This window comes from Salvelinus namaycush, chromosome 14, assembly GCF_016432855.1.
Source record: "Salvelinus namaycush isolate Seneca chromosome 14, SaNama_1.0, whole genome shotgun sequence".
NCBI lineage: Eukaryota > Metazoa > Chordata > Actinopteri > Salmoniformes > Salmonidae > Salvelinus > Salvelinus namaycush.
This window is the reverse complement of record NC_052320.1, coordinates 26,049,992-26,175,129: the sequence shown is the minus strand read 5'-3', so window position 1 is coordinate 26,175,129 and position 125,138 is coordinate 26,049,992. Positions and strand designations below refer to the sequence as shown.

Genomic DNA, 125,138 nt, shown 5'->3' with positions numbered 1-125,138 from the left:
AATGCAGCTGGTGGCCACACCAGATATATACACACTGTATATAGACTTTCTTTTTTCTACTGTGTCATTGACTTGTTTATTGTGTTATTGGCTTGTTTATTGTTTACTCCATGTGTAACTCTGTGTTGTTGTCTGTGTCACACTGCTTTGCTTTATCTTGGCCAGGTCGCAGTTGCAAATGAGAACTTGTTCTCAACTAGCCTACCTGGTTAAATAAAGGTGAAATAAAAAATAAAAAATAAAAACTGACTGTTACTTTTGATTTTGACCCCCCCTTTGTTCAGGGACACATTATTCAATTTATGTTAGTCACATGTCTGTGGAACTTGTTCAGTTTGTGTCTCAGTTGTTGAATCTTATGTTCATACAAATATTTACACGTTAAGTTTGCTGATAATAAACACAGTTATTTGACAGTGAGAGGAAGTTTCTTTTTTGCTGAGTTTAGTTCAAATCACCCAGAATACACAAGGACTAATATTGCATTAGACACCTGTAATACTAAAACAATGACAGGATGTGTGATGCATACAATGGCAAAGTCAAGGCCTTCGAGCCCTTTATATAACTGTTTTTCCCAGAACATGTTAGTCTAGGTGAAATAGGGACCCATTAATAAAATATGAGGATGAACTCGCATGGAATGGGTTTAATTCAGACACAAAGATATGAGTTAAAAGCTATGGAATGGTAATGTGGCTGAAATTGCATTTGACAGCACTCTCCAAAATCCTGAGTGCGAACTCCCAAATTTACTCATCCCTTTTGAGAACATCCAGTGGAACAAAAACATACCTTTATTCATACCGAATGGCAGCCTTCTTTTCCTCTGCATTACCCCAGCACAGATCATACCTTACAAAGCATACAGTAGCCTCCAATACAATAACACTATTTTAATTTTGCCTCAGGATTGGTACCACTGAGGTACCAGAGCGACCAGAATAGATAGTGATTTGATCATCAAGATAAGTCAGTAATACAGTTATGCAGTGACTTCTCCATTAAGACTAACATATCACTTTGATAAGACCAAATCAAATAAGAATGCCTATAATGCTTCCAGAGAAGGCAGGCATCTTAACCACACACAAACCACATTGCAGTATTGTGTACACTTTCCATATGAAAAGAGTATTCTAATGGGACACTGTAGTATTTATTCGAGTTGAATGTTTACCTAACAGGTGGCAGATTTTTTATTAAACCTTTATTTTACCAGGCGAGTCTATTAATAACAAATTCTTATTTATAATGACGGACTGGAAAGAGGCAAAAGGCCTCCTGTGGGGACAGGGTCTGATAAAAAAGAAAAAGAAAACAATGTAAGACAAAACGGACGACACAGATATAAGACTTTGGCAACAGCACAAATACAACAGAAAACAAACAGTCCGTTCTATAGAACGTTCTTCCAAGATAGTAATTACCATGCATTTTATTTTAGAGGAATTCAGAACAAACTTCAAATCATATAGATTCTGTTAAATGATGTTAAAAGCTTTTGGAGCTTTTTCAAAAGCCAAAAGTCAAACTGCTGCTGCCACTTGAATAGAGAACAGTGTCATCCGCATAAAACCGTACATCAGCTATCTTAATATGTCTCCCAATGTTGTTGATATAGATAATAAACAGCAGGGGACCTAAAATTGATCATTGAGGCAGAACTCTACGGTAACTCTACGGTGTCCGACTTACAACCATCTGCATTAACACTAGGGGTGGAACGGTTCACTAAACCCACATGTAACGGATGTGAAATGGCTAGCTAGTAGCGTTTCAATCAGTTACGTCACTTGCTCTGAAACCTATTAGTAGTGTTGCCCCTTGCTCTGCAAGGGCCGCGGCTTTTGTGGAGCGATGGGTAACAACGCTTCGTGGGTGTCAGTTGTTGATGTGTGCAGAGGGTCCCTGGTTCGCGCCCGTGTCGGGGCGAGGGGACGGTTTAAAGTTATACTGTTACATTGATGCTGTTGACCCGGATCACTGGTTGAAGCGGGAAAGGAGGAGGTTGAAAGGGGGGTGAGTGTAACGGATGTGAAATGGCTAGCTAGTAACGTTTCAATCAGTTACGTCACTTGCTCTGAAACCTATTAGTAGTGTTGCCCCTTGCTCTGCAAGGGCCGCGGCTTTTGTGGAGCGATGGGTAACGACGCTTCGTGGGTGTCAGTTGTTGATGTGTGCAGAGGGTCCCTGGTTCGCGCCCGTGTCGGGGCGAGGGGACGGTATAAAGTTAAACTGTTACACACAGTTCGGTAAGTACTGCGGTTTTGGGGTCACAGTTCAGTTCGGTTTCGGTACAGCAGGAAAATTAAATGCCATTCACAATGTTCAGCATTCACAATGTTCCTAGCATTGTCTGTTGTGAGAGGATTGTTGGGCCTCTCAAGTTTCCACTCTGATGCTGCTTTTGTAACCATGTGGGAGGTGGGAATTTACCAGTCGTAAATACCAGTTGGATACATTCATGTGATTTGAGCTTGTTTAGAAACGCTGATTGGGGGCCTCCCGAGTGGCGCACTTCATTGCAGTGCTTGAGGTGTCACTACAGTCCCATATGACGGCACAAAATTGGCCCAGCGTCGCCCGGGTTAGGGGAGGGTTTGGCCGGGAGGGCTTTAGATGGCTCATCATGCTCTAGTGACTCCTTGTGGTGGGCCGGATGCCTGCAGGCTGACTTCGGTCATCAGTTGAACAATGTTTCCTCCGCCACATTGGTGCAGCTAGATTCTGGGTTAAGCAGGCAGGTGTTAAGAAAAGCGGTTTGGTAGAGGATGCATGACTTGACCTTTGCCTCTCCCGAGCCCGTTGTGGAGTTACAAATATTGCTGATTGGCTAATGGCCAACAAGCTACATCAACCATAAACAACCCCCCCCAAAATTATAGAGTTAAAAAACCACAATAATATATAGCTTTTTATAAATAATGCTGTTATAGAGGCCATTTCCTTAGTAGGTGACGTCAGAGGTCACCACGTGGGAGAAGTGGGTGCTCAGGATGATGGACGAGTTTCCCACTAGTAATTACCAGTTGGAGGTCCACTCAAGGTGATTTTTCCAAGTCTTATGTGGTAAATTCCCACTTCCCATTTGGTTAGGAATGCAACATGACACTGCCTCCCTCAGTGCCAGACGCTCACTTGTGACTCTCATAAAGGGGGCTTGTCTGTAGCACGGTACATCTCCCACTCTGGGGTAATGTGATGGGCTGTCACTTAAGTAAACACAGAGTGTTGGCCGATTAATAAAAAACGTCTGCTTTGACTTGGGGAGTTTCCAATTATTTAAAACTTCTGCTTTGACTTAGGTAGCGGGTACTACCTGTTTGCTGAAATGGGTGCAATAGGGACGTTGTAAACAATGATGGAGGATCCTCCAATTCTGGTTTATCGACCCCACCACCATGATCATACAGAACTAGTTCCCGGCTGCTCCTCACAAAAGGGCAGTTTGAAATGTGGCAATTAAGATTAGAATTTCGATTACAGGATCAAATTTACTAAGAGGCATTGGCCTACAACGCAGCGTAGGCATAGCCTACAGATGTAGGATCTTCATTTGACCTGTCTTTTGATGATGTGAATTTAACTGCACAGCAGGAAATGCAAACTTGTAGTGTATTCAAGGTTGAAAAAGATTCTTAAAACCTTTTACTGCAGTGGATTAAATCAGGGTCAGTGGAATTCTTGGTAGTCAAACAAATCGACTTTGAAACAAAAGTATACACCTCACAAACATGGTTATAGAAGACACCTGCACTATGTAAGATATACAGTGCCTTCAGAAAGTATTCAGACCCCTTGACTTTTTCAACATTTTGTTACATTACAGCCTTATTCTAAAATTCATTAAATAAAATACATCTCTCAGCAATCTACACACAATACCCCATAATGACAAAAAGAAAACAGGTTTTTAGAAATGTTTGCAAATGTATTATAGATAAAAAACAGAAATACCTTATTTACATAAGTATTCAAACCCTTTGCTGTGAGACTCAAAATTGAGCTCAGGTGCATCCTGTTTCCATTGATCATCCTTGAGATGTTTCTACAACTTGATTGGAGTCCACCTGTGGTAAATTCAATTGAGTGGGCATGATTTGGAAAGGCACACACCTGTCTATATAAGGTCCCACAATTGACAAGCCATGAGGTTGAAGGAATTGTCCATAGAGCTCTAAGACAGGATTGTGTCGAGGTACAGATCTGGGGAAGGATACTAAAACATTTTTGCAGCATTGAAGGTCCCCAAGAACACAGTGGCCTCTATCATTCTTAAATGGAAGAAGTTTGGAACCACCAAGGCTCTTCCTAGACCTGTCCACCAGGCAAAACTGAGCAATCGGGGGAAAAGGGCGTCACTCTGACAGAGCTCCAAAGTTCCTCTGTGGAGATGGGAGAACCATCCAGAAGGACAACCATTTCTGCAGCACTCCACCAATCAGGCCTTCATGGTAGAGTGGCCAGACCGAAGCCACTCCTCAGTAAAAGGCACATGACAGCTCACTTGGAGTTTGCCAAAAGGCACCTATAGGACTCTCAGATCATGAGAAACAAGATTCTCTGGTCTGATGAAACCAAGATTGAACTCTTTGGCCAACAGGACAACAACCCTAAGGACACAGCCAAGACAATGCAGGAGTAGCTTCAGGACAAGTCTCTGAATGTCCTTGAGTGACCCAGCCAGAGCCCGGACTTAAACCCAATCGAACATCTCTGGAGAGACCTGAAAATAGCTGTGCAGCAACGCTCCCCATCCAACCTGACAGAGCTTGAGAGGATTTGCAGAGAAGAATGGGAGAAACTCCTCAAATAGCAACCTTGTAGCGTTATACCCAAGAAGACTCGATGCTGTAATCGCTGCCAAAGGTTCTTCAACAAAGTACAGATTAAAGGCTCTGAATACTTATGTAAATGTAAAATTTCATTTTTTATAAAATTTTTATTATAAATTAGCAAAAATGTATAAAAACCTGTTTGTGCTTTGTCATTATGGGGTATTGTGTGTAGATTGATGAGGGGAAAAAACTATTTCATAAATTTTAGAATAAGACTGTTAGGTAACAAAATGTGTAAAAAGTCAAGGGGTCTGAATACTCTCCGAAGGCACTTGTCACAATTCCGATGGTGAAAATGAAGGAGTCAGGTGCAGAGAGCAGGGTAAAAATGAGCAAGTGGAAATTTATTATTTCACCCAGAAATAATCTCTGAAGCGGCTGCGCCACACAACAACGGGCGCGTCAAAATTACTGTCCAACATAAATTAGGACCGAATCCACTATACAAAAAACACCACCACAACAAACAGAATAACAAGCCCGCACAAAAGTCGGCGGGCCAACTGGGTTTAAATAACCCCCTACCCTAAACACAAAACAGGTGTAACCAATTAGACAAACCTAAATGAAAACAGAAAAGGGGATCGGTGGCAGCTAGTAGACCGGAGACGACGACCGCCGAGCGCCGCCCGAACGGGAAGAGGCACCATCCTCGGCGGGATTCGTAACAGTACCCCCCTCCCGACGCGCGGCTCCCGCAGCGCGCCGACCCCGGCCTCGAGGACGACCCGGAGGGCGAGGAGCAGGGCGATCCGGATGGAGGAGGTGAAAGTCCCTCAAGAGGGACGGATCCAAAATGTCCCCCACCGGTACCCAGCATCTCTCCTCCGGACCGTACCCCTCCCAGTCCACGAGGTACTGCAGGCCCCTCACCCGGCGTCTCGAGTCCAGGATAGTTCGTACCACGTACGCCGGGGACCCCTCGATGTCAAGAGGGGGCGGAGGGACCTCCGGCACCTCATTTTCCTGAAGGGGACCAGCTACCACCGGCCTGAGGAGAGACACATGAAACGAGGGGTTAATACGATAGTAAGAGGGAAGTTGTAACCTATAACACACCTCGTTTATCCTCCTCAGGACTTTAAATGGCCCCACACACTGCGGCCCCAGCTTCCGGCAGGGCAGGCGGAGGGGCAGGTTTCGGGCCGAGAGCCAGACCCTGTCCCCTGGTGCGAACACAGGGGCCTCACTGCGGTGGCGGTCAGCGCTCCTCTTCTGCCGTTCACTGGCCTGCCTGAGAGAGTCCTGGACTGCCCGCCAGGTCTCTCTAGAGCGCTGTACCCACTCCTCCACCGCAGGAGCGTCGGTCTGGCTCTGATGCCACGGAGCCAGGACCGGCTGGTACCCCAGTACACATTCGAAGGGCGACATGTTCGTTGATGAGTGGCGGAGTGAGTTCTGGGCCAACTCCGCCCACGGGACGTACCTTGCCCACTCTCCTGGCCGGTCCTGGCAATACGACCTCAGAAACCTACCCACTTCCTGGTTCACTCTTTCCACCTGCCAATTACTTTCGGGGTGATACCCAGAGGTGAGGCTGACCGAGACCCCCAGACGCTCCATAAACGCCCCCCACACCCGGGACGTGAACTGGGGACCTCGATCAGATACGATGTCCTCCGGCACCCCGTAATGCCGGAAGACGTGGGTAAATAGAGCCTCCGCAGTCTGTAGGGCCGTAGGGAGACCAGGCAATGGGAGGAGACGACAGGACTTAGAGAACCGATCCACAACGACCAGAACGGTAGTGTTCCCCTGAGATGGAGGAAGATCAGTCAGAAAATCTACCGAGAGATGAGACCATGGCCGTTGTGGAACCGGGAGGGGTTGTAACTTCCCTCTCGGTAGGTGCCTAGGAGCCTTACTCTGAGCGCATACCGAGCAGGAGGAGACATAGAGTCTCACGTCCTTAGCCAAGGTGGGCCACCAGTATTTCCCCCTAAGACCCCGCACTGTCCTCTCAATCCCCGGATGACCCGAAGAAGGTAGTGTGTGAGCCCACCGAATCAATCGATCACGGACACCAAGCGGTACGTACCTAAGGCCAGTCGGACACTGGGACGGCACAGGTTCTACCCTCAACGCCCGCTCGATGTCCGCGTCCACCTCCCATACCACCGGGGCCACCAGACAAGAGGCGGGAAGGATGGGAGTCGGATCGATGGGCCGGTCATCCGTGTCATAGAGACGAGACAGCGCGTCGGCCTTAGTGTTGAGGGAACCTGGTCGGTAAGAGATCGTGAATCTAAAGCGAGTAAAAAACATGGCCCACCTAGCCTGACGCGGATTCAGTCTCCTCGCCTCTCGGATATACTCCAGATTGCGGTGGTCAGTCCAGATGAGGAAAGGGTATTTAGCCCCCTCAAGCCAGTGTCTCCACACCTTCAGGGCTTTTACCATAGCTAGTAACTCCCGGTCCCCCACATCATAGTTCCGCTCCGCCGGACCCAGCTTCTTAGAAAAGAAAGCACAGGGACGGAGCTTCGGTGGCGTGCCCGAGCGCTGTGATAGCACGGCTCCAACACCAGCCTCGGACGCATCCACCTCCACTATGAACGCTAATGAAGGGTCCGGATGCGCCAACACGGGAGCCTCAGTAAACCGTACCTTCAACTGGTTGAAGGCTCCCTCTGCCTCGGCCGACCACCGTAGACGCACCGGCCCCCCCTTCAGCAGTGAGGTAATGGGTGCCGCCACTTGGCCAAAACCCCGGATAAACCTCCGGTAGTAATTGGCAAACCCTAAAAAACGCTGCACCGCCTTTACCGTGGTCGGAGTCGGCCAATTACGCATGGCGTTAACGCGGTCACTCTCCATCACCACCCCTGAGGTGGAAATGCGATAACCCAGGAAGGAAACGGCTTGTTTGGAGAACACATATTTCTCAGCCTTGACGTATAAGTCATGCTCCAGCAGCCGCCCAAGGACCCTGCGCACCAGGGAGACATGCGCAGCGCGTGTGGCAGAATAAATCAAGATGTCATCAATATACACTACCACACCCTGCCCGTGCAAGTCCCTGAGAATCTCATCTACAAAGGATTGGAAGACGGCTGGAGCATTCTTTAACCCATACGGCATGACGAGGTACTCATAGTGGCCTGATGTGGTACTAAACGCTGTTTTCCACTCGTCTCCTCCCCGAATACGCACCAGATTATACGCGCTCCTGAGGTCCAGTTTTGTGAAAAAACGTGCTCCGTGGAATGATTCCACCGCCGTAGCGATGAGAGGTAGCGGATAACTAAATCCCACTGTGATTGAATTTAGACCTCGATAATCAATGCACGGACGCAGTCCTCCCTCCTTTTTTCTCACAAAAAAGAAACTCGAGGAGGCGGGTGACATGGAGGGCCGAATGAACCCTTGTCTCAGAGCTTCCGTGACATATGTCTCCATAGCCAACGTCTCCTCCTGTGACAATGGGTACACGTGACTCCTGGGAAGTGCAGCGTTCTCCTGGAGGTTTATCACGCAATCCCACCGTCGATGAGGTGGTAATTTGGTCGCTTTTTTCTTACTAAAAGCGATAGCCAAATCGGCATATTCTGGGGGAATGCGCACAGTGGAAACCTGGTCTGGACTCTCCACCGACGTGGCACCGATGGAAACTCCCACACACTTACCTGAACACTCCTCTGACCACCCCTGAAGAGCTCCCTGTATCCAGGAAATGAGGGGATTGTGAATGGCTAGCCAGGGAACCCCCAACACCACTGGAAACCCAGGTGAATCAATAAGGTAGAAACTAATCTGTTCCCTATGATCCCCCTGCGTTACCATGTCCAGCGGAATCGTGGCCTCCCTGATCAGCCCTGACCCTAACGGTCGGCTATCTAAGGAGTGCACAGGGAAAGGTGGGTCTATCTGCACCAGCGGAATACTCAACTTACGGGCGAGTCCGCGATCCATAAAACTCCCAGCTGCGCCTGAGTCTACTAGCGCCTTATGCTGGAGAGAGGGGAAAAACGCAGGGGGAAAAATAACCAAAAACATGTGACCGACAGGAAGCTCTGGGTGAGTCTTGTGCCTACTCACCTGGGGTGGCCGAGAAGTATTCCGCCTGCCATCTCTACTCCCAGAGGCACTCCTCCAGCACCGGTCCGAAGTGTGTCCTCTACGGCCACAATAGGTGCAAGAGAAGCCACCTCCTCCGGCCCCCCTAGATGCAGCCCCTCCCAACTCCATCGGAGTTGGAGCGGGAGGGCTGGGAGGTGGAACTGACAGGACCCCCTCTGAACGCCCGCGGGCAGCTAGCAGGTTGTCCAGTCGTATTGACATGTCAATAAGCTCATCGAGGGAGAGTGTAGTGTCTCGACAAGCTAGCTCCCGACGGACGTCCTCCCGAAGGCTACATCGGTAATGGTCCATCAGGGCCCTGTCATTCCACCCCGCACCAGCAGCCAAGGTCCGGAACTCCAACGCGAAGTCTTGCGCACTCCTCGTCTCCTGTCTGAGGTGGAACAGTCGCTCACCCACCGCTCGGCCCTCCTGAGGGTGGTCAAATACGGCCCGAAAGCGGCGGGTGAACTCTGGGTAGTGGTCTCGAACCGAGTCTGGGCCGTTCCAGACCGCGTTAGCCCATTCCAGGGCTCTACCCGTCAGACAGGAGATGAGGAGGCTAACACTCTCCTCTCCCGAGGGAGTCGGATGAACAGTAGCCAAGTAGAGCTCCAACTGGAGCAAAAACCCCTGGCACCCAGCCACCGCTCCGTCGTACTCCCTCGGGAGCGCGAGACTCAACGCGCCTGAACCAGACGCTGACGTGGAAGGAGTAGGTTGCGACGTCCGTGAAGGAGCTGGGGTAGACGTCGGGAAACCACTCCTCTCCCATCGCTCCATCCTCTCCATCATCATGTCCATCGCCGACCCAATCCGATGGAGAACGGCGGTGTGATGGAGGACCCGCTCCTCCATCGATGGAAGAGGGGTGGTTGCTGCTTCTGCTGACTCCATGGGATGGTGCGGGCTTCTGTCACAATTCCGATGGTGAAAATGAAGGAGTCAGGTGCAGAGAGCAGGGTAAAAATGAGCAAGTGGAAATTTATTATTTCACCCAGAAATAATCTCTGAAGCGGCTACGCCACACAACAACGGGCGCGTCAAAAATACTGTCCAACATAAATTAGGACCGAATCCACTATACAAAAAACACCACCACAACAAACAGAATAACAAGCCCGCACAAAAGTCGGCGGGCCAACTGGGTTTAAATAACCCCCTACCCTAAACACAAAACAGGTGAAACCAATTAGACAAACCTAAATGAAAACAGAAAAGGGGATCGGTGGCAGCTAGTAGACCGGAGACGACGAGCGCCGAGCGCCGCCCGAACGGGAAGAGGCACCATCCTCGGTGGGATTCGTAACAGCACTGTAGAGTTGAAATGTATTCATTTTTGTGTTTGCATCCCGATAGAACACTTTATATACATCACAGAACACTGAAATATAACAAAACTGTTTGACATAGAAACACCGGATTTTCGCTCTGATCATCTGTTTTTTTCATAATCTTTATTAATTATGAAATTATGAAAATATTAATAACATTCCACCCATGAGGCCAAAGAGGGCGCTTTTGGTCAATGACTGCAGAAGGGCTAATTTCCACTTTAAAATTAGATTTTTTTTTATCAACCCTTACAAACAATGTCCATTAATTATAATCCACATAAGAATTAACATTTCCTGTTGCTTCAGGATTACTTTCCTGCTGTAGCAAACTGGCTCAAATTAAGATCATACATCTGTATAGGCCTAGTGCTTTTATTTTGTAAAACCAAAATGGTATTCATTTGGGTTCACAGTGTGGACCAAACCGAGGTCCCTGTACCAAACGGTTTGGTACGAATAGTGTACCGTTACACCCCTTAACACAATGGGTTCGATTTGACAGGTAGTTCACAAACCACTCCGGAGCATGACCAGTAATCGCAATACACTTCAATCTCTGTACCAAGACAGTATGGTCCACAGTGTTTAACGTATTTGACAAGTCTATGAATAGAGATACACAATGCAGCTTCTTATCCAGGGCACAGTGAATATAATTCAAAACCCTCAAAGTTGCTGTGAAACCTGGAACCTGATTGTGTAACCGATGTGAAATGGCTAGCTAGTTAGCGGTGGTGCGCGCTAATAGCGTTTCAATCGGTGACGTCACTCGCTTTGAGACCTTGAAGTAGTGGTTCCCCTTGCTCTGCAAGGGCCGCAGCTTTTGTGGCGCGATGGGTGCAGAGGATCCCTGGTTCAAGCCCAGGTTGGGGCGAGGAGAGGGACGGAAGCTATATTGTTACAATTGCATACAACTCATAATATTGTTTTCCTGGAGGTATGCCTTAGCTGCTTATTGACTAGGGACTCCAATGTTTTTGCCAGAACAGACTATTTAGATATGGGCTGATAGTTATTCAGTAGGGGGATCAACTCCTTTCAAAATAAGTAGTTTCTCTCACACCCTCCCTTAGCACCCAAGTCCTTGCAATCGCAAAAAATCTCTCCTCACATCTACCCTCAGCACTTTGACGCGCGAGTCTGGGTGTTTATATGCTGACCTCACGCCTCAACAAGCTTCTGATTGGTCATTGTCAATACTCCTGGCCACCATTGATTGGCAGATCTGTGAAGCAAATGCGCGTGCCAACAGAACAGTTTTTAGAGGTCGAGGGAAGGTGTGAGAGAAACATCCGCACGAGCTCAGCCATCCACAAAAAGGATGCAATTACTGAACTGGGAAGATTTTCACGCTGGGAGAAATTTTACAGCGTGAAGTCACAATCAGAACAATTGGGAGCTATTTCATGCTGGGAAAATATTTACATGACAGCCGGCAGTGGGAGAAGAGAGATGGATTTTGGCCAACATTCTGCACATTTCTCTTCAATTAAATATTTCATCTCAATACAATGTTCTGTTCCCAAAACTAGAATCCGTTATGAACAGAGTAGACAAAGTTTTGTAGAGTCTACCCTTTGTAAAAGTTGAAAAAATAGCGTTGTTTAGAAGGAGTGCAAAGGCAAATTGAGTTATTGCATACGCGCACTTCACAGAGTAGACGTTACCTAACGGGAATATGCAGATGGATGCTAGAACAGGCCAATAGGATCTCGCTAGCTCATGCTTGGCTCTGCCCACCACCTTTCTAGTTCTGCCCACTATGACTCATTTGTTCCCATTGGAACTATCTATCTTGGTTTAGTTATAAAAATCTTTGATCCTGTATTATTTCAAATAGCAACTATCAGAAAATAACACTGATCACATTTTACCACACATATACAGTGTTAGTTTCATCAACTGTTGTACAAATATGATAGAAAACACAGACTTTTTTTTTTTGAGTGCACAGGGCTTTTAAAAGATGCTAAGGCAGAAACGTTCCTTCAACTAATTGACTTGTTTCACATTTAACATTTTACATTTGAGTCATTTACCAGACGCTCTTATCCAGAGCGACTTACAGTTAGTGCGTTCATCTAAGTTAGGTATGAGTTCATACCCGCTGACACTAATGTCTTGTCTCATGCATGGTTTCATTGACTAAACATTGACGTAGCTTTGTTTAGAACAAGGGTTGGAACCAATATTATTTTCCAATCATTTAGTTCTGAAAAAAAATATTATTTTTTCCATTCCGTTCCACTGTGCTGACCAGCAAAATAAAGTTCTGAACCGGTTCAAACCAAAACTAAGTAACGGATTATATCATTCCTTTCTGTTCTTTTTCAACCTCTGATAATTTAAACATTTTAACATTTAGCTCAACATTAAATTACTTCACCAAGCAGTGCAGATAGAGCAGCTTGCTATGGAGAGGGCAATACACAGTTGAAGTCGGAAGTTTACATGCACATTTATAAAAAATCTAAAACTGAAATATATCATTTACATAAGTATTCAGACCCTTTACTCAGCACTTTGTTAAAGCACCTTTGGCAGCAATTACAGCCTTGAGTCTTCTTGGGTATGACACTACAAGCTTGGCACACCTTTATTTGGGGAGTTTCTCAAATTCTTCTCTGCAGATCCTCTCAAGCTCTGTCAGGTTGGATGGGGAGCGTTGCTGTTCATCGCACAGACAGGAATAAGAATATAAAAATGTATGGATGAGCAATGTCAGAGCAGCATAGAATAAGATACAGTAAAATAGTATATACACTGCTCAAAAAAATAAAGGGAACACTTAAACAACACAATGTAACTCCAAGTCAATCACACTTCTGTGAAATCAAACTGTCCACTTAGGAAGCAACACTGATTGACAATAAATTTCACATGCTGTTGTGCAAATGGAATAGACAAAAGGTGGAAATTATAGGCAATTAGCAAGACACCCCCAAAAAAGGAGTGATTCTGCAGGTGGTGACCACAGACAACTTCTCAGTTCCTATGCTTCCTGGCTGATGTTTTGGTCACTTTTGAATGCTGGCGGTGCTCTCACTCTAGTGGTAGCATGAGACGGAGTCTACAACCCACACAAGTGGCTCAGGTAGTGCAGTTCATCCAGGATGCCACATCAATGCGAGCTGTGGCAAAAAGGTTTGCTGTGTCTGTCAGCGTAGTGTCCAGAGCATGGAGGCGCTACCAGGAGACAGGCCAGTACATCAGGAGACGTGGAGGAGGCCGTAGGAGGGCAACAACCCAGCAGCAGGACCGCTACCTCCGCCTTTGTGCAAGGAGGAGCACTGCCAGAGCCCTGCAAAATGACCTCCAGCAGGCCACAAATGTGCATGTGTCTGCTCAAACGGTCAGAAACAGACTCCATGAGGGTGGTATGAGGGCCCGACGTCCACAGGTGGGGGTTGTGCGTACAGCCCAGCACCGTGCAGAACGTTTGGCATTTGCCAGAGAACACCAAGATTGGCAAATTCGCCACTGGCGCCCTGTGCTCTTCACAGATGAAAGCAGGTTCACACTGAGCACATGAGCACATGTGACAGACGTGACAGAGTCTGGAGACGCCGTGGAGAACGTTCTGCTGCCTGCAACATCCTCCAGCATGACCGGTTTGGCAGTGGGTCAGTCATGGTGTGGGGTGGCATTTCTTTGTGGGGCCGCACAGCCCTCCATGTGCTCGCCAGAGGTAGCCTGACTGCCATTAGGTACCGAGATGAGATCCTCAGACCCCTTGTGAGACCATATGCTGACACATGCACATTTGTGGCCTGCTGGAGGTCATTTTGCAGGGCTCTGGCAGTGCACCTCCTTGCACAAAGGCGGAGGTAGCGGTCCTGCTGCTGGGTTGTTGCCCTCCTACGGCCTCCTCCACGTCTCCTGATGTACTGGCCTGTCTCCTGGTAGCGCCTCCATGCTCTGGACACTACGCTGACAGACACAGCAAACCTTTTTGCCACAGCTCGCATTGATGTGGCATCCTGGATGAACTGCACTACCTGAGCCACTTGTGTGGGTTGTAGACTCCGTCTCATGCTACCACTAGAGTGAGAGCACCGCCAGCATTCAAAAGTGACCAAAACATCAGCCAGGAAGCATAGGAACTGAGAAGTTGTCTGTGGTCACCACCTGCAGAATCACTCCTTTTTTGGGGGTGTCTTGCTAATTGCCTATAATTTCCACCTTTTGTCTATTCCATTTGCACAACAGCATGTGAAATTTATTGTCAATCAGTGTTGCTTCCTAAGTGGACAGTTTGATTTCACAGAAGTGTGATTGACTTGGAGTTACATTGTGTTGTTTAAGTGTTCCCTTTATTTTTTTGAGCAGTGTATATGCACACAGTTGAAGTCGGAAGTTTACTTACACTTAGGTTGGAGTCGTTAAAATTCGTCTTTCAACCACTCCACAAATTTCTTGTTATTAACAAACTATAGTTTTGGCAAGTCGGTTAGGACATCTACTTTGTGCATGACACAAGAACGTTTTCCAACAATTGTTTACAGACAGATTATTTCACTGAAATTCACTGTATCACAATTCCAGTGGGTCAGAAGTTTACATACACTAAGTTGACTGTGCCTTTAAACAGCTTGGAAAATTACAGAAAATTATGTCATGGCTTTAGAAGCTTCTGATAGGCTAATTTACATAATTTGAGTCAATTGGAGGTGTGCCTGTGGATGTATTTCAAGGCCTACCTTCAAACTCAGTGCCTCTTTGCTTGACATCATTGGAAAATCAAAAGAAATCAGCCAAGGCTACAAAAATTGTAGACCTTCACAAGTCTAGTTCATCCTTGGATGCAATTTCCAAACACCTGAAGGTACCACGTTCATCTGTACAAACAATAGTTCGCAACTATAAACACCATGGGACCACGCAGCCGTCATACCGTTCAGGAAGGAGACTCGTTCTGTCTCCTAGAGATGAACGTACTTTGGTGCAAAAAGTGCAAATCAATCCCAGAACAACAGCAAAGGACCTTGTGAAGATGCTGGAGGAAACAGGTACAAAAGTATCTATATCCACAGTAAAACGAGTCCTATATCGACATAACCTGAAAGGCCGCTCAGCAAGGAAGAAGCCACTGCTCCAAAACCGCCATAAAAAAGCCAGACTACGGTTTGCAACTGCACATGGGGACAAAGATCGTACTTTTTGGAGAAATACCCTCTAGTCTGATGAAACAACAATTGAACTGTTTGGCCATAATGACCATCATTATGTTTGGAGGAAAAAGGGGGAGGCTTGCAAGCCGAAGAACACCATCCCAACCGTGAAGCACGGGGGTGGCAGCATCATGTTGTGGGGGTGCTTTGCTGCAGGAGGGACTGGTGCACTTCACAAAATAGATGGCATCATGAGGCAGGACAATTATGTGGATATATTGAAGCAACATCTCAAGACATCAGTCAGGAAGTTAAAGCTTGGTCGCAAATGGGTCTTCCAAATGGACAATGAACCCAAGCATACTTCCAAAGTTGTGGCAAAATGGCTTAAGGACAACAAAGTCAAGGTATTGGAGTGGCCATCACAAAGCCCTGACCTCAATCCCAAAGAAAATGTGTGGGCAGAACTGAAAAAGTGTGTGCAAGCAAGGAGGCCTACAAACCTGATTCAGTTACACCAGCTCTGTCAGGAGGAATGGGCCAAAATTCACCCAACTTATTGTGGGAAGCTTGTGGAAGGCTCCCCGAAACGTTTGACCCAAGTTAAACAATTTAAAGGCAATGCTACCGAATACTAATTGAGTGTATGTAAACTTCTGACCCACTGGGAATGTGATGAAAGAAATACAAGCTGAAATAAATAATTCTCTATGCTATTATTCTGACATTTCACATTCTTAAAATAAATTGGTGATCCTAACTGACCTAAGACAGGGAATTTTTGATAAACACCATGTGCAGAGTGGCACCAGTTCCCTGAACCGGTTCCAACTCCTGGTGTGAGGGTAGTAGCTGATACACAGCCTAATGTCTCCTCTCTCTGATGAATGATTGATAGAGCAGTGAGACTGAACTGTAGGTACCCGTCACTCTGTCCTTAATCAGCTCTAGCACTGCAACAAAGTCTCCTGATGAAGAGGTCATTTCAGCTTTTTAGGAGGAGTATCAGAGGTGATGTCATCTGACTTATCAATGATCCCCAGGAGCATGGTTAGACCCAGTATGCTCTCCCTTGGCTAAAGTGTGTAGAGAGCTAAGAGATAGTCTATGAGATGAATATGTACACTGGCAAGGCTATGCTTTAGCAGGATGAGCACCAACTGTGCTGAGGGGAAAGATTACATTAAACAGTGTCATGAGATGAGAACTTAATACTAGACCGCACTGACGTGACTTCACTTTTATCATTAATCTGAAGACTGTTATTTATCTAATCAACTAACTATGTTTAATTGTTACCCGATTAAAGTAATCATGTAACAATTAACTCATTAGGATCTGGGGCACCACGAGAGCGTTTCTTTAAAGAGTTACCATCTTCCAAATTTAACTCTAAAGGTCTTTACCTATCACATCTATAAACATTCAACTTATTAATCATAACCTCGTATCATATCATCATTCTGAACAGTCGTAACCTCCATGCATCTGCAAAAACCTGGGCCGTACTTATGATTCAGTACTACACGAATTGGTTTAATTATTTATTTACTAAATGGTAACACAGGATAAACATACACACTTAATACATTAAAAACTGTTCCCTAGTGGACTGACAACAATATGGCTGCTTGTTACAAAATTCATGGAGAGGGCAAGAGAGAGAGAGGGACAGGGACACTTAACGGTTTGGGTCTTTTCGTGGCACACTTGTAAGGCTCTGATTGTCAGACAAGTCTTCTACTGTTGTCCTTTTCTGTAGTTGTCCGGAATCCAGTGACTTGTCATGTAGTCCTGAATAGAGCTACAGAGTTGATTCTCCTTCCATTCGCTCTGGAAGACGCCTCTTTGAAGATAGGCTAGCCAGCCGTGTCGATGGACCCCAGTCGGGGGACGAGATGGTTTGAGCAGAGTAATAGAATGGTCCCACTTAAATGAGCTTTTCTAGATACTTTACTTAGGACAGCTAATCAGCTGTACCTGTGATTGGTCGGGAGGTGAGTTAATCGTCTCTACCTCGTTTTGAGATTCAGAATTCAAACCACTTTAAACGTGAGCTGAAGCGCTACGTCTCTCTGATCTGATATGTTAATTCTTAACCCATCCTTTTATACAGTTTGTTAGGAAGGGGCGGTTCCATCAGGCTGACACGCTCTCTGACCTCACTCAAGGACGTGATTTGCCACTTTTACAAAGTTATGTAAAACTATTATCCCTTATGGCTCCTAAAATCATGTCCCTCTCTTATCAAAAACACTTTCCTAATGTTTCATATTTCATTCACAACACATAGGATGGACACTTCGTACATGTAGTGGGTATACTTTCCAAGTTACAGTATGTCCTTTATAACATTTTTAATGACAACCCGAAAATAACGCACAATATGACATTAGTGTTCTATAGATCGCCTCTGACCGTTCCCCACGTTCTATATTAGCAATATTGTTCCAGTATTCGCTTTAGAACGTGTTAGAGTTTCGGCGGGAAATGTCTGTGAAACAAAGGCACATTCCTCTGGTGAACATTGGAGAGGGAGACCTGAATCTTCTCTCCTTGATTTACAACAGGGCGTGAGGTGTTATCCCCCACCAGTTCCCTCCTCCCCCCTCTGCAGGTGAGAGGGGGTCTGGTTGAAGTTATTTATTGCAAAGCTGATCTGGCCTATTTGGATCCTCACAGGACAGTCATGACAGCACATTGCGGATATTGTTTCAGGGAGTCAAAATAGCCTACATTACCTGTAACAATCCAGGTACCCAAATTTAGAAGAGGCCAAGGAAAATAAATCACTTCATTTTATGGACTGCATTCCCCAGGTTGGGTCCATAAAGTTGCAGCGATGAGATACATTAGACTCAGTGTGTCATAATGACACAGTAGGATATCAACACAACACCACTGCAGGGATAACTGGTGCTGATAGGAAAGGCAACAATTCTATACATTGAAAGTCACTTACTGACTCATGTAACTTACTGAAAGCTCTACACTCTGAGGTCTTTCCACTGAGGTAGATTAGTGTCGTGAATGACGGTCATCTCATAACAATCAGTGTGCTAAAGTTCTAAAGCTTTGTATCTCCCTTCCATGCAGACTTGATAAATGATAGTGTGACATGCGTTCAGTTAGTGGGGAGGGGTTTTGCATTTCAATTACCAGTGTTTCCTTGCATCCAGCAGATCTCTTTTACGCGTGTACAGGTTGGCGTGCCCTGGGAGGACTAGAGCGGGGACGGTGCGACATAGTCCAAATTCAGTGGAACCGAATGGTGTAAGTGTGCATGCGGTGTGAGTGCCCATCTCCCTCCAGATCAGCTCTCCTTCTCCCAGGGCACTCCCTCCTTGAATTATTTGCATTTACTGTAGAAAAACTGCTCTGAACTATTTCAAAACTCAAAAAAATGCTATATATTTTTATGCATAGCCTGATGTATGCGCATTAGCGCTGAAGATGATGTTTGAGAGGTGCGGAGCGCTCTGATTATTTATTGATGATTGAATGTGATCACATTGCTTTTTATTTACTGCAGCAACGAGAAGCAGCTATCTGCCTTATCATTTCCATGGTCCACCCCTGATGTTTAGAAACTGTATTTTGTTAATGTTCAGTTGTATTTAGTTATTTATCAGAGGACCTTAACTGTATAAAAGGTGGCGCATCGGCGACAACCTTCTCCTCATCACAATAGGAACTTGTGGGGGACTATGGAAGTAGCAATACATCAAATCAAATTGTATTAGTCACATGCGCCAAATACAACAGGTGTAGACCTTACAGTGAAATGCTTACTTACAGGCTCTAACCAACAACGCAGTTAAAAAAATACGGATAAGAATAAGAGATAAAAGTAACAATAATTAAAGAGCAGCAGTAAAATAAAAATAGTGAGACTATATACAGGGGGGTACCAATGCAGAGTCAATGTGCCGGGGCACCGGTTAGTTGAGGTAGTATGTACATGTAGGCCGCGTTATTATAGTTACTATGCAAAGATGACAACAGAGAGTATTTTTTAATTTTTTTCTATTTCACCTTTATTTAACCAGGTAGGCTAGTTGAGAACAAGATCTCATTTGCAACTGCGACCTGGCCAAGATAAAGCATAGCAATTCGACACTTACAACAACACAGAGTTACACATTTAATAAACAAAACATACAGTCAATAATACAGTAGAAAAAAAGAAAACAAAAAGTCTATATACAGTGAGTGCAAATGAGGTAAGATAAGGGAGTTAAGGCAATAAATAGGCCATGGTGGCGAAGTAATTACAATATAGCAATTAAACACTGGAATGGTGTTCACATGCTGTCCGGTCGCATTCCGCTTCGCTCCACAGGTAGTATCACATTTCATTTCATTTCATTACAGTACAACGGTTTGATTTGTTTGATCTTAGCTAGCTACATAGCCGTCTTTGTATCAAAGATAATTGTGTAGTTTAGAGTAAGTATCTAGGTTAGCTAGCCAGCTATTTTCGTTCTTTTAACGTAACGTAACGTAGTCAACACTGCTAGCTAGCCAGCTAGCCACCGAATAGCAGCACTGTAGAAACTATTACATTCAACGGAACAACGGAACGACTTGATTAGTGTAGTGTTAGCTAGCTACATAGTTGTCTTTGCTGTCTTTGTATCTAAGATAATTGTGTAGTTTAGACTAATTATCGGTTAGCTAGCCAGCTATTTTCGTCCTTTTAACGTAACGTAACGTAGTCAACACTGCTAGCTAGCCAGCTAGCCACCGAATAGCAACACTGTAGAAACTATTACATTCAACGGAACAACGGAACGACTTGATTAGTGTAGTGTTAGCTAGCTACATAGTTGTCTTTGCTGTCTTTGTATCTAAGATAATTGTGTAGTCTAGAGTAATTATCGGTTAGCTAGCCAGCTATTTTCGTCCGCCGCGCTGCCGTTCTCCTACCTAGTCAACACTGCTAGCTAGCCAACTTCTACCGAATAGCAGCACTGTAGAAACTATTACATTACAACGGAACGATTTGATTAGTGTAGTGTTAGCTAGCTACATAGTTGTCTTTGCTGTCCTTGTATCTAAGACAATTGTGTAGTTTAGACTAATTATCTAGCCAGTTACCGAGGTTACCTAGCTAGCTATCGAGGTTACCTAGCCAGCTACACTTTCAAACAAAGTCAACAACGCAGCCACTGCTAGCTAGCCTACTTCAGCAGTACTGTATCATTTTAATCATTTTGGTCAATAAGATTTCTGCAACGTAAGCTTAACTTTCTGAACATTCGAGACGTGTAGTCCACTTGTCATTCCAATCTCCTTTGCATTAGCGTAGCCTCTTCTGTAGCCTGTCAACTATGTGTCTGTCTATCCCTGTTCTCTCCTCTCTGCACAGACCATACAAACGCTTCACACCGCGTGGCCGCGGCCACCCTAACCTGGTGGTCCCAGCGCGCACGACCCACGTGGAGTTCCAGGTCTCCGGCAGCCTCTGGAACTGCCGATCTGCGGCCAACAAGGCAGAGTTCATCTCAGCCTATGCTTCCCTCCAGTCCCTCGACTTCTTGGCACTGACGGAAACATGGATCACCACAGATAACACTGCTACTCCTACTGCTCTCTCCTCGTCTGCCCACGTGTTCTCGCACACCCCGAGAGCTTCTGGTCAGCGGGGTGGTGGCACCGGGATCCTCATCTCTCCCAAGTGGTCATTCTCCCTTTCTCCCCTTACCCATCTGTCTATCGCCTCCTTTGAATTCCATGCTGTCACAGTTACCAGCCCTTTCAAGCTTAACATCCTTATCATTTATCGCCCTCCAGGTTCCCTCGGAGAGTTCATCAATGAGCTTGATGCCTTGATAAGCTCCTTTCCTGAGGACGGCTCACCTCTCACAGTTCTGGGTGACTTTAACCTCCCCACGTCTACCTTTGACTCATTCCTCTCTGCCTCCTTCTTTCCACTCCTCTCCTCTTTTGACCTCACCCTCTCACCTTCCCCCCCTACTCACAAGGCAGGCAATACGCTTGACCTCATCTTTACTAGATGCTGTTCTTCCACTAACCTCATTGCAACTCCCCTCCAAGTCTCCGACCACTACCTTGTATCCTTTTCCCTCTCGCTCTCATCCAACACTTCCCACACTGCCCCTACTCGGATGGTATCGCGCCGTCCCAACCTTCGCTCTCTCTCCCCCGCTACTCTCTCCTCTTCTATCCTATCATCTCTTCCCTCTGCTCAAACCTTCTCCAACCTATCTCCTGATTCTGCCTCCTCAACCCTCCTCTCCTCCCTTTCTGCATCCTTTGACTCTCTATGTCCCCTATCCTCCAGGCCGGCTCGGTCCTCCCCTCCTGCTCCGTGGCTCGACGACTCATTGCGAGCTCACAGAACAGGGCTCCGGGCAGCCGAGCGGAAATGGAGGAAAACTCGCCTCCCTGCGGACCTGGCATCCTTTCACTCCCTCCTCTCTACATTTTCCTCTTCTGTCTCTGCTGCTAAAGCCACTTTCTACCACTCTAAATTCCAAGCATCTGCCTCTAACCCTAGGAAGCTCTTTGCCACCTTCTCCTCCCTCCTGAATCCTCCCCCACCCCCCCCCCCCCCCTCCTCCCTCTCTGCAGTTGACTTCGTCAACCATTTTGAAAAGAAGGTCGACGACATCCGATCCTCGTTTGCTAAGTCAAACGACACCGCTGGTTCTGCTCACACTGCCCTACCCTGTGCTCTGACCTCTTTCTCCCCTCTCTCTCCAGATGAAATCTCGCGTCTTGTGACGGCCGGCCGCCCAACAACCTGCCCGCTTGACCCTATCCCCTCCTCTCTTCTCCAGACCATTTCCGGAGACCTTCTCCCTTACCTCACCTCGCTCATCAACTCATCCTTGACCGCTGGCTACGTCCCTTCCGTCTTCAAGAGAGCGAGAGTTGCACCCCTTCTGAAAAAACCTACACTCGATCCCTCCGATGTCAACAACTACAGACCAGTATCCCTTCTTTCTTTTCTCTCCAAAACTCTCGAACGTGCCGTCCTTGGCCAGCTCTCCTGCTATCTCTCTCAGAATGAACTTCTTGATCCAAATCAGTCAGGTTTCAAGACTAGTCATTCAACTGAGACTGCTCTTCTCTGTATCACGGAGGCGCTCCGCACTGCTAAAGCTAACTCTCTCTCCTCTGCTCTCATCCTCCTAGACCTATCGGCTGCCTTCGATACTGTGAACCATCAGATCCTCCTCTCCACCCTCTCCGAGTTGGGCATCTCCGGCGCGGCCCACGCTTGGATTGCGTCCTACCTGACAGGTCGCTCCTACCAGGTGGCGTGGCGAGAATCTGTCTCCTCACCACGTGCTCTCACCACTGGTGTCCCCCAGGGCTCTGTTCTAGGCCCTCTCCTATTCTCGCTATACACCAAGTCACTTGGCTCTGTCATAACCTCACATGGTCTCTCCTATCATTGCTATGCAGACGACACACAATTAATCTTCTCCTTTCCCCCTTCTGATGACCAGGTGGCGAATCGCATCTCTGCATGTCTGGCAGACATATCAGTGTGGATGACGGATCACCACCTCAAGCTGAACCTCGGCAAGACGGAGCTGCTCTTCCTCCCGGGGAAGGACTGCCCGTTCCATGATCTCGCCATCACGGTTGACAACTCCATTGTGTCCTCCTCCCAGAGCGCTAAGAACCTTGGCGTGATCCTGGACAACACCCTGTCGTTCTCAACTAACATCAAGGCGGTGGCCCGTTCCTGTAGGTTCATGCTCTACAACATCCGCAGAGTACGACCCTGCCTCACACAGGAAGCGGCGCAGGTCCTAATCCAGGCACTTGTCATCTCCCGTCTGGATTACTGCAACTCGCTGTTGGCTGGGCTCCCTGCCTGTGCCATTAAACCCCTACAACTCATCCAGAACGCCGCAGCCCGTCTGGTGTTCAACCTTCCCAAGTTCTCTCACGTCACCCCGCTCCTCCGCTCTCTCCACTGGCTTCCAGTTGAAGCTCGCATCCGCTACAAGACCATGGTGCTTGCCTACGGAGCTGTGAGGGGAACGGCACCTCAGTACCTTCAGGCTCTGATCAGGCCCTACACCCAAACAAGGGCACTGCGTTCATCCACCTCTGGCCTGCTCGCCTCCCTACCACTGAGGAAGTACAGTTCCCGCTCAGCCCAGTCAAAACTGTTCGCTGCTCTGGCACCCCAATGGTGGAACAAACTCCCTCACGACGCCAGGACAGCGGAGTCAATCACCACCTTCCGGAGACACCTGAAACCCCACCTCTTTAAGGAATACCTAGGATAGGATAAAGTAATCCTTCTGACCCCCTCCCCCCCCCTTAAAAGATTTAGATGCACTATTGTAAAGTGGCTGTTCCACTGGATGTCATAAGGTGAATGCACCAATTTGTAAGTCGCTCTGGATAAGAGCGTCTGCTAAATGACTTAAATGTAAATGTAAATGGTAGATGTGCAGAAGATGAATGTGCAAGTAGAGATACTGGGGTGCAAAGGAGCAAGTTAAATAAATAAATACAGTATGGGGATGAGGTAGATAGATGGGCTGTTTACAGATGGGCTATGTACAGGTGCAGTGATCTGTGAGCTGCTCTGACAACAGGTGCTTAAAGCTAGTGAGGGAGATGTGAGTCTCCAGCTTCAGTGATTTTTGCAGTTCGTTCCAGTCATTGGCAGCAGAGAACTGGAAGGAAAGGCGACCAAAGGAGGAATTGCTTTGGGGGTGACCAGTGAGATATACCTGCAGGAGCACGTGGTACGAGTGGGTGCTGCTATGGTGACCAGTGAGCTGAGATAAGGCGGGGCTTTACCTAGCAGAGACTTGTAGATAACCTGTAGCCAGTGGGTTTGGCGACGAGTATGAAGCGAGGGCCAACCAACGAGAGCTTACATGTCGCAGTGGTGGGTAGTATATGGGGCTTTGGTGACAAAACGGATGGCACTGTGATAGACTGCATCCAATTTGTTGAGTAGAGTGTTGGAGGATATTTTATAGATGACATCGCCGAAGTCGAGGATCGGTAGGATGGTCAGTTTTACGAGGGTATGTTTGGCAGCATGAGTGAAGGATGCGTTGTTGCGATATAGGAAGCCGATTCTAGATTTAATTTTGGATTGGAGATGCTTAATGTGAGTCTGGAAGGAGAGTTTACAGTCTAACCAGACATCTAGATATTTGTAGTTGTCCACGTATTCTAAGTCAGAGCCGTCCAGAGTAGTGATGTTGGACGGGCAGGCAGGTGCGGGCAGTGATCGATTGAATAGCATGCATTTAGTTTTACTTGCATTTAAGAGCAGTTGGAAGCCACAGAGAGAGAGAGTTGTATGGCATTGAAGCTCATCTGGAGGTTAGTTAAAACAGTGTCCAAAGAGGGGCCAGAAGTATACAGAATGGTGTCGTCTGCGTAGAGGTGGATCAGAGAATAACCAGCAGCAAGAGCGACATCATTGATGTATACAGAGAAGAGAGTCGGACAGAGAATTGAACCCTGTGGCACCCCCATAGAGACTGCCAGAGGTCCGGACAACAGGCCCTCTGATTTGACACACTGAACTATCAGAGAAGTAGTTGGTGAACCAGGCGAGGCAATCATTTGAGAAACCAAGGCTGTCGAGTCTGCCAATAAGAACGTGGTGATTGACAGAGTCGAAAGCCTTGGCCAGGTCGATGAATACGGCTGCACAGTAATGTCTCTTATCGATGGCGTTTATGATGTCGTTTAGGACCTTGAGCGTGGCTGAGGTGCACCCATGACCAGCTCTGAAACCGGATTGCATAGCGGAGAAGGTACGGTGGGGTTCGAAATGGTCGGTAATCTGTTTGTTAACTTGGCTTTCGAAGACCTTAGAAAGACAGGGTAGGATAGATATAGGTCTGTAGCAGTTTGGGTCTAGAGTGTCACCCCCTTTGAAGAGGGGGATGACCGCGGCAGCTTTCCAATCTTTGGGAATCTCAGATGATACAAAAGAGAGGTTGAACAGGCTAGTGATAGGGGTAACAACAATTTTGGAGATACTTTTAGAAAGAGAGGGTTACAGATTGTTGGGGTGAAGGAGAAATGGTGGGGGCTTAGGCGGGTTGCTGTGGAGGGTGCCGGGCAGTTGACCGGGGTAGGGGTAGCCAGGTGGAAAGCATGGTCAGCCATAGAGAAATGCTTATTGAAATTCTCAATTATAGTGGATTTATTGGTGGTAACAGTGTTTCCTAGCCTCAGAGCAGTGGGCAGCTTGGGAGGAGGTGCTCTTATTCTCCATGGACTTTACAGTGTCCCAGAACTTTGAGTTTGTACTACAGGATGCAAATTTCTGTTAGAAAAAGCTAGCCTTAGCTTTCCTAACTGCCTATGTATATTTGTTCCTAACTTCCCTGAAAAGTTGCATATCATGGGGGCTATTCAATGCTAATGCAGAACGCCACAGGATGTTTTTGTTCTGGTCAAGGGCAGACAGGTCTGGAGTGAACCAAGGACTATATCTATTCCTAGTTTGACATTTTTTGAATGGGGCATGCTTATTTAAGATGGTGAGGAAGGCACTTTTAAAGAATAACCAGGCAACATCTACTGATGGGATGAGGTCAATGTCATTCCAGGATACCCTGGCCAGATTGATTAGAAAGGCCTGCTCGCAGAAGTGTTTTAGGGAGCGTTTGACAGTGATGAGGGGTGGTCGTTTGGTCGCAGACCCATTACGGATGCAGGCAATGAGGCAGTGATCGCTGAGATCTTGATTGAAAACAGCAGAGATGTATTTTGAGGGCGAGTTAGTTAGGATGATATCTATGAGGGTGCCCGTGTTTACGGATTTGGGGTTGTACCTGGTAGGTTCATTGATAATTTGTGTGAGATTGAGGGCATCAAGCTTAGATTGTAGGATGGCCGCGGTGTTAAGCATGTCCCAGTTTAGGTCACCTAGTAGCACTAGCTCAGAAGACAGATGGGGGGCAATCAATTCACATATGGTGTCGAGGGCACAGCTGGGGGCAGAGGGTGGTCTATAGCAAGCGGCAACAATGAGAGACTTGTTTCTGGAAAGGTGAATTTTTAGAAGTAGAAGCTTGAATTGTTTGTGTACAGACTTGGATAGTAATACAGAACTCTTTAAGCTATCTTTGCAGTAGATTGCAACACCGCCCCCTTTGGCAGTTCTATCTTGGCGGAAAATGTTATAGTTAGCGATGGAGATCTCAGGGTTTTTGGTGGTTTTCCTAAGCCAGGATTCAGACATGGCAAAGACATTCGGGTTGGCAGAGTGTGCTAGAGCAGTGAGTAAAACAAACTTAGGGAGTAGGCTTCTAATGGTAACATGCATGAAACCAAGGCTTTTAAGGTTACAGAAGTCAACAAATGAGAGAACCTGGGGAGTGGGAGTGGAGCTAGGCACGGCAGGACCTGGATTAACCTCTACATCACCAGAGGAACAGAGGAGAAGTAGGATAAGGGTACGGCTAAAGGCTATACAAACTGGCCGTCTAGCACGTTCGGAACAGAGAGTAAAAGGAGCAGGTTTCTGGGCACGATAGCATAGATTCAAGGCATAGTGTACAGACACAGGTAATGTAGGATGTGAGTACATTGGAGGTAAACCTAGGCATTGAGTAATGAAAGAGATATAGTCTCTAGAGACGTTTAAATCAGGTGATGTCATCGCATATGTAGGAGGTGGAACAACATGGTTGGTTAAGGCATATTGAGCAGGGCTAGAGGCTCTACAGCGAAATAAGACAGTAATCACTAACCAGGACAGTAATGGACGAGGCATATTGATATTAGAGAGAGGCATGCGTAGCCAAGTGAACATATGGGTCCAGTGAGTGTTTGGGCTGGCTGGGGATACAGCGATTCAGACAGTTAGCAGGCCGGTGCAAACAAGCTAGCAGTTAGTAGGCCGGGGCTAAACAAGCTAGCAGTTAGCAGACCTGGGCTAGCAAGCTAGCAGTTAGCAGACCGTGTTAGCAAGCAAGCAGTTAGCAGACCGGGGCAAGCAAGCAGTTAGCAGACCGGGGCCAGCAAGCTAGCAGTTAGCAGACCGGGGCGAGCAAGCTAGCAGTTAGCAGACCAGGGCAAGCAAGCTAGCAGTTAGCAGACTGGGACAAGCAAGCTAGCAGAAGGGCCTTTGGGGGACGTCGCAATGGAGGTAAGTCTGTTTTTGTCTCTTCGTGCGGTGACGTCGATAGACCAGACGTGGATTAGCAGTGGTGTAAAGAGAGGGGGGGGGGGGGGGGGCAATGCAAATAGTTTGGGTAGCCATTTGACTAGATTTTCAGGAGTCTTATGGCTTGGGGGTAGAAGCTGTTTAGAAGCCTCTTGGACCTAGACTTGGCGCTCCGGTACCGCTTGCCATGCGGTAGCAGAGAGAACAGTCTATGACTAGGGTGGCTGGAGTCTTTGACAATTGTTAGGGCCTTTCTCTGACACCGCCTGGTATAGAGGTCCTGGATGGCAGGAAGCTTGGCCCCAGTGATGTACTGGGCCGATCGCACTACCCTCTGCAGTGCATTGCAGTCGAAGGCCGAGCAGTTGCCATACCAGGCAGTGATGCAACCAGTCAGGATGCTCTCGATGGTGCAGCTGTAGAACATTTTGAGGATCTGAGGACCCATGACAAATCTTTTCCGTCTCCTGAGGGGGAATAGGTTATGTTGTTCCCTCTTCACGAATGTCTTGGTGTGCTTGTACCATGTTAGTTTGTTGGTGATGTGGACACCAAGGAACTTGAAGCACTCAAACTGCTCCACTGTAGCACCGTCAATGAGAAGGGGGCGTGCTCGGTCCTCTTTTACCTGTAATTGGAGTGGGTCTAGGGTTTCTGGGATGATGGTGTTGATGTGAGCCATGACCTGCCTTTCAAAGCACTTCATGGCTACGGACGTGAGTGCTACGGGTCGATAGTAATTTAGGCAGGTTACCTTAGTGTTCTTGGGCACAGGCACTATGGTGGTTTGCTTAAAACATGTTGGTATTTCAGACTCGGACAGGGAGTGGGTGAAAATGTCAGTGAAGACACTTGCCAGTTGGTCAGCGCATGCTCGCAGTACACGCCCTGGTAATCTGTCTGGCCCTGCAGCCTTGTGAATGTTGACCTGTTTAAAGGTCTTACTCACATCAGCTGCGGAGAGCGTGACCACACAGTTTTCCGGAACAGCTGGTGCTTTCATGCATGTTTCAGTGTTATTTGCCTCGAAGCGAGCATAGAAGTAGTTTAGCTCGTCTGGTAGGCTTGTGACATTGGGCAGCTCTCGGCTGTGCTTCCCTTTGTAGTCTGTAATGGTTTGCAAGCCCTGCCACATCCGACGAGTGTCAGAGCCGGTGTAGTACGATTCGATTTTAGTCCTGTATTGACGCTTTGCCTGTTTGATGGTTTGTTGGAGGGAATAGAGGGATTTCTTATTAGCTTCCGGGTTGGAGTCCGGCTCTTTGAAAGCGGCAGCTCTAGCCCTTAGCTCAGTGTGGATGCTGCCTGTAATCCATGGCTTCTGGTTGGGGTACAGTCACTGTGGGGACGACGTCATCAATGCACATATTAAGCCAAAGACTGATGTGGTGTACTCCTCAATGCCATCGGAGGAATCCCAGAACATATTCCAGTCTGTGCTAGCAAAACAGTCCTGTAGCTTAGCATCTGCTTCATCTGACCACTTTTTTATTGATTTAGTCACTGGTGCTTCCTGCTTTAATGTTTGCTTGTAAGCAAGAATCAGGAGGATAGCATTATGGTCAGATTTGCCAAATGGAGGGCGAGGGAGAGCTTTGTATGCATCTCTGTGTGTGGAGTAAAGGTGGTCTAGAGTTCTTTTTCCTCTGGTTGCACATTTAACATGCTGATAGAAATTTGGTAAAACGGATTAAAGTTTCCCTGCATTAAAGTCCCCGGCAATTAGGGGCGCCACCTCTGGGTGAGCGTTTTCTTGTTTGCTTACAGCTCATTCAATGCTGTCTTAGTGCCAGCCTCTGACTGTGGTGGTATGTAAACAGCTACGAAGAATACAGATGAAAACTTTTGGTTGGTAGTGTGGTCTATAGCTTATCATGAGATATTCTACCTCAGGAGAGCAATAGCTCGAAACTTCCTTAGATATCGTGCACCAGCTGTTATTTACAAAAATACATAGTCCACCGCCCCTTATCTTACCAGACGCTGCTGTTCTGTCCTGCCGGTACATCGTATAACCAGCCAACTGTATGTTGATATTGTCGTCGTTCAGCCACGACTCCGTGAAGCATAAGATGTTACAATTTTTAATGTCACGTTGGTAGTTTAATCTTCCGCTTAACTCGTCAATTTTATTCTCCAAGGATTGCACGTTTGCTAGCAGAATGGAGGGAAGTGGGGGTTTATTCGATCGCCTATGATTTCTCAGAAGGCAGCCCGCCCTTCGGCCCCTCTTTTGCCGCCTCCTCTTCACTCAGATCACAGGGATCGGGGCCTGTTCTTGAGGAAGCAGTATATCCTTCGTGCCGGGCTCGTCAGAGTCGTGAAAGGAAAAAAATAATTCTGCTAGTCCGTGGTGAGTAATCGCAGTCCTGATGTCTAGAAGTTATTTTCGGTCATAAGAGACGGTAGTGGCAACATTATGTACAAAATAAGTACAAAAATGAGTTACAAACAACGCAAATAAACGAACAAATAAACACAATTGGCTGGGGGCACGTAAAACGTCTGCCTTCTTCTCCGGCGCCATCTTACAATATTAATCAATATCAATCCCTGCTAAAGCAACATGGGCAACATACAACAAATATGTACTGCACTGTACATGCTCTTGAGAGATGTCTAAAACAATTTCAATCTACCTATTACAGAGACATTACACAGACTAATTTACCCATTACAATCTGTCATTCAATGTATTAAGTCTAAACTACAAATCAGAATGAACTTCTAACATCTCATCATAATGTAATTACTGAAATATCACTTGGAGCGGATATTATGATAACATATGATTAACTGTCCCAGCCACAGTGATGACTTGAGAAACAGAAATTTCCGGAATGTTGTGGGAATCAGCAACAGTAATCTTAAAAGCATGGGAAAATACTGTATTATCCATCAATCTTATCTTACTATCATTATAGTACATTCCAGGTCTCTTGAAATACAGATTTTTATCTCACTGAGACTAACCTGGTTAAATAAAGGTTAAATAAATAACAATGCCTCTCCACTGCAATGTGTAAGCTTCTTAATGAAATGGGATGCAAGGACCCTTGGAAAGCAAAACCAATAAAGACATGTGACAAGTGTGTGTTTGGTTTTTAATGTGTGTCCTTCACACAGTTGTGGTGCTCTCAGTCAGAGTGCAAATCGTCATTTACCCAGTCTGCTCTTCTTCAAGGATCTCCCTGCCTCCCTCCAGCCATCCAGGATTACACGTCTCCCCAGCTTGCCTCATTGACTCCATTAGATTTCAATTAGGTCTCCCTTTCCCCCCCTTCTCTTGTAAATTCAGGGAAGTGGAAGAGGAGGAAGAGAAAAGATGCTGTGTAGGGCATTAATAGAGGACGGGTGAGAGAGAGTAATGTAAAAAGATTGGTGGAGATACAGGGGCAGAAGGAAAGAGGACACATTATTTATTCATGATGCCTCTGTAATGATTTCTATTACCAGATAGATTGCCTTCTGTTAATGGGCACTCTCTTTTATTTCTAACTATATTTCTTTGGAGTCAGTTTTATGCTCTGGAGTGGAACATCAATGCAGGGCAATGGGGGATCCAAGGCTGTTCTATGTCCTCTGGAGTGGGATCAGTGTGTGAAAAAGGCTGGACTGTGAGTGTCATCTGTGGTTGTACTCTCCCTCACCTCCTGCTTCTAACGCCAATCTCTTTGTCCCCTGGGTCAAATTGTTAGTATTGATGATTGGTGTCCTCTCATAAGCTGTTTCTCTTGACAAAAATAAATAGTTTCACTCCTTCCCATTCATTTTTAATGATCAATGAAACTAGATCATGTGTCCCAATAGAGCTACAGGTAACTGCCAAAATAAAGGAAACACTTGAGTAAATGAGGGATACATAGTATATTGAAAGCAGGTGCTTCCACACAGGTGCGGTTCCTAAGTTAATTAAGCAATTAACATCCCATGCTTAGGGTCATGTATAAAATGCCCAGTTGCCCGTTATTTGGCAGCATTTTCCACCACCATCAACAAAACACCAAATGATGGGATTTCTCGTAGAAGAATGGTGTCGCATCCCTCCAATAGAGTTCCAGACACTTGTAGAATCTATGCCAAAGCACACCGAAGGTGTTCTGGTCGCTCGTGGTGGCCCAACGCCCTATTAAATCAAATCAATTTTTATTTGTCAGATGCACCGAATACAACAGGTGTTACCGTGAAATGCTTACTTGCAAGTACTTAACCAACAATGCAGTTAAAGAAATAGAGTTACGAAAATATTTACTAAATAAATTAAAGTAAAAAATAAAAAGTAACACAATAAAATAACTATAACGAGGATATATACAGGGGCTGCCGGTACCGAGGTAATTTGTTCATAGATAATAAACAGCAAGTAATTGTTCAGCAGTCTTATGGCTTGGGGTAGAAGCTGTTAAGCAGCCTTTTGGACCTAGACTTGGTGCTCCGGTACCGCTTGCCGTGCGGTAGCAGAGAGAACAATCTATGACTTCGCTGACTGGAGTCTTTGACAATTTTATGGGCCTTCCTCTGACACCGCCTAGTATATAGGTCCTGGATGGCAGGAAGCTTGGCCCCAGTGATGTACTGGGCCGTATGCACTACCTTCTGTAGCGCCTTACGGTCAGATGCCGAGCAGTTGCCATACCAGGCGGTGATGCAACCGGTCAGGATGCTCTCGATGGTGCAGCTGTATAACTTTATGAGGATCTGGGGAACCATGCCAAATCTATTCAGTCTCCTGAGGGGGGAAAAGTGTTGTCGTACCCTCTTCACGACTGTCTTGGTGCGTTTGGACCATAATAATTTGTTGGTGATGTTGATACCAAGTAACTTGAAACTCTCGACCCGCTCCACCACAGCCCCATCGATGTTAACGGAGGCCTGTTCAGCCCTCCTTTTCCTGTAGTCCATGATCATCTCCTTTGTCTTGCTCACATTGAAGGAGAGGTTGTTGTCCTGGCACCACACTGCCAGGTCTCTGACCTCCTCCCTATAGGCTCTCTCATCGTTGTCGGTGATCAAGCCTACAACTGTTGTGTCATCGGCAAATTTAATGATGGTGTTGGAGTCGTGCCTGGCCGTGCAGTCATGAGTGAACAAGGAGTACAGGAGGGGCCTGAGCACGCACCCCTGAGGGGCCCCAGTGTTGAGGATCAGCGTGGCGGATGTGTTGTTACCTACCCTTACCACCTGGGGGCGGCCCGTCAGGAAGTCCAGGATCCAGTTGCAAAGGGAGGTGTTTAGTCCCAGGGTCCTTAGTGTATTGATGAGCTTTGAGGGCACTATGGTGTTGAACACTGAGCTGTAGTCAATGAATAGCATTCTCACATAGGTGTTCCTTTTGTCCAGGTGGGAAAGGGCAGTGTGGAGTGCAATAGAGGTTGCATCATCTGCGGATCTGTTTGGGGCGGTATGCGAGTTGGAGTAGGTCTAGGGTTTCCGGGAGTGCTACGGGGCAGTAGTCATTTAGGCAGGTTACCTTTGCTTTCTTGGGCACAGGGACTGTGGTGGTCTGCTTGAAACATGTAGGTATTACAGACTCGGTCAGGGAGATAGTGAAGACACTTGCCAGTTGGTCAGCGCATGCTCTGAGTACACGTCCTGGTAATCCGTCTGGCATTTTGTCCTATTTATATTAAGAACAGTTTTAATTTCTTACATTTCTTTGATTAAAACTCAATTCAGAGATCACCAAATGAAGTACCATAAAGCTGTATTGAATTGAATAGATTGTTTTCCCCAGTTCATTTGTCAATAATAATAATGTATATTATACACTACATGACCAAAAGTATGTGGACACCAGCTCGTCAAATATCTCATTCCAAAATGAATGTGGAGTTGGTCCCCCCTTTGCTGTTATAACAGCCTCCACTCTTCTGGGAAGGATTTCCACTAGATGTAGGAACAGTATTCTTCCTCCACCAAACTTTACAGTTGGCACTATGCAGTCGGGCAGGTAGCGTTCTCCTGGCATCCGCCAAACCAAGATTTGTCCGTCGGACTGCCAGACGGTGAAGCGTGATTCATCACTCCAGAGAACATGTTTCCACTGCTCCAGAGTCCAATGGCAGCGAGCTTCACACCACTCCAGCCGACACTTGGCATTGTGCATGGTGATCTAAGGCTTGTGCGCGGCTGCTCCGCCATGGAAACCCATTTCATGAAGCTCTCAACAAACAGTTATTGTGCTGATGTTGCTTCCAGTGGCAGTTTGGAACTTAGTAGTGAGTGCTGCAACCAAGGACAGACGATGTGTACGCTCTACGCGCTTCAGCACTCGGCGGTCCTGTTCTATGAGCTTGTGTGGTCTACTACTTTGGAGCTGAGCCGTTATGGCTCCTAGAAGTTTCCACTTCACAATAACAGCACTTACAGTTGACAGGGGCAGCTGTAGCAGGGCAGAAATTTGATGAACTGACTTGTTGAAAAGGTTGCATCCTATGACGGTGCCACGTTGAAAGTCACTGAGCTCTTCAGTAAGGCCATTCTACTGCCAATGTTTGTCTATGGAGATTGCATGACTGTGTGCTCGATTTTATACACCTTTCAGCAACAGGTGTGGCTGAAATAGCTGAATCCACTAATTTGAAGGGATGTCCACATACTTTTGTATACATGGTGTAGATTATTTTGTGCAGGAGAGTAAGTATACTATTTTATCTCTCTAAATGCAAGACAGATAAGGGTCCCCAGTGAGTAAAGGGGAATCCTACTTAGTTCATGTATCAATCGCCTATATCTGTGAGCTCTAGAACTCAGACCAATTGCCCTGCTTTAATTGGATCATACTGTATGACATCATGCAGCAGATACTTTTAAGGCTAATTACTTGATTGTTTGTGACAACTGTCTACAAAATGCCACAGTTGTTTACAAAACATTCTGTTTAAACCTATAAATAGATTTGTGCAAGTTTCAAACAGGACAATCCACTTCAAGTTAGCATACCCTAGTTACCATTCTCCTTTTCTGTGTAGTTCTACAGTATTGTAGAGTAGTCAGGACATTACTAGAAGGCAATATGATCATGTGCCATTATGCTTAATTGAAATCAATTAGATCAAATTGCACCAATATTACAGTCAGTCAGGGACAAAGCTAGCTGTGTATCGTTTTCATGACCATGTTTGTCTGTGGCATGACAATGTTCCTTAAACATCAGGTAGCCTATGGATAATATATTGAGCAGCGCACAGGAACCTGGCTGGCACTGAGGCTATGGAACCAAATCTGTTGGAACCAGCGGCTGATACAGCAGACAGGTCTGGTGTTCATTTAGTCCAAATGGCCCTGTTGTATTGTCACACAGGTGCACAGTCAGTCCAACCATTATCTCAACAAACAGTGTGTGATGCTGGAGGCCCAAGCCCACAAAGGTAGCCAGGCAGGTGTTATAGGTTATCGTGATCTGTTAGCTTCAAACCATAGCTAATGGTGAGAAGCTTATGATCGACTGCCAGATAAAGATATCATGACAAGGCAGAGTAAAACACCTCTCCTTTGGTGCTTAAACCACCAGAGAATGACATCCGCCTTTCAATCTTCCTGTCCTCTATAACTGATTTATATCAATCACCCTGACTATTGGCAAGAGACCCTCCTATTATAGATAGACTCCTGATGGTCAATTTAATGGACTGTTCCTACCAATATAATTCTGTCTCCAGTGCATCATATCGCCCCAGTTTACAAGTATGGCCGACTAATTAAATGGACAGTTTGGAAAAGCCATCAGTGGACACAGACAGGGAATGTTGGCCCGGAGAAATTGACTATCCACATAATTAACTGTGCCTAGAGAATATAAAACAACGGTCATTACCAATAGTTCTTGCTAATTGGGTTCATCTTAAAAATCCATACACATCTTGAAAATCCATCCTCTTATTTGACAATAAGGGCTATTTGATCCTAAGAGGTCAAGAACACAAGGGGAAACATCTAAGCTAGCTAAAACATTTGATGTAACATTTTGGTTATAGTTTATTGTCCCATTTAAACTCTAGTTTATTGTCCCATTTAGCATATGACTGTTCTGTGTATGTTGTATATTCCTCACTGGCCAAGGAGTTCTGTATTTTGGTAAGGAAAGGAGGGTTAATTATTTTACTTGACTCTAGGCACAAATTAATCACATGAATCATGGGGACTGGCACGGGCTGTTCGGTCAGGTCAGACGTGAGCTAAACAAAATATGAAAAATGCTTTACACTCATAGGCGTGGGACGTAGGGGGGCTGGAGGTGCTGCAGCACCCTCTGATAAATTGCAATACATTTGACAAAATGATATAATAAACAGACATCAATTAAATTATTTAGTAAAATAAATGTATGTAGATGATAAAGTGTGCATGCGGCAGCATCTACACTTAAACCACTAGATGTTGTTTTCCATTGCGCCCTTAGGTTTATTACTGGGGAAGGTTCTAGAACTCACCATTGTGTTCTGTATCAGTGGGTTGGGCCTCTTGTATGTAAGGAGAGAGCAGCATTTTCTCGTGTTTATTTACAAAGCACTCATGTAGAAACCTCCTATGTATCATCATCATTAATTCAATTTAGACTTCCAAATGACCAAACCTGGTCTCAGGCTTGGATAAAACTGGAGGCCCCTTTGGTCTTCATAGAGTTGGGTAAAGCTGATTTTAGTTTTTGGGTCTGTTTTTCTTAATATGTTTGGTAACTTGTATGTGTTTAAAGTATTTCTGCAGGGCTCATCTGTAAAAGAGACCCTAGCCTCAGTATGACTTCCCTGTCAAAATAAAGGTTATATACAATTCTAAATACTACACCAGAGACACGCAATTTGGGCAGCACCCACGCAAAATATAAAATAGCTTGTTGAGTTGTGCCCATAGAAATATAACCCATAGAAGGGTATTGGAAACTCTAACGTCGGCCATTTGACTGGTAAACTCATGGGTGCAATGGCTGCCAGGGCTGACTTGAATGGGCACGTCCGTTCTATGGTTTGTATTTCTATGGTTGCGGCTGTCAGTGAAGATCAGCTACAACAGGCCTTTAGCAAATGTCTAAATACAATCGTGGGAAAAGCATAGTTTGGAAAGCAAATGCCTACTGCTAAAAAACGAAAACACATCTGTCTATAGAAGCTACCAAAATCTTTCTCAACAACTCCCAATATTGAGCCAACTTAACTGTTTCAAAGTAGCCTATCTTGAAAGGCTATTGGCACAAGCGCATTGGCCCTCACTGGTCAGTAGCCTACACATATTCATGATATCTTTATCATTGGGTGAGTCAGTGCCACTGGAAATTTGATTTAGTAGCCTTTACTGTAGCCTATAATAGCCTATAATTGTAACGGCAGTCTAAGTCGTCCTCCTCCTCAGACGAGGAGAGGCGAGAAGGATCTGAGGACCAATGTGCAGCGTGGTAATTTTCCATGATTTAATTAACACAAAACAAGACACTATACAAAATGACAAAACAAACTAACCGTCACAGTCCTAGCTGGTGCAGACAAAACACAAAGACAGGAAACAACCACCCACAATCCCCAACACAAAACAAGCCACCTATATATGATTCTCAATCAGGGACAACGATTGACAGCTGTCTCTGATTGAGAACCATATTAGGCTGAACACAGAAACAGACGAACTAGACACACAACATAGAATTCCCACCCAGCTCACGTCCTGACCAACACTAAACAAGCAAAACACATAAGAACTCTGGTCAGGACGTTACAATAATATACAGTATATACCTTGGTCAGTTCAGAGTAATGATCGGAAACAGGTCGATGCCATTTAAGATGAGGGAGGATGATAAAAAAAAAAAATGATGAGCATAGCCTTATTTCTATTACAGCATATTGGATGACTGTCACTCGTTTCCGTTCACCCAGCTCAATGGAAATGCTCAAATAGGTTTAGGCTATTTGATACTCAAATCTTCCCTGTACCCATCATGAGGTTGCTACAACCTAGCCTATGAAGGAAAGTTTACAGCGTACAGGTTGAGAGAATTTTGAGTAATCAAGGTGACAGACAGTGACACATTCAATATCGTCTTGCACACTCTTGCCTGCATCAAGCTGATCTAGTATGTAATCATTAGTCCAACAGTTGCAAACAAGACTTTATATTGGACAAATTCAGGTATGTTTATCCCTGTTTTGTTCCGTTTGCTTCCATTTAAGAACGTTTTTCAACAGAATCGGTGCAATGAATACACCCCTGATCACACGCAAACACAGTTCACTTTCATAGCAGCCACATACAAACAGCTCGTTGTATGTATATATAATTCCTTCTCGCATCTATCTCTCACCTTTTCCCTTCGCTTGTAAACTTAATGGCACAACGCATCAGCTGTCTGTGACCAGGAGAAAAAAACATTCCAAGCCAAACCTTCATATCATGATCGCTAACCGCTACACACAGCCTACATCGTTGTCACCATATTATCTAACGTTATAGTCAACATAGCTTCTAGAACTAACGCGTTAGTAAACCCGCTACAATCATGCAGTACAGTGTGTACAGTCAGCAGCAAGCAGTTTGGCAGTTGCAGCGGCGGGCCCCAGTGGAAATACATTAATAAAAACAAAAGCTTACCTTGACTTGGAAGAGTTCTAGTGTTGGATAGCAATAGCCAGCTAGCATTCATCTCTGTTTGAGCCAGGTGTTTGAGTAGGCTAAACTCGCTAGCAGCATTCGATGCTAGCTAAGCAAGTGAAAGTGAAAAAAATATAGCACAAAATCTCTCTCTCTCTCTCCCTCTTCCTTAATTTTGGAAGACATTAATTTGTTCAAAACTGTTCAACTATTGTCTTTCTCTTTAAGTAAACTACTCACCACATTGTATACACTGCCATGTTAGCTAGCTGTAGCTTATGCTTTCAGTACTAGATTCATTCTCTGATCCTTTGATTGGGTGGACAACATGTCAGTTCATGCTGCAAAAGCTTTGATAGACTTATAGAGCATTTATGACAACCTATGGAAGGGGGTGAGAACCTAAGCCTCCTAAGTCAATGTACCCAGAGCAATGCCTTATTATAAAGGTTATTTTTTTACCCACCACTCAAAGCATCTTCCCTCTGCTATGTTTACACATGTTTTTTGGTTTGTACAGCATGAAAAAGACATGTCCTACCTATATAGTTCTCAACCATGACCTTTAAGACATGAGCTATTTTAAGTCTTACATTTTCTTTAATACTCCTGATTATCCCATGGGCTTACTGTACAAAGTAGGGGGGAAACCTCCTTCATATCTATTGGGAATTGATAAAGCAACGGATAAAACTCCAGGGAGGGCATTTTTTATTATATCAAGGCAATTACTGGATGGATAAAACAGCAAAGAGATATTTGGCAAAGGATAATTTGACTCCTGTTTTCCCCCCGATAAATGGTTTCTTCAAGATTTAAACCTGAAGCCCTTTTCTTCTCAATTAGGAGACTCCCACAAACTCTCGGACAGCCTCCCACACTGCATGGCCCTGTGCGTGCACTGCCACAATGACACACTGCACACCCACTCTGGAGGCAAAAAAAAGCCCAGGCAGATTCCATTACACAGACACTTAGAACAAGAGAATCAATACAACCTTTGCAAAATGTTAGTTACAGTGCTTTTCAAAACATCTCACATTGAAGGGCAGGAGATGATCGTCTGTTGGTTGTAAAAGAGGGCCCTGATGGTGTCCCCTCCCTGGCTGGTGTTGAAGGAAGCTGTGAGGTCTACAGGGATGATGGGAGAGGAACATGAAATAAAATGAAAGAACTGAAAGAGGATTCCATTCAACATGGTATAGAAGGGCCTACTGCAAATGTCATTATACAGAGTGTACAAAACATTAGCAACAACTGCTCGTTTCATGACAGACTGACCAGGTGAAAGCTATGATCCCTTATTGAGTTCACTTGTTAAATCCACTTCAATCAGTGTAGATGAAGGGGAGGAGACAGGGTAAAGAAGGATTTTTAAGCCTTGAGACATGGATTGTGTATGTGCCATTCAGAGGGTGAATGGGCAAGACAAAAAGTTTAAGTGTATGGTAGTAGGAGCCAGGCCCACCGGTTTGAGTGTGTCAAGAACTGCAAGGCTGCTAGGTTTTTCCTGTGTGTATCAAGAATGGTCCACCACCCAAAGGACATCCAGCCAACTTGACAGAACTGTGGGAAGCATTGGAGTCAAGATGGGCCAGTATCCATGTGGAACACTTGACACCTTGTAGAGTTCATGCCCTGACGAATTGAGCCTGTTCTGAGGGCAAGGGAGGGTGGGGTGGGGGTGGGGGGTACAAGGGTGGAACTAAATATTAGCAAGGTGTTCCTAAAGTTTTGTACACTCAGTGTATATTACTAGTCCAAACACACCAAGACAGTCGTGAAGAGGGCACGACAAAGCCTATTCCCCCTCAGGAAACTAAAAAGATTTGGCATGGGTCCTGAGATCCTCAAAAGGTTCTACAGCTGCAACATCGAGAGCATCCTGACCGGTTGCATCACTGTCTGGTACGGCAATTGCAAGGCCTCTGACCGCAAGGCACTTCAGAGGGTAGTGCGTACGGCCCAATACATCACTGGGGCAAAGCTGCCTGCCACCCAGGACCTCTACTCCAGGCGGTGTCAGAGGAAGGCCCTAAAAATTGTCAAAGACCACAGCCACCCCAGTCATAGACTGTTCTCTCTACTACCGCATGGCAAGCGGTACCGGAGTGCCAAGTCTAGGACAAAAAGGCTTCTCAACAGTTTTTACCCCCAAGCCATAAGACTTCTGAACAGGTAACCAATGTTTATCTGGACAATTTACATTGTGCCCCCCCCCCCCTTTTACGCTGCTGCTACTCTCTGTTTATCTTATATGGATAGTCACTTTAACCATACATCCATGTACATACTACCTCAATTGGCCCGACCAACCAGTGTTCCCGCACATTGGCTAACTGGGCTATCTGCATTGTGTCCCACCTCCCGCCAACCCCCCCTTTTACGCTACTGCTACTCTCTGTTCATCATATATGCATAGTCACTTTAACCATACCTACATGTACATACTACCTCAATAAGCCTGACTAACCGGTGTCTGTATATAGCCTTGCTACTCTTATTTTCAAATGATGTTTTATTTCTTTACTTACCTACACACACACATACCTTTTTTCCCCCGCACCATTGGTTAGAGCCTGTAAGTAAGCATTTCACTGTAAGGTCTACACCTGTTGTATTCGGCGCACGTGACAAATCAACTTTGATTTGATTTGATAGTGATAGCCATTAAACCCTGGATTGCCGATGCTGTGTATTGGCCAATGAGAGGCTTTAAGGCCACCGGTTGGACATATCGGCACTTCTCAGAAGAAGCAGTCCACCATAGGAATTCTACATTGTTTAAATTAAATGTTTCAAGGACAAATTACATTAATAAATAAAAAAGAACACTGTTTAAAATCAGGCTGATCTGTGAGAGTTCTTCTGAAAGACGCAGGACTGACACGCAGCACTGATGCACCAGAATGAACATGCAGTCCTCCTCACAGACATCAGGGGAGGGAGGTTTTTTATTATTATTTTCATCTCATAAAAAAAAGGACGATCAAGTAATTCTGAAAGTTTTTACAGTAGCCTTGAGAAGGCCTTGTTCGAGTTGAGGGATTTCGACTAGCAAGGAGAAAAAATAATATATGGTCCGGTGAGAATGGATAGATTGCAGGCAGAGACAGGGAGACAGACAGTGCTCCCGTCTTGGTGGCCCATGTTGTTAGGATAGTTTGCTTCTGCAAAGCTTAGAAAAGCTATTTATAGACAGCCGTGAGGAGGAAAAGGAAAACTGCTACATTTTTTTACTCTGTAACTCAAGATTCCATCTCCAAACCCTGTCTCTTTGCTGGCCAGGGAAATGCCATAGTGACTTTACGGATTCCCAGGTTTAAAATAGAACAAGGTTATGTCATTGCCAGATGAAAAAGTAACATCACCCCCTTTAAAGTTGAGAAAAGTGTTCTAATGTTATAGCAGACATTGTACCTTTTTTGTTGTTGGTCAAAATACTTCTATATGGATGCATTGGACTAAATAATGTAATGTTCCCAATGGGATAAACAGTATAGATATGAAAGTTTAACAATTATATGTATTAACTTTCATTAATGCACATCAATGACTCAACCTGCCAGACAAACCAACTTCCAACATGCTCAGGTTGTCAGTTTGTTGTGACCTGACCTGAATGACTTGATAGGAAAGAACTAGCTAAGTGACCTGATATTCCAGAAGCGTCTGGGACAGAAACTCAACATCAATCAAAAGCTGCTGGTAATTGAGTAGTGTGTGTGTGTGTAACTGGATAAGTATATTAGAGTACAATCAACTTCACAAAGAAATATGATTTTGTGTTACTAAGTAGTAGCTAGGCTATGCCTCTCAGTCTGCCAAGATTATGCCCTGGTCGGTTGGTTGGTTGCCATGCACAATTAAGGTTACATCTATAACTTACGAGTCGTACCCACTGTGTGGAAACATTTGATGTGATGCAACGGGACACACGAGAACATGGCAGTAATGTACCAGTGTGTTTCTTACCTCTGATACAGTTGCTAGCTTCTGGAACCCTAGTGTATATGAATGGGGCTGACAGGGGCACACACAACAACACCGATAACTTCTAATATTACAAGTTTGGGGGAATGTCAAGATAGGGCACATACAACAACACTGCTAAGAATGTTTAAATGGCCAAGCTTAGGCGATTGTTTGCACCACAGATCAGTTTCTCACAACACTGATACCAAGCTAAGAGGATCCACCAGTCTGTACGTAGCTAACACATCAGCCGTATACAGTTGAAGTCGGAAGTTTACATACACCTTAGCCAAATACATTTAAACTCAGTTTTTCACAACTCCTGACATTTCATCCTAGTAAACATTCCCTGTCTTAAGTCAGTTAGGATCACCAATTTATTTTAAGAATGTGAAATGTCAGAATAATAGCATAGAGAATGATTTATTTCAGCTTGTATTTCTTTCATTACATTCCCAGTGGGTCAGAAGTTTACATACACTCAATTAGTATTGCCTTAAAATTGTTTAACTTGGGTCAAACATTTCAGGTAGCCTTCCACAAACTTCCCACAATAAGTTGGGTGAATTTTGGCCCATTCCTCCTGACAGAGCAGTTGTAACTGAGTCAGGTTTGTAGGCCTCCTTGCTTACACACGCTTCTTCAGTTCTGCCCACAAATTTTCTATAGGATTGAGGTCAGGGCTTTGTGATGGCCACTCCAATACCTTGACTTTGTTGTCCTTAAGCCATTTTGCAACAACTTTGGAAGTATGCTTGGGGTCATTGTCCATTTGGAAGACCCATTTGTGACAAAGCTTTAACTTCCTGACTGATGTCTTGAGATGTTGCTTTGTCGGGTTCACCTAGGGGTCATTAATAAGGGCTGTACAAATGTTTGATGTATTAGAATAATTGATTATGCTTATGTTATATTAATAGAAGGGAAGGGGTTATAAGACCCCTCCCTCCTTACATGTATAGGGTCCTAGACTACAGATTAACAATATATAATAATTGTAGAGGTTTAGTATTCTATAATTGTTTTATAGTTCTCTCTTTCTCTTTCTTATAAAAAAGCCCCTCTGAGAATGTGTGACTGAGACAGAACTCTGCAGGGGAGTGGAGGAGATAAGACTAGTCAAACCATTCCACAATAAATCAACTTTGGGGAGTGAACATTTACTAAGTTTTAGATAACACTAAAAGTCATCCTCGTGATGCCATCTATTTTGTGACGCGCACCAGTCCCTCCTGCAGCAAAGCACCCCTACAACATGATGCTGCCACCCCCATGCTTCACAGTTGGGATGGTGTTCTTCGGCTTGCAAGCATCCCCCTTTTTCCTCAAAACATAACGATAGTCATTATGGCCAAACAGTTCTATTTTTGTTTCATCAGACCAGAGGACATTTCTCCAAAAGGTACGATCTTTGTCCCCATGTTCAGTTGCAAACCGTAGCCTGGCTTTTTTAATGGCGGTTTTGGAGCAGTGGCTTCTTCCTTGCTGAGCGGCCTTTCATGTTATGTCGATATAGGACTCGTTTTTACTGTGGATATAGATACGTTTGTACCTGTTTCCTCCAGCATCTTCACAAGGTCCTTTGCTGTTGTTCCGGGATTGATTTGCACTTTTCACACCAAAGTACGTTCATCTCTAGGAGACAGAATGCATCTCATTCCTGAGCGGTATGATGGCTACATGGTCCCATGGTGTTTATACTTGCGTACTATTGTTTGTTCAGATGAACGTGGTAACTTCAGGCATTTGGAAATTGCTCCCAATGATATACCAGACATGTGGAGGTCTACAATTTTTTTATGAGGTCTTGGCTGATTTATTTTGATTTTCCCATGATGTCAAGCAAAGAGGCACTGAGTTTGAAGGTAGGCCTTGAAATACTTCCGCAGGTACACCTCCAATTGACTCAAATGATGTCATATAGCCTATCAGAAGCTTCTAAAGCCATGACATAATTTTTGGGTATTTTCCAAGCTGTTTAAACGCACAGACAACTTAGTGTATGTGAACTTCTGACCCACTGGAATAGTGATACAGTGAATTATAAGTGAAATAATCTGTCTGTAAACAATTGTTGGAAAAAATACTTGTGCCATGCACAAAGTAGATGTCCTAACCGACTTGCCAAAACTATAGTTTGTTAACAAGAAATTTGTGGAGTGGTTGAAAAACGAGTTTTTATGTAAACTTCCGACTTCAACTGTAGGTGTAAGAGAGCCATGCTATCACGTCTCTAGTCCTCTCTCCAAAAAGGGGTATTCCTGGGTAACGTCAGGCATCATCTCAATGTCAAGGTTATGATTTAATAATAATAATAATAATTCAGTCAACTATAATGTTTCCTAAAACTAAGGTTTAATCTAAGTCCATGTCTTTTAGGAACTCCTTCCTCACATTCATGATCCCCAAGGGATGGACATCCATTTCATAGCTGCTTGATTTGGTCCAGATACACATAAACTACAGCAATACATATTCAGTATGGAAGTAATCAATATACCAATGACTGCCTCCCTGCTACAACCTGCATAAAATAATCTGACAAACATTACATATTAAGCAGTGAGTGGTAGACACCACCAATGCAGAGCTCGACTGCAATACACTATACGTGCGATAAGAATTTTAGGTTACGCAGCAAAGTGGATTCCTCATGACATATACCAAGTACAGAGCCAGGGAGAGAGAGACATCACCTTACTCCCGTCCTGTCAGAGGATAAATGATCATGGCAGTTTCAAAGACAAAGATGTGTGACCCGCTCAAGGTAACACAGTCACTTCGTTCTGTCTTCTGTCCTCACTTTCACTTGTGTTGTCATATTGAAGATGAATTTTTTTACCCCCACCGTCCATTAACCCCACAATTGTCATTGGTTGCACTAATTGCACTGTTTGTCGACATAACCTGGTTCAAGCATTCATGACATTACCCTGAAGGCAAAGTAATGCAGAAACTTTGGTGTTTTTTTTACCCAATAAATTACTGGGAGGTTATACATATGGAGTATGCCACTCTTAGTTTTTTTTAGCTTACAGTTTATTCATCGTTAGTCAGCACCTCTACACTAAATAATTTTCTCTGGGTGTGTGCCAGCTCATGCTTTTTATTAACCCCACTGTCCAGTCATAAAATATGCTTGGTTCTACTGTAAGCCTGTCTTTTAATATTTGTCTTTTATCATTTCTGGATAACCCTGAAAGGAGGGGAGATGCTAATACACCGGCTGACGCCAATTCCAGACCACACGTTGCCCCCACTGCAGACTGGAGTTTGTTTCCTGGTGCAGCATGTCAAGGCTCTCTCCGACTTAACATAACAAATATATATAAAATGAGAAAGGGATGGGCTTTAATTTTGTTGAAAAAATAAATATATATATGTGTTTGTGGCCTTCTGCATCCCCATTGGCTACTCTCGCGTCTCGCCCCATAAGGACCTTCGTCCTTTAAAGTTTACTCTTCTGGAGGAACATTTCATTGGATAAGTAACACACAAGTGCTCAGAAAGGGACTTTAGATGACACATTCTGAGATCTGAGAAGACAAACACCCAATGAAGTGGTTCTCAGAGTATGGGACAGCAAATTGTTCTTCCAGGGGCAGAAGAGGCTGTGGTGATGTCTAAACTCTTCAATGAGGCCTGGCTTGATGGGCATCGATAGCTTCTTCTTGCTGTACACCGGGCTGGACTCCACAGCAGAGCAACTCCTCCAGTCTGCTGGAGTATGCGGGCACCCAAGGCCCAGCCTACGTGAAGAACATTGGCTCTGCTATGGGGGGCTGGTCATCTGGTCATCTCCATGATGTTGGAGCTGGTCCTCCACTCTGCCAAAGAAGCCCCAGTGGACACGGCTGATATGCTGCGCCGGGTGTTTGCAGAGGAGAAGGCCTCAAAGGCAAGGGACCTGATGGACGATCAGATGACCTCCCGCTCCCTCAAGCACTGGGTCAACGGGGCCGCCTTCCACTCCCAGTTACTAATCCACGAGCCTCGACTGAAGCAGTGTGGAGGAGACAAAGCCAGAATGGCAGTGGACAGCTACCTATGAGACCTTCGCCATCACCAATTAGACCTACAAAACCTCCTTCAACAAATACACACATTACCAAGTCTGTGTACCACAGCATCTTGGTTTCCAATATGGTGGATGTAAAAAGGACAAACGGTGTCAAACGATTGACTCAGAAATAAGTCTAAAAGGTAATGTCAACTTCAACGACAATAATTATCTCTTAAGATTTTTGAAAGGTGGAGTTATACATTGACTACATTTTTGCCCACGATGACAAGATCACAGGGATAGAGAAGAACTTCTCAGTCACCGAGATGCACAAATGTGCATGTGTCAGCATATGGTCTCACAAGGGGTCTGAGGATCTCATCTCGGTACCTAATGGCAGTCAGGCTACCTCTGGCGAGCACATGGAGGGCTGTGCGGCCCCACAAAGAAATGCCACCCCACACCATGACTGACCCACTGCCAAACCGGTCATGCTGGAGGATGTTGCAGGCAGCAGAACGTTCTCCACGGCGTCTCCAGACTCTGTCACGTCTGTCACATGTGCTCATGTGCTCAGTGTGAACCTGCTTTCATCTGTGAAGAGCACAGGGCACCAGTGGCGAATTTGCCAATCTTGGTGTTCTCTGGCAAATGCCAAACGTCCTGCATGGTGTTGGGCTGTAAGCACAACCCCCACCTGTGGACGTCGGGCCCTCATACCACCCTCATGGAGTCTGTTTCTGACCGTTTGAGCAGACACATGCACATTTGTGGCCTGCTGGAGGTCATTTTGCAGGGCTCTGGCAGTGCTCCTCCTTGCAAAAAGGCGGAGGTAGCGGTCCTGCTGCTGGGTTGTTGCCCTCCTACGGCCTCCTCCACGTCTCCTGATGTACTGGCCTGTCTCCTGGTAGCGCCTCCATGCTCTGGACACTACGCTGACAGACACAGCAAACCTTCTTGCCACAGCTCGCATTGATGTGCCATCCTGGATGAGCTGCACTACCTGAGCCACTTGTGTGGGTTGTAGACTCCGTCTCATGCTACCACTAGAGTGAAAGCACCGCCAGCATTCAAAAGTGACCAAAACATCAGCCAGGAAGCATAGGAACTGAGAAGTGGTCTGTGGTCACCACCTGCAGAACCACTCCTTTATTGGGGGTGTCTTGCTAATTGCCTATAATTTCCACCTTTTGTCTATTCCATTTGCACAACAGCATGTGAAATGTATTGTCAATCAGTGTTGCTTCCTAAGTGGACAGTTTGATTTCACAGAAGTGTGATTGACTTGGAGTTACATTGTGTTGTTTAAGTGTTCCCTTTATTTTTTTGAGCAGTCTATATCATACACACACACACACATTTTTGTAATAATGACAATTGCAACAATACTGAATGAACAATAAACACTTTTATTTTAACTTAATATAATACATAAATACACACACACAGCTCTGAAGTGACAATGATACTGAAGAGTCTGCTTAGGAGACAAATACTCTCAACTGTTTGAATAAAAATAGAGTTTAAGTTACCTGTGATGAATGTTGAAAACAAAAACTGTCATTTCTATATGCAGGAAATCCTATTTTAATAATGGGCATGGTAAGAATTGACGACCAAAGTGCGAGTCATAATTCCCATGACACCTTCTAGCAAAATCTGAAAAGCGGTTCCTTCATTTATTCCATAGGATATTTTTAGATTCACTTAAAATAAGGTCTGTGTTTCGTGTAGGCTTACACCACCTTGCCAATTTTATAACTGTGTAGATATCCATAGGACAAGTTAACTCTGATCAATATTGGCTAAATATAAGCGAAGATCAGTTTTTTTGTAGAGTGGATTTATGAAAATATGTTGACAAACGTTACCTTATCCTAGTGAGATTTACATGGGTATCAAAACGTCGAGGCGGTTTAAGCCTGCACGAAACACAGACCTTATTTGTAGTAAATCATTAAAAATCCTACAATGTGATTTTCTGGATTTTGTTTTCTCATTTTGTCTGTCATAGTTGAAGTGTACCTATGATGAAAATTACAGGCCTCTCTCATCTTTTTAAGTGGGAGAACTTGCACAATTGGTGGCTGACTAAATACTTTTTTGCCCCACTGTAAGTATTCAGACCCTTTGCTATGAGACTCGTAATCGAGCTCAGGTGCATCCTCTTTTCATTGATCATCCTTCAGATGTTTCTACAACTTCATTTGAGTCCAACTGTGGTAAATTCAATTGATTGGAGATAATGTAAAAAAATGCACACACCTGTCTATATAATGCCCCACAGTTCACAGTGCATGTCAGAGCAAAAACCAAGGCATGAGGTTGAAGGAATTGTCCGTAGAGCTCCGAGACAGGATTGCGTCGAGGCACAGATCTGGAAAAGGGTAATAAAAAATGTCTGCAACATTGAAGGTCCCCAAGAACACAGAACACATGGTCCCCAAGAACACATGATTCTTAAATGGAAGAAGTTTGGAACCACCAAGACTCTTCCTAGAGCTGGCCGCCCGGCCAAACTGAGCAATCGGGTGAGACGGGCCTTGGTCAGGGAGGTGACCAAGAACTCGATGGTCACTCTGACAGAGCTCCAAAGTTCCTCTGTGGAAATGGGAGAACCTTCCAGAAGGACAAGCATCTCTGCAGCAATCCACCAATGGTAGAGTGGCTAGATGGAAGCCACTCTTCAGTAAAAGGCACATGACAGCCCACTAGGAGTTTGCCAAAGGGAACCTAAAGACTCCCAGACCATGAGAAACAAAATTCTCTGGTCTGATGAAACCAAATTTAAATTATTTGGCCTGAATGCCAAGCTTCACGTCTGCAGGAAACCTGGCACCATCCCTATGACGAAACATGGTGTTGGCAGCATCATGTTGTGGGGATGTTTTTCGGCGGCAGTGACTGGGAGACTAGTCAGGATCTAGAGAAAGATGAACGGAGCAAAGTACAGAGAGATCCTTGATGAAAACCTGCTCCAGAGCGCTCAGGACCTTAGACTGGGGCGAAGGTTCACCTTCCAACAGGACAACAACCATAAGCACACAGCCAAGACAATGCAGGTGTGGCTTCGGGACAAGTCTCTGAATGTCCTTGAGTGGCCCAGCCAGAGCCCGGACTTGAACCTGATCAAACATCTCTGGAGAGACCTGAAAATAGTTGTGCAGCAACGTTCCACATCCAACCTGACAAGCTTGAGAGGATCTGCAGAGAAGAATGGGAGAAACTACCCAAATACAGGTGTGTGTAGCGTCATATGCAAGAAGACTCAAGGCTGTAATCGCTGCCAAAGGTGCTTCAACAAACTGAGTAAAGGGTCTGAATACTTATATAAATGTGATATTTCCGTATTTTAATTTTTATAAATTTGCAAGAATTTCTAAAAACCTGGTTTTGCTTTGTCATTATTGGGTATTGTGTGTAAATTGATGAGGGGGAAAAAACGATTTAATCCATTTTAGAATAAGGCTGTAACGTAAGAAAATGTGGAAAAAGTGAAGCGGTCTGAATACTTTCAGAAGGCACTGTATATACAGTACCAGTGGAAAGCTTAATTCTGTGCCATGCATATGATGGTTTATTCAATGTTACTATCACAGAGGTAATAGTGATTGATTTAGTTTAAGTAGCAACATGTGTTGCGATACTTAAACGTGTGTGGCATGTCTTAATGCTTGCAATTTCTCAGATTTTGTTGATTAGCTGGAATAACTTGCTTGAATTTTTTATGGGTTGTGGGCTGGAGGGTAGGGTCAGCTGTTTCTGCTAAAAGGCTGTTCACAACATGACTGCTCATTTACAGTTGGCAACTACAGCACTCACTCTTTTGCCAGTTAAATGTGTTGCTTAGATGACAGGAGGACAGTCTGTCCAATTCATTTTTCTGATCTCCATCTTTTTTTGCCATCTTGTTTTATATTACATCTCTTTTCAAGAGGGAGACAGACTCTTGAGAGGCAGTGAGGGAGGAGGAGAAGTAAATTACTTACAGATAGTGTACTATCACAAAAAACAACAATGTACGAGGTGTGTGTTAGCTGGCCCTACTTTAAATCTTAAACACATTGTTCGATCCACTGGGTGGAATAAAAAAAATACAGTAGGTATCAAATTCAAAAACAGTAACGGCAGTTGTTGCCATACAAAACCAGGACAAAAAAAAGACCATTGGGAATTTTCACGAAATTTCATCGACAGAATGGTCCTTTGGTGGAAGGATTGTTGACATATTTGATGTTTGTATCTAAAAGCATAATTGAGAAATAATTAATCCATTTTGGCATATTTATTCCATTTTGGTCTTACCCAGGCCTCTTAACTGTGCTTCATCTGTAGGTGCTACAATGCAAAAATGTGTGTCATATGAAGCTTTACCACTTGCTCTCTAATATGAGTAGTATTTTGATTTCCAAAAAACATTTATTACAGTCATTTAAACAAGAATATTGGAAAAAAAGTGGCACATTGTCTATATTGTTGACCGAGCAGGATCTCTGCTACTTTTAGAGTTATGATCCAATTTGTAAGCATTACTAACAGAATGATGTTAAAATGGTCACCGTTTGCTGGTGATTTGAAGGATGTGTAAAAGGAAGGTTGTCTACTGTGCCAATGTATCTGTATAAAATGGGCCATAACTTTAAAACTAGCAGAGATCTGGAACTTTGATATGCCCGTAGAGTATATTATGGAATCACTCTAAAGAGATCTACTCATTACCATTTCATGGAATTATTCAGTATTGGGTGAATAGAGAACACGTCTCAGAGACTGGTTCAGAAGCACCCCTGAGGTAAACATGAAGGTATTAACTGAATAATTCAAAACTCAGGAGGAACACTTAATTCTACTGTTGAACCACCACTGTATGCCCACATCATTCCAATTATGAGAGACGAGCGAGACACCTCAGTGAATTGTGTTTAATTAAAAACAGATTGGAAAGGTTGGTACCATGACACAACAATTAACCTTAACCACCAAATTTGTCGATATCTTTTTCTAAATTAACTCAATAAAACTTCTTCACCTTTCGATACTTCATTTCCCGATGGGAAAGGAAATACAAGAAAAGCAATTAGCGTAACAAAACATATGCACTTCAGAGAATATGACATCAATAAAACAATTTTAGAACGAATGTACACCTAGGCTATATTACACATTCTAAAAAAAAAAATACATCTAGTTCCTACAAGCAGTAACACAACACATCAACGTTCAATGTGTTTATTCTCAGTCTCACTTCCCATTAAGTTGTCGCTCAGTTCGTAATCCCACCTTGCAAGGTGGAAAAAGGTTGAGTTGCCCCACAAGCCCATCTGTCAATCATCACTAAACCCAGTGCACCTGCTTAACAAATCAGGCACACTGCTAACACAGACACACAATTTCTTCTGACTCATAAGGCTTAGCGACTGAATGATTGAAGGGATGGAGGGCTACATGTGTGTTCACAGGCCAGATGTCTACTTTAGCTTTAAGCGGTTCTATCATTTATCCATGGTCTAGAGATTTGTTTAGAGGTCAGTGAAGAACCCAAATCGCATGCACTTCCTGGTGCCATTTTGGATTAGCAGATGTTTTGGTGCAGTGCTTTACCCGTTTTAAGTCCAAACAGCTCTCTTACAAGTACAACATCCATCATGTCACCTGGGTATGCAATGACACTATTAATATGAGATTGGTACAACTACCCATGTTTTTATTCTTCATGAATAATGCACTCTATTCACCTCTATATGTTAATCTTTAACGGCCTGTCCTACTTTAGTTCTGCTAACTTTATTCTGGCTCTCGTCCTGTGTCCAATGTGCACACCATAAAATTGATCTCAACCTCAGACCCACAGGACTGGCTTAAATTGCATGATGCACCAATGCGTACAATTGCCAAAAGTTAGCCTCTAAAGGTTGGTAATGGCTCACATCAACACCATTATCCCAGAAACCCTAGACCCACTCCAATTTGCATACCCCCCAAACAGATCCACAGATGATGCTATCTCTATTGCACTCCACACTGCCCTTTCCCACCTGGACAAAAGGAACACCTATGTGAGAATGCTATTCATTGACTACAGCTCAGCGTTCAACACATTAGTGCCCTCAAAGCTCATCACTAAGCTAAGGATCCTGGGACTAAACACCTCCCTCTGCAACTGGATCCTGGACTTCCTGATGGGCCACCACCAGGTGGTGAGGGTATGTAGCAACGCATCTGCCACGCTGATCCTCCGTCATCATGAAGTGCTTTGAGAGACTAGTCAAGGACCATATCACCTCCACCCTACCTGACACCCTAGACCCACTCCAATTTGCTTACCGCCCCAATAGGTCCACAGACGACGCAATCGCAACCACACTGCACACTGCCCTAACCCATCTGGACAAGAGGTTTTCCTATGTGAGAATGCTGTTCATCGACTACAGCTCAGCATTTAACACCATAGTACCCTCCAAACTCGTCATCAAGCTCGAGACCCTGGGTCTCGACCCCGCCCTGTGCAACTGGGTACTGGACTTCCTGACAGGCCGCCCCCAGGTGGTGAGGGTAGGTAACAACATCTCCACCCCGCTGATCCTCAATACTGGGGCCCCACAAGGGTGCGTTCTGAGCCATCTCCTGTACTCCCTATTCACCCATGACTGCGTGGCCATGCACGCCTCCAACTCAATCATCAAGTTTGCGGACGACACTACAGTGGTAGGCTTGATTACCAACAACGACGAGACGGCCTACAGGGGAGGAGGTGAGGGCCCTCGGAGTGTGGTATCAGGAAAATAACCTCACACTCAACATCAACAAAACAAAGGAGATGATTGTGGACTTCAGGAAACAGCAGAGGGAGCACCCCCCCTATCCACATCGACGGGACAGTAGTGGAGAGGGTAGTAAGTTAAGTTCCTCGGCGTACACATCACGGACAAACTGAATTGGTCCACCCACACAGACAGCGTTGTGAAGAAGGCGCAGCAGCGCCTCTTCAACCTCAGGAGGCTGAAGAAATTCAGCTTGTCATCAAAAGCACTCACAAACTTTTACAGATGCACAATCGAGAGCATCCTGTCGGGCTGTATCACCGCCTGGTATGGCAACTGCTCCGCCCACAACCGTAAGGCTCTCCAGAGGGTAGTGAGGTCTGCACAACGCATCACCGGGGGCAAACTACCTGCCCTCCAGGACACCTACACCACCCGATGTCACAGGAAGGCCATAAAGGTCATCAAGGACAACAACCACCCGAGCCAATGCCTGTTCACCCCGCTATCATCCAGAAGGCGAGGTCAGTACATCTGCATCAAAGCAGGGACAGAGCGACTGAAAAACAGCTTCTATCTCAAGGCCATCAGACTGTTAAACAGCCACCACTAACATTGAGTGGCTTCTGCCAACATACTGACTCAACTCCAGCCACTTTAATAATGGAAATGTATGGAAATGTATATAAAAATGTATCACTAGCCACTTTAAACAATGCCACTTAATATAATGCTTACATACCCTACATTACTCATCACATATGTATATGTATATACTGTACTCTATATCATCTACTGCATCTTGCCATCTTTATGTAATACATGTATCACTAGCCACTTTAAACTATGCCACTTTATGTTTATATACCCTACATTACTCATCTCATATGTATATACTGTACTCGATACCATCTACTGCATCTTGCCTATGCCGTTCTGTACCATCACTCATTCATATATCTTTATGTACATATTCTTTATCCCTTTACACTTGTGTGTATAAGGTAGTAGTTGTGGAATTGTTAGGTTAGATTACTCATTGGTTATTACTGCATTGTCGGAACTAGAAGCACAAGCATTTCGCTACACTCGCATTAACATCTGCTAACCATGTGTATGTGACAAATAAAATTTGATTTGGACACTGGAGCTCCCCAGGGGTGCGTGCTCAGTCCCCTCCTGTACTCCCTGTTCACCCACGACTGCATGGCCAGGCACGACTCTAACACCATCATTACGTTTGCAGACGACAAAACAGTGGTAGGCCTGACCTGGCCAGACCTGACCAGGCCGGGTGGTGCCAGAATAACAACCTATCCCTCAACGTAACCAAGGCTAAGAAGATGATTGTGGACTACAGAAAAAGGAGGACTGAGCACGCCCCCATTCTCATCAACGGGGCTGTAGTGGAGCAGGTTGAGAGCTTCAAGTTCCTTGGTGTCCACATCAACAACAAACTAGAATGGTCCAAACACACCAAGATAATCGTGAAGAGGGCACAACAAAGCCTATTCCCCCTCAGGAAACTAAAAAGACTTGGCATGGGTCCTCAGATCCTCAATAGGTTCTACAGCTGCAACATCGAGAGCATCCTGACTGGTTGCATCACTGCCTTGAACTGCAATTGCTCGGCCTCTGACCGCAAGGCACTAGAGGGTAGTGCGTACGGCCCAGTACATCACTGGGGTTAAGCTGCCTGCCATCCAGGACCTCTACACCAGGCGGTGCGAGAGGAAGGCCCTAAAAATTGTCAAAGACCCCAGCCACCCGAGTCATAGACTGGTCTCTCTACTACCGCATGGCAAGTGGTACCGGAGTGCCAAGTCTAGGACAAAAAGGCTTCTCAACAGTTTTTACCCCCATGCCATAAGACTCCTGAACAGGTAATCAAATGGCTACCCGGACAATTTGCATTGTGTCCCGCCACCCACCACCGACTCTTTTACGCTACTGCTACTCTATGTTCATCATATATGCATAGTCACTTTAACCATATCTACATGTACATACTACCTCAAATCAGCCTGACTAACCGGTGTCTGTATGTAGCCTCTCTACTGTATATAACCTGTCTTTTTACTGTTGTTTTATTTCTTTACTTACCTATTGTTCACCTAATACCTTTTTTGCACTATTGGTTAGAGCCTGTAAGTAAGCATTTCACTGTAAGGTCTAGACCTGTTGTATTCAGCGCGACAAATAAACTGATTTGATTCTAATGAACTTATCCTCTGCAGCAGAGGTAACTCTGGGTCTTCCATTTCTGTGGTGGTCCTCATGAGAGCCAATTTCATCATATCACTTGATGGTTTTTGCGACTGCACTTGAAGAAACTTTCAAAGTTCTTGAAATGTTCTGTATTGACTGACCTTCATGTCTTACAGTAATGATGGACTGTCATTTCACTTTGCTTATTTGAGCTGTTCTTGCCATAATATGGACTTGGTCATTTACCAAATAGGGCTATCTTCTGTATACCCCCCTACCTTGTCACAACACAACTGATTGGCTCAAACGCATTAAGAAGGAAAGAAATTCCACAAATGAACTTTTAAGAAGGCACACCTGTTAATTGAAATGCATTCTAGGTGACTACTTCATGAAGCTGGTTGAGGGAATGCCAAGAGTGTGCAAAGTTGTCATCAAGGCAAAGGGTGGTTATTTGACGAATCTCAAATAAAAAAAATATTTTGATCTGTTTAACACTTTTTTTGGTTACTACAGGATTCCATATGTGTTATTTCATAGTTTTGATATCTTCACTAATATTCTACAATGTAGAAAATAGTAAACATAAAGAAAAACCCTTGAATGAGTAGGTGTTCTAAAACTTTTGACCAGTAGTGTATATTGATAAATATCACCTTGTCCTCGAGAGATTAAAACGGTTATCAAAATGTCACACCAGGGTAAGCCTACACGATACACAGCCCTTATTTTATGTGTTTCTAAAATCCCCTATGGGAAAAATGAATGGTGGGAAAATGATTGGAACCATTTCCCTGTTGACCACTAGGTTGTATGGGAATTATGACTCATACTGTGGTACTCTATCAGGATGTGACAAGTTTCGCTGGTCAAAACGACATATCATTTATACTCTGGTGGAATGTCTGTAGACCGTCGCTGCGACTGTCAGTTTTCTTGTTGCATAGACATTAAAAAAGTTAAATGTCTCGTGTCTGTTGTGGTTACTGGGCTGCTACAGCAACAAGACCAAATCCATCTGTGACAAGATAGTGCAGGAGTTCTAAAATTATCTTATAGAATTACCTACTTTTATTTCACATCCATCAGCTATTTTACCTTGTAAATAATTGTTATTGTTGTGGTGGGTTTATTTTCCTGTAATAATGACTAAAAGTATCTAAAGCTAAGACATTGTCAGCTATAATCTAGCAACAAACCAAAACATTGTTTAGAAAGTTTTAGTTGCCTGGCTTGCTAGGTTGACATTTACAAAATGTGTTTTTAAACGTATGGGTTTATTGGTTTTAAAATAGAGCAAGTATGCTATTTGGAACACTGGGCTGATGTCATGCAGAGGCTGTCGTTTTGTGTTTAGACTTTTTCATAATGACAGTTTGATGTCGGACGACAATAGAATGTTTATGATGTCACCGTGACAGCTGTCTACAGACCAACTGTAAACCAGCCAGCCTTAAGGCTGCATTTACACAGGCAGCCTAATTTAGATCTTTTGCCATACATTTGGGCATATCTGATAACCATCTGATCTCCTCACTAATGTGAAAACAGCAACAAAAAAACACATGGGATCACTTTTGGTCTGATTTAGATTACATCCCATATGTGGATCTCATTCCTGATATAATTCTGATGCTCCATTTGCAATCTGTCTGGACAATGAAATTAGAAAACTAGAATGGACATGAACTATCTTGACAGTACAAAAGGTGAAAGTAGTAGCAAAAAGTAGTCGTAAAAATACACTATCTAGTCCATGGGCCTATATCCTAATCTGACTTTGGTGCAGGTCATGTTGTTCTTCACATTGCCGTCTCTAGTAAACACACACTCCAGTGCCTTCGGAAAGTATTCAGATCCCTTCACTTTTTACACATTTTGTTATGTTACAGCATTATTCTAAAATTGATTTCTCAATCTACACACAATACCCCATAATGACAAAGCAAAACCAGGTTCAGAATTTTTTGCTAATTAATCAAATTTAAAAAATGAAATAACATTTTTATAAGTATTCAGACCCTTTACTCAGTACTTTGTTGAATTCCCTTTGGCAGTGATTACAGCCTTGATTATTCTTGGGTATGATGCTACAAGCTTGGCACACCTGTATTTGGGGAGTTTCTCCCATTCTTCTCTGCAGATCCTCTCAAGCTCTGTCAGGTTGGATCGGGAGCATCGCTGCACAACTATTTTCAGATCTCTCCAGAGGTGTTCGATCAGGTTTAAGTCCGGGCTCTGGCTGGGCCACTCAAGGACATTCAGAGACTTGTCCCAAAGCCACACCTGCATTGTCTTGGCTGTGTGCTTAGGGTTGTTGTCCTGTTGGAAGGTGAACCTCCGCCCCAGTCTGAAGAGCTCATCTTCAAGGATCTCTCTGTGCTTTGCTCTGTTCATCTTTCCCCTCAACCCTGACTAGTCCCCCAGTCCCTGCCGCTGAAAAACATCCCCACAGCATGATGCTGCCACCACCATGCTTCACCGTAGGGATGGTGCCAGGTTTCCTCCAGACGTGACGCTTGGCATTCAGGCCAGAGTTCAATCTTGGTTTCATCAGACCAGAGAATCTTGTTTCTCATGGTCGGAGAGTCTTTTGGTGCCTTTTGGCAAACTCCAAGCGGGCTGTCACGTGCCTTTTACTGAAGAGTGGCTTCTGTCTGGCCACTTTACCATAAGGCCTGATTTGGTGGAGTGCTGCAGAGATGGTTGTCCTTATGTTAGATTCTCCCATCTCCACAGAGAAACTATGGAGCTCTGTCAGTGACCATCGAGTTCTTGGTCACCTCCCTGACCAAGGCCCATCTCCCCCGATTGCTCAATTTGGCTGGGCGGCCGGCTCTAGGAAGAGTCTTGGTGGTTCCAAACTTCTTCCATTTAAGAATGGAGGTGGCTGTGTTCTTGGGGACCTTCAATACTGCAGACATTTTTTGGTACCCTTCTCCAGATCTGTGCCTCGACACCATCCTGTCTCGGAGCTCTACGGACAATTCCTTCAACCTCATGGCTTGGTTTTTGTTCTGACATGCACTGTTAACTGTGGGAGCATATATAGACAGGTGTGTGCTTTTACAAATCATGTCCAATCAATTGAATTTACCACAGGTGGACTCCAATCAAGTTGTATAAACATCTCAAGGATGATCAATGGAAACAGGATGCACTGGAGCTCAACTTCGAGTCTCGTAGCAAAGGGTCTGAATACTTAGATTCTTACCGTATACAGTGCATTTGGAAAGTATTCAGACCCCTGGACTTTCCCCCCCACATTTTGTTACATTACAGCCTTATTCTAAAAAATCTATCAATCTACACACAACACCCCATAATGACAAATCTCTAACAGGTTTAGAAATGTTTGCACATTTATAACCAATAAAAACAGAAATACCTTATTTAGCTAAGTATTCAGACTATTTGCTATGAGAATCGAAATTGACCTCAGGTGCATCCGGTTCACAATGATCATCCTCTAGGTCCCAAGAAACAAAAGAAATCTGCTGTCAGATCTGACTGAATGAATCTTGATACTTGTACAGTCGTCTGAAATCATCTGTGAAGGACCTCTGTGTTACTCTGGACCCTGATCTCTTTTGACGAAAAGATCAAAAAGATTTCAAGAGCAGCCTTTTTCCATCTTCGTAACATTGAAAAAAATCTGAAAATGTTTGTCCAAAAAGAATGCAGAAAAGCTAATCAATGCTTTTGTCACTTCAAGATTAGACCACAGCAATGTCTACTATCCGGCTACCCGTGCTAAATACAGCTGCTAGAATCTTGACTAGGACCAAAAGATTTGTTACTCCAGTGCTGGCTTCCTGTTAAGGCTAGAGCTGATTTCAAGGTTTTACTGCTAACCTACAAAGCATTACATGGAGTTGCTCCTACCCATCTCACCATTTTGGTCCTGCCGTACACTACGCTACAGTCATAAGACGCAGGCCTCATTGTTCCTAAAACAGCTGGAGGCAGGGCTTTCTCGTATAGAGCTGCATTTTTATGGAATGGTCTGCCAATCTTTGTGAGAGAGAGACTCGGTCTCAACCTTTAAGTCATTACTGAAGACTCATCTCTTCAGTAGGTCCTACAATTGAGTGAAGTCTGGCCCAGGGGTGTGAAGGTGAACGGCAAGGCACTGGAGTGACGAACCACCCTTCCTGTCTCTGCCTTGCCGGCTCCCCTCTCTCCACTGGGATTCTCTGCCTCAGACCCTATTACGGGGGCTGAGTAACTGGCTGGCTCGCACTCTCCCATGCCGTCCTTAGGTGAGCATCACGTCGTGCCAGGCTTTTTCCGCTATACTCAACCTGAGTAAGTCGAGTCACTGACGTGATCTTCCTTCCTGTACTTGGGCTTGTGCGGTGGGGGAGATCTTTGTGGGCTATGCTCGTTCTGGTCTCAGGGTAGTACGTTAGTGGTCTGTTGATATCCCTTTGGCGGTGTGGGTAGCTGTGCTTTGGCATAGTGGGTGGCGTTATAACCTGCCTTATCGGCCCTGTCCGAGGGTAACTTCGGACAGGGCCACAGTGTCCCACAACCGCCTGTCTCGGTCTCCAGTATCTATGCTGCAATAGTCTTTGTGCCAGGGTCAGTCTGTCATATCTGGTGTAATTCTCCTGTCTTATCTGGTGTCCTGTGAGATCTTAGGCATGCTCCCTCTAATTCTCCCATTTCCCTACAGGAGGACCTGAGCCCTAGGATAATGCATGAGGAATACCTGGACTGATGACTCCTGGCTGTCCCCATTGCCAGTCCACTTGTTCGTGCTGCGGATCTAGTTTCTGCTGATCTGCCTGCGGCTATGGAACCCTGACCTTTTCACTGTACGTTCTACCTTGTCGTGCTGCAGTCGCTCTCGGCTATGAAAAGCCAACTGACATTTACTCCTGAGGTTGATCTGTTGCACCCACTATAACAACTGATTATTATTTGACCCTGCTGGTTATCTATCAACATTTGAACATCTTAAAAAACGATATGGCCATGTACTTTAATCTACCACCGGTACACCCAGAAGAGGACTGGCCAGCCACCCCTCAAAGCCTGGTTCTTCTCTAGGTTTCTTCCCAGGTCCAGCCTTTTTAGGGAGTTTTTCCCTAGCCACCTTGCTTCTACATCTGCATTGCTTAAACTCCAAGGTTTTAGGCTCGTTTTCTGAAGAAGCACTTTGTGACAACTGCTGATGTAAAAAGAGCTGTACAAATACATTTGATTGATTGGGTGTGTATTTTAATAAATCTATTGAATATGCACCATCACAAAGAAATCCATTATGAATTTGTTTAGGCAGGTCTTAAGAAACATTTTAAAACCATGTATTTTCAAAAAAATAGCATATGAGTTTAATTATGCTACTGGTCTGGGTAGCCTATAGGCTACATGGCTTTGCCAAGCAACTTAAATAAATAGTTATTTAGTTCATTAAAACAGACATTCCCCTGCCCTTATCAGTCAACACACATATACAGTATTTTATAGTAAGAATATAATGGAATATTATATATAAGTTATATATAAGTTATATTTTCACAGAGCCCATGCCATCATTTCTGAGAGTTTGTAGGTGCTTGTATGTTCTTTAGAAACATTAGAATCTTTCCAATCATGTAAACACATACAACCTGGATGAACCCCACCTCACTCCGCTTTGTTAGATATCATGCACATTGATAGCGGTCCAGCAAACTTCCTTGCCAACTGATTTTATAATAGTAGTAGCAAAATGTCATCTAAATAGGACTAATTGCAGCAAGACATGTTCGACATAAATGTCCAACAATATATTGTACTCTACAGTATAGCTTTCTGACTCTAGGAGAAGAGGACTAGCGGAGCGGCTTGCGTAATGGCACATGGGCTCACCTGGAAAAGAGAGGCGATGTGTAGCTGAAAAAGCTAATTCATATTAACCCATCATTTGTTGGGTAAAATATTAGGCCTAATACTGCAGTGAATGTATTATCACCAGCCAATGTGATCACACCATCGCGCACTCCCTCATTTCAAAACTCCCCACTAATTATTTTGGCCGAAGAGAGAAACTACAAATCGCTAGCAGGCCAAGTTAGAAATGTATGCATATTAACCCATCGTTTATTATCAAAATAAAAAGGACCTTTAATATTTACCTGTCAAATAAATAAATGAAATGGCATGCACCGTGTGCGTTCCACCAGGCTAAATGACAAAGCATTTCTGAGACAACAGACAAGACCAGCTGAAGGAAAGAACTACATACAGTACATTTAAAATAGAGAGATGCATTAAAAGCATTTCTGTGAAGCTTTGCGATTGACAAGGACAAGTTTGATGTCGGACAACAATCGAACGTTCATGATTTAATGCGTGCCAAAGCCAGTAAGATGAAAGGCAATGATTTATACTGAGACGTTGGCGGGACTTTTAAATATAATACCGCAATCATGACTAACTCGGTAGGCGGAAATAAAAGTACAGACTTTGTTAACCGGCAATACGTTTTCTGTTACAGTGCATTTGGAAAGTATTCAGACCACTTTACTTTTTCCACATTTTGTTACAGCTTTATTCTAAAATTGATTACAACTAATTTGATTCCTCAATCTACACACAATACCCCATAATGATAAAGCAAAAACAGGTTTAGAATTTGACAATTTATTAAAAATAGAAAACAGAAATACCTTATTTATATAAGTATTCAGACCCTTTACTATGAGACTCAAAATTGAGCTCAGGTGCATCCTGTTTCCATTGATCATCCTTGAGATGTTTCTACAACTTGGGAGTCCAACTGTGGTAAATTCAATTGATTGGACATGATTTGGAAAGACACACGCCTCTCTATAAGATACAACAGTTGACAGTGCATGTCAGAGCAAACACCAAGCCATGAAGTTGAAGGAATTGTAATTGTCTGCAATTGTCCACAGCATCATGTTGAGGCACAGATCTGGGGAAGGGTACTAAAAAAATGTCTGCAGCATTGAAGTTCCAAGAACAGTGGCCTCCATCATTCTTAAATGACAGAAGTTGGGAACCACCAAGACTCTTCCTAGAGCTGGGCGCCCAGCCAAACTGAGCAATCGGGGGAGAAGGGCCTTGGTCAGAGAGGTGACCAAGAACTCGATAGTCACTCTGACAGAGCTCCAGAGTTCTTCTGCAGCACTCCACCAAATCAGGACTTTATGGTAGTGGCCAGACAGAAGCCACTCCTCAGTAAAAAGGCACATGATAGCCCGCTTGGAGTTTTCCAAAAGGCACCAAAAGATTCTCTGGTCTGATGAAACCAAGATTGAATTCTTTGGCCTGAATGCCAAGCGTCACGTCTGGAGGACACCTGGCACCATCCCTACATTGAAGCATGGTGGGTAGAATCATGCTGTGGTGATGTTTTTCAGCAGCAGAGACTGGGAGACTAGTAAGTATCTAGGAAAAGACTAACAGAGCAAAGTAGAGAGAGATCCTTAATGAAAACCTGCTTCAGAGCGCTCAGGACCGCAGACTGGGGCGAAGGTTCACCTTCCAACAAGACACGACCTTAAGACAACGCAGGAGTGGCTTCGGGACAGGTCTTTTAATGTCCTTGAGTGATCCAGCCAGAGACCGGACTTGAACCCGATTGACATTTCTGGAGAGACCTGAAAATAGCTGTGCAGCTACGCTCCCCATCCAACCTAACAGAGCTTGAGGGAATATGCAGATAAGAATGTGAGAAACTCCCCAAATACAGGTGTGCCAAGCTTGTAGTGTCAAACCCAAGACTCGAGACTGTAATCACTGCCAAAGGTGCTTCAACAAAGTACTGGTTAAAGGGTCTGAATACGTATGTAAATGTCATATTTCATTTTTATATATAAATTTGCAGACATAAATGGAGTCATGTCATTATGGAGTATTGTGTGTAGATTGATGAAGGGGAAAAAACGATTTAATCAATTTTAGAATAAGGCTGTAACGTAATAAAATGTGGAAAAAGTCAAGGCGTCTAAATACTTTCCGAAGGCACTGTACAAAGAAAAAGGTGGTAAAATGTTGTCGGCATGCTAAAGTTGGCAGTTTTTTTGACTAGGAATGAACGGGATATGAGTATGGACAGTCAGAATAAAATCTGAATTGGGTTCTTAGAGTGGCTGTGTAAACAGCCTAAAGCAGTGGTTCTCCACCGGAGTTGCTACTACCCCTGGGGGTACTTAGCCAATCCACAGGGGGTATTTGAGATGACTCAGGAGACCATAGGGCTTACTGGTAAAATGCACAAGTAGGGTACTCCGGACAGAGCAAAAAGCACTTGGTGGTACAGAAAACAAAAAAGGTTGAGAATCACCGCTCTAAACAATGACAGAATTATCAATGCTCAAAGAATACACAAATAATAGTTGCTGTTTTCTAACTGCAGGCATAGGAGAGAGAACATTTGGATTGGTGCAGCGACCGGTCATCAACAACTATAAAGAACACAATCACACAAAATGTTTGTGTGATTGTGGTTTGTCTCACATGTCCTTGTTTCAGCATATTAGTCTACACACAATATGAACTCAGCAGGTGTTAGAACAGAGGTGTTGAGCTATACGTTAAGGGAGACACTGACAACTGCAGAAACATGAGCGCAAACATAACTTCAGATCCACCTTCTATTCTCTACAAGTTAGGAAAACAAGTTGCTCTTACTTTCCAAAATGACAAATCACCAAAGAGATTAGACATGGAATACATTTTACAGCCATTTTTATTGACACTGCATGAATATCATTTAGCTGGATAAACAGTTGACAAATACATCCATCTGAAGGAAAGGAAGTCCACTGGGGAAGCAGTCGAGGGCTGGGTTGTATATTTGACCTTTTAATAAAACCCTGAATGATCATATCTGTTAGTAGTTATGAGGACTTTGCTGCAGTCGAGTTTGGCTATTCAAACATTTAAGTAAAAGGGGACAGGATTATTTAAATAAAGCACACAATCTTTAATGTATTGGAAAAAGTGCAGAGTGTACTTATCTACAGTATCACTTATTATACCCAATATACTCATCTGAATCAAAGTCCATTTTGTCTCCAAAGAAAGTTCCGGAACACATCCGCCAAACATGCCTATGGTAGGAGTACATTACTGTATAAACTTAGCATTACACAGATTACTGCTATAAAAAAAAATGATAATTTTAAAATGTTAAAGATAAAAGTAATGTGAAATGACATTAACTAGTGACATGCAGATATGTAGACAGGAGATAAGACTCTTGGGGGGGCTTCCAATGAACCAATCTGTTTGTTCCTAAAGTTTTCACTGAGGTCTGAAGTAAAAACATCCTCAAATAAGGGAAACGTGTCTCAAAGTGTGAAAGGCTAACACCAGTACACACGTTCACTTAAACGATCACACATTTAATCTGCCAAGCTACTGTTGATCAGTCACGTTGAGAAATCATTTTAAATAATACATTTGCCAAATTAGTCAAAGGCAAACTAAGAGCCCAACTTTACATGATCCAAGCTTCCCTCATCTGGACCGTCACTCCAGTACACTGGGCCAGTTCTTCTTATAAAAACGGTAATGGCCGGGTAACGACGCCAGATAATTATTTGGGATGAGTTTCCAGTCCATGTGAAACTCAGAGACCATTCTGATGAGCTTGGCCAGAGTGAATGGAAGAGTTTCACTCAGACTACCAACACTGCTGTTAGAACTTAGCCAGGGGGAGATTAGTTCTCAAACAAATGAATCCTCTCTAAGAGAATCCTCTGTTTCTTAGTGCATCTATAATCTAATATCTTAACAACATATCAAAGTGGAGTTAAGCCGGAATTACATCCACGAATCTAACCACGGGGGGGGGGGGGGGGGGGGGGGGGGAATTGGGGATAGAGAAAGCAGCCAAAGTGACATTTGAAAGCAGGCATCTAGCCAGTTCCTGGACAGCCTTTTCAAGTTGACAGCAGATGCTCAGCAGCCAAGGTCTCATCCGTGCCTCTGCTGCAGTCACAGCCCTGGTGCTGGGTGCAAACTAAAAGAGCACAGAGATCGAACCCAGTGAGTCCAGACACCGGTGGTTTGGTCCAGTCCGCAAAGCTAGTCAGATGATAGGTTATGCAATCTATTGAGGTTCTTGTCTAATTACTGTACTACTGGCTTTAGGATACTTGCTATTTTCCCAGATATATTCAACTGGACACAGCATCTATAATCTATGCCGGATGTAAATCTTTGACAATAATTTTGCTTCATATGCAATACTTCTAACTCCGAGACCGATAAATTACTAGTTGATTTTTCATATTCATATATACAGGATTCATACAACAAACAAAAAAACAAGAGTTGCAGAGTTTGAAGTTTAGCGAAATTAATACGAGTACAGGCAAAACACAACAGTTTAAGCCTCCCTGTATGAGTAAGCAGAATGTCTCTTGTTATTCACAACATTAAACAATCTCTTGAAGATGTGAACCAGTAATGCACTGTCCTAGAGATTTCCTGGTATCCTGGTTCCTGCCAGCGTTGCATTCTTCAGAGCACACCAGAGTGTGTGTGTGTGTGGGGTGGGGGGGTGGGGGTGGGGGCGGCAGAGAGAGCAGACAGAGCAGCCTGTCATAGAAGTCAGGCCCCAATACGCTATTTTTCTCAAGAGTTACAGAAAGAACCAAGACGTGTTACAATAGGTACATTCAGTTGTAAAGCAGTAGCAAAATAACTAGCCCCCCCTTCCCCTCTCTCCATTTCTCTGCGTTCCCGGCCAGAGGTTCAGTCAGTCAGCATGGATGAATGTGTAGTGATCTCTTATTAGCCACAGAAACAGGTGATGAGAGAGTGAAGTGCTGGTCGGCGGGACTGGGTCCAGTCTTTTAGCCCATGGCTGAGCCAGCTCCATAACTTGAGTCTTTACTTAAACGGACAATCTCCTGAGACAGAACTTCAAGATCCTAAAAAAAGACAAAAACATAAATTGCTATTTTAATACCACAAAGCTGGGTACAAACAACAACAACCTCTGCTAATTTCTGGCAGCTTCATATCTAACTGCAAGACATCTCTTTCATCATGCATCCTCTTCCATTCTGATATACTTCAGCTACGGACTACTGAACTTCAGAGAGTTGATTCAAGGTGTTGAGAAAGAACTGTAACAGTGACCATTTTGGCGTGGAGGGTGCGGGGGAGCCATTAGACAGACGGACTCGGGTTCAGCTGCAATCTCCTCCCATAAAAAGCCAACGTTCTATCCTCTGTGTGCTCACTAAAGCAAGAGCCATGAAATATTAACAGGCCTGTTTGTTTCTGGGCTGGCGGCCCCAACAGGCACTAAATATTCATGAGCTCGCTGCCCGCCGCTGCCCCTGGAATCCAGAGAGAAGATGGGGGCAACCAGGAGCCTGCCTGCCCATCTGCAGGTTCACCAGTAGCGAACACAACCGTCTTGCACTTTCGCTACAGCGCCCTGTCATTCTGCTCTGGTGGGCTGTGACACTGCTTCATCATGTTCTAGTGCATGATTAGGAGCCCATGCCTGAAGGGCTGCTTGGTAGCAGGAGGGAGGGAAGGGGGTGGGTGGAGAGGCATTAGCAGAGGAGGAGGAGAGGGATGGGAGCAGCTACACATGGTTGCTCTCCCCTTGAGCACCCTCTTAAGTGTTTAATCAGATCAAGATTTTTCTCATTTAAATTTGGATAAAAGCAAAGCGTTATGTTGCTGTTAACAAGCATGGTACAACTTGCCACCAGCGTTGGGATGCTCATGTAAGAGCCTGCAGCCGCTTCTTCCAGCTGCCATGTAAAGGCTTTGTGACTGAATGACAATTCTCCATTTCTCATTCTTGGATGGGTAATTTTTAATACAGTCTATCCCTTGGCATATTTTTGGGCACTGTAATTGAGCTCCTATCTGCATAAAACCAATGCATGAAGTTCTCAGAAAATGTATCATGCATAAATTATTATATTTTACGATGACAACGTCAAAGAGGATCATCGGCTGTCTATAAATAAAAAAGGTGTATATTTCTTCATTTTGGATATCGAAGAGGACAACAGAATTTCAGCCTAGCTTTATTTTTACGCAGAGCCAGAGTGCCTGCAAGTCCCATCCTAGATTTCTCGGGTGTCTTCCAAGCCAAGGTTTAAGCCAGGTGTTTGTGTAACCTACAACTCCCCATGGGCACGCAGCACTCCTACACACCACACAGCCAAGGATCCAGACTGTCTCCAAGACCGACTACAGCACTACACCCCCTCACTGTAGCTAACCAGCTTACACACACACACAAAATATTAAAACACAGACATCTCACAGTATCACTGATGCAACACTAAACCGAGCAGGGTCAGTTACCACTCAGTATGGACAGTGGAAAGAGCCCTCCCACCCATTACTTCACCATAGTTCGTCAAAAGGCCAGGAGACATTTGATATGTTCGTGTTCTGAGGTAAAAATCTGCTTGAAGATAGAAACACCACACTGTAATCCCATCAAACCCATGAGACTGCGCCACCATGCTTTGCTTGGAGGAGACCCATTTCTATTTCTGCATAGAAAACCATTTGAACATTAAGGAGCGCCCACGCCTTGGCCTGTGATGAATACTCCCCCCACGGTGCGCTAGTCTCAGAGCTGGACGACAGCAGCACACAGGCAGGCATGCCACCTACACACGCACAGTCACACTGACTACACACACATCACCCAGTCAGTGGTCATTGGTATGGATCCCCACACTTTAACTACAGGCCCCAGGGATGTCCACAGGTTCTGAACCACTTAAAACACATCCAATGTGTTTACGGAACACAAACCATTTAATTCACTAGCATGACCACCACCCTCAACAGCAACGGTTTCCCAACCCCCGCCTACCTTCTGTAGTGTACAGCAGCCTACCTTCTGTAGATGCATGTTCTTTGTCAGCTGTTCCTCCAACATGTTCTGCAGCTTCTTGTTCATCTCCCGCAGGTTCTCGTCCCCAGGCTTCACCAGGTCCCGGAGCACAGAGCCCAGACCATGTCCATGGCCCCCCACCTGGCCCCCGTGATTGGCCACCGCCACTGCACCATGTGCTGCAGGGGAGAGAGGGAACAAATCAATTAAAGGATACCAATCTCCGGCATGCTTCATTGAACTAGAGTGTTTGACAAACCCAAGGAAAAACCTAGGGCCCTAGTTATAACTGGCCCATGAATTATATCTAATGAACATTGTTATTTGTAACAAGACGCATGCAATTCTTTCAATGTGAATCATTGTTGTATGAATGTTCAATGGGTTACAGGAATTGAGCAGGACTTCTCTCTAATCCACATTATCTTATGAAATTGTATGTCTCTAGTAAAAATAGAATTGTTTGCTGTACAGTGCCTTCATAAAAAGTATTCATACCCCTTGACTTATTCCACATTTTGTTGTGTTACAGCCTGAATTCAAAACCGATTAAATATATGTTTATTTCTCACCCATCGACACACAATATCCCATAATGACAAAGTGAAAACAGGATTTTTTATATATTTTTTGTATTGAAAATGAAATACAGAAATATCTAATTTACGTAAGTATTAACACCCCTCAGTCAATGCATGTTAGAATCACCTTTGGCAGCGATTACAGCTGTGAGTATTTCTGGGCAAGTCAGAGCTTTGCACATCTGGATTGTACAATATTTCCCAATTATTCTTTTAACTATTCATGCTCTGTCAAATTGGTGTTAATCATTGCTAGACAACCATTTAAGTCTTGCCATAGATTTAAGCCGATTTAAGTCCAAACTAACTTGGCCACTCAGGAACATTCATTGTCTTCTTGGTAAGCAAATCCAGTGTAGATTTGGCCTTGTGTTTTAGATTGTCCTGCTGAAAGGTGAATTAATCTCCCAGTGTCTGGTGGAAAGCAGACTGAACTAGGTTTTCCTCTAGGATTTTGCCTGTGCTTAGCTCAATTCCATTTATTTTTTATCTTGAAAAACTCCCAAGTCTATAACAATTACAAGCATACCCATAACATGATGCAACCACCCCTATGCTTGAAAATATGGGTGGTGGTAATCTGTAATGTGTTGTATTGGATTTGCTCCAAACATACATTTTTGTCCTGAATACAACAGTGTTAATTACTTTGCCACATTTTTTGCAGTATTACTTTAGTGCCTTGTTGCAAACAGGATGCATGTGTTGGAATATTTTTTATTCTGTACAGGCTTCCTTTTCACCATGTCAACTAGGTTAGTATTGTGGACTAACTACAATGTTGATCCATCCTCGGTTCTCCCCCATCACAGCCAATAAACTGTTTTAAAGTCACTAAATCCCTGAGCGGTTTCCTTCCTCTCCGGCAATGGATCTAGGAAGGAAGCCTGTATCTTTGTAGTGACTGGGTGTATTGATACACCATCCAAAGTGTAATTAATAACTTCACCATACTCAAAGGATATTCAATGTCTGCTTTGTCTACCAATAGGTGCCCTTCTTTGAAAGGCATTGGAAAACATCCTTGGTCTTTGTGGTTAAATCTGTGTTTGCAGTGAGGGACTGCTCGACTGAAGGGCCTTACAAATAATTGTATGTGTGGGGCACAGAGATGAGGCAGTCATTAAAGAAAATGATGTTAAACACTATTATTTCATACAGAGTGAGTCCATGCAACTGGAGGCAAATTTTTACTCCTGAACGTATTTAGGCTCGTCATAAAGGGGTTGAAAACTTTAACCTTTTAATTTTGTATTATTTGTCCAAAAAAATTATAATATTCCACTTTGACATGGGGTATATTGTGTCTGGGCCAGTGCCCAAAAATCTCAATGTAAAAAAAAAATATTATAATAATAATATTTGGCCTGTAACACAACAAATGTGGATAAAGTCAAGGCGATTGAATACTTTAAGTTTTTTAAATTGTATTTAACTAGGCAAGGTACTGGATCTGTGTTGAGTTCTGGTGCATCCAAGACTGATGCCGGACCATACCGGTTAAAACAAAGGTGGTGGCAGTGCTACGCTTCTCTGCTCAATGCAGTACTTGTCCCACCTCTCGGGTGGTCTGCAAGCTCAATTACACTGGTTACAATGTTGTACATGATTAATGTTTTAAATGCAGCAGTATCATCCATCCATTAGCCTACATCAATCACTTGAGAATCTCACTCCTGCCTTGATAACATTATGTCAGCTGCTCCATTATATATGGATTGTAGTCAGTCTGTTCAGGGTGGGGTACAGCCAGCTGTAGATCCCTGGTTAGGGATCATCAAACCGCTCAACAATTTACTAGAGGCCTTGGAGCAGTTATCTGTCTGACTGATGAGAAGCTGTTCCTCACGTCTGATGAGAAGCTGTTCCTCACGTCTGATGGGAAGCTGTTCCTCACGTCTGATGGGAAGCTGTTCCTCACGTCTGATGGGAAGCTGTTCCTCACGTCTGATGGGAAGCTGTTCCTCACGTCTGATGGGAAGCTGTTCCTCACGTCTGATGGGAAGCTGTTCCTCACGTCTGATGGGAAGCTGTTCCTCACGTCTGATGGGAAGCTGTTCCTCACGTCTGATGGGAAGCTGTTCCTCACGTCTGATGGGAAGCTGTTCCTCACGTCTGATGGGAAGCTGTTCCTCACGTCTGATGGGAAGCTGTTCCTCACGTCTGATGGGAAGCTGTTCCTCACGTCTGATGGGAAGCTGTTCCTCACGTCTGATGAGAAGCTGTTCCTCACGTCTGATGAGAAGCTGTTCCTCACGTCTGATGAGAAGCTGTTCCTCACGTCTGATGAGAAGCTGTTCCTCACGTCTGATGAGAAGCTGTTCCTCACGTCTGATGAGAAGCTGTTCCTCACGTCTGATGAGAAGCTGTTCCTCACGTCTGATGAGAAGCTGTTCCTCACGTCTGATGAGAAGCTGTTCCTCACGTCTGATAGCATTTCAAACACCAACGCTGCAGTTGGTCTACAAGACAGGTATACATTTGTTGCCAAACAACGACAGTCGAGATAAAATACTGAACCTCACGTGTGATAATGAGTTTCCGTTTTCTAGCGTACCCATAGTGCAGTTCAAGACTTAAAGTATAACATTTTCAGGTTTATTATAACTAGGGCATACCCATTTCTAAAGTGTTGCAGGTTCAAACAAAGTGTTCCCATTTCCAAAGCTTCTGGAAGTTTAAGATAAAGGACTGAAATTGAGTTATGTAATGAAACATGAAAGTTGAGCAACTGTCACCCTAAACGCAGTTGGCTTTACCTAAAGATCATGGCAGCAGTCATTGGCGTGATATTGTAACTGGACAAGCCTATGGTGTGATTAATTGAGAACATATTTTCTATTGGGGGAGTTGGTGACATTGTCAGCTCCTTGTAGACACAAGGGTCACCTCTTGAAAGTTGCACAGTACTCCTCTGGCCATGACTAGTCAGGTGGGTCCCTGCTGAACTGTCGCCCTGTTAAGTAGGGTTTTCCACAGGACGAGAGCAGTGATCGTCTGAACTGCCTTGGCTGCCAACGTTGTAAATGACACTAGTTGTCGCTCAGTATACACTTTGTGGGGCAGGCACAGCCAATCAAGATCACTTTTCACAATCTGACACTAAAAACATCAAGCCCATATTGAGCAGAAGACCAACTTTCTCTGAATCTCTGCGGCTTTTGTACGGGCGCCCAATTCATACGGGACACTTCGGAAATGTGTCTTTAAAAAAATGTTTACCGTGACAAATCAATATTGTGTTTTAGTGCTGTAGCTAATAAAGGAACAGCGGTCTTATCAAGAAAAAGCTGCAAGCTCGGCAGAGTAAGTGACAACACATTGTCAACGGAAACATTAGTTCCAACCCTTAAGGATTAAGCTGATCTTGTGGGCTTGCCTTGCTTTTATTGTTCCATGCTATGCTTGGCATTTCACTCACCCGTGCAAACAGACAGTAAACAACACAAATTAGACAGCCTTTCTTTCATTGCTATAATACAGTACAGAAATGCTACGGTCCTGACTTTAAAAAAAGGTCACCCTTAATTTCTTAGAAGAATCACATGAATATAACTTAATTGACAAATAAAAAATAAAATAAACAAACCTCTAAAGCTACACATGAATATAGCCTAGATGTACTTGTTCTCCAAACGCATCTCTTCTTCTGGGACTAGCGCTGAGTGCAGTGAGGGGAGACTCCGTTGACTCAGAGCAGAATGACATAACCCAAACTGACATCTGCAACACCGGCTCGCTGATGCTGAAAGCCAGGCTGAGATCACAGATGGAAGATAGACATTCTCAACTCCCTTTAACCAATGATACCTCTAGTCAGGGGCGGCAGGTAGCCTAGCAGTTAAGAGGGTTGGACCAGTAACCGAAAGGAGTTGACTAGGTGAAAAATCTGTCTGTGTCCTTGAGCAAGGCACTTAACCCTAATTACTCCTGTAAGTCGTTCTCAGGTTAAGAGCGTCTGCTAAATGACTAAAATGTAGTCAAACAGTTATTCTACTTTGCCCTGGCATGGGAAGAATTCTACAGACATTGAAAAAAAAACACCAGTCTCCCTAATAGGTGACAATTGCTTTTCTCATCTTGAATCATGGAAACCTTCCAGGTCTTTCTTCCCCTAAGAGCAGTGTGCTGCAGAAGTGCACTGATATGCCAACATGGTTGAACAGTAACATTACTAGTCTAAGTGGTCCTGCTGCTACTGAACTGCTGAAGCAACACAGTGAGCCGTGGCTGGCTGCCACCACAGCGCTACTACAACTGCAGCCCTGCCTGCTGCCACAGAGTCACTACAACTAACTGCAGCCCTGCCTGCTCTCAACTCCCACAGGATCACAGTGTGCTAAGTGGAAACACTGACAGGAAAAATACAGGCTAGATCTATAGAAATGTAGCCCTGCCTGTTTAAAGTGTATGCGTCATTTCTTGTAATGTACCCCTTCGTCCATTACAGGTGTCATTCCCAGTGATGAATCGTTCGTTTGCAAGAGATTTTCAATGCTCACTTAAAACAACTTCATCATTATAAAACGACTTTGTGCGGAGCAATCCCAAGACAAGTTTTCCATTAACAGGTTCAGAAAATAGAATAACCATCAAGTAATTTGACAACACATTTCCCAAGTCTTAACCTATTGTTAATAATTACAACCTTGTATGCTGCTTTATAACGGACTCATATCCTAACATTCTAGAAGGTTCTGAAGTTCCTGGAGTTCTCCATGCAGAACAAACAGTGTTGGATGAAAAGGTTAGAGGCTACGTCACAGTGGGAGCAGCCGTGTACAATACTAGGCGAGAGGCAGGGGTTACAGACTGCAGCAGTAGGAAACTTACCTAAGCTGACTTCTCCAGCAGGGAAGAAGTCAGCAGGCACTTAGCCAGGAGAGGAAGCTCATCTACAAATAAACCCCCTGTCCCACTCCCCACACGACTGCGGCATTGTACCTGACTGCTCGATTAACCAACTCCCACAATCCCTACTACACTCTCCATCACCAGACTGCAGTCTTACACATCACGTCAAGACACTTCCACCATTACACTAACTGATAGATAGAGATACATAGAGAAATGAAGTAGAACGGAGTGCCAGTGTGCTCCTCCACAGAAGCCCAATGAAGTGATTCAGAGATGGTTCATCAACATGCTGGTAACGTGTGGAGAGTGTGTGAATCATTATCCATCAAGCCCTTTCATAAGATGTGGAAGATCTCAGTGAACAAAATCTGCTGAGGAAAGCAAGTTGGAACCATTTGAAAAATGATTAATCAAAGAACTGTCACTGTGTACACCACCAGTTTACAGCAGCACAAGTGTTTACATTACCATTAGCTACAAGAACATGATGTGGTGTCATTTAGTTGCTGGTGGGACTACGTTATGACGCAAGGTGCAGCAGAGCAGACAGACAGCAGTAGATTGTTGACCAGGTAGGCAGCCTGGCAGGCACTGTAACATTACTGTGCGCGCCTCCCATCTCACCAGCAGGGCTGAGGTCTCAGTCGGCTGCTGCATTATTGAATATGTGCTGGGTTCACTCAGGCATGTCTGCACCCTGAATCATTTAAATCTTGCTAATGTCAGCTCTCATCTAGCACCAGGGCCCTACTGCCTGCTTTCTGGAGGCTCTTCTTCATTTTCCCACGGCCTACACAGCCTTCTCTGCGGATCTCTCAGATGCTGTTATGGGGGGGAGCAAGGTTATTTACCAAAGATATTTGCCACTGCTGTCTCACCCGGTCTTCTGTTGTTGAACCAAGAAATAGCTACACTAACATTACACAGTATGTCTGGCTGTAAATATGGCCATTGTATGATCATTATAGGGATGCGAAGGTGCATAAAGATGGCGGCCCCCATGTACTTTACACAAATGCCTTGTTTGATAAGTTCGCCGTATGGTATACGGAACAAAAATAAAACGCAACAAGCAACAATTTAAAAGATTTGACTGAGTTACAGTTCATATAAAGAAATCAGTCAATTTAAATAAATTAATTAGGCCCTAATCTATGGATTTCACATGACTGGGAATACAGATATGCATCGGTTGGTCACAGATACCTTAAAAACCATCTGGTGAGACCACCATTTGCCTTACACAGCACAACACATCTCCTTAGCAGACAGTTGAATGTTGTCCCACTCCTCTTCAAAGGCTATGCAAAATTGCTGGATATTGGCGGGAACTGGAACCCATCGATCCTGAGCATCCCAAACATGGGTGACATGTGTGGTGAGTATGCAGCCCGTGGAAGAACTGTGACATTTTCAGTTTCCAGGAATTGTGTACAGATCCTTGCAACATGGGGACGTGCATTATCATGCTGAGACGAGGTGATGGCTGCGGATGAATGGCACAACAATGGGCCTCAGGATCTTGTCACAGTATCTCTGTGCATTCAAATTGACATCGATTAAAATACAATTGTGTTCGTTGTCCATAGCTTATGCCTGCCCACAACATAACCATAGGACATTCTGTTTATAAAGTTCATAACGGTAAACTGCTCGCCCACACTTCGTTTGTGGTTGTGAGGCCGGTTGGAAGTACTGCCAAATTATCTAAAATGACATTGGCGATGGCTTATGGTAGAGAAATTAACATTAAAATGATCTGGCAACAGCTCTGGAGGACATTCCTGCAGTCAGCATTCCAATTGCACACTACCTGAAAACTTGAGACATCTGTGGAATTGTGCTGTTGCAAAACTGCACATTTTAGAGAATGGCCTTTTGTCCCCAGCACAAGGTGTACCTGTGTAATGATCATGCTGTTTAATAAGCTTCTTGACGTGTCACACCTGTCAGGTGGATGGATTATCTTGGCAAAAATGAGATATGCTCACTGACAGGGATGTAAACAAATTTGTGAACAAAACATGAAAGAATTAAGCTTTTGTGTGTATGGAAAATTTCTGGGATCTTTTATTTCGGGCTCATGAAAACTTTACATGTTGAGTTTATATTTTTGTTCAGTGTACATTCCGCTCAGTTTTGTACTGGCATTAGCACAGTATAGATTATCCCAGTTCTAGCTCCAAGACAACGGCAATTAGAAAAAACGATTGTGCTGATTTACTGGCCCATTGAACCATGTCTCGCGCCGTAGTTTTAAAAAAGTCTGTCGATAGTGCTAAAACGAAGACGCCATATCTGAATTTCTCCATCTTTATGCACCTTCGCCATAAACATCAGGTTGAGTGTCTGCTTTCAGGTGCCCTCCTTTGACAGACGTGAACATGTTAATATCTAGCAACATTACAAAGTGTTTTTAATAAGTGTGACAAAACACCCTCATAAAATGCCTCAAAATATATCAAGTCATGTTCACAAGCAACCTTGTAAAATTTTTACACAATGCAGTATTTGAGTAGACTAAAATACTGCCATCACTCCAGCTAAATGAAAACATGCAACTAGCCAGTAGCAATATGTAAGCAAGAACCCCCTCCCCCCAAAAAACTAAAAAAGTTGTGCTAGCTCTCATATCTTACACCTATTTTCCCTTTAAAAATATCGGAAAAATAAATGCTTTTTTCTTCACCCTGCTGTTTACTGGAGACCTTCAGCCTTTATAGCACAGTATTTACAATTAGAAGAAACTGGCCGTAATGGAATCTAGCCTGGCATTAAAATGTTAAATCAGTCAGTCATGAAATTAAAACAGGAGGAAAACACACAGACAGTGGTGGAAGGGAAAGCTCTTCTCTTATAAGCAGGGGATAAGAAGTCTAACAAACTTCCTCTAAATGGGGATGACTTCTAAACCAAGGTTGTTACAGGGCACAGGAGGTACTACTGATCCTACCGCCACCCCTCTGTAAACTGGCATCAGTGTGTGTGTGTGTCCGAAATAGTGTTGTCACAATAGCATCATTTTTACTTCGATACCAGGTTTAGTATGAAAATACCAAAACAATACCCTGGGGGGGGGGGGGGGGGGGGGGGCAGTAGCCTCTTACAGAATGGCACTTAGTCCAGACAGATATTGAGTTCAATATAATTACATTACATTTTTGAATGTATGCATTAATGAATCAAATTATACAATCAATTTGACATTGGTTAAAAAAAACTAACTACATAACATAAATGGTAATCATTTATTTGAATGGTAAATCTCTAATGATAAACTGGGCAACTCAATATGTAGCCTACGCACAATACAGATTAATGTATATTCAATAAGAGTGTGTGCACGCATCAAGTTATTGAGCTCGGTTTGGCTGATTTCATGGGGCTTCAGATGAAGAAAAAAAATATGTTTCCCTTCCATTTGAGACTTATTTTATTGTACTGATTAGCATAGAAGAAGCAATCTCTTACATGATAAAAGCACTGTCTAAGACCCGTGACATCATTAACACACAGTTCCAGCAAAGACGGTGCAGTATGAAGATTTCTCCAATAGAAATCCTGAACACACTTGGAAGAGATGTGATGTCGACATTGGCTAGCTAAGCTCACGGACAGAAACACATTGGGTCTAACGGTTGTCTCGCGACGAATTGAATCAAACCCCGGCCTGGTCGGTTTCGAAAATGTTCCCGGAAGTCTTGCGATTTCACCTCTACCTGACACCCTAGACCCACTTCAACTTGCTTACCACCCCAATAGATCCACAGACGATGCAATCGCCATCGCACTGCACACTGGCCTATCCCATCTGGACAAGAGGAATACCCATGTAAGAATGCTGTTCATTGACTATACCTCAGCCTTCAACACCATGGTACCTTCCAAGCTCATCATTAAGCTCGGGGCCCTGGGTCTGAACCCCGACTAAGTGAATGAAAAGTTTTTGGTCACAATCAGCTTTGAAATCAACAATATTTTGCATATCACAAACAAGGTACTAGGGGTAGTGAACTGATATCAGCTTCAGCAGTAAGCGAGCAAGGAAAGTTAGCCTACAAAGTTGGATGCTACCGGTATCTTCTTGCACTGTCAAGTGTTCTATCCTGTAATGGACATTGTGAACAGTAATTAACAGTTTCAACATTTCTACATGCCGTGTTGCATTATTCAAGTGTGTTAACTTCTGTGCAGCATAAGTGGTGATGCAGCCCAGACTCTCAGTGAGTGCAGTGGTTCCTCAGGACAGAATAGAGACAGTATGAGTGGGGAGCTAACGTGATGCAGCCCAGACTCCCAGTGAGTGCAGTGGTTCCTCAGGACAGAATAGAGACAGTATGAGTGGGGAGCTAACGTGATGCAGCCCAGACTCCCAGTGAGTGCAGTGGTTCCTCAGGACAGAATAGAGACAGTATGAGTGGGGAGCTAACGTGATGCAGCCCAGACTCCCAGTGAGTGCAGTGGTTCCTCAGGACAGAATAGAGACAGTATGAGTGGGGAGCTAACGTGATGCAGCCCAGACTCCCAGTGAGTGCAGTGGTTCCTCAGGACAGAATAGAGCTGACAATGACTAAAGTGGAGCAGTCACGGTAAGCGCGCGCTATAAGGGGACATCAGCTGCGGTGACAGACTTGATCCTCAAATCAGTAGATAACATGAGACACATTTTACAGAAATACTGAAAGTAAAAATACCAAAGTTTCAGTAAACCATGCAACACTCATCCAAAAATCTCTTGTCTACTAGAGCCTAAAACATACTGTAATAATTGTACTACATACTATTTAGAATGTACTGTTTAGTAAAAATGAATGCAGTAAGCCACAAATATCAACATACTAGGCTCATTCATACTGACAATGCCTTATACCGCCATACGTTCATTTTTGGTGCAACCCATCCCCTTCTTTGAATATCAGGTGTTGTCAAACACACGTGGGTCTGGAAAGACGATTATCTTCCTCAAGTGCAGCAAATTTTACTAGATGAAAAGACAAAATGGAGTATGACATCCTGGCATTTAAAGCATACTACATTTTCGAAATGTCATACCATAACACTACATGATTTGACTTTTAGATGTGTGTATTGTTAGATTCTACTGCACTGTTGGAGCTAGGAAGCATTTCTCTACACCCACAATAACATCTGAGAAATATGTGTGTGTGACCAATACATTTTGATTTGATGTTGTCATTTTCGCATACCCAAAAAGCCTACTATTTAGAACCCAAGTACGGCTATTAGGACATAACCAGTGTCAAGGAGCGTGTGCCAAGCACTGTGGAAAGAGATTAGGTCCTTTGGAAGATTATTTCTTTATTAAACCTCCACTCAGCGCTGAGACAGAAAGCACTACGGACCATGGAACTTCTATAGTAGGCCTAATGGAAGTAAACATAGATTGGCATGTTTTTACACTCTACTTCATTGCATTATCTCCAATGAAAAATCTGCTATGATCTAAGCCTGTTCATATTCAAGGCATTCAATTTTATTTTTGCAGTCTTTCCTTTGGCAAAAAATAAATAAAAAATCCCTATTGAAAGACAAGTTGCTTTGAGAAACTTGTATCTGCTGTGTTTGAGCCTTTCTTTTTATGGAGTTTTGAAACACTAGACTACTGCAGTATTGCTGAAGTCACAGAACATCCCTCTCCGTTGCCGGTGGTCTAGCTTACTTAAGGAATATGAAAGATGCATTGGCCTCATGCATTCCGACAACGCACCAGTTCCAAAACAACCAATTCCCCATTTCTCTCACTCTCTCTTTGAGATTCCTTTAACTGGGTTATAGAGGAGGCACGGAAAGGACGCATTAGACAAATAAAAAAATGCATTTCAATATGTGAGCTAAATGTTCAAAGTTATAATCTTTAAACGTTGTAGTGTTTTAGAACAGTGTGGCATAAACACATTCTTAGGTTCAGAAAGGCTGTCCCTTCCAGCCCAAATCTGTAAACTCTGTATGCCTTGGCCTATATGAAAGTCTTATTAATTCAATCATTGTAGTAGTTACAGCTAAGGGCACTGCATCTACAAAGAAAATGCTAATGAAAACATTAACTTTGACGTAGCCTATGGGATAGGGCCAATACGACATATGAGGGTTAACGAGCGTTTTATTCAAGAGTGAAGTACTTCCAAATATTTTTTGGAATAGTGCTTTCCTAAAAGGCATACACTTGAGGGTGCCCTTTGAGTGCAGTGCAGCTCTATCCCGAAAGCCTGATGATATCAGTGAGCTTGAGTGCCTGCATGCTCACGAGGAAGGCAGTCAGACAGAGACAAGTCTGAGCACTACAGACAAGTCCAGGTACGTCTCCATTCCAAAGCTTACGGTACATTTCATAGCCCGTCTACATCGGTTTAACGTGAAATGTTTAACGTGAAATGCTATTTTGATTTGAGTTTGTGAAACTTTGTCTTTACTCGTGTCTAAACACCACAGCTAGCATGCTTATCGTAAATGCATTACTCACAGTGCTAATCCTAAAAAGTAATCATATTTCATTCTAGCATTTTTTGTAAACTCTGCCAGTTCCATATGGTAATGGGGTTCCAATTATCACCAAACTATAAACCATGCCTCATGGATTATCATAGAAGCAGGATAATATGGAGGGGACGTTATGTGCTAATCTGGTTGAGGAGAGCAGCAGAACAGGGTGCAGAGGAATCTTAAAAACACAGCCAGCCTAAAACACCCCAATCTTTAAAGAGAAACTCATAAAATGTTAAGCAGAGCCCACAGCTCAGATCATAGAGTTATTAGATTGAACAAAGTGTATCTGAGCGCTCCAATAGCGGCAAACTTAAAATAGAATTATTATAAATAGCACCGGTGAAACATTTACGAGTGGATTATAAAAAAGCAAGACAGTGAAACAGGTTCAAATGTAATAATAGAATTGAATAACTTCCCTACTGTGAAAGAGTGGGACAGTATCTATTTATGCAAGCTGTTAGCATGGGTTCTTTTCAGTAAAATACTGTTTCTATACTGAACAAAAATATATATTTTAAACTCTGCAAAATCTGTGTTACAATTCATATAAGGAAATCAGTCAATTTAAATACATTCATTAGGGCCTAACCTATGGATTTCACAAGACTGGGCAGGGGCACAGCCATTGGGAAGCCAGGCCCAGCCAATCAGAATTAGTTTTTCCCCACAAAAGGACTTTATTACAGACAGAAATACTCCTGAGCAGCACCCCAAGCATGGAGGTCCCAGGCTGGCGTGGTTACACGTGGTCTGCGGTTGTGAGGCTGGTTGGTTGTACTGCCAAATTCTCAAAAACAACGTTGGAGGTGGCTTATGGTAGGGAAATTAACATTAAATTATCTGGCAACAGCTCTGGTGGACATCTCTGTAGTCAGCATGGCAATTACATGCTCCCTCAATTTGAGACATCTGGGGCCTCCCAAGTGGCGCAGTGGTCTAAGGCACTGCTTCGCAGTGCTAGCTATGCCACTAGAGATTCTGGGTTCGAGTCCAGGCTCTGTCGCAGCCGGCCGCAACCGGGAGACCCATGGGGCGGCACACAATTGGCCCAGTGTCGTCGGGATAGGGGCTGGGCCTGGCCGGCAGGGATGTCCATGTCCCATCACACACTAGCGACTCCTGTGGAGGACCGGGCACAGTGCACACTGACACAGTCGCCAGATGTACGGTGTTTCCTCCTACACATTGGTGCGGCTGGCTTCCGGGTTATAACATTTGAGATGTCTTTTACATTGTGTTATGTGACAAAACTGTACATCTTTTATTGTCCCCAGCACAAGGTGCACCTGTGTAATGATCATGCTGTTTAATCAGCTTCTTGATGTGCCATATCTGTCAGGTGGATGGATTATCTTGGCAAAAGGAGATATGCTCACTAATAGGGAAGTAAACAAATGTGTGCACCGAACTTGAGAAATAAGCTTTTCGTGCATATGGAACATTTCTGGGATCTGTTATTTCAGCTTATGAAACATGGGACCAACACTTTACATGTTGTGTTTATATTTTTGTTCAGTATAGTTTTAACCTCAAGACATGAAACAAGATGTACTGGAATAATAGAGTCAACTCATCTTTGAGCGCTCTCTGGTTTTGGTTCAACAGTCAACCTTAACCTCTACAGGATTTGTGAGCCCCCTCAGGATGGTTGAGCTAACGTAGGCTAATGCGCTTAGCATGAGGCTGTACAAGAACATTTCCCAGGACATAGACATATCTGATATTGGCAGAAAGATTAACAAGAATTTAAGCTAACTGCACTGTCCAATTTACAGTAGCTATTACAGTGAAATAACACCATGCTATTGTTTGAGGAGAGCACATAATTTTGAACATGAAAAGTTATTAATAAACCAATTAGGTATATTTGGGCAGTCTTGATACAACATTTTGAACAGAAATGCAATGGTTCATTGGGTCTAAAACGTTGCACACACTGCTGCCATCTAGTGGCCAAAATCTAAATTGCACCTGGGCTGGAATAATACATTATGGCCTTTCTCTTGCATTTCAAAAGATGGTACAAAAACATGTTTTTTTCTTTGTATCATCTTTAACCAGATTGAATGTGATATATTCTCCTACATTCATTTCACATTTCCACAAACTTCAAAGTGTTTCCTTTCAAATGGTACCAATAATAAGCATATCCTTGCTTCAGGTCCTGAGCTACAGGCAGTTAGATTTGGGTATGTCATTTTAGGCGAAAATTGAAAAAAAGGGTCCGATCCTTAAGAGGATTTAAACTCACGATTCAAAATAAATTGAGTGAAGAGCGAAAGAACTCTGAACTCCCTAGGTGGGCTACATTTCAGCAGACAAAATGATCCCATTTTCAAGTAAATCTTAGATGGCTTTACACTGTACATAACAGTTCAATAGACAAACTATAATGTAGGCATACATATTCCTGTCAGTGAAAAACAAGTATCTAAAAGGAGGGGAAAACCAGTTCAACAAGGCAAGGAGACAGACAGATGGTTACCTATCCTGCTGTCCATGACATAGGTCTCGATGATGGCACTCTTCTTACAGATGTCATCAGCCATGGAGGAGCAGCTGACCTCTAGGTGTTTAACCTGCAGCATATTAGACACACACATTAGATACACCTAAAGAGATAGCCCCACAGCTGGTTTACTGAGAAAAGGGGAACCAAATGTCAACGCAAAGGACCTGTCACAGCTACTAGCATGTACATCAATCATCTCTCACAGAGCAGGCAGGCAGCAAGTGTGAATAGATCATATGATCTGGGGAAGAACAGCAAGGCACGAAAACAAGTAATAGCAGCAGATCCCTGTCCAGTGTAGCCATATTTTGGTGAATTTTATAAAGTCACCAGTAAAAGATGGTTTCACAATTTAATTGGAAATAAAATCTATTCTAGTGGTCAAAAAAAAGGATTCATTAATGCCACAGACTCATAAATTGCAGTGAAGAACATTAACATTATCTCACATGTCAGTTTCTGACCAAATAATATTGACAGTTCAGGTTGAATTTAAAACATTTTTTTTTTTATTGTGTTTGGTTTTGTTTGATCTTCCATTCATACTACTAACAGTAATTTAGTTGTACAACCATACACTCCCCACCTTTTTTACAAAAATGTGAGAATTTGGCTCAACACTGCAGCATTTTTATTTGATTAAATGTTTCTTATGAAGCGACAGTATAGAAATGTCACCTTTTATTCCAGGGTTTTTTCATACATATCTGATTTACCATTTAGAAATGAAAGCAGTTTTTGTATCTAATACCACCATTTGAAGAATTTTTCATAAATATTTTGACAAGATATTTCTGAACATTTCTACATTAATGTGGATGCTACCATGATTATGGATAATCATGAATGAATCATGAATAATGATGAGTGAGAAAGAATATATCACCCCAAATACTAAACTTTAAGTGATTTTGTCCAAATACTTAGAGGGGAAAAAACTACTTACAAAAGAATGGTGGGGAGTAGATACATAAAGTGCTTTCATTTCCAAACGGTAATACAGATACAGTGGGGAGGACAAGTATTTGATAAATGCAAATTAATTACAAAATGCAAATTAAATGCAAATTATTTACTTAAAAATCATACAATGTGATTTTCTGGATTTTTGTTTTAGATTCCGTCTCTCACAGTTGAAGTGTACCTATGATAAAAATTACAGACCTCTACATGCTTTGTAAGTAGGAAAACTAGCAAAATCGGCAGTGTATCAAATACTTGTTCTCCCCACTGTACGTATGAAAATAACCTCAAATAAAAATTGTGACATTCTATACTGTCGCCTCATATGAAACATGTGTTCTCAAATCCAAAATGCTGGAGTAGAGAGACAAATGTACACATTTTAGCTTAACTGTGCAAATAAATACGAAGGGGAGAGGGAAAGGAAAGGGAAAACCTAGTCAGTTGCACAACTGAATGCATTCAACCGAAATGTGCCTTCCACATTTAACCCAATGTCGATTAAGCCAGGGGAGCAGTTGTTGTTGGGGGTTAACTGCAATTCTCAAGTGCAGAACGGCAGATTTTTCCATCTTGCCGGCTCAGGATTTCGAACCAGCGACCTTTCGGTTACAGGCATAACGCTCTAAACCGCTAGGCTACCTGCCGCCCATGTATAGAATATATTACACAGTTTATAGTAAATGATAGCCAAGTTGAAAACGTAGCATAAGACACATTTCCATTGTTCGCTAGTAACATAGACAATAAAGTTGTATTGTAAGTATGAATAGCATGACTACCTTCTCCTCCAACATCCATTTCTCTTGCTGCACCTCAGCCAGCCTCAGGAAGAGTTCCCCAACCTCATCATCAGACAGGTCAGCAGGCCGCTGGGACTGGGGGCTGCCGCTGGCGGACTTAGAACACAGGACCAGACAACTGTTAAGCGTCTGTTCCCTACTTAACATTCACTCAGAGAGAGTCAGACAGAGAAAAGCTATTTTGTGCATTCTGTGTAATATAATTCATTATCTCTGCATCACTGGCTCAGAGCTTGACAGCTCTAATGGTACAGGCTTATCTGTACATTGTACACAACCTAGGCAGGAGGTCTGTTCAGTACAGAACTGGAATACATTATGTTTTAAGTGGAAACAATTGGAGAATTCTAAATTGTATTCTTCAGAGAGTTCTCAGTCTTTCCCACTCCTTTTCCTCAACAATCCACCTCCCTTGCAAAGAAAAACATTCAGGACATGTGTTTATTCAAAGGGTTATAATAATAGTATCCACGCTATTTATAGGCTATTAACAGCAGCACATAAAAGTGAAACGCATGTGAACTCCCTGTTGAGCTGCCTGTCATAACTGTGGTTGGTGAAAGTTCAGACTCATCTCTGCCTCAGAATGTACAGTTTGTACTCTTGGCAGTTACAAATGCAATGTAAAAAGGTGATGTGTTGATGCAGACCTCATTGGTTCTCTTTGTGGTTCCTTACATCAAATAATGTATTTTTTCTTCTATGTGGCTTATGCTGTTCTGTTGACTACAAAATGTATATTCAACATTCACATTCTGATTATCAACACTCTCCAACACCTTTCTTCTCAACACTCCACATACTACTGCTTTAACAAGCATTGTATGTGCTTTGGCCAGTTTCTTGGTGTCCTGTAGCTGACTGGTGTAGTGTACCTTGTTGGTGCTCTGTGCTGACTGGTGTAGTGTACCTTGTTGGTGCACTGTGCTGACTGGTGTAGTGTACCTTGTTGGTGCTCTGTGCTGACTGGTGTAGTGTACCTTGTTGGTGCTCTGTGCTGACTGGTGTAGTGTACCTTGTTGGTGCTCTGTGCTGACTGGTGTAGTGTACCTTGTTGGTGCTCTGTGCTGACTGGTGTAGTGTACCTTGTTGGTGCTCTGTGCTGACTGGTGTAGTGTACCTTGTTGGTGCTCTGTGCTGACTGGTGTAGTGTACCTTGTTGGTGCACTGTGCTGACTGGTGTAGTGTACCTTGTTGGTGCTCTGTGCTGACTGGTGTAGTGTACCTTGTTGGTGCACTGTGCTGACTGGTGTAGTGTACCTTGTTGGTGCTCTGTGCTGACTGGTGTAGTGTACCTTGTTGGTGCTCTGTGCTGACTGGTGTAGTGTACCTTGTTGGTGCTCTGTGCTGACTGGTGTAGTGTACCTTGTTGGTGCTCTGTGCTGACTGGTGTAGTTTACCTTGTTGGTGCTCTGTGCTGACTGGTGTAGTGTACCTTGTTGGTGCTCTGTGCTGACTGGTGTAGTGTACCTTGTTGGTGCTCTGTGCTGACTGGTGTAGTGTACCTTGTTGGTGCTCTGTGCTGACTGGTGTAGTGTACCTTGTTGGTGCTCTGTGCTGACTGGTGTAGTGTACCTTGTTGGTGCTCTGTGCAGAGGCGCCCTCCTTCATGATCTCCCCATAGCTGAAGGAGGAGACACTGCTGCTATCTCCCCTCTGCTGCATACGATTAGGAGAGCTGATCTCTGACAACACCAGCTCCTCCAGGCCTGGAAACACACACCCACTCAATCGAGCAGTCTTGCTAAGGAATTACATCAGAAGTAATTATTCTAAGTGGGGGAAAAAAGTCGTTCTAACGTCAAACACCTTTTGGCATTTTCTTGACATGGTTAATATTCCTTTTCAGGCCATATCAAAGCAAGGGTACACCTTCTCAACCCTCTTAAGTCTGGCAGTTTTTCAAACGCAGCATTCCAATCATCCCAACGATAACTACAGAACATTGTCAACAACATCCATTGTGTGTTTCTGATGGGGAAGCACACACTAATTAAGTTAGGACCGATTGCATTGTGCATAGAGGGAAACCTCAGTCCATAAGCACTGATGGATTCCCTATAGTAAACTAAAGGCTAATGTAGGAAGAACTCCTGTATTTGCAGGGATATAGGCATCTACCTTTAAGTCGCCCACTGATGTGCACTAACTTTGGACAAAGATAAAAGCTCCCTACTTTAAAATGTCTGATTCTCAAATATCTGTAGAGCAACCATTAAACATTTAAGGACACCTAGTAAATTATACATGGCCCAAAAGAGGATTTCCCTGGCATCATCAACAACCTACAGCCAGGAACCAAGAGTATGCATTGCTCTGTGGCACATTTTAAGAAGGGGCAGGGGGCACCACAAAATATTAAAGAGGTCTGCATTTTGTTGACGGTTTGTTTGGGGTGGGGTGGTCCCCACAGGAGTAAATGTTTTCAAGATGCCATACACATTACTGAGAAACATACAGGTACAGCAGTAAGAGGGTTATTTTTCTGTTAGAATCTTTGGTTTCCACATGTGATTTCAAATCAAATTTTATTGGTCATACATGGTTAGCAGATGTTAATGCGAGTGTAGCAAAATGCTTGTGCTTCTAGTTCCGACCGTGCAGTAATATCTAACAATTTCACAACAGCTACCTTATAGACACACAAGTGTAAAGGAATGAATAAGAATATGTACATATAAATATATGGATGAGCAAAGGACATGCAGCATAGGCAAGATGTAGTAGATGGTATAGAGTACAGTGTATACATATGAGATGAGTAATGTAGGGTATGTAAACATTATATAAAGTGGCATTGTTTAAAGTGACACATTTATTACATCCAATTTTTAATTATTAAAGTGGCTAGAGTTTTGAGTCAGTATGTTGGCAGCAGCCACTCAATGGCTGTTTAACAGTCTGATGGCCTTGAGATAGAAGCTGTTTTTCAGTCTCTCTGTCCCAGCTTTGATGCACCTGTACTGACCTCGCCTTCTGGATGATAGCGGGCTGAACAGGCAGTGGCTCGGGTGGTTGTTGTCCTTGATGATCTTTTTGGCCTTCCTGTGACATCGGGTGATGTAGGTGTCCTGGAGGGCAGGTAGTTTGCCCCAGTGATGCGTTGTGCAGACCTCACTACCCTCTGGAGAGCCTTGCGGTTGTGGGCAGAGCAGTTGCCGTAACAGGCGGTGATACAGCCCGACAGGACGCTCTCGATTGTACATCTAAAAGTTTGAGTGTTTTCGGTGACAAGCCAAATTTCTTCAGCCTCCTGAGGTTGAAGAGGCGCTGTTGCGCCTTCTTCACCACGCTCTCTGTGTGGGTGAACCATTTCAGTTTGTCCGTGATGTGTACGCCGAGGAACTTAAAACTTCCCACCTTCTCCACTACTGTCCCATCGATGTGGACAGGGGGGTGCTCCCTCTGCTGTTTCCTGAAGTCCACAATCATCTCCTTTGTTTTGTTGATGTTGAGTGAGAGGTTATTTTCCTGAAACCACACTTCGAGGGCCCTCACCTCCTCCCTGTAAGCCGTCTCGTCGTTGTTGGTAATCAAGCCTACCACTGTAGTGTCGTCTGCAAACGTGATGATTGAGTTGGAGGCGTGCATGGCCACGCAGTCGTGGGTGAACAGGGAGTACAGGAGAGGGCTCAGAACGCACCCTTGTGGGGCCCAAGTGTTGAGGATCAGCAGGGTAAAGATGTTTCCTACCCTCACACCCTGGGGGCGGCCCGTCAGAAAGTCCAGGACCCAGTTGCACAGGGCGGGGTCGAGACCCAGGGTCTTGAGCTTAATGACGAGTTTGGAGGGTACTATGGTGTAAATGCTGAGCTGTAAATCGATGAACAGCATTCTTACATAGGTATTCCTCTTGTCGAGATGGGTTAGGGCTGTGTGATTGCGTCGGACGTATTGAGGCGGTAAGCAAATTGGAGTGGGTCTAGGGTGTCAGGTAGAGTGGAGGTGATATGATCCATGACTAGTCTCTCAAAGCACTTCATGATGACGGAAGTGAGTGCTACGGGGAGATAGCTAAGGTAACTGAGCTAAACGGCTTTCTTGGGAACAGGAACAATGGTGGCCCTCTTGAAGCATGTGGGAACAGCAGACTGGGATAGGGATTGATTGAATATGTCCATAAACAGCCAGCTGGTCTGTGCATGCTCTGAGGACCCGGCTAGAGATGGCGTCTGGGCCGGCAGCCTTGCGAGGGTTAACACGTTTAAATGTTCTACTCACGTTGGCCGCGGTGAAGAAGAGCCCGCAGGTTTTGGTAGCGCGCCATGTCAGTGGCACTGTATTGTCCTCAAAGAAGTTGTTAAAATTTGTCTGGGAGCAAGACGGGGTCCGCGATGGAGCTGGTTTTCTTTTCGTAATCCGTGATAGACCCTGCCACATATATCTCGTGTCTGAGCCGTTGAATTGTCACTCTACTTTCACTATACTGACCCTTAGCTTGTTTGATTGCCATGCGGAGGGAATAGCTACACTGTTTGTATTCGGTCATGTTTCCGGTCACCTTGCCATGATTAAAAGCAGTGGTTCACGCTTTCAGTTTTGCGCGAATGCTACCATCATTCCACAGCGTATACATCAAATGTTGTTGTCTGAGGCTATCCGGAACATATCTCAGTCCACATGAAGGAAGCAATCTTGAAGCGTGGAATCCGATTAGTCGGACCAGCGTTGAACAGACCTGAGCACGGGCGTTTCCTGTTTTAGTTTTTGTCTATAGGCTGGGAGCAACAAAATTGAGTCGTGGTCAGATTTGCCGAAAGGAGGGCTTTGTATGCGTCACAGAAGTTAGAGTAGCAATGATCCAGAATGCTGCCAGCCTGGGTCGCGCATTCAATATTCTGATCAAATTTAGGGAGCCTTGTTTTCAGATCAGCTTTGTTAAAATCCCCAGCTACAATAAATGCATCCTCGGGAATTCTCTTGGTAGGTAATGCGGTCGGCATTTGATTGTAAGGAATTCTAGGTAAGGTGAACAAAAGGACTTGAGTTCCTGTATGTTGTTATGATCACACCACAACTCGTTAATCATAAGGCATACACCCCTGCCCTTCTTCTTACCAGAGAGATGTTTGTTTCTGTCAGCGCAATGCGTGAAGAAACCGGGTGGTTGTACCGACTGATAACATATCCCGAGTGAGCCCCATGTTTCCGTTAAACAGAGAACGTTACAATCTCTGATGTCTCTCTGGAAGGCAACCCTTGCTCGAATTTCATCTACCTTGTTGTCAAGAGACTGGACATTGGCGAGTAGTATACTCGGGAGCGATGGGCGATGTGCCCGTCTACAGAGCCTGAGCAGAAGACAGCTCCGTCTGCCCCTTCTGCGGAGCCGTTGTTTTGGGTCGCCTACTGGGATCCGATCCATTGTCCTGAGTGGTGGTCCAAACAGAGGATCCGCTTCGGGAAAGTCGTATTCCTGGTCGTAATGTTGGTAAGTTGACGTTGCTCTTATTTCCAATAATTCTTCCCGGCTGTATGTAATAAGACTTAAGATTTCCTGGGGTAACAATGTAAGAAATAATACATTAAAAAAAAAAAAAAAAATACTGCATAGTTTCCTAAGAACGTGAAGCGAGGCGACCATCTCTGTCGGCGCCATCAGATTTGGGATTTGTAAAGTAAAGAGATAAATTCAGAAGACAGAAGCGTGTGGTTCCTAGCCTGGCACTGAGCAAATGAGAGCTGTGACACACTGGTCTGGACAGGAGTCTGTCGTAAATGCAGTAGTCGCACAGAAATGGTCTGAGCTTTCAATCAATCAAATGTATTTATAAAGCTCTTCTTACATCAGCTGATGTCACAAAGTGCTGTACAGAAACCCAACCTAAAACCCCAAACAATGCAGATGTAGAAGCACAGTGGCTAGGAAAAACTCCCTAGAAAGGCTGGAACCTAGGAAGAAACCTAGAGAGGAACCAGGCTATGAGGGGTGGCCAGTCCTCTTCTGTCTGTGCCGGATGGAGATTATAACAGAACATGGCCAAGATGTTCAAATGTAAATAGATGACCAGCAGGGTCAAATAATAATAATCACAGCGGTTGTAGCTTTGATTGGTTCTCAAAAGTATTTTTCTTTCCTGGGGGGATTGAGACCTCATGTGGTTTGGATTAGAAAATCCACAGTTGTATTGGAAGGGGGCAGCGCCTGAGGACTGTGTGTGGTTGTCCATGTAAGTGCTTGAGTGAGAAAGGCACAGAGGAGGACCAATCAGTTAAAAAGCACAGCCCCTTCATTATCGACACGCATCGTGCCTACAACATCAAGCAGCCTTTCCAGACAGAGCTTGGTGTTTTCCAGACTATGTGATGCTATCATGGTAATGGGTAGGGTGTGGGATAAACACCTAGCCAGTTGGCAAGTAAATATTTTATCCTTACTAGCTTAGTAAATGAACCATCCTCTCCATATTGATATCACATTTAACTGGTTCAACAATGAGCTGGTCATCCATATACAGTGGGGTCTGAAATTATTGACACCCCTGATAAAGATAAGCAATAATGACTATAAAATAAATTACTTGTTTAACAAGTAATCATTTCTGTTTTACTCAAAAAGGTAGGGGTTAGTATTTGGTCCCATATTCCTAGCATGCAATGACCACATCAAGCTTGTGATTAAAATGACAATAAAAAAATATGGTAAATAATATATATTATAAATATAAATGTAAATATATATTTTTTGTGCTATATATATATATATATATATATATATATATATATATATATATATATAGCACACAAAAAATCGGAAACATTTTAGTAATTTAGCAGACCTACTTCTCCAAAGCGACTTACAGGAGCAATTACAGTTGCATGCCTTGCTCAATGACAGACTTTTCACTTCGAACCAACAACCTTTTGGTTACTGTCCCAACGCTCTTAACCGCTAAGCTACCTGCCGCACTAAAACTGAAAATGCATCCATCAAGTTTGCAGAGTCACAAGAGTGATTACCCATTTTTTTGTTGCATAAAATATAGCTCAATATTAGAATTGTACAGTCATTATTGCTCATCTTTATCTGTCAATCATTTTGGATCCCACTGTATGTATGCCCAGTACTAGAACATAATGGTCTCAAGAAAGCTAACGTACAAGCACACCATTGGTCCCAAACAATTACCATACCTAAACATATTTCACTTCTTCAATGTATGATGTTGGTGTACAAAGCACCTCTTTCCCCTCATTATTTCCTGTCTGTGTTATGTAGAAGTATGTTTCAGATCACATGTAGCAAACCACACTGTGATATGGCAGTTTATCTGCTCTATTGTTTATATGTAATCTGCATATTCTCTTACCTGTGCTCAATGTTTCATGTCTGTGATGATGTAGGCTAACAGACTTTACATCATGGTGCAGTGAATGAGAGGATGTCATTCAAAACAGTCAACCATCTCCCTCCCTCAAATGCCAATATAGAACATGTACTGGTATATAGACTTTTGCCTGACTACATAATATGTGTGGCGGTCAACCTGGCTTTCCGATGTCCTCTCACCTGTCCTGGTCTTGGTGTTGGTGAGGATCTCCTGTAGCCGCTCCTGTAGTTTATCAGCTCTCTTCCTCTCCAGCTGTAGCTGCCTCTTCAAGTCTTTCAGCTACACACAGCATTACAAAGCCCATGAGAGGAGAGTACACTACATAATTTGAAAAATACTGCAGCATACGGGTGGTTTTCTATAGAGACAACAGCGCCAGTCTGTGACTCAGGGAGAGACAAAGGTAATCTCAGACAGGCATCAGATTAAGACAAAGAAAACAATCAAATAAAATGACCCACCCTCCCCAGAAAACAATTTAGATAGCTGGCTGGAAGAAGGAGCTACAAAGCCCTCGCGACCCCTACGCCTCAGGCTAGCCCATATTCTTGCAATTATCTGCAGAGGCAGATTCTTATCATCAAGGCAGGCATCGAATAATTGGTTACAAGGGGTCAAACTGGCATATTGAAAAGGCTGCCCCGATTCCACTTCTAAAGAGCAGAGTGGGTGCGGCGTCGTGCACTGACTGCCACCTGTAAGTAATCATTCAATTTCCTCTCCATAGCAAATGGAAGGGGCCTGACTCAGTTTCCCCTCAGCTCAGCTGTTAGTGGTAAGACAGAAACAGAGGTGTTCCACTTACTGCTGAACTGCCCTTCTTCTCCAGGATCCTCTGGCCATCCACTGTATCTTTAATTTCCTGTATACCACACCGACAGGGAGAGTACATCATGAAAATCATTAGATGACCACACAGGCTCATTATACTGCTTATACTGGATTGTGTACATTTATGGAACATTAAACTGTACATTCCTCTGAAAATGTGATGGGGGGGTTAATAGTAGTTTATGCTAATTACAAGGGGGTTAGTTTACCTGCTTCAGTTTTCCAATGGTTTCATTGTGCACATCCCTCTCTTTCTCTACCTCTGTCAAATGCAGCTTCACACCATTTATATCAGATGCCTTTCCCTGAATGAGAAACACAAAGAATATGTATTCAGTTCTGTTATTTTCCTATATACAATCTTAGAATCTGCTGGGTTTAAGAGGTTAGAGGGAAAACCCCATTTTAAATCAGTTTCAACAAAATTAGGGTTCTATTTACACCATGCTAATGGCGTCACTTACAGTAATTACAAGATTAACATAACAGTTGGACAATGTTTAACAGTTTGAAATTAACTTCATGATACACTATGTGACCAAAAGTATGTGGACACCGGCAGGAATGGGCCTTCCCCAAACTGTTGCCACAAAGTTGGAAGCACAAGATCTTCTAGAATGTCATTATATGCTGTAGCGTTAAGATTTCCCTTCAGTTGAACTAAGGGGCCTAGTCCAAACCATGAAAAACAGCCCCAGATCATTATTTATCCTCCACCAAACTATTCTGTTGGCACTATGCATTGGGGCAGGTAGCGTTCTCCTGGGACCTGCCAAACCCAGATTCATCCATCGGACTGCCAGATGGTGAAGTGTAATTCATCACTCCAGAGAACGTGTTTCAACTGCTCCAGAATACAATGGCGGCGAGCTTTACACCACTCCAGCCGAAGCTTGGCATTGCGCATGGTGATCTTAGGTTCGTGTGCAGCTGCTCAGCCATGAAAACCCATTACATGAGGCTCCCGACGAACAGTTCTTGTGCTGACGTTGCTTCCAGAGGCAGTTTGGAACTCGGTAGGGAGTGTTGCAACCGAGGACAGACGACTTTTACGCGCTTCACAGCACTCGGCAGTCCCGTTCCGTGTGCTTGTGTGGCTTACCACTTCGCGGCTGAGCCGTTGTTGCTCCTAGATGTTTCCACTTCACAATACCAGCACTTACAGTTGACCGGGGCATCTCTAGCAGGCCAGAAACTGACTTGTGGGAAAGACGGCATCCTATGACGATGCCACATTGAAAGTCACTAAGCTCTTCATTAAGGCCATTCTACTGCCAATGTTTGTCTATGGAGATTGAATGGCTGTGTGCTCGATTTAATAAACGGGTCCGGCTGAAATAGCTGAATCCACTCATTTGAAGGGGTGTCTTTTTGTATATATAGTGCACTAACAGGATTTTTATTGGAACAGTGGGGGTACAATTTGGGGTATGTCACCAAAAACACACACCAGACCACGTCAAACACTATCATATCGTCAAACCTATGAGCCCTATTAGCAACCTAAGGGCCACCATATGCTGAGAAATGACAGTTAAATAGATGAAACACTTAATTGCTGAAGATGTACAGTTAAACACACATCAGGTACTCAGGCGATGAGAATAGCGATTTGAGTCCTGCCTTCATCTCTCAGGGCATGCTGCAGTGAACAAAGCCTACATACACTATACATAATACCAGGCAGTACTCCCCTGGGCCGGGATGAAAGTGTCAGAGTGTGTTGCTGTGTACAGCACTCTGCCATGTCTGTCTGGGAAGAGGAAAACAAGTTTACCTCCAGTTGGATAGAATGTTCCTTCTGTAGCTTCTCCATCTGCTCATGGTGCTCCAGCCTGCTCTCCTCCATGCTCTCCTGAACACAGGAATACAACGTTGGAACAAGCCATCACCTAATAATCAGCACACGTCTATTCTTAGCATTCTTTCTTCTTTTTTTAAAGGCTAAACGAAATATTTAAGGTCCTTAATTAAACCATGCTACAAAACAAACAAAACAATCTGAGCAGAAAGAAGAAACACACTAGTGACACCAAGTGGTCAGTGATAATGTGACAGGGGTTCTCCAGGCAGTGAAGAGCTCCACTCTCAACAAGCAATATTGATCACCCATTAACCTTATCTTCAATAGCATCTATTCATGTTAATGTAAAATCTTTAAAGTGTATAGTGGTAGAACCCAGCATTACTACAGGGCAGGCAGTATATACACTGTAATATCCTAGTGAATAAATCAACGTGAAACTGAAGTTGGTACTGTACCTCAGCCTCTTTGAGTCTGCGTTCGAACCAGCCCTTAGTTCCCTCCATAGACTGGACCTGGGCCTGCAGCTCCTCTACACTCTGCTGCAGACCCTCCAACTCCTTGTTGCGAGCCTAGGAGGTCATAGGGCAAAGGTCACATTAATACACAAGCAGTGTACCTTCTCATGTTCTCTTCCCTCTCATTGTCCCTTTGGCCCAGACTCGCGCCACCCCCCCACCTTCTCATCTCGGAGCTGTGAGCGGATCTCCTCCTCGGTGCGGTTCTTGTCCTCGTGGAGTCCCCTCAGCTCTTTCTCGTAGCGTGCCCGCACCCCCAGCACCTCCTTCTCATGCTGCAGACGCACGTCGCTCAGCTCTTCCTTGTGTCGTGACTTCTCTGTGATAATGTCGATGGCCAGCTCATCCAGCATGGCCTTCCGCTTGTCTGCTGTCTAAAGGGGGAGGGACATGGGAATGGGAGATGAGATCTCTGGATGTTACTACACATCTCTGACATTTACTGTGATGATACACGACCAATAACATTCACATCTCACATCTTACTTGGCACTTAAACAAACCGTAAGACAAATCTTTGAATCATAATATAAATTGGACTCAAATATAACTCTGTGATGTGCCTGTCTTAGACTTAGCATATAAGGTAATTGAAGCTGTGATGTCCATTTACGGTCGGTGATCCTGTGGGCATAACGAGTGGAGCTTGAGAGAGGTCAACTCAGCATTCCCACCTTCTCTGGGAGAATGCCAGTAATGAGAGTGCCATGTGTATTTCAGAACAATAGTCACTGTGCTCGAATAACCAGTGCTCTGGTGAGTGGGATGAAGCCTCCTGCGTGTGTCTCTGATCACTCCCTTTCCGTGCGTGTGTCAGATACCTTTTTAGCCTCCTCCAGCTCTTGCTGTACCCCGTCTTTCTCCTGGCCAACTTCAGTCAGCTGCTCCAACAGTCTGCTGTTGGCACGGTTTGACTCCTACAGATATATTCATCAGAGAGGAGCACATGAGAAAGAGATGGGTATAAAAATACATTTGCAACGGGAGCATTTTCCTCCCTGACCTACAAGATAAGCACTATATCATAGTAAAAAAAGTAAGGATTCTGACCTACCAATTAAGAGGACCTAGTCCTGCATTATTTGTCATAGACAGTGCTCCACATTTGTTTAAGATAGAGAACCTAAGTATGCATGTACTAGGACAGTGTGAGGGCCACACAAACCTGTAGCTGAGAGTTAAGGTCATCTCTCTGTGCCAGAAAGCTCTCCTGCTCCGTCCGTTTCTGCTGCAGCTCCACATTCAGAGCCGTGTTTTGGTCACGCAAAAGGTTCATCTCCTGAGTCTTCACTGTCTGAATCTAATGACACACAACACCCACTCGTCAGTACACACTCACCATCACAATGGACCAACATCTGACGACTTTGTTTTATGAAACATGGTAGTGGATCAAATGGGTCAGTAAGGCAGACGTGGAAAAAGTGAGAAAAGAAAAGCAGGTGAGCAGAGGTTTGACACACAATGATGATTTAGGATTAAGCTTTGTAGGGCAAAACAACAAACAGTATTATTGTAAGGATTAGCAATTCATGTCTGAACACCATTCGTCACTATGTGAAAAATCTCTGTACCTCCCTGACTTTATTCACATTAGCATGACTTGTCATATTGGTGATGCATCATGGTTAATGGCTGGTGAGTGGTGACGGCAGCAGAATGAATATTGAGGAGGTTCCGCGGGGTAGTGGCAGGGCAGTAAGATGAGCTGTACCTGTTCTAGAGCCGCTAGGTTAGTCCTGAGAGCATCGTTCTCAGTCAGGATACTCTCCACCTGCTCCTGACTCACAGCACTCTGACAAGCTACCTGGATCACAGCCCCACACACAGGGTAACACAGGGGGCACCACCCAGGGAGGGAAGGAGGGGAGAGGGAGGAAAAAGACAATGTGCAAGGTGAAGAGAAGGATACAAAAAGGTGGCGATTGGCAGCTCAAGAATAGGGCTAGAAAAAAGGGGGGGGGGGGGTTGGATTTGATAGGGTGGATGGATCATCATTAAAAGAATGAAGGAAGAAGAGGCAGGGTGAAATGACCAGAAGAGGATCAGTGAGACAAGAAAGTCAGATGGCAAAGAAATGTGAAAAATAAGTATAAATTAGGCAATGTAAAAGAAACAAAGAACGGTGACAGAAGCCAGATCAGAAACAGAACTTCTGCATGACTAGCCAAAACAGAAAGCTGGACTTCCATTTTGAAAAGAGAAAATGAAGAGAAGGTAAGAGCAGGTTCGAATGCCTTATCTTGTTGTCGTCTACCCAAAGCGGAGTTCAAGTTAATTAAGACTTGCGACATCACAGAAGACATAAGTGCCAGTCGTGCTAGGAGGCCTAATTAAGTGAAAAACAGATTGGTCCCTAATGAAGTGCACTGTGCCCACTTAAGACTGTGGACCACTCTCTTCCAGACAACCTCTTCAGACACAGACTAATCTCCAATTATTTAGGGTGATCCTCACTTTGCCTTTTCATTAACCGTCAATTAAAATGTCTTGACTCTAAGATCATTTGAATGTTTTGGAACTTCAACGGGAAGGGAAGAGAGCATATAGTTCAAGAAAGTTTTGAGTTTACCTGATCTTTAAGTGCGTGTAGAACTAACTCGTGCTCCTTCTGCCGGCTCTGGAGCTGTTCCTTCATCTCACCAACACTCTAGAAAAAAGATTAAAACAGGTACCAAGAGTCAGCTTCAGCTTCCCACTAAATTCTGTCAATCATTTAAGGATATGGTTCCATGGCATGCCTACTGCAACCCACGTACAGATCAGGTTGTGAGGTTAAGAAGGCCTATGTATTGTTATAATACAACAATATGAGTACTCCAGGTACAAAACCAAATCAAATATATTTTGGGGGATTGATCTCATAATGGAACAGGCAACATCAGGATGTTTAACCTGGTTGGCTGACAGCAGATCTCCCTGTAACTTCTGGATGCGGATGTTCATTGACTTCAGCTCCTCCTCCTTCCTCTGTTGAATCTCGTCGATTTTGGTCCTGGTGCAGAAAGAATGTATATTCATCTAATTGTCCTGTTCTTCTCCAAATGGCGTCTGGCAGTTTTTTTTGTTACTTTTCTCTAAGTCATAAACAAGTAACACCACCTTCAGAAGCTTGGTGAAAGTGAAATATAAGTTGAATCTTTATACCCTTACCTGCTGTCATTGTAAAGGTCTTCTTTTTCGCCTTGCAAATGCAGAAAGCTATAAAACAAATCGCAAAGAGCCAGTGAGAAAACTATTCAACCCTAAAATCACCCAGTATAGGAGGTATAACAGACAGACTTCTCGAGCGGGAGGCCAGGGCTCTGCCGGTGTGAAATGAGCACATAAGGGCAGCTTTGGGCAGGCGACTTTGCAGACGCAGCAGATGACAGGTTCAGTCTCATTACTCTTGCCTGCTGACTGTCCATGGGGCCAGAGCCTAGTGTCACAATGCAGTACTGAGCCTGAGACAGCTGCCCAATATTGCCAGAGAAATACCACTATAATGGGACAGGGGATAATCATGACTGTCCTACTCTCATGTAGTTCATCACAGCTGAGCCAAGATAACTTAAATAAGTTCATCCACAATTCTGCAAGGAAATACAATCAATTTATCATGGAATTGTCTTCCAATGGGAGGGGGGTTAATATATCTCGAAATTAATAGATTAAAGCATAATTTGCCATGTGTGTCACTTCAAAATGATACACATTTTAAGTACAGCAGCTTTGTTTACAAATTGCAGGTCAGATTTCTCTAGGTAAATATGAGGCATATGTTATTTATAATTTCTCTTGCGCACATTCCATCTGTTCCTCTGATCCATCCACGAATATCAAATGTATATCCCTCTCATTATAAACAAGACTCATTATAAATGAGAGTTGAGTGATACAGAGTAAGTGTCCTTTTTAGCTGACAGATGCGAGTGGTAACGGTTCATATTGGCTCCTGGCTGTCAGTCCCTCTGTCGGTCTGTGCGACAGTTGATCTGATGCGCAGCAGCGCATATTTGAAAAAGCAGGCGGGTCATTTACAAAGTTGCTTTGATGTTGCTTGAGTTTCGGAATGAAACGGGAATTGTGGCCAATTTTGATTCAGCAAGGGAATATTTTCCTAGTGTAATACTTGCTAGTTGGACTGTGTTTTAGACTCCTCCGCATGATTAGTGCCAAAATCAATAATAATCACGAAAGCCAGTTATACCTGTCTACTGGTAAATGAAGACATTTAAGAAGCTAGCTAGCTCACTTCCTAGCCAATTCAGCTGGCTAGCAAACACCTAATATAGTCACACATGCATTGGTAGCATACCACTCGGTGATTATACAGCCAAATAAACATTCCTGCACTTACTTGCTTACTTTGCTGGAGTTGCTAGCTGGCTAAATGTTTTCCTCTTGGGTGTGGAGTTTACTATTGCAACCTTTTGATGGCTTATTTAAATGTATAATAATTGAACCGTATATGATCGTTTACTTTTCCAGACAAGTGTTTGCACTGCAAGGGCTCAAGCAGAAAACTGCTAACATTGCACCGCAGTAGCCTATTAATGTTGTTCATGTACATTAGAATAACATTTTACTGCTGAAACTTTCATAGCTGACTCGACTTACAAATTGTCATTTTAATACAGTAGCCCGCTTATTGTATAGGCTACAAGCAAATGAGAATACTACCATCTGTCTGATCAAGAGTGGCTGGCCCAGAGGCAGCTTGGGAACTCTCAGGTAGACCACATTACGACGTCTTGCCCGACAGTTTGAGAAGTCATAAACAACATTACTGAAACTTACAGAGACTGGCTTTAAGGTTGACTTTATGTAGAACCAAAGAAATGCATTCGCAACATTTGCAAGCTAAATAGAATATTACCTGTCTTGCTTTTTCTTCAATTTTTCAGAGAGCTAGGGCACACATGAACAAAATCAGTGTTAGATTACATGCAGGGGCCTAGATGCTAACATACACTACAGCCTAATTTATACATTGAAGAACACATCTGTCATAGTTACCTTCGCTATCTCTTCTTGAAGTTTAGTGACGTCTGTCTGTTTGGATGACTGGAGGAGAGAAGAGAAAGATATAAGTACTTAAAATGAAGACTTCGAAATAGCCAAACCAAATTGTTGTCCTTTATTGTGACTTAGGGAAAGTCTGCCCACAGCTCATCATATTTATACATACCAACATGCCCTCAATTAGCATAGTAAATGAGGTAGCTTATTGCTTCACTTTGGAGGCACTGGGGCAGGTAACATGAGAACTGACTACAACTTAACTCTTCTTAACCTAGAGTGCAATTATCACTTAGCAGCAAAAACAAATCTAAGACTGTCCATTTCTCTCATCCTGGGATGTTGACACCTAGCCCAAGGTTGTGAGATTGGTCGTTACCTCTAGTGCTTGGAGCTGCTCCTTCAGTAGGCGCTTCTCCTCCACCTCAGTGTGCAGCTGCAGCTCCACCTCTGGCCCAAAGCATTGCGTTATTGGATTTGGACACAGTGCTGACCACCTAAGAGCATCCTGTTTCATAACTAGACCAGTGCTCCTCACTGCAGGTCCTGCTGGGCACGCAGGTAGTCCATCTTAGTCTTAATTACAGTACGGTAAATGCTAAGAGGAATCGTTGGGACATCCAACTGATGCCACCCGATTGAAGTTGAAATTAACAGTTATGGTAAGGGTTAAGGTTAGGTTTAAGCTAGGGTCGTCCCAAGGGTCCAACTTAGCATCTACAATTACAGTACCCCACTCACTGGCTTCAGTCACACGCTCCTGACCGAATTAGTCTGACATGCTGTTAAGAAAAACTAGACACCTGCTGGACCTATGCCCCACAGAGCCTGTATTGAGGAACAGTGAACTGGACTATGTCCTATCAGATTGGAAGGAAACCAGCAGTTAAATTATTTACGCAACATTGGGTGCTGAAAGTCAACATTGTTAACAAAGACATCAATTAAGTCAATTACTCATGTAAAGTAGCACAACAACCAAATGGGAAAGTTTCCACTGAGATAAATGACTGCTGTACTGAGATTTCCCAACTATTTCTGAAGATATATTCTCCATAAGAAAAAGACTCAACTCACCGATAAGCTCATTCACTCGCTGTTCCAGTTTGGCACACTTTGCTTCTGCCTGGGGGGAAAAAAATTCAAGTAATTTAAAGACAACTCAACACATTGCCATACGCCATGCATAATTCAAAAGTTTTATCTAAATAGGGCTTGATTCATGTCTGCTGTAATATCCCAGTTGGTGTACCATACTGTAACGGTTCAATATGATGTAAAAACATAGACACATCATAATGGGCAGAATAAACAGAGCAACCCGAGTTATTACCACTACGCTCTGCTGTTCATTGATTATTGATTGCCATTAACATTTGTATTTCTCCTGCTACTGGTACATGTAAACATGAGTAATGGTTACAGTGCATTCAGAAAGTATTCAGACCCCTTGTCTTAAAGTAATGAAGGACTGTCGTTTCTCTTTGCGTATTTGAGCAGTTCTTGCCATAATATGGACTTGGTCTTTTACCAAATAGGGATATCTTCTGTATACCTCCCCTACCTTGTCACAACTACTGATGGTTAATACATGATTCCATATGTGTTATTTCATAGTGTTGATGTCTTCACTATTATTCTACAATGTAGAAAAGAGTAAAAATAAAGAAAAACCCTGGAATGAGTAGGTGTCCAAACCTTTGACTGGTACCGTAGATACATTTTTTTTATTATCATTAGTTCGCCTTTTGATATTAATTACTGCACTGTTGGGTAGAGCTCGCAAGTTAAGCATTTCACTGTACTTGTGTATGTGACAAAACTTGAACTTCAGGATATTGTCAAATTGCAGTTTCATAGAACATACTTGTTCATAGTGTCACACTTGACATTTTAGTAATTTAGCAGACGCTCTTATCCAGAGCGACATACAGTTAGTGCATTCATCTTAAGATAGCTAGGTGAGACAACCACATATCACAGTCGTAGTAAGTACATTTGTTCTCAAATTAGTTATCAGCAAATTCAGTGCTAGTAGCAAAAGAGAAGTGCTAATGTTTGTTTTTTTGTCAGTGCCTAGTGTTTTCTTTTTGTTGTCACCTGTTCCAGTCTGTCATTGGTTCCGGCGTCAGAATCCTCCATGTTCTCACTGACATCAGCATGCAACTGGACACCATTAGTGTCAGCCGGCCCATCCATCTCTGAGGCGTTGGTGTCACTGACATCTACTCCCCTCTGGCTCTTTATCACACTCTCAGATCGCTCCTGGAGAGCTGAGGGAAAAACACAGGGATGGAAATAGAAGCCGGAACTTGAAAAACTGATGTGTTGCCATTACTTAGATACATCATATCTAAGAAATGTCTTTGAAAAAGTGGAATTCCTACAATGATAACCAACATAAACATACCCGTCATCTTTTTCTGAAGGGCAGCGTTCTCTGCCTGGAGACGGAGTAGCTCTCCATCCACAGAGCTGGAGGTGGGACTGGAGGATTCTGCCTGAAACACTTTTCCATCCTTTAGGTCTTTGTTTTCATGTTCTAGCTCCTCTATCTGGGTACATAACTAAAAACACAAAACAAGGGAATAAAATAAATACATATTTCTGTAATATAATCATGAAACGGGATCAGAAAGGTGGGGCTTTTATGTTACATTAGCTAGACATATATCACATCTTCATTTACAAGAACATTCCCCTCTGCTGTAACGAGGCGCAACTACTCATAACCACAACCCATCCCCAGTGGCATGAGTGGGAGCAGGGGAGATATAGTACCTTGGACAGCTCCTGCATCAGGGTGCTGTTTTGCAGTCTGAAGTCGTCCTCCTGGCTGTGCAGTTTCCCTTGCAGCATCTCATTCTCGCTGAGTAAGGCATCCACCTCCTGAGCGTGCGCGCGCGCCCACACACACACACCAGACATACCGTAAATCAACCCATGTGAACACAAATTACAGACTCTCCTCACCTTGGGGTTTATGGCACTTTAATAGAAAAACCCTACTTGAAATATTTGATCTGTTGAACCGAAAGCATTTCTAACTAGCACAATAAAAAGGTAATACAATATTTGAGAATATCCACTGAATAACAAATCCAATAAGAAAAACACAGGCTAAGGACTTTATGATACCCCAGATTTCTAGTTTGAATAATCTCACAAAAAACATAACAATATTGTTTGCTGGTGAGACAGGATGGTGAAATTAACCAAAACAAAAAGTTGGAGGACTTCCATCTCAAATGTCTGTTTCATACTTTGATGAGACTCAAAATCAGTTTTTGTCAAATTATCTAAAATACTTTAGGGAAAGGTGGAATATGTATATTGCAACAGCAGATGGCGCAGTTAACTACATTAATAAATTATAAACCAGGCCAATATAACATTTGTGATCCTAATGAGTAAATGTATAAAATGAATTTACAGCAGTGTGTTCCTCCTTTGCTTGGGCATAAAAATCACCTTGTCTTCATTGAGGAAGTTTCAATCCATTATTGTAATAAACATACAGTATATAACATATATGACAAACTAATGTTCAGACTATCTTTTCAAGATCCTTTTATAGACCACTTTGATGAGTTTGAGAAGATTAACAGAAATATGACAAGGAACTCACCTGAGCTTTCTTGCTCTTATTCAAAGCCTGCAAATGAAACAAAAAGATAATTAGAAACGAAGTCAAATCCCACACAAAGTTGCCTTTTATTCTTTCTCAAACATGATGATGCCTTTAGTTTCAGTGTATTGAAATCCACAACCCTATTATCAGTTTGTTTAATCAAATGTAGATTAGCTTGCAATACCTTCTGTGCTTTGATGTAATCCTTCTCCAAGGTCACAGACTTCTGACGAACAGCCACTAGCTCTGAAATAGAAACAACCACAAATCTTTATCACCAGTTACTAGTATTTTCATTTCAGTCACTTGAACTTACCCATTTTGAAGTTGGAAACAATGCATCTCTCTCTCACACACACACACACACACACACACACACACACTTAGGAGGGATACTAAATCTGAAGCCCATCCTGGAGTTGCAATGCAATGCTCATTTCATTTCAGCAGTAAATATTGATCCCTGTTCATGGTCACAAATTGGCTTACAGAATGTCTTTATTTTATCAACTACGCTTACCAGCTGTGTTCTTCCGCAGGTCATCAGAAAGTTGGTAGTTCTGTGTCCTCAGCTCTAAAAGATGAGCCTGGAAAAAAGGTTATAGGCGGAGTGGATGACTTTATCGAGGTTCAATTTAAAACGTAAAATAGCTTATTGAACAACACTACTTTGAATGTTAGCTGAGTGTGTTGATGCCACTGCTTTTAGTGTGTTATTAACTGATGTGTCAAATCCACATCACTGAGGTGATGACAGTAACACACTGAAATTTCACATTGTTTTCAACGCTTTGGATGTTAGCTAGGTGTGTTGATGACCCCTTAATAATTGAGAATTGTCTACTACACAAACAGTACAGTTGTTGTGCAATATCTGGTTTGGAAAGCTGAACACAACCATAATAATAACTTAAGTAACGTTAACTGGTATCCAGTCCTTACACAGGCTGAAAGCTAACACTAGGCTAACGTTATCTGACCAAACCCGTTACCCAGCAAACAACTATAAGACACAGCCATTTGAAATCATTATCTCACATGAATACAATAACAGATTCATTGTTATTAAGATAAACCGAAGGCCAGTGTAATTTCAAGATATGTAGCTAGCCAGCTGGCTAACTAACTAGCTAGCCATCCACACCGACTAGATAACTCGCAAACCAGTTAACGTTAACGTTAGTTGATAATGTTATTAGCTAGAACACGAAGCCACATTTCCATATATTTGTATTGAATACTAAGATGACATAGCCAAATGACCAAATATGTTAACTACCGGTTATTGGATTCGAAGAGCAATGAATGCAGACATTAGCTATTTAGCTAGCAGCTAACTAGTTAGCCACATTCCTTGGTTGGAGTGTTGCTTTTGGCCTAGCTAGGGGAAGCTAGCAAGCTAGCTAGTTAGGTTGTGATGCTTTTGCCATTCCGTAGTTTAGCGCTGGACAGATTGATGGCCAATCCAATTTTCAGGAAATACTCTGAAGATCGCAGCATATTTCAAACAACTGGCATTGAAAATGGACAGGTTTCCGCCTACCTGCATTCGATGGAACTCCTCCTCTGATAGTGCCTGCGCCATCTTCACTGAAGAGCTAGGAAGGACTGCTGTTAGTAGAGGTTTGATAGGAGTCGGTGTGGAGAAATAGGCTACAATTTCAGCAGGTTAGCGTTTTTCGTCACAAATGTTGTTCTGGAGGCAGCTCTGCAGCGCACTAGATGGAACAGCTACAAAGTCATACAATCTGATTTTAAACGGAACCACACCACTAACAGTAATGCCTAACCTTAAATTAACACCAAAAAGCTCATTTTGTTTTCATATATTTTTACAATATAGCCAATTTTTACTTTGCTGCTGGCCCATCTAGCGAAAATCGCAGAGTTCTGCCTCCGGGGCAAAATTCATGCCAATAAACGTCAACCTTCACATTTTCATGTCATGCTGCATCCTATGGAAAACGCAGAGTAGTTGTATAGAGAAATTTAATTTTATGGGATGACTTGGCTATTAAATAAGGGAGGGTCGCACTAACTATTTTCACTAGTCTAAACATTACACCATAGCCAGGTAATTGTCTTTGCAATAATCACACCTGTCCAGTAGTTGGAGACCAGAACCATAATGCATGAATAAGTAACAGCGTTGAGGTGCCTCTATCAGTGAATTACCACCTGATCGTGAAAGACGATCTTACTGGTCCATTTGCATTAATTGTTTGTTTGCTTCGATTGTTTGCAGATATGATGAATGCACCTCCACCTGTTACCGACAATCAGAAACGGGAAGAGGAAGCAAGACATCTCACTCGCTAGTTTTTTCTAGTTCACATAGAGTGCCTTCGGAAAGTATTCAGACCCCTTAACTTTTCCCACAATTTGTTACATTACAGCCTTATTCTAAAATATATTAAATGGGGGGGTTCTCATCAATCTACACACAGTACCCAATCATGACAAAGCACAGACAGGTTTTTGGAATTTTTTGCAAATGTATCAAAAATACAAAAATGAAATATAAGTGCTCATACATTTTACTCAGTACTTTGTTGAAGCACCTTTGGCAGCGATTACAGCATTGAGTCTTCTTGGATATGACACTACAAGCTTGGCACACTTTTATTTGGGGAGTTTCTCCAATTCTTCTCTGCAGATCCTTTCAAGCTCTGTCAGGTTGGATGGGGACCATCGCTGCACAGCTATTATCAGGTCTCTCCAGAGATGTTCGATTAGGTTCAAGTCCCAACTCTGGCTGGCCCACTCAAGGACATTCAGAGACTTGTCCCGAAGCCACTTCTCCGTTGTCTTGGCTGTGTGCTTAGGGTCATTGTCCTGTTGGAGGGTGAACCTTCGCCCCATTCTGAGGTCCTGAGCACTCTGGAGCATGTTTTCATCAAGGATCTCTCTGTACGTTGCTCTGTTAACCTTCCCCTCAATCCTGACTAGTCTCCCAGTACCTGCAACTGAAAAACATCTTCACAGCATGATGCTGCCACTACCATGCTTAATGGTAGGGATGGTGCCAGGTTTCCTCCAGATGTGACGCTTGGCATTCAGGCCAAATAGTTCAATCTTGGTTTCATCAGACCAAAGAATCTTGTTTCTGGTCTGAGAATCCTTTAGGTGCCTTTTGGCAAACTCCAAGCGAGCTGTCATGTGCCTTTTACTGAGGAGTGGTTCCGTCTGGACACTCTACCATAAAGGCCTGATTGGTGGACTGCTGCAGAGATGGTTGTCCATCTGGAAGGTTCTCCAATCTCCACAGAGGAACTCTGGAGCTCTGTCAGAGCGGCCACCGGGTTCTTGGTCACCTCCTTGACCAAGGCCCTTCTCCCCCGATGGCTCAGTTTGGCCGGGCGGCCAGCTCTAGGAAAAGTCTTGGTGGTTTAAGAATGATGATGCATAAATGTTTTGGTACCCTTCCCCAGATCTGTGCCTCGATACAATCTTGTCTCAGAGATCTACGGACAATTCCTTCGACCTCATGGCTTGGTTTTTCCTCTGACATGCACTGTCAACTGTGGGACCTTATATAGACAGGTTTGTGCCTTTCCAAATCATGTCATATGAATTGAATTTTCCACAGTTTGACTCCAATCAAATTGTAGAAACATCTCAAGGATTATCCATGGGATCAGGATGCACCTGAGCTCAATTTCGAGTCTCGTAGCAAAGGGTCTGAATACTTATGTAAATATGGTATTTCTGTTTTTTATTTGTAACAAATTTGCAAAAATTTATAAAAACCTGATTTTGCTTTGTCATTATGGGGTATTGTGTGTAGATTGATGAGGATTTTTTATATCCATTTTAGAATAAGGCTGTAATGTAACAAAATATGTAGAAAGTCAAGGGGTCTGAATACTTTCCGAAGGCACTGTAGGCTACAGCAATAGGTCCAGATGGCAAAGTGACGTTTTCCACGAAATTCACGCAAGCTGGGACGAGTGGGGTACGGAAGCAATCATTCAGCATTGAAAGCAATGCAGCTAAGCCTGATTTCAAGCAAAAATGACACGCATATAAAAACTCAATTTGTTATAACTGGATAGCTCCTGACCAAATGTCATGAATTATATATTGAGTGCTATATTATATATTATAGTGCTATATACATAGAGAACATTGAACTGAACAAGGCTATGTCCATAACAACATTTTGACAAAATTGCATATAGAACCTTATAGTCCCAAGCTCTCTAAATATTCATGTCATAGTCACCAGTCAACTCCATTACACTCAAAAGTTACTTCAACTTTAACCAGTGAATGCTAGCGATGGCTAGCTATGCTAGCTATTCTACCTGTCTTAATGAGTGTTAGCACGCTAATAGAACACCCTGCACTCCAATATTTTATGCAGTAGGGGTATGCAGTAGGTTGATAACAATATCAATAAAGTATGTTGTATCTGACATTTCAAACAACATTTCCAGCTAATGAGAAAATAGTCATGGTATTTAATTTAGAGAATGAACAAGATTTAACAAGGCAACCTTTGGGCTAATTTGAATGGGCGCCAACAGCAGATTTGAAGGTATTTTTACATCCGTACCCCAGTAAGACCCACGTGATCGCAGTGAACATCACTTCATGAAGGACTGCTATGAACTAAGGAGTTCAGCCTATGGGAGAGCCAACCCCTTAAGCAGACCCGGGGACCATTTTTCCAATGGTAAACGGCCTGAGTGGGACATATTAATTTATCCGCCATCTTTTCTACAATATGGTTTTGCGTTTCCGGTCCTTGGTAGGGAAGTCCCTACCACCCAATAGATCCCCACAGTGGAGGTGTCATAATACCCTTAAAACCTAGCGGTCATACAGGGAAATGATTCCAATCGTTTTTCCACCATTGATTTTTCCAATAGGGAATTTTAGAAAAACTTAAAATAAGGGCTGTGTTTTGTGTGGGTGACTTTTATCAATATATTATGGCTCATACTGTGGTACTATATTAGATTGACATTTTAAATGTTTAGGGTTAAGGCAGGGTTCACCAACTTCCAGAGGCAGTGGGAAAGGGACATGGCTAGATGGTATACAGTTTATGTCAAACTGACGTCAAAAGTGCAACTTTTTAGCATTTTAGCTAACCCTAATCCTTTTCCTAACCTTAACCTAACTATCCTAATCTGCTACGTTAATTATCCTAACCTGCTGCGTAAGTTCTACGAACCTGCTACAAAAGGTCAATTCAGACCATCTAGTCCCGCACCAGTTTTTGAACTAACATTTCAGTGTCATTAGCTAGGTTTCCATCCAATTGGTGATTTTCATGTGAATATTCTAGAATTCGCTTAAAGACAATATGCCAATTTTCCCGCCAGTGATGTTTCCACCAAATGGACTTGTTGCAGATAAAAAATAGTGTGTGATGAGGTAGTGCACACAATGTATTTTTTCGCTTATGTTTTCATGTACCAAATAAACATCTAAAGTTCAATGTGTTTCCATCACATTTTCTACTCTACCAATAGTTTTGTAAAAAAAAAAACTGTTGAGTTAAATATGTAGCAAATGTGCCTACTGTGGTCTTGACACTTGCTCTCAACAGTTTGCTGATACCGTGCAGATAGGCTAGTCTACATGATGAGATTATTATGGATAAGAGCAAGAATATTTATTATTGTCAAATGGCAGTCAAGCATCCATCATCCTGTCACCAGAATCAGACCCTCAATATTTATTGGAAAGGAGCATCACGATCACCATGCACTTTCACCACCATGTGAAGTTCAACATGAGTTATTTAATCTGTAGCCTAATGAACTGCATGGTTTCCCTAGTAGTAGTGGGAGTACCACACACCATATCATCTCATGACTCCAAGTTTACATCGATATGATGCGTATTACATCAATATTATCACATTAATGCGTGTCATCGCCATTTCTCGCATAATTAATTTTACCGACACAAAAAGAGCCTACCATGTCGAACAAACAAATTAGGCCTATCTGTCGGCATTTATAAATTGCACCGAAACTTCCTGTTTCGATCACAACTGTCACGATTTGTCTTTACTTTAACTGAATAAAAGCTGTGGATGGAAACGAGGTTATTTATGGGAAAATTAAGATTTTATAATATTCGCATGAAAATCTTTCATCATTCACAGTTAAGTTGACAATCCTTTTCCCAGTCTGTTTAAATTTACGCAGGCAAGTCAGGTCAATAAGGCCACCAGTTTTGAGTGTAACTGGTGTCTGTGTGAATCTGGAGACAGCTATAGATAGGCTAGCCATTTTTTGTATTGTTGCGATGCAAAAGAAAAAGACACGTGCTGATGATGAGGCATCTTCTGATGCATAGAAGGTACAGTTACAGTAAACCATGCCTCGATATGCCTTTCCTAATAGGAATAGGCAGTAGAACACCCATCTAAAACACTCAGGAAACTTCCGTGATTTTACAATTCCTGCTAGAATACAGAGGCTTTGAGTTCATATGGGTTTACGAATCCTCTGGCCAATGCAATAAACCGCATATGATATATATTTTTTAGAACGGATAATTTTTTATTAAGGATAATCAATCTTTCTGAAAATCTTATCAGGGTGCACGTTTTAGATTTCACTTATATTATAGGTCTAAATTAGATTAGTGTACTGATAGCCTGCTTGATAACGTTATGTAATAATAAAACATTCGCCTATATTTAACTGTTTAACTAACTTCATGATTAAGCTTTGAAAAAGCTTTAAATTCTTTTTTAAAGATGCTTTAAATATCCTTGTTTGCAAAAATAAATACTATACATGTTTCCAGCTGTTGTAGTGTATTAGAGTTTATGTGAAAGTTCCTCACCCGTGTTTTGACGCCAATAATTAAGGCAAAGTAGCCTTCAATGCGGAAATTTACATGACTGTCATATACTGACAGTGACATGAGGAACGTTCCAAGAGGTAGGCTACACGCGGAACTTAAAGGCTAATCTTCGCGGTAGAGACGGGAGCGGCAAGGCGCTCTGCGTTTGTCTCGAATTGTATCGATAGGCTATAGCGGTCAACCACTGCCTGGCATTTAAAAAGTGAAATTGACATCCATAGTCGCGCAGATGGAGCACCTATCTAGGTTCGTAGGTCAGATGTCCTTGGCAGATGACAGCAGAGCGGGCAACATCTCATCTGAGTATATTGTAAGTGGGAATCCTTGGTGTGACCTTCACCATAACTCTCTATTGTTAGTTTATAATTCATTCCGATATATAGACAAATAAGACCAGGCAATATTTTCAGGTGTAAAATATATGATTTAGGGCATGTGTATTCATGAATTGATTGCAATTTACTGGTTAAAATAGGTCTAATGATGTTTTGTGATGTGCAACATGTCGATCACTGGTCCAGATGGGGTAAACCTGCGAGGTAGGATAAAGGAAAAGTGGCTACTGAAATGTTTCCCCTGTAATAAAGCTGAAAATCATGTTGGCTCTAAATAAATGCACAATCTCTAATATAGCCTAATTAACACAAACCTTTCAAATCAGTGGATTAAGTCTTTAAGGCACATTTAGAAAGAAGTGTACATAGAAGTAAATCACTAATTCAGCTTTATTTTGACATAACACTGAATAGTGACATTTGCAGAAGTCTATTTACAGTTGAAGTCGGAAGTTTACATACACCTTAGCCAAATACATTTAAACTCAGTTTTTCACAATTCCTGACATTTAATCAGAGTAAAAACTCTTTGTCTTAGGTCAGTTAGGATCACCACTTTATTTTAAGAATGTGAAATGTCAGAATAATATTAGAGAGAATTATTTATTTCAGCTTTTATTTCTTTCATCACGTTCCCAGTGGGTCAGAAGTTTACATACACTCAATTTGTATTTGGTAGCATTGCCTTTAAATTTCTTAACTTGGGTCAAACATTTCAGGTAGCCTACCACAAGCTTCTCACAATAAGTTGGGTGAATTTTGGCTCATTCCTCCTGACAGAGCTGGTGTAACTGAGTCAAGTTTGTAAGTTGCACACGCTTTTTCAGTTCTGCCCACAGATTTTCTATAAGATTGAGGTCAGAGCTTTGTGATGGCCACTCCAATACCTTGACTTTGTTGTCCTTAAGCTATTTTGCCACAACTTTGAAAGTATGCTTGGGGTCATTGTCCATTTGGAAGACCCATTTGCGACCAAGCTTTAACTTCCTGACTGATGTCTTGAGATGTTGCTTCAATATATCCACATAATTGTCTTTCCTCATGATGCCATCTATTTTATGAAGTGCACCAGTCCCTCCTGCAGCAAAGCACGCCCACAACATTATGCTGCCACCCCTGTGCTTCATGGTTGGGACGGTATTCTTTGGCTTGCAAGCCTCCCCCTTTTCCCTCCAAACATAACGATGGTCATTATGGCCAAACGGTTCTATTTTTGTTTCATCAGACCAGAGGACATTTCTCCAAAAAGTCCAATCTTTGTCCCCATGTGCAGTTGCAAACCATAGTCTGGCTTTTTTTATGGCGGTTTTGGAGCAGTGGCTTCTTCCTTGCTGAGCGGCCTTTCAGGTTATGTCGATATAGGACTCGTTTTACTGTGGATATAGATACTTTTGTACCTGTTTCTTCCAGCATCTTCACAAGGTCCTTTGCTGTTGTTCTGGGATTGATTTGCACTTTTCGCACCAAAGTACGTTCATCTCTAGGAGACAGAATGCGCCTCCTTCCTGAGTGGTATGATGGCGGCGTGGTCCCATGGTGTTTATACTTGCGTATTATTGTTTTATTGTTTGTACAGATGAACGTGGTCCCTTCAGGCTTTTGGAAATTGCTCCCAAGGATGAACCAGACTTGTGGAGGTCTACAATAATTTTTCTGAGATCTTGGCTGATTTCTTTTTGAATCTCCCATGATGTCAAGCAAGGAGGCACTGAGTTTGAAGGTAGGCCTTGAAATACATCCACAGGTACACCTCCAATTGACTCAAATGATGTCAATTAGCCTATCAGAACCTCTAAAGCCATGACATCATTTTCTGGAATTTTCCAAGCTGTTTAAAGGCACAGTCAACTTAGTGTATGTAAACGTCTGGCCCACTAGAATTGTGATACAGTGAATTATAAGTGAAATAATCTGTCTGTAAACAATTGTTGGAAAAAGTACTTGTGTCATGCACAAAGTAGATGTCCTAACCGACTTTCCAAAACTATAGTTTGTTAACAAGACATTTGTGGAGTGGTTGACTCCAACCTAAGTGTATGTAAACTTCCGACTTCAACTGTAGCTACTGTAGGTTTTTGTTACATCTGAACCTCTGTTTCAAGATAGGTAGGCTAGTCATTTTGTTCCTCATTTAGGTTGCAAAGTGAGTTATCTATTAACACCGAGTCCACTAACATTTCCTTGTTACAGCACTGCCCTTTCAGCCCTACTGGTCCATTGTGAATGATGTCAGTGTCTTTTAATTTCCAGAGCCAGATTTTTATCAATAAACATGATTATGTTTTTATGTTGAATTAATGACAACATTGACCAAAATAGTAATATAGGTGAACTCTTTCTAAGTAGCCTAATTCAAGTGACAGAATGCGCAAAGTGAGAAATGGTGGTCATGTAATAATGTAATGATGTCTATTTTGGACTATGAAGAGACCTGTGTTATCACATAACTGGCCAGCCTTTCTGTACTGGTTCCACATTACAGGAGCTTAACACAGACATCTGTGGTGAAAACAGACACCACAGGTTTTTATGTGTTTATTCTGATATTTCACCACACCCACGAAAACATTTGCAAAATATGTGTAAGCAACCAATATTTTTTGGGGTTTTTGACAAAGACAAGTCTATTTCCACTCAGGGGCCTTTCATTTCTCAGATACATGTAAAAAAAAAAATAAAGAGCATGCCATATTGATACTGTTGCGTGTCATTGACTGTCAGCTACATTAGCTCCTGTGTAAATTGGATTGTGAGTTCTTGCACTAAGCTAAGGGCTTCTTATATGTTTCATGTGTAACATCTTAGATATCACTGTATGCAGTTGTGTAAAGCACTTAAGTAAAAAATACTTTAAAGTACTACTTAAGTAGTTTTTCATGTATCTGTACTTTACTTTACTCTTTATATTTTTGACAACTTTTACTTTTACTTGACTACATTCCTAAAGAAAATAATGTACTTTTTACTCCATACATTTTTCCTGACACCCAAAAGTACTCATTACATTTAGAATGCTTAGTAGGACAGGAACATTTTCCAATTCACATACTCATCAAGAGAACATCCCTGGTCATCCCTACTGCCTCTTCTCTGGCGGACTCACTAAACACAAATGCTTCATTTGTAAATAAGTGTCGAAGCGTGCCGCTAGCTATCCTTAAATAAAAACAAAAAACAATTGTGCCGTCTGGTTTGCTTAATATAAGGAATTTGAAATTATTTGTACTTTTACTTTTGAAACTTAAGGATATTTTTGCAATTACATTTACTTTTGATACTTAAGTATAGTTAAAACCAAATACGTTTAGACTTTTACTCAAGTAGTATTTTACTGGGTGACTTTCACTTTTACAATGGACATTTCTCCCAAACTCAGCTTTCATGTGTTATGTTTGTTTCTATTTGTTTGTAGAATATTCGTGCTCAGACTTCTATCGTCAAGAAAGATTTTGGCCTTACGACGATAGCGGGGGCACTGATGGAGAATGTAAAGAAGAACCGTTACAGAGACATTTTACCATGTAAGCACCACAATAGAGGCTTAAAAACTGTCGTTGTTTTTTACTCTAATTGAAAATGAGATTCTTGCTTAATACTAAACTTATCTGAACAAAAACTCATGTATTTTTATATAGATGACCAGACCCGTGTGCCCCTGACTCTACTTACAAATGAGAATGATTTTGACTATATCAACGCCAGCTTCATTAAGGTACAGTATTGCTCGCATTTAGTAACAGTCCTATATTGTATCATCATTCAGCTCAATCTGAAAGAGTCACTGAACACATCGATTGGTACCTGTATTTTTCTGTTGCTTATTAGAAAAATTTGATTTCAGTCTTGGAGGTGTGTTTCTTGACAGATTCCGCATTTGGTTAATGATGTTTGTCCCCCATGAGACACTGTAGACAGGGAAGTCTATTTTTTTCATCAAAATCCCCAGAATGATTCAAGATTAATCAGTAATTAATTTGGACATTTTTGCCAAGGATGTTTTAGTTGTGCAATTTCACATCTAAGGTGTTTGGTGCAGTATTTCTCATGTAGAAAAATGTGCGACGGGTTGTCTTATGTAAACAGTCAGATAGAGAGCATTCACCTCAGCTGTTCACCCATATGTTTGTGGGCAAATGGACATCGTCAAATCAAAACCCAACCTTAATTTACCTGTTGTGACGCACGGATGTTCCAAACTCCATTTTAGACCAGACTGACTTCATGACCAAAATGATCCTATTTACACTTTGTAGTACATTTTGACACTAGAATAACTGTTTTTGACTCATATCGATGTCACGTAGGCCATTTTCAAAGGGATTTGTTGTTTTTAAAAAGCAGTCGCTCTTTAAACTGATTGCTTTATTTAATCTCTCCTCTAGGGTGCAACAAAGACCAAAAAATACATAGCGACCCAAGGGCCTCTGAGACACACTTTGGTGGACTTCTGGCGAATGATTTGGCAGTATGATGTAAAGGTGTGGAAGATCATTTTCAGCTTTATATACATGTAGTGCAGCTTGTACAGTAGCTCTGTTTCCATATAATTTACTCTATTACTAAATGTATAGGAAAAAATGACACTAAAAGATGAATAATGGGAGAATTGTCTCCATATCTTATGCTTGCCATATTTTCTCTCCCTGTTTTAGGTCATAATCATGGCTTGCAGAGAAATTGAAATGGGAAAAGTAAATGCCCTTTTAAATCACCTCTTTTTGAAAAAGGCACAGTGGGAGTGTAAACGTATTAGTGTACTGTAAGATTTATGAACTGTATGATTTTGATGCTTGTGTCCACTTGACTCATAACATTTTATTCAATGTCTTTTTGTAGAAAAAGTGTGAGCGCTACTGGACTACTTTCAAAGAAACAACCCATTTTGGTCCCTTTATTGTGTCAAACGTAAGTGTTTGTCAGTATATCTTCATTATATTGTATGCGAAGGATACGTAGACCACATAGAGGTTTTAGCACCATTTATGCAACTTTCATTTGATGCAGATGTACACTACTGTTCAAAAGTTTGGGGTCACTTAGAAATGTCCTTGTTTTTGAAAGAAAAGCAAATTTGATCAAATTGATCAGAAATACAGTGTAGACATTGTTAATGTTGTAAATGACTATTGTAGCTGGAGATAACAGATTTGTAATGGAATATCTACGTAGGCGTACAGAGGCCCATTATCAGCAACCATCACTCCTGTGTTCCAATGGCACGTTGTGTTAGCTTTTTAAGTTTATAATTTTAAAAGGCTAATTGATCATTTGAAAACCCTTTTGCAATTATGTTAGCACAGCTGAAAACTGTTGTACTGATTAAAGAAGCAATAAAACTGGCCTTCTTTAGACTCGTTGAGTATCTGGAGCATCACCATTTGTGGGTTCGATTACAGGCTCAAAATGGCTGGAAACAAATAACTTTCTTCTGAAACTCGTCAGTCTATTTTTGTTCTGAAAAATGAAAGCTATTTTCTTAGAGTGTCTAGCTTGAGAAACAGAGGCCTCACAAGTCCTCAACTGGCAGCTTCATTAAATAGTACCCGCAAAACACCAGTCTCAACATCAACAGTGAAGAGGTGACTCCGGGATGCTGGCCTCAGTTGTGCACCGGGGCCTCCCGCTCCTCCTTCTATTCTGGTTAGGGCCCGTTTGTGCTATTCTGTGAAGGAAATAGTACACAGCGTTGTACGAGATCTTCAGTTTCTTGGCAATTTCTCACATGGAATAGCCTTCATTTCTCAGAACAAGAATAGACTGACAAGTTTCAGAAGAAAGTTCTTTGTTTCTGGCCATTTTGAGCCTGTAATCGAACCCACAAATGGTGACACTCCAGATACTCAACGAGTCTAAAGAAGGCCAGTTTTATTGCTTCTATAATAAGCACAACAGTTTTCAGCTGTGCTAACATAATTGCAAAAGGGTTTTCTAATTATCAATTCACCTTTTAAAATGATAAACGTGGATTAGCTAACACAACGTGTCATTGGAACACAAGAGTGATGGTTGCTGATAATGGGCCTCTGTATGCCTATGTAGATATTCCATTAAAAAAACTGCCGTTTCCAACTAGAATAGTCATTTACAACATTAACAATGTATACACTGTATTTCTGATCAATTTGATGTTATTTTAATGGACAAAAAAAAGTACTTTTCTTTCAAAAACAAGGACATTTCTAAGTGACCCCAAACTTTTGAATGGTAGTGTATGTGCTCAGTTGTATTACTATTCATGAAATATAGTGTCTCTAGACAGACGGGTTGCCTCCCACACCAATTTTCCAGTGTGCACATAGTGCTGTTGACCTATAGTCTTCTGAAACTATTCATGAAGAGTTCCATTTTTACCTAACAGCCTGCAGAGATGATTTGTCATTTCCTGTGAACTAAGTGTACCCTCTTTTGTTATTTCATGGCACTGCACATTGACCCATATGTTGTTGTCTGCATGGAACACAGGGATCTGTTTCAGGAAACACTAGAAAATGTTTAGTGAAATGTCTTTGCAGTTTGAGGAATCTAGCCCATATGAGGAAGTCATTTTCCGCACTCTGACAGTGAGATATCATGAGGTAAGTGTCCAACTATGAAAAAGGGGAAATATTGTTTTATTTCTGTGCAGCACTAGTCACACAAAATCAAAATGGTTGAATTTAATCAGTATTTTCCAACAACCGTTATTCACTTTGGATAATCTCACATTGTTTGTACATTTCCAGGAAGTTGAATGAGGGAGCCAGTGAAGTAATCTGCTCAACCAAGCAAATTAGCAGTAATTGCTCGTAGAGTGAAACTGAGAAAAATGACTTCAAAGTTGTTTTATTGTTACTATGTTTTATTATTACTATGAGGTTATTTTTTATTAATATTGACCCTGACCTCTGACATGACCTTTGACCCTAGACGGCAGTTACTGCCTTCTTGCTTGGTACACCCACTGGAATATATAGATTTTTTTACAGAAACTTGTGTTAATATATTTATTTGTATGTGGCTGTCAGGGTCATATAGTTTGTATCAGCAAAGAACAATAAATAATACCAAGGTAAACCGTGGACACCAGTCCAAAGCTCAGTGAAACCAAGGTAAAAGGCAGTAACTGAATTGAGTGATGGCAGTTACTGCCTTTTTCCAGTTACTAAGCATAACCCCCCATTTTCTCCATAACACAACACAATGTAGGCAGGATATTTGTCCACATGATAAAGCATGTATTTAATGTGTAAAAAATGTCAATAACTCATTTTTGACAAAATGTGCAGTTACCGCTCTTTTGCTTGGTAGGGTAGTAATGCAAACCATGTTTTGTGCTAGGAAACACGGAAAATCTCTCAATTCCAATACACAGCTTGGCCTGATCATGACGTTCCATACACGGTTTATGGTATTTTAGGAATGATGGATATGGCTCGCAAAGACCAGGGAAACAACACTAGCCCTGTTCTCATCCACTGCAGGTTTGTTTGTCTCCTACTCTACAGTACATTTGATACAGCACAGCCCAAAATGCCAAGCTGTTATTACTGTCTGCCTGGTGGGCTTTTTGTGCTCTGAGATGTAATGATCATGCTCAGACAGATTATGATCCATATGCCCATTAAAATTCATCCATGCATATAATTTAATGTTGTTTATCACGAGGCCACATGTACTCCTTGAGCTCAATGCATTTTAATGACGCAATTTAAATGAAGTGAGAAATGTTAAATATTCAGGACCTGATGTGGTCCATCGACTCATATGACTTATGTCTATGTTGTGGCCTTCTGTGGTTATGTTCTAGTATTATCAGAGTGATGAATGAAGCATGTATTTTTCTCTTGTAATTTCAGTGCTGGTTGTGGAAGAACAGGGGTGATTTGTGCCCTGGATTATGTTCACGATCTTCTTGTGACAAAGGTATTACTACTTATGTTCAGGACAGTACATTGATGGCATCCTTTAGGGAATTGGTTTAACAAAACATTTGTATACTGCACTGATGAATAATAAAACAAGAACAATACAAACTGTAAAAACGATAAGTGTTTTGGTAAATCCATGTTTCCACACCAGCAAATTAAAGAAGATTTCAGTATCATGAAGATTGTAGTGGAACTAAGGAGACAGAGGCCATCAGCAGTTCAGACAAAGGTATTTTATTATCAGACAGAATTTGATATCAGATCAAAATTGTGTTTATTTACATCTGTGTGTTATAGTACATACTGAAATACTCTACTGTGGAAATAATATTTTTCCCATCTCTCCACTCAGGAACAGTATCAGTTTGTGTTTTCTGCCGTGGCTTACATGTTTGAGAAGGCTTTACGGTCAGCTGAGAACAACTCCCAGAATCTCACCAATGTAAGACAGAAACTGCTACTTTTGTTCAACCATAGTATAATGTTTTTGTAATTGCTATTTCCAACCCCCAGGTGTTAGCCTTTCTACAACAGTGTTCAGCACATGCCATACATGGACAAGCAAGCTTTACTAAAGCAATGACATGAGAGGGCATGCAGTATTATTGTCAGGGTTGGGTAGGTTAATCTAAATGTAATCCATTGCATTTACTAGTTACCTGTCCAAAATTATAATCAGTAATATAACTTTTGGATTACCCAAACTCAGTAATGTAATCTGATTGCTTTCAGTTACATTTGGATTACTTTCCCCTTAAGAGGCATTAGAAGAAGACAAAACGGATCCATCAAACCCATTTGGTGTGTTATTACAGTGGTCTATGACTTGTGGTCAGACTCGCTCAGGTGGAACAAATTTAAACTTGCAGTTTTATCAATGCTGAATTGAATGTCATTTAAAAAAGTGTCGTGTTTTTTTCCCCCGCAAACATCCTTTCTGAATTTAAAAGTAATCCAATAAGTAATCATATATTTTTCAAAAGTATCTGTAATCTGATGACAATATTTTTGCCGGTTACGTAACCGACTACAGTTACCGGTTTTTGTAATCAGATTACATGTAATCATTTACTCCCAAACCCTGATTATGGTAATTATTGGCATGTCTGTGATGCAGTCAGAAACCTGCATGAGGTCAAAGCTGACACAGTTTGAAAATAACTTCAGCTGCCAGTGTGTGAGTTTTTCTGTGGCAAAAACCCATTGTGTCATCCATTTCATCAGATCATACTGTATTACACTTCTCTCTGAGATTTCAATGTGATGAGTTGAGTTAGGAAAAAAAGAGAAATGTTAAGCAGGAAACATCCAGCCTGCATGCTTCCTCTATATGTAGTGCTAGCGCATTGAAATCATTGTTCACCCATTTTCAGACAGAGCAGCGCCTGAACTTGAGAGACAAGAGTCCTATAACTCTCTGATGTACTGTTGATTTTGTTCTGAATAGAGTAACCAACCTTTATATGATGATGTTGCATCTGTGAAGACATCTCCACCGACAACATCAGCCAGCGCTCAGACACTTGCAGAAAGGTAGGAGTTCATGGACACATGAAATTTGAAACAACTTAATTTCTCTTCAGTGGAGGAAGGGGAGGACCCTTAAAAAAGTTATAATTTTTAGATAAAACTATACTAAATATATCACCAAATACAGTGGGGAGAACAAGTATTTGATAACCTGCAAAATCGGCAGTGTTTCCTACTTACAAAGCATGTAGAGGTCTGTAATTTTTTATCATAGGTACACTTCAACTGTGAGAGACGGAATCTAAAACAAAAATCCAGAAAATCACATTGTATGATTTTTAAGTAATTAATTTGCATTTTATTGCATGACATAAGTATTTGATACATCAGAAAAGCAGAACTTAATATTTGGTACAGAAACCTTTGTTTGCAATTACAGAAATCATACGTTTCCTTACCGTCATCTTGAACTTCTTCCATTTTCTAATAATTGTGCTAACAGTTGTTGCCTTCTCACCAAGCTGCTTGCCTATTGTCCTGTAGCCCATCCCAGCCTTGTGCAGGTCTACAGTTTTAACCCTGATGTCCTTACACAGCTCTCTGGTCTTGGCCATTGTGGAGAGGTTGGAGTCTGTTTGATTGAGTGTGTGGACAGGTGTCTTTTATACAGGTAACAAGTTCAAACAGGTGCAGTTAATACAGGTAATGAGTGGAGAACAGGAGGGCTTCTTAAAGAAAAACTAACAGGTCTGTGAGAGACGGAATTCTTACTGGTTGGTAGGTGATCAAATACTTATGTCATGCAATAAAATGCAAATTAATTACTTAAAAATCATACAATGTGATTTTCTGGATTTTTGTTTTAGATTCCGTCTCTCACAGTTGAAGTGTACCTATGATAAAAATTACAGACCTCTACATGCTTTGTAAGTAGGAAAACCTGCAAAATCGGCAGTGTATCTAAAATACTTGTTCTCCCCACTGTATATGTCACCAAATAACTGATTACAAGACATTGTTTTGCAATGAAGGTCTACAGTAGCCTTAACAGCAATCTCTAGGGTAGCACTATTGTGTAGCCGGAGGACAGCTATTTTCCGTCCTCCTCTGGGTACATTGACTTCAATACAAAACCTACAGTAGGAGGCTCATGGTTCTCAACCCTTTTCGTAGACTTACACAGTAATTATGACAACTTCCATAGGACGTCCTCCAGCCTATCAGAGCTTATGCAGCATGAAGTGACATTTTGTCCATCCAATCAAAGGATCAGAGAATGAGTCTAGTACTGAAAGCATAAGATACAGCTAGCTAGCACTGCAGTGTGGTGAGTATTTGACTCAAATAGAGCGCAAGACAGTTTAACAGTTTTAAACAAATTAATTTCTTCAAAAATGAAGGAGCAGAGACAGAGAGAGACAGAGAGAGACAGAGACAGAGAGAGACAGAGACAAAGAGACAGAGACAGAGAGACAGAGGGATAGAGAGAGGGAGAGAGAGAGACATAAATAGAGAGAGAAGGGGATAAAGGGATAGAGAGAGAAAGGGAGAGAGAGATATAAGGAGAAAGGGATAGAGAGAGGGATAGAGAGGGGGAGAGAGAGAGAGAGTGTTTTTCTTCATATTAGTTTACCTTTCACTTACTTAGCTAATGCAGCTAATTTAGCCTACTCAACAACCTGACACAAACTGATAGGAATGCTATTTATGTTAGGTAGCTGGCTAAAGCTATCCAACACTGCAGCTCTTCTAAGTAAAGGTAAGCATTTATAAATGTATTGCCACCGGGGCCCGCCAGTGTAACTGATAAACTGCTTGCTGTACACTATACTGTGTGATTGTATTATACACAATTACAACAACAGTTGTGACTTTAATAAGCAGCCTGAGTTAATGATACCACAGTAAGGTGCTCAGATACAATGGGGGAAGTTGATTCAGGTTGGTAGAGAGATCGAGAGTTTTGAGACAAGGGAAGAAAGAATGCTTCCTGTTTTGTTCAAGTGAGTTCACGGTCTTCTATTTTAGTTTGCAGTACAACAGTTTTATGTTTGCGTACTTTACATGCTGGGTGTGTAGGGTATGACGTTTAAGTGTACATAGGCTTATCAACACCAAGTTATGTAGTACTATTTCATAGTAGTTGATTGTTACAATATATACAAGCAAATAGTTGGCTATATTGAAATATGTACTGCATATTGAAATACTGTGTTGTGGTACACATTGATGATCTTGAATAAAACATGACTTTAATCCAGTTAGCTTTAGGTTAACATTCAACAGAACTTTAGGACACAACGTCCTTATGATTAATGAAGCAGAAGGATTTCACCATGCTTGTACTACTAAACATTCATCATGTTGCAGAGGAAGTGACAAACTGGGCTGTTAAACTTCCCTTTCACACCCTCTCTCCTCCCTCCCATATGTTAAACTGCTACTGAAAATCCCTCAGCTCGCATCACAGGCTTAGAGAAAAATGATCTATTTTCTGTAAACAATAATATAGTTAGTAGGAAATCATCATAGTAAAGCTGCAATTCCTTATCAATCTTCATTTCTACTATCCTACTAGTAAAGATCCGCTGTAGATGCTCCAAAAGAAAACAGACTTGGTAATGAAAATCCAGTCTTCTATATAATAGTCATGACCATCTGGTGTGTAGGGTAGAAACAACAAGGCTATATTTGTACCTTTTTGCTTTTCGCTGTTTGTGGAATTGATATTGATATCTACTCCTCTTTAGATATTCTAATGTGCAGTACAGAGCTCCTCGGCCTCGTCAGCAGAAGATGAATGACGTATATTCCGTGGTCAACAAGTCCAAACAGCTCCCACCACCAGCCTCTTCCACCGCCCCTCTGGCCGCTCTCTGTCACTATGACAACGAAGAGCTGGGCGTCCCAAAATTCCATGTCGGTGCTCTTTACAGCACGGTCAAGCCCAAGAGCAGGTGTCTTCCAGCCAAACCGCCACCAGCTGTCTCACCCATATATGACACAGCCGGACTAGCCAATCACAGGCTAGCTGAGGCCTCGGCAGGGGAGGACCAGAGTGGCTATGAGCTGGTCACAGGTGAGAGAATTTCAGGGCAGTGTTTGGAGACCAATGTGAGGCCAGCTATGGTTCTGTTTGTGTCATTAGTGCCCTGCACAAAATATTGCAATCTAGATCGAGTGACCAATACTTTCAGGTTTCTTGCCAGTAACAATTCCTTGACGGCCATATTGAACTGTTTATGTAGAAAATGTCTTACTGATTCTTATCGTTTGCTTTTTTCTAGCTGAGTGTTATTCCTCGACAGAAGAGGACTATGAATATGTCTCAAATCCCATCAAATGCATGACCAACAGCTGCACTCCTGGTAGCATGGGTGAATATCTGCTTGTCTTTCTAATAATGTTGTCCAATGTCATATACTGTATCTAAAGCCATTATAGCTACCCAATGTAATATCCATTTCCTCAGAATCTCATGAGTAAAATGATTGCGACTGGATGCCAAAACAAGGCTAGGTCATCTGTTAGATGCACTTGCAGGTGTCTTCAAGTAATTCCAACCACACTTCTCAACTTTCCCTCAGATTTCAACTGTCGCATTAAAAAACCCAAAGGGCCTCGGGATCCCCCGGCAGAGTGGGGTCGTGTGGAGAGATGACACAGCAGCCATATACCAGGCCTGGCCACATCTTTACTCATTCATGTTTGACAAGCAATGGAAATGGGCTCTTTATTTATTTTTACTTTCTGTGAACATCTACTGTATGTGATCACAAAAATACAGTTATCTATCTATCTTTTGTAACCCATTTGAGTTCGTATATTTTTATGATCTGGTGATTTATATTACTGATGAAAGAATAAACTATATTAAACAACTTTCAATTCTGAGACAAGTATTGCTTTTGAAAACCATTTACCGATTGAAGTGCAGTGGTGCTATAGTGTGATTGTAGTAACCAACAGGTGGCACTATAGTAACAGGAGATCATTAGTTTTTTTCATTATTGACGTTTCAGCTATTGTAAAATGTGTTTTCACAGGTAGACTCATGCTTTATTGCTTTGATGTCTACTAATTGCTGGTAACAAGGACTTACAATAAAGACAACAATGTCTTCAAGGTTCTTTGAAATATGTCTTTGTATTAGCCCTGTGTACCACACAATCATTGCAGTGTACATGTATATACAATAAATGTTCTTGTGATCACAGTAAAAACTGTGTACTGTACTGGAAAACAGTTTGTTGAACATTCTGTGCAGCTTTGAAGATTGACCTCTGAACTTTTGTGGCTGTGCTGCTATGATGTTTCAGTCACAGAAATCAATCGAAAGCCAGCTTCTTATACTCTGAAATGAACATTTGTGTATCTTCCAGATACCAAGCTAATACTCTGTCTGCAGAAAAAAACTGGGAGCAGTCTGGAGATTAAGTCTGCAATACACTTCAATATCTAACCAATTATAGCCACTGGTTTAAATGTGTGGTCCTATGTCATGTTCCTATAGAAACTTGCCCACAATAACATATTTTTTTCTACCCCATCCATGGAGACCCAATGCTGAGAGGAGCATCAGAAAGTGAGAGGGTATTGGATTTAGGCAGAAAAAAAGAGACACTTGAGGGGGTGTTGCTAATGACCACTCCATTTTCTAGTTGGCAGAGCCTGTGGCATGTCAGGGGTTTAAACTCGGCTGGATGGCTAATCCCATTCAGCAGATGCTAATGTGAAATGAGAATCTAATGACCTTCTGCCATGGCTTCTCAACCCAAGCCTCCAGCTATCTCATAGCAACCCCTCACTCAGCTTCACACACACACACATACACACACATTAAAATGCACTAAAGCGGAATACATATTTAGACCTATTCTGATGTTTATTTGCTGGTGTGTCTGATGTATCGACGGCTGATATCAAATCTCCCCTTAGGGGATCAATAGAATCTCATCCTAACAGAAACTCATAAATAAATCAGAACAAAATGTGCCTCTACATCGTACAGTAACTGTCATACTGAGTGGGACGTATTTGCTTTGTGTGCAAATACATCAGAGAAAGAAAAGTAGTTATCTGGATAGCATTACGTTAAAATGCCACAAGTTCTATTATTTGTATCAGTTTATTATTCAGTATTGATGTGGCAGAAGTTATTCTATTTAGTCTAAGTGGGTCATTCTGTGGTTGATCTCTTAGGATTGTTAATGTTACCAGTGAGTAAAATGCAGATAAGGTGTAAAACTGCTCTCCTAAGACAAATGTTTCACGTTAATACCAAGCTAAGTTGAAATAGTCAACCATAGCCTGTGGCCATTGTGTAAACTACAGACACAGAGCGTATAGGGTGGGCACTTAGAAATTGATCCTGACTTGTAT

At 42.9% G+C, this 125,138-nt stretch overlaps 2 protein-coding genes across 6 annotated transcripts; one reads left to right on the top strand and one right to left on the bottom strand.

Annotated features, from left to right (window-relative positions):
- Positions 1 to 63,707: 63,707 nt before the first annotated feature.
- On the bottom strand, positions 63,708 to 104,838 carry LOC120059326 (GRIP1-associated protein 1-like). Of its 5 annotated transcripts, XM_039008302.1 has the most exons (28): positions 104,754 to 104,838; positions 103,731 to 103,797; positions 103,395 to 103,456; positions 103,208 to 103,234; positions 102,361 to 102,468; positions 101,990 to 102,146; positions 101,680 to 101,852; positions 100,657 to 100,705; positions 99,959 to 100,128; positions 99,577 to 99,624; positions 99,437 to 99,468; positions 97,729 to 97,776; positions 97,471 to 97,570; positions 97,148 to 97,225; positions 96,290 to 96,382; positions 95,741 to 95,875; positions 95,397 to 95,492; positions 94,737 to 94,949; positions 94,516 to 94,629; positions 94,031 to 94,108; positions 92,463 to 92,558; positions 92,228 to 92,284; positions 91,602 to 91,701; positions 85,667 to 85,800; positions 84,071 to 84,187; positions 82,299 to 82,392; positions 67,872 to 68,047; positions 63,708 to 65,919 (listed from the first exon to the last, which is right to left on the bottom strand). In XM_039008302.1, the coding sequence occupies exons 1-28, from the start codon at positions 104,793 to 104,795 to the stop codon at positions 65,842 to 65,844; spliced, it is 2,742 nt and encodes a 913-aa protein (XP_038864230.1). In that variant the 5' UTR covers positions 104,796 to 104,838; the 3' UTR covers positions 63,708 to 65,841. The 5 variants fall into 5 exon arrangements, with proteins under 5 accessions (XP_038864230.1, XP_038864225.1, XP_038864226.1 ...); XM_039008297.1 differs by lacking the exons at positions 63,708 to 65,919; positions 67,872 to 68,047; positions 82,299 to 82,392; positions 84,071 to 84,187 and having other exon boundaries at positions 84,211 to 85,800; XM_039008298.1 differs by lacking the exons at positions 63,708 to 65,919; positions 67,872 to 68,047; positions 82,299 to 82,392; positions 84,071 to 84,187 and having other exon boundaries at positions 84,211 to 85,800; positions 99,959 to 100,125.
- Positions 104,839 to 110,273: 5,435 nt separating this feature from the next.
- LOC120058915 (tyrosine-protein phosphatase non-receptor type 18-like) lies at positions 110,274 to 123,881 on the top strand. Its single transcript, XM_039007664.1, has 15 exons — positions 110,274 to 110,354; positions 113,792 to 113,900; positions 114,015 to 114,091; positions 114,762 to 114,857; positions 115,032 to 115,070; positions 115,216 to 115,284; positions 116,892 to 116,954; positions 117,697 to 117,839; positions 118,215 to 118,281; positions 118,438 to 118,515; positions 118,639 to 118,728; positions 119,734 to 119,819; positions 122,507 to 122,835; positions 123,044 to 123,133; positions 123,344 to 123,881. Exons 1-15 carry the CDS (start codon positions 110,274 to 110,276, stop codon positions 123,415 to 123,417), a joined length of 1,491 nt encoding a protein of 496 aa, XP_038863592.1. The 3' UTR covers positions 123,418 to 123,881.
- Positions 123,882 to 125,138: the final 1,257 nt, after the last annotated feature.

What these genes read in the sequence shown, in the direction of transcription:
- LOC120059326 (XM_039008297.1), bottom strand. Translation starts at nt 104,795, where the DNA reads ATGGCGCAGGCACTATCAGAGGAGGAGTTCCATCGAATGCAG. An exon ending in ACCTAGCGGCTCTAGAACAG is followed by an intron (nt 95,876 to 96,289) that starts GTACAGCTCATC and finishes GTGTGTCATTAG; the next exon opens with ATTCAGACAGTGAAGACTCA. An exon ending in CCATTGGAAAACTGAAGCAG is followed by an intron (nt 92,285 to 92,462) that starts GTAAACTAACCC and finishes TGTGGTATACAG; the next exon opens with GAAATTAAAGATACAGTGGA.
- LOC120058915 (XM_039007664.1), top strand. Translation starts at nt 110,274, where the DNA reads ATGGAGCACCTATCTAGGTTCGTAGGTCAGATGTCCTTGGCAGATGAC. An exon ending in TTTGGCAGTATGATGTAAAG is followed by an intron (nt 114,858 to 115,031) that starts GTGTGGAAGATC and finishes TCCCTGTTTTAG; the next exon opens with GTCATAATCATGGCTTGCAG. An exon ending in GTCCCTTTATTGTGTCAAAC is followed by an intron (nt 115,285 to 116,891) that starts GTAAGTGTTTGT and finishes ATGTCTTTGCAG; the next exon opens with TTTGAGGAATCTAGCCCATA.